The following is a 144,179-nucleotide window of genomic DNA, read 5'->3' as shown; positions in this document are numbered from 1 at the left end:
AGGTGCAAACAAATCCGTCAGCTCCATATATGGGCGCAAAAGGGGGCATGCCCATATATGGGCATATACTGACTCATTTAACAGATGACATAGACTGTTTTCTTGTGTTCTCCCCTAAATGATATGTTTAATAATGATTATATATGTATTTGGTTAAAATGGGTAAGGTTTTAAAAAGGCAAAAGCATGCTCTGTTTTGCACTGGCCTAAAAGTGGGTCCTCTAAAACTGCTTCAACTTCTGAGAATGTGTTTGGTTCATTAGCCACCAGATGGCATACCTTATGTATGTATGTATGTATGTCTGTATGTCTGTATGTATTTAAATGTATGTATGTATGTATGTATGTATGTATGTATGTATGTATGTATGTATGTATGTATGTATGTATGTATGTATGTATGTATGTATGTATGTATGTATGTATTTGGTTAAAATGGGTAAGGTTTTAAAAAAGGCAAAAGCATGCTCTGTTGCACTGGCCTAAAAGTGGGTCCTCTAATGTATGTATGTATGTATGTATGTATGTATGTATGTATGTATGTATGTATGTATGTATGTATGTATGTATGTATGTATGTATGTGTGTGTGTGTGTGTGTGTGTGTGTGTGTGTGTGTGTGTGTGTGTGTGTGTGTGTGTGTGTGTGTGTGTGTGTGTGTGTGTGTGTGTGTGTGTGTGTGTGTGTGTGTGTGTGTGTGTGTATGTATGTATGTATGTATGTATATGTATGAGGACACAACAATGGGTTAAAGTCTCACCTTTATTATTTAAGTTGTAAATCATGTTTGACATGTGTTACCACAGTGCTTCCTGGTGCTAACCAGTGGGGAAGGACCATAGAGTATTAAAAGGATAGAGACTGAACCGGAGCGATAGCGAAAGGTACTAGGCCTGACAGATCTCCAGAAGGGTTACCTTTTATGGCCATATATGGGCATAAAGGGTAAGGTTTCAGCCCAATCCGACTGCCATTGACCTCAGATATTAAACATTGGTGGTTTTGTAATCTCCATATATGCCCATATATCATATTGTAGATCTGTGGTTCTTGACAACTGCCGAATCGGGGTGAAACCTTGCCCAAATATGGAGACGTCAAAGACGCTCCATGCCCTAACATTGTGGAGATCCAGTGTTCTCTCTATGCAGTTCCCACTTGATGCTATATGGGAGTCCTGCCTGCTCCAGACTGTACTTAGTAACTGCTGCCTTGCATAATGTCTTCAGACTAGGACTTAAGTCTAAGATATACAGGTTATAAGGTGTGTATCTGTATCCTCCAAATAGGATGATACGATCTCCCACCATGCAACAGCACATCCCAGACATCCCAGACAGGCCTTCTTCATTCCCCATGGGCTCAACCTTTTTCCAGGATAATGTCTCTGGATTAAATTTCCAAAAATAGTTGAAGCTCGGGTCCGGACGACCATTGTCGCCACCAAATATGTACAGCTCTCCATTGTAAGCAAAGGCTGAATGACCCATCCGTCCTTCTGGATGCTGTGCATCAGATGTTCTCATCCAGTAGTTGGTCTCTGTGTCAAACACGTTGATGTTGTTGTAGTGGCCCTCGTCCGATTGTCCCCCAAATACAAACATCTTTCTCCCTATCATGGTGGCAGAGTGACACGATGAATATGGTGCCGGCGTGCCTCCCGTCTTAATTAAAGCCCAGGCCATTGTGGTGGTGTCCAGCTTGTAGATGTCACTGGACGTGGATCCATCCAGGTCCAGTGGATCCATGTTGCACCCTCCAAAGATATACATGACCTTCCCCAAGACACAGGCTGAGTGGCCGAACCTGGCCTCTGGAACCGTCCCAGAAACACTGGGCTTCGACCACATGTGGGTGTCCACATCAAACGCATAAAGCACGTTGAAGGCTTCACCACCATCATCATCTATCTCACTATTCGCTCCTCCCCAGATGTAGATGATATTTTCTATCAGCACAGCTGTGTGGTTCCAGCGCATGGAGGGAACCTCAAGAGAATGTTCTCCTGTTTGAGTTGTGGGTGACCTCCTCCAGCGCAAAGACACTGTGTTGTAGACATACACATCAATCGGACCCGTGTACGTTTCCATGCCACTGTGCCAGAACCCTCCAAAGGAGTACACCTGGTGCCCTACTGCCACAGCAGCATGGTAGGATCGCCTTGGTCCTCCTTTCTGATGCACTGTCCAGCGCAACATTTTGGAAATGCTGCTTACCAAGAGTTGTCAGTTGAGAGCATAGAGTATATATATAATAGAGACTGAACTGGCGCGAAGCTCCGCCCCCCCAGCTATTCATGTCAGTGGAAGTTGCTCAGTGGCGTTTTGAAGCACCCGGAAGACTGCCGGAAGTCCCTCCCAGGACCTCAACTTTGAGGTCCTGAGTGACGTAGGGCAACCGAGCGCTCAACGTTAAAGCCCAGCTGCACGGGGTTTCCCGGTCATGAATCCACGGGTCCGCCTGTAGTCCCTCCTCCTACCACTAGGACCTAGAGCTTCAACGTTGGAAAGTCTGCCTGCCCCCTTGGTTGAGAGAGTGGTTTCGCTGATGATGTCACACTCTGACATCACTCTGAGGCATCACAGGTGTCACAGGTGACATCACAGGTGACAACGCAAGCTCACAGGGGCCATTAGGACAGTGTCAGTAGCCCATGTGAATCACCTTGTTCTTGTGGTGTGCTTACAACCAAACCGGTTTGTTTTCTTGGGTTTTTATACGTTAAATATTATATTGTTGTATGGAACGGCTGATCTGACCAATTAATATGCCCATATGAGCTTCTCCATATAAGGACATAAAGAGACAAGGACAGACAGATACAGATATCTCCATATATGAGCATAAAAGGGACACAGGCAGACAGATAGCCTACAGCTTCATATTGGAATAAAAGGGATTCAGAGCGACAGATCAGACAGGACAGGACAGACAGGTAGGTATAACAAAAATCACACCTGTGTGAAGTGAGGGGCGCTTTACCACTCACCTGGTCACCGTCTGAGAAAAGGGGGGTGGACATTTCCTGGCAGCTGTGGCATGCATATAGTGGCAGGCACATCTTTATTGCCAAATAAAGTCCCCCGCTTTAGCTTCCGCTCTCAGAATCAATGGGGTCATTGGGGTCAAATAGTGCTGGCATGTCTTTTTGGGGATCTTTGGGGAATTGGCATGTAACATTCACACCCTGTGGGGGGGGGGGGGGGGGGGGGGTGGTCCTGGCAGACTATTATACTCTCCTCCTAACTAGAAATGCACTCTGTCGAGCTGCCAACTTGCACTTTGCACAAAAGTAGGCCATACCTTGTGCGCAAGCAGAGCGCGCCATGAGATGCGTTCATGGTGAACTGCTATTAACCAATGTCTACGGTGGCCCCCTATTGGCCACACATACCCAGTCGATACATACCCCCTATTGACCCTATACCAATTTTTAAACGTATATTAGTTACGTCATCAAGAATAATGGTCCCTCATTGGCCGGCGGAATATATCGACATACATAATCAGCCGATCGCTGTTCTTGGTCCCTGATTGGCCAATGGAATACACCGACATACATACATACCCAGCCGATCGCAGTACTTGCTGGAAGTTTCACTCAATTTATAATTAACGTTCCAATTTTGGAGCTGTGGCTCATGGACTATAAGAACCAAAAATAACTGAACTGGTTCCCATTAGGAACCAACCTGTGGAGAAGGGGTCTCAGTGTTATGCAGTACAGGATTTCCCCCCCATCATTAATAGGCTCAACTTTAATATTAAAAGCCAAGATGTCAGTAGGCTATATCTTTTCCTTGTACTTGTAGACTATACTGCATTACTAGCCTTTATCTGAACCGGCACACGCCACAGGCATTCTATTATATTACCATATATGCATGCACACAACTGTATCTGTTCAAAAATGAATTTCTATTCATTCCTTATTTTTTTGGAACATGTTGCTCTCTCTCTCTCTCTCTCTCTCTCTCTCTCTCTCTCTCTCTTTCATCAGTAGCAGCAGCAGCAGCAGCAGCAGCAGCAGCAGCAGCAGCAGCAGTAGTAGTAGTGTCGTATTGTGACCAGTATGCACACAATACACACACACCACAGGTGAGGTAGGTGTTATTCAATGACAGTGACTGAGTCCTTTAGATTATATTAGAACAGCACTTGGTTAACATGATATCAAGGACTCCCAAATTAATATCTGAAACTAATTTGTGCCTGGGACCCAAGATTTGTGTTGCTAAAATGTTTCAAAAATATTCAAATTTAGATCTTTTGAAAATTCCAGATCTACAAGCTCACAACGTGTTGCAGTGCCAGGTTTTGTGAGTTTGTAGATCTGTTATTTTCAAGTAGCAGATGTATAGGGTTTAAGTGGTGAAAGGAATATTTCTCTTTCAAACATGTTTGGGGTCATTTTAACATCTACTCAGGCTTTTGTGTGCATACCCAGATCATTTATAAGTTGTTGATCTATCATTTAGATTTTTGATGTTCATTTTATCAGACATGCCCGCTTCTTATATAAACCCATTGTAGCCTACCTTCAAACTTCGTTTTAACCATATTAGATTTATGATGACTCATTCTAATCTAATGCATGCAGTGGCCATGTTTTAAACAACCCCCTGAGTTTAATTTAACTGTGAGTGTTCAAATGGAACTTTAGTTTATTTTTTTATTTTGGTCATGAATTTCTTTTAAACAAAACAGTTGTACCTACAGCACAATTTAGTGAAAAAGATTACTATTTGGCCGATGGGCTGAAGCCGAAGCTTATTTTCTGCCCAGCTTATTACCACGGGTCCATTTTGTTCCGTTTTCGTTTGTATACTCTCACAGTAAATTAACATCAATGTCGATTTTTACAACTAGCCACTGACCAGTCAGTGACAGTGAGACAATTAAGTCACAGTGGGACGAAATGTAATGTCCATAAAGATCCACAGGATGTCAGCAAATCCTTATTTTGTCAATGACCAGCGTTATCAGATTCGACTCGATTATTAGATGCACTGTCCATAGTTGACCAGGTGATGGCAGTGTTGGACAATATGTTTACGGTGGATAATATTGGATAATTGTTTTTAAATAATGACAGATGGAAATGTTTACTTTAGTCCAATTGAAAATATTGTACACATATCATGTTAATGCTTGCAAAACAACAAATATGAACTGAAGTGTCAATCTGCTGCATGCCACCAATAATGAGCCACGTTATTGTCTGTGTGTGCGTGTGCGACGTGTGTGTGTGTGTGTGTGTGTGTGTGTGTGTGTGTGTGTGTGTGTGTGTGTGTGTGTGTGTGTGTGTGTGTGTGAGTGCGTGCGTGCGTGCGTGCGTGTGTGTGTGTGTGTGTGTGTGTGTGTGTGCGTGTGTGTGTGTGTGTGTGTGTGTGTGCGTGCGTGCGCGCAGCCAATCTGCTTCTCAGAATCATTCAGAGTCACAGTTTTTACTGCCTTGAATAATTCAGACTGCTTGAATTTAACCTTGTAAAAAATACAATCCGTGTGTGTGTGCATGCCAGGAAAAGAGCTAATGTGTACATGTGGAGAGATGATTAGATTAGCACACCGCTGGCAGGGAGAGCTGCTGATCTGGTAGCGTGTGTGTGTGTGTGTGTGTGTGTGTGTGTGTGTGTGTGTGTGTGTGTGTGCGTGCGTGCGTGCGCGCGCGCACACTTATATAGGCCTACATGTTTTTTTATGTGTAACCTTGGAATTGTAGTGTGTGTGTGTGTGTGTGTGTGTGTGTGTGTGTGTGTGTGTGTGTGTGTGTGTGTGTGTGTGTGTGTGTGTGCGTGTGTGTGTGTGTGTGTGTGTGTGTGTGTGTGTGTGTGTGTGTGCGTGTGTAAGAGAAAGAAGGAGGGTGCCATAGATTGAAAACTGAGTGCAGACGTCAGACATCTATAATCACCACAACGCCCATGCGCGCACGCACGCACGCACGCACGCACGCACGCACGCACGCACGCACGCACACACACACACACACACACACACACACACACACACACACACACACACACACACACACACACACACACACACACACACACACACACACACACACACACACACACACACACACACACACACACACACACACCACATTAAATATTGATGAGCCCTTCAAAATTTGATGGTCCCCCTCGGAGCAGGACATGTCAGCGTCTGAACCCCTCAATCCCTCACAGTCCCTGTGTGTGTGTGTGTGTGTGTGTGTGTGTGTGTGTGTGTGTGTGTGTGTGTGTGTGTGTGTGTGTGTGTGTGTGTGCGTGCGTGCGTGCGTGCGTGCGTGTGTGCGCGCGTGCGTGCGTGTGCGTGAGAGAGAGAGTGCCTACGTGTGCATCTCACCTGAGCAAATGTTAAAATAGAGGTCAGAATTCTATTTTACTGCTACCATTATGTAGCAGATTGTATTAGCAGAATTATTCTACTAGTAGCCTAGTACTCTACTAGAATACTACTAGTCTGAAAGTAATGGGTATTATTGTCGCTCTCTCACAAACCTTGTATCTTTGATCCTTTTCTGTTTTTAATGAATGAATGACCCACTTCCTCAGTGTCACGCACAATTAGCGAAAATAGTTTTTAAAAATATTTGAAAATATAATGACCAGCCAAAAATAGGGAGGCCGGTTTTAAAGTGGTTAAAGTCTGTCTGTGCAGGGGTTTATAAATATTGAATCAAGGAAAGGTATTAACAAGAGCTTGTGACTAAATAATAACTTGATTGAATACATTTTTTAATTTCCTGAAAAGTGCCGGTCTTGGACAGTACAAGGTTTCTACCCAACAGCGAAGACATGCATGTGAGGGAGAGGAGGCCAGGCTATGGAAGAAGACATGACATGTAACCCATGTGAGGAGAGGAGGCCAGGCTATGGAATAAAGAGGTGCGTTGCTATAGGATTTGCTACAGTAGACCTGAAAAATGAGTTCCTGTTGAATACAAACAGCCAGAGTACTGACAGAGTGAGTGACTGACTGACAGTGGTGGAAAAAGTACTACAATTATTTTTACTTATATACTATAATGGTATCAAAGTATAATTAATATTGGCCTCTGAGATGTAGTGGAGTAGAAGTGAAAGTACAGAATCTTTGAAATGCACCTCAAAATTGTACTTAAGTACAGTACGTAATGTACTTAGTTACTTTACAACACTGCTAACTGACTTGAGTTACAGTGGCATCCTGGAAGGATGTTATATCCTACAGTGAGCCTGTGTGTCTACACAGTGAAATCCTCACCGTTAATGTCATTCTGAGAGTGTGCAAATGTAATTCCGAGTCCATTTGGTTACATTTGCACACTCAAGAGTTACAAATGGATAAATTAACATGATCAGTCTGTGTCGAGAGAGAGAGAGAGAGAGAGAGAGAGAGAGAGAGAGAGAGAGAGAGAGAGAGAGAGAGAGAGAGAGAGAGAGAGAGAGAGAGAGAGAGAGAGAGAGAGAGAGAGAGAGAGAGAGAGAGAGAGAGAGAGAGAGAGAGAGAGAGGGGTGGCAGTGGCTCAGGGGTAGAGTGACCGGATGGCAACCGCAAGGTTCCCAGTTCGAACCCGGGCTCCCCCAGAGTTAGTGTTGAAGTGTCCTTGAGCAATACTCTGAACCCCTAATTGCTCCCAATGTGCAGGTTGGTGCCTTGCATGGTTTCCTCCGCCATCAGTGTGTGAATGGGTGTAGGCCTATGCACAATCCCTGTAAAGTGCCTTGGATAAAGGCACGATATAAATGCACAATTTTACCATTTTTATTCAATAACAGAAATCTTCTGTTTATCTGTTTATATTGCTCTTTGCAGTTCAGGTCAATTAGGGCAATTTTTTGGTTACCCTAGGAATGTACAATCCAAATGAACTCTGGTCTGGGTCTGGTGCTTAATGTGGCCAGCCTGTGAAGTCAGTCTTCTATGTATGATATGATGTATGATATGATGATACATAGAAGACTGACATCTCATCAGATCCCCATTGTTTTCCATTCATTTTCCATTTTATGTGAAGAATGTATGTATGCAGTATGCATTGCACAAGGCTGGCCTACTGACCGTGTGTAACTGTGTATACAATGTTAGGGCATTGATCAGTCCAGCGGTTTGCAAGACCAGCTACGCACGCACGCGCACGCACGCACGCACGCGCGCACGCGCACACACACACACACACACACACACACACACACACACACAAACCAACCATTATAGACGGCGGTGTGCGTGCCGTATTCGTGTGGATACAATATAAAATAGTATGTGTGTGAAAGAGGAAGCGAGGTGGATTCAATATATTTTGGAAGGAGTAGAATGTTGATAAAGATAATGAGATGATATGGATGGCGTGTGTATTGTCACGTGGATTTATTATGCCCTTAAAAGGACAGCATAGGCCTGGGCCGTGGCTCAGCAGTCCAGGCACCTTGGCTGGTAATCCAGTCTGGCAGTGTGCCGCGGGTTTGACTCCCGCTCCCGACGGCCTTTGCTGCATGTCACTCCCCCATCTCTCCCAATTTCCTGTCAGCCTACTGTCTGTCCCTCTATAAAAAATATAAAATAAAGGCGGAAGCCGCAAAAAAAACATTAAAAAAAAAAAAAAAGGACAGCATAGAGCGTTGGGGGAATCAGGACAACATGGACATGTTTTATTACAGGCTCTGTGGAGACAGACAGACAGGTATGTGTGAGTAGTGGTTGGTCAGAGGAGAGAATGGTGCAATGCAGAGGGATTCACAACTTGATTGCTTCCAGTTGTGGATCTGGCATACTCTGAATCCTTAGGGAGGATTATAGACAAAGAGGACAAACTACAGAAAACATCTGCAAAAGTGCGTGCGTGCGTGCGTGCGTGCGTGCGTGTGTGTGTGTGTGCGTGCGCGTGCGTGTGCGTGCGAGAGAGAGAGGGGGTCTTCTAAAGGACAGAAGAAAAGGCCTGAGATGGAAAGATGAAAGGGACATAATTATGCGTGAGAGGAAAATTACTGCACTATATGGATGACAGTGGTGAGGTTAAGCTGGGAGGCATGAGAGGCTGTATGGACAGAAACTGAAATAGAAAGACAGAAATGGTGTCTTCACAGGAAAGTAGTAAACAAAACATTAGGAGCAGGAAGGAGAGGGTTAATCAAAAGATGACAAATGGGTTCCCTTGAGCCCTGTCATTATATTTCAGCTGGGCATAATACGGCTGTTTATTCTAACTGACTCTTTGACATAAAAACTCTTGACACAGTGATAAGCAGCGAAATCATTATCAAATTGTCTGTGTCCCTTTTTATTGGTCAGATCGGCATTTCTGGACAACTAGATCTCCTTTTATTCCTATATGGGCATATCGGCCGGATTGACGGTTCTGGACAGCCGCCGATGCCAGCAGTTCTCTCCAGGGAGAAATATTTATTAAATGAAAAAATCACACCTGTGTGAAGTGAGGGGCGCTCTTATCATTATACATCATCATACATCATCTCATGAACAACTGAATTTATGATTCATTAGCCGATTTGCTCGTCTACATAATGACATACATTTTCCCTTCATTGTCAATGGCATTTAATGTTTGTGTTGAAACAAATTGACGTCATATTTGACAGATATATGACCTAATTTCTCCTTTCATTGCCAATGGCAAATATGAGACGTGTGGGGACAAAAGCTGTATGACCCTCAAAAATCTAAACAATATGTTATTTGTGAGGAAAGAAGAGAAGCAAAGGCAAAAGAGCAGCATATAATTTCCAAGGTTTGGAAAATGTCATTATCTGCATCTTATTGTAATTAGTAATCTACTGAGTACCTGATTATTTTCAGTACTTACTCCAGAATCAACAAAATGATCCGTGATGTTACTGAAAGTAACAAGATTAAATGATGTATTATGTTGCTGAATACAATTACATGCAGCAAGTAATAATTTGTCATCTGTAATAACTACAGATTCAAAATCTAGTCGTAATTGACTAGATTTTGAATATAACCTCCCGACCCCTGATCATTTCGGCATACTCTGTCACTCTGTCGGGGGGACGGGGGGGCGGACATGGGCTTCCCATGCATGCTCTGTGCATCTTAGCACTGGAAGGCTCCAACAAGCCCCTGATTGTTGGGGAACATGAGCTGTTTTTGTTGAGGGGCTGACAGGCGCTTGACCTCTGCTGTCTATGTGACATTGGAGAGCGGAAGACCACAGTAAAACCCTAGAACTTAGTGTCAAGTGGATAGTCACTTCCTAGTTCAGCACCCCAAGGGGGCAGACAGACCTTAAAGGGACAGGTGTGGGTAAGTGATCACTGGTACACAGTGGTACAATGGTCAAACCCTTTCCTCTGGAGGTATGATATTGTGTCTTGCGAACCCAAAGCTGACTTGGGTGAGTGGCCTATCTACTGTGTAGGAAGGAATTGGTTTTATATATACAAGTTTTAAGGTCACAAACTGACTAGCTACAAGCAAGGTATGCAGTAATTAATTGGCAGCAATTTCACACCCCATGTCCATGAATGAACTCCCTTTGGGTTTGAGCCTAGAAACCAAATAGCATGCCATTTAGATATTCGATATAGTCCTGTTCTGTGGGGTCAATAGTATAAGCAACTCTCTACTTGGAAACACATGAGAGTTTGGAATACTTTCTTTGAGAGACCCATTCATATACTTGATTATGTTACTTAACATGTCTGTATAAGTATGTGTTGAATTCAATCAATGACTCTCCATCAGTAACATTATCTACTGAGGTGGTGAGGATGGTCTCATGCCAGATATGTCGTTGACAGCTGAAACTCATTGTTCACACCTAAAGCATTCAGCGGTTTTAAACATCAACAGTCCCTTCCATTGTTAGAGTGATACTCATATGGCCACCGAGTCGGAAAGACAGTGAGAGGGAACAATAGAGTGAAAGAAATATCTGCATTCCTTTTCTCCATTCACGCCTCACAGGTTTGAGATCACATGACCAATAAACATGGCCGCCGTGTAGTGACAGCAGTCGCCACGGCGGCTTGGCAAGGCAAACACACTCTCATACAATGTGTTCAACAAAGTGCTGGACAGGCCATTGAACAGGATGGCTGTAATCTCATTACATAACACGAGACTATAGGCAAGCCTAGTTAAGCTGTACCCGGATACATGCCAGTGGAGATGTGTTGGTATATGAAACACTGGAGGGCTTTCCATTTGAAATGATAGATACAGACGTGGCTCTTGGCCAGTGATGGAAGATGTACTCACATGTTTTACTTAAGTAATAACCCTATTGTAGAAATAGTCTTCTGTTACTTACAGACTATTCAAATTTTACTTGAGTAAAAGTACAAAAGTATTGGCATAAAAATATACTTAAAGTACCAAAATTAAAAATATTCATTATGCAGAAGGTCCCATTTCACAATTTTTCATCTGTATAAATGTATAAAAGATCGAGCAACTTCGTGTCCTTTGTTACCTAAAATGTAATCAGAAACTGTTTTTGTTGGACTGTGTGGGAGATTGTTTCCAGACAAGTCGTCATTCTCGCAAGCTTTTTTGAGAGACTATTGTTCTGTGATTGGCTAGTTGTACACCAACTGCGGCTAAACTATATATACCATAACCCGACGATTTGGGCTATTACTGTAGGTCATTGTTCGGCCAACTGGCCAACCAATGCTGTAACTTTATCACACAGTCAGTATATGCATCAATGGCTCACGGTAGGTACATGGGTAGTGAAAAGATGACTCAGTCACTTAAAGTCTATACTTAAAGTCCCTTGAACAGTCTGTTTTATTCACACAATTCACACGCAAGAGGTCTTTGACACACTGACACACTGACTCCGGAATTGGCATCCAATGTTTTTCGACTAACCTGCGTGTATTCTGATGCGTTAAAAAGGATTAATCAATAAAAGATTGCATCACACTCAGTGTGCAAAGACCTTAACTCTGCTTCATAGAATTGTACATCATAAGGCGATTTAAATGAGAGGAGAGGTGGTGGATTGTTAAATTGGGTCTATATGTTCATTGGTCAATATGGCAGTGTAGCAGAAAAACATCTGGTATGGGGAGAGAAAGTGTTTATGAATGAGATAGGGGCTATTATGTCAATTGGAGACTTGTTGATACATTTAGCCTTTGATGGAAAAAGGCCCATGGATTTATATGCTCAGAGCGAGTGTATAATTAGATTGAAAACACACCTGAGGCCTTATGTTTATGTTTAAGCAATGAAGTTAACAGAGCACATCCGAACGATGAAATCCCAGGTGCTGGTTAGAAGAACATAGTCTAATATGGAGAAATAAAGTCTCATATGCATTACAAAATATGTCATTAGATCACTTTTATACTTTTGTGCTGAGCATTTAATTCGTTCGATTGGTACATTGAATGCCTACTGGATCAGGTGATAGATATTTGAAGGTGTGTGTCTGTTCGGTGCTTCAATGCGACAAGCTTACTTATGGCATGGCTCTGCATGAGGCTAGCCATCTTTTATTGATATTTTGCTTTTGGGAGCCCCCCACGGGGTGGATGTAGAGCCTCCATCCTACTCCCCCTGCCCAGCAGGGAGTACACTCCCTGCTGACAGGTGCTGCCCCAGCCTGTAGGGCGACGTGCAGTGACAAATACCACCCTCCCCACACCCGGCTTCCCTCCCCCGAACACGCGTCTGTGGATGCACCCCGGTGGAGAAGAACCCTCCAGCCTTCGCGGTGGTGGGCAGGCACTTTAACACGACTGAGCCACCCCAGTGCCGCAACACTATAGCCTGGCTAATAAGCCAGACCGAATCAGCCGCTGGCAAAAAAAAAATTGCCTGCCGGCGGATTACGGTCTGGAGAGGCTCAATTGTACGCCCATTTCCTACACCAGAGAACTGGTGTGGCCAATCGGGACACGGTATGCAATATGGGCGGGCTTTGGTACAGTGACGTTCAATGCTTGAGACCTTTGACTGACAGTAGCTCTGACCAATTGCGTAAAAGAGAAAATGTTTGAACCCGCCCCCCGGGAAACAAGATCCATACACAGCATCTCCAGACTCAAATACCACACGACAGTGTGATTTGAGTCTGGCTTATTAGCCAGGCTAGCAACACTAGACATCTACGACAGGGTCTGGTTGTCTCTGTGTGTGTCCGGTGCTAATCTCGCAAACCGCTGGACCGATCAGTGCCAAACTTTGCACGCTGCTAGTAGGCCACGTGGCCAGACTGTTGGCTCTCACAATTTTCACTTCCGTGTTTCCTAATCACAGCGGAGAATACGTATGCAGTCGGCTCCAGGCGAGCCTGCTGGCTCGATTGTATTCTAGTGATACGTTCTTGGAATTTGGCTGGAATTTCTCCAGCCAGTCTCTGACGGGATGCGGCTACCCTGGCCCTGGCAAGAAAAGCCCAGAAGTACGACTGGAAAATCCTGCACAAAGCCACAACAACGCCGGCACCACCAGGCAGGCTCAAGTCTCGCCATCCCTACAACAGGACAGCACAAGAGATGCTACAGTCTCGTGGGAGACGGCCGGGCCCTCTCGCATCCAATGATACATCCGGGATCCAGCAGGAGGTGTAGAAGGAGACATGCCACGACATCTATGGACCTCGCTGAAACGTCTGCGCTCTGGCGGATGCTATGAAGAAGTGGGGCCATCAGACATGCGAGTGTGGCGAGCCTGAACAGACTGCCGAGCACATAATCACAGGCTGCCCCCTATACAGCCCACCCTCAGAAGCTGGCCTTTTTGACGTAGGACCGGAGACGAGGGCATGGCTGCATGACACTGAGTTGGCCATCTGATAATATACGAAATAAGAAGAAGAAGAGTGATAAGTAACCTACTGCTACTGGTGATTATCGGCTGATAACATTCAAAGCGGGTACCGTCATACAGTTTGGAGCACGGAAGCTCTAAAAATGATCAAGCGATAAGTGAACTGTAGACCTTCTGTAGACCAGAAGTACTTCCACCGAATAATGTTTTATACTTTTTGAAATATTTAACTTAGATTTCATAGTGGAAGTCAAAGGGGCTGAAACCTACGCCATACTGTAGATGTCATAGACAACTGAAGTTATAGATGGCTGCCTGGTCACATGACGTTTTAGATCCTGTTCGGAGCAATGCTGTCAGTAATGCCCTTCTTCATACTCACAACACGATGTGAGCCTGTAGAAGTGTAGATGTTGTAATGTACAGTAGAGTTTGCAAATCTGCTATTTTCAGTGAGCGACACCATTGTATGATGGAGCATAAATTAAGCATTAGAATATTGCGGAGACGAAGTGTAACTGAATTGCCCTAAAAAGGCATGCACACTCCTATAACCTATAGGCCACCGCTATTGATGTGAAGCTAGGAAGATCAATCAACCAATAAGTGATGATGTTTTGATGGTCTTGAATGCAGTTCTTCCCCTGGGTTTCACGTTTTTCACCTTGAACTTAACTTAAACCATGTGTTATGACTATATCTGGTTACACATGGCCACAACTAAATATTATGCAGTGACTGCTTTGGGACTGTTGGAACTTGGAAGGTAGAAAAACAAAACATCTACACTTCAGAACTTGGTCGCTAGAATAAAAACAATTCTCTACACTTCAGAACCTACTCTCAACACTACATCCAATACGAAACCATTATGAAAGGTCAGAGAGAGTAGGCCTAGACGCTTCTTTGTTTTGTTTTGTTTTTTGTTCTACACTCTCCTTGTGTTCCTGCTACAGTATAACACTGTAAAAGTGAAATACAGTCTACTAATATTGAGTTATTGTTATGTTTGAAATGCAGCCACTGTAATATTGAGTTATTGTTCTGTTTGAAATTCAGACAGGGTAATATTGAGTAACTTCCCACTAGGGGCGCTGTTCAGAGAACTGGGGGGTTGAGGGGCCAGAAAAGGGAAGAGGGTCTGTCTGTTTTGGTCTGTACAAGATTTTATGAGAGAGCCCACTAAAGTGGACTTTAGTTTTGCACTAAAGGAAAACTGAGTGGAACTGAGTTTTTGACACCCATGTCACTTACAACACAAGACTATTCCTCTGGGGATCGGTAAATGTTCATCCCATCTCAGCAAGGAGCTGAATGAGATGCTGAGAATGAGATAATTTCACAAATGGTGAAAAGTGTAAAGCAGGAGAAAGGAGAAAGAGAAGACAAAGAAGGACAGGCGAATATGAGAGTAGAGAAACGAGGTCATTGACAAAGGCAATCTATACCGTGAGACATCGGCTACTACAAACGTTTGTTGAGTCACTGCCTTAGGTATGTGAGACTTAAGAGGCTTATGTATTGCTAAGTAACTAACTAAAACCTCCAAAATGACTTCCTCTGCATACTTGTTGAATTTGAGGATTTAGTTTGTAGTTTGTTTTCAAAACTAGCAGGGATGGAGATTTATATTGATGGAGATCAATACCGGATCAACAGCATTCCAGAAAGCAGACCCTCTAGACCTTATTGAGAACCGTACGACAATAAGTTATATGAAGGTCCTTAGTTGGACTGTTGTGTGGCAAATTTGACACACACCTTTAATACTGACTAACAGAGAGTCCTGTCCCTGTTCTCCCCATAGACATAAAAACGTAGACACCTCATTGGCCACTGGGCCGACGCTGCCCCCATATTATGTAGGGCAGCTTGCCAAAACTCCACAGCGAGAAATATGGCTGAGTTGCATTTAAGTACCTAACCTGAGCCTCAACTTTTTTCTGTTTTATAACCATTTATTTTACTATCCATATAAGGTGTTTTGGTACTGTATGAAAACCCACATTTTTTATTTAACCAAGTATCCTACATTGTATTAATAACCAACACGTGTGAAACTCTATTGAGATACATGGTTCTTCCTCTGTTCCTTTTCTCCTCTGCTTTTTTTCCTCTTCCCCCTATTCTCTCCCGTAATCTAAATCTACTCCTCCCCCATTAACCCCGTATTCTCTACTCTCTTCTTCCCCTCCTTTCCTGTACTCTTTAACTCTTTTCTTCTCCCCTCTCGTCTCCTATCCCTACTCCAGACTATACAGAGTCGGGCTCTCTGCCTAATAATCCATCCATCTCTGGGTTGGAATGGAGGTGTAATGCGTTCCATCTGCTGTTACAGTGCTGGGGCTCCTAAGGCGAGGCAAGCCACTCTGACTTTTCCCTCCCCTCCTCTCTCCCTCCCAAAGAAGAAACCCCGAGTCTGGTTCCACTCAGCCCTGAAATCTAAAAATTCTTCCCCACGCCAGGGCCCCTAGCCTGGGGCAGAGGGACTGGTCAGACAGGCCAACTGTGCGTCCTCCATCTCAGCCCCTTGTGTGTCACAGAAAGAAAGAAAGAAAGAAAGAAAGAAAGAAAGAAAGAAAGAAAGAAAGAAAGAAAGAAAGAAAGAAAGAAAGAAAGAAAGTCCATAATGAAAAGGATTCATATAAATTACATTCAGAGTCCAGTAAAAGTGTGTGTAACCACAGTATATGTAAAATGGACATTTGTGTGTGCATATATGGCTGTGTTAAGTGCATACAACTCTATACTTGTCAGTGATATGGGGGGCTGAAGCTCAGCCAGTCGACTGCAAAATTAAACACCGTGAAATGACACAGATGAGTCATTTCATTTTTAAAACTAGATAAAGTGCCCCTCGGGGCACAGGTCTCCACCAGGGCAGGTCAGGTTGTGCGCCTCCTGGTGGCGCTATAATAGGCCAATGTGAAAAGGGTGCCATTTCTTCTTACGCCTTGGATGGCAATTGGATGATTTGAGGCATTTTGTTCCAAAAATGTGTTTTACACCACCTCCTGGTGGCGCTATAACAGGCCGCAGAGGTTCATCGTTGGCATCCAGGGAGTGTGTGTGTAAAATTTGGCATCGACCGGGTTAACGGTGCCGGAGATTAGCTGGTAACAGATGGACGGACGGGGGGACGCACACACACACACGGACGGAGTGCAAAACATACTCTCACCCCAGGCCTCGGCCTGGTGGAGTCAAAAATGGCTAAAATACTTCACATCAATATAGTGAGTGCGATATGGAACACCCAGTGAGAATGCAGAGACCGCATGTGGCACACAGAGTCTGACTGTGATGATGGTATTTAGAGAAGGACTAATTGCAGAGATGGTAGCTTAAAACTGCAGGGGATTTTGCAATGATGTGTCATCATTGTGGAAGAATGCGCAAGTAGCGTCAGAGGGAACAAATACAAACTGAAACGTGATTACACTTTTGATTTCTCCTAAGATCCAGGGCGCCTCGATCAATATTTGTGAAGGTGGAAAAAGTCTGGCTCCATTGTATTCTGTACCTGTTCACCAATGACATTTTTTCTATCGATTACTCACCCCATGGAGACTGTTGTTTTTTGTTTTTTGTTGCATTCCTAAGCCAATAATTTGATGACCAGCATTGGTTCCCAATGGAGACACAAAGGAGACTCTTTGTTGTGAACTATTGGGTGAACAACTATCCCTTTAAAGCCATTTGTTCGCTAAAGGGCCTAATATACTCAATTGTGTGCAGTGTTGCACAACAATAGCAGATCTACAAGCTGCTTTCTTTGCAGTGCAACACGTTGTGAGCTGTTAGATCTTCTATATTTATGAACTATATCCGGCTTCATTGTTGTTAATTTTGAGAGACATTTGATTGTGTTCACAAATATTGACTAGACTGTCCATAAGAGCACATAAGAGCTGCAAACGTGAATTCAGTTTCAAACAGTTTATCGCTAGTAATATGATCAATATCAGTCCCTTTTTTGTACACTGCTTTACACGTTGGGGATAGATATGTGAAAGGAATGGGTGGAGAGGGAATGTACTATAGGCTATTTATATTGACGGTTGGACTGTATTATATTACACTGTGCTGTAATATAATAAACTAAGTAAGAGATAGGCCTACTCTCTACTCTCTATCTCACAGGTTTCTTTGATCTTTCCTCTACTGAGTGATAACCGACCTGACACCTCATTCTTAACAGTACTTTAAGTATCTCTTCTAGAAAAGATTTGGACATGGATTCCAGAATATACAGTATGTAGGGATTGTATGTATGTGTGAGTGTGTGTTGGCTATAGCTATAGCACATACAGTAGTAACAGTACTGGTCCTCACATGTAATATCTGATCCTGCAAACGTGGATGCTGCTGTGACTGAATTAATTCAAATTATATATAATCCTGAACTATGATGGGGTGGAGGGTTGTTTAAATTGTTCGCTTATGGTTGGCTTATGGGAGCTGCAAATGTGACTTCTGTTATTAACTCTTTATTGCCCCAGGAAGACTAGAGGCTGTCATGTCTCTAATGGGGATCCTTCAATAAACATAAACATAAACATTGCTGTTGTCATTTTCAGGGAAAGGGTGGAAAGTGAATTTGCTTTATAACAAACGCCTCATTCCAACAACACTTGAAGCATCACTTCTATAAAATACTTTTAAATGGATTCAAGGGTGTGTAGGGGGAGTGTACATGCAGTGTGTGTTTGCAATAGTGTATGTTGAGTAACCGTGACGTGTTGTCTGTCTCTTTATCCCTTCTGAACAACCTAGCATTGTAAGATCATTTTTGTTCAGCAGGCTTGATAAATAAAACAGGATCATTTGACCCCCATGTTAAACTTCCTATGACCCTTGGCTTCTGACCCAGGCCGTATTTTGCTGTGTAGTTAACGTTGGTATTAAAACTCAGTGCTCAAGCTAAACCTGTGAGATTCACTAACAACATAACATAACAAAGGCATTTGCAATGTGACATCCATCCACGCACATGCATGTGCTATCTCCTTCAGCATCCTCTCTCTATGCCCTCTTCCCTCCTCCAAGGTTTATCATCGTCCTCCCCTCCCCGTCAACTCTCTTCCTGTCGACCTGTCTTCCTCTTCCTCTATATTTCATCTTGTCCTTTTTACCCCCCTCCTCTCTGCTCGACTCTTTCATATGTTTTTCTATTTCTTTTCTTGTTACTGAACCCCCCCCCCCCCCCCCCCCCAAACACACACACACACATAACAACAATAATGTGGTTCATTATTGGTGCCATATAATATTTGTTGTTTTGCAAACATTACATGCCCAGGTACAGTTATATATCTCGTCTCTTTAATACAAACCCCACGCACGCACGCACGCACGCACGCACGCACGCACGCACGCACGCACGCGGTTATTAAGCACAACACTGTACAAAGCTACAGCCTCAGTCCAGAAATAGCATTGGTTTTGACTGGGAATCGGCTTAGCCTTCAAAGACATTTTTTGATATAGGAAAGGGAGAGAGGGAGAGTAAGGGAAGGGTGTGTGTGTGTGTGTGTGTGTGTGTGTGTGTGTGTGTGTGTGTGTGTGTGTGTGTGTGTGTGTGTGTGTGTGTGTGTTTGAGAGAGAGAGAGAGAGAGAGAGAGAGAGAGACTGACAGACAGACAGAGAGACAGAGATGGGGGTGAACATCAGATCTGGTGGTTATATTCAGCTGTAAAAAAGGGGGGAAACTTCAAAGAAGTGTGTAACCATGGCAACTGCAGGGTTCCTGCTTTCAAGAAAATAATAATAATAAATGTTATAATTATATTCATAAAAATGTTAAGAATGGAATAGTCTAATGGGTGCAGGCTAACCTCAAATATGTTCTCTTTTTCTGTTATTTGTATTCCGTTCCTCTAGTCTACTGGCGTCTTTCCACCAGTATTCGATGAGATTATGTTTTATACTGTGGTGTATATCTGAATATACTGCGGTCTGTGGCTAATTCAAGCCCTTATAATAAGGGGCAATTTTGGGGATTTTTTTCCCCTATCACTTTAGTTTCAGTAAGTTTATCCCTTTTGAATCATATAAGAATACTAAACAAAAACATACTGTAGAGTACTCATCAACTATTTCATAGGTTATGCCTTGTAAACATATAGCTTGTATGCTGTGGCCATTGTACATGTTTTGACTGTGACTGTTCAGTTGTAAATGTGAAATGTCTGAAGACTTGTTTTGTATATTATACTGTTTATAATTTTTTGCGTAAATAGCTGCACTGTTTGTTTGTGTGTTTATATTTTTTTGTATAACTCTGTAGACTTCAAACTCGAGACTTCAAAGACTTGCAGGCCTCGCCGTCAAGTAGTTTGGATAACGAGTTGTCCATGAAAGCCTATCCATAAATTGCAGATTGTGCATTTTCATATAATTCAATAGCTCCTAGAAAAAGCACATAGACCACCCAAAATACATTCATAAGGCTCATCTTCACCCATGCCTATATGATGCACACCCTCTGACTGGTTATTGGCTGTCATTGAACTGGTCCAGCCACCTGTTCCTGAGCAGAGAGAGAACCTGGATAGAAAGGGCAAAGGTCACTGATAGGAATGCAGTAGAGGTCCCAGGGTCACATTGGCCGATGACCGTCAGTCATCAGACATTTGAACAATGTGAAGGTCGTATCCCTTTCTCTCTGTCTCTCAATCTCTCCTTTCATTTCTTGATCTCAATCACCCCCTCCCCTTTCTCCTCACTCCCTCTCCTTCCTCCTTGCCTAACCTCCCTCTCCATATTCTCTAGTAACGATACAGTTATACGAAACCTGTTTACAGTATGTCATGTTTGCCAAGTGAAGACCCTGGGTCTGTCCTGAATTAAGAGCTTGGTTTAGCTTGTCCCAAGAGCATTTCCTGTCAGGAGATGAATGGCTACACTGGGAGTGTGAAGTGGTCTGTGGTTGACAGCACATTTTAAGAAACAGGGAACTGGGAAGTTGTTTATGTCTAAGATTATCTCTGTCGTTTTCCACTTTCAGCAGCATGTAGGCTGCTTGTGATGGCATCCCACAAATACTTTCCCCTCCTTTTTGTTTTTTACATTCTTGCACCTACTATAAGCAAAAGATGCCTGATTGTAAATGACACAAGTTTCTCATCATTGCGTTGTCTCTGCAATTTTCCTTTCGTCCTTTCTTTCTGTTTGATGTTCTGTTTGATGTCTGAATGAAAACAGTGTAGAAAAACAGAATTTTCCTGTCAATGGTGATTTTCCTCAATGTGTAATTCTGATGTCTGGTTGCTCTCATGGGTTCTAGGCCAGACCAGAGCGAAGCATTAGTAGCAGCTGTACCCAGAACATTTCCTGAAGTGGTTTGAGGCTGACCCTGGACCAGCTCTGAGAGGAGATGAGTGAGATAGCTGTGGCGTGGCTGCTCATGCAAGGTATTATCATGTGTGCCTTCTAGCAATCCCGTATATCCAAACTAGTCTCACGTTGCCAGACGATTGGAGGTTTCTATGTACCGATACCGTCTGCTGACATTTAAACACATGACACCCAGCGTCCCTATTCTGAGGTGAACATTCTGAAAAGAATAGTAGATCTACAAGCTCTACTTGTTGAAATGCATCTTGTTGCAAAGTGTTATGAGCTTGTAGCTCGGCGGATTACAGATTTTCAGCAAAGAGAATTGGTGTAGCGGAATGAGTATAGAGCCCTGGGGGATCCCAATCAAAGTATAGTTTAACTGGTCCAAACATTGCAAAACAGTTCTAGATAAACTGATGTAAAAATTGTCCAACAAAGAGGTCCCACCAGCCAATCTATATCCTAAATTAATGCCACTGCTCTGCACATTGTATTTGATTTTCAAATTGTTACATGATGGGATCTCATTTTTTGAGGGGCGCTACAAACATTGCTACAAACATTGAAGACAAAAGTGAGGACAGAAAAGTGAAGACGCAAATTGTGATTGGCGTGATTGGTTGGGAGATGTGCCATAGGTTATGTATTGCATAACGATTGTGCCACGGGGGACACCCGTTGTATATACAGTAAGTGACTAGATGTCAGACATTGCGCAATACGCGAGGTATACAATACTTGGACCCCTTAAAGGGATAGTTCAATACTTGCCATTAATATAGTGGTTGCAACTGTATTAATTGATTGCCCGAGTCCCGTGGTGGGAGTTCTGCTCTGGTTTTGGTGAAATATTAAGTAGTTCCGGTCATTTTGTGGGGAGCACAGGGGGCCACGCATTAAAAGTAAATTAATCGCCTGGGCCATGGCTCAGTGGTCCAGGCACCTTGGCTGGTAATCCAGTCTGGCAGTGTGCCGCGGGTTCGACTCCCGATCCCGACGGCCTTTACTGCATGTCTTCCCCCCATCTCTCTCCCCATTTCCTGCCTGATCCCTCCATAACAAATATAAAATAAAGGCGAAAAAAAAACATTTAAAAGTAAATGAATCCACAAAACTAACGTCATTTGTATTGTTGACCTATTTCTAAAACATTAGTGCAACTTTCGTTCATTTTTGACCCCTCTATCACACAGAACTATGTTTTTTGTGTCCATATCACTAAGCCCAAAAACTAGTTCCATGTGATAGATGGGTCAAAGTTGAACGAAAGTTGCGCTAATATTTTAGAAATAGGTCAACAATATAAATTATGTTAGTTTTGTGGATTAATTTACTTTTACTGCGTGGCCCCAGTGCCCCCCAGAAAATGACCGGAACTACTTAATATTGATCAAAACCAGAGCAGATCCCACCACGGGACTCGGGCAATCAATTAATACAGTTGCAACCACTATATTAATGGCAAGTATTTCATACAGCTTAAGTTAAAAAAATCTGAACTATCCCTTTAAGACAAGTGATAATATATGAGATATGATAAGAGGATTTTCGCTTTTTGACTCAAAGGCGAAAGCTTTCAGGACGAAGGCGGGAATACACCAGGAAGACATATTTGCATATTATAATATATTATTATTATAATTATTTGCATATATATGGCAGAAATGTTAAGATGGAAAAGTGAGGACGCAAATTGTGATTAGCCAGAATGAGATGATGATGATAAGAACGCCCCTCACTTCACACAAGCGTGATTATGACAATTCCCTTTCAGAGGAAAGGTGTAGAGCAGTGGTGGTGTGATAGATCAAGCATGAAGTACACACAATCAAAAGTTAGACACCTTAAACTTAAATTAAAGGACCACTTTTCAACCTATCTTCATATAATTGGTCCTCATTAATAATGTTCAGGGACGTCGCTGACGATTTGGTTGCCATACTCGCATATTATTTGTGCTGCCAAAAAATTAGCATGGTTGCTATGTTCACCCTGTTCACCCGGGTGTGATTTCATTACGTCAGACATGATTTCATTACGTCAGACAGGCTATATAAGACCTTACACCACTCAGTTCACACGGGTGTGATTTTGTATTTTAAATAGATTATAAAATAATAGATTCTAAATAGATTTAGATTTTTATTATTGTGAGAACGATGGCTTCCATTATCGCATTGCAACTTTTCAGGAATAGAAAGCCTGCCTATCATGTCACTGGTGGACGGGTTTCTGAACTGCCCACAGCCCTCCCTTGAGACACAGACCGAGTAGAAAATAAATGGTGGCATTGTATCATGAACATTAGTGAGGACCAATTATATAAAGATAGGTTGGAAAGTACTGAAGTGGTCCTTTAAAGTCCTTGAAGTGCCAGACTTTTCATAGTTTTATAGGACTATAAGAAAGTCAAATGAATCCAGATCATAACACTTTGGAGGGATACAAAGGACAGTTGCCTATGAGAGTGTACTTTTGTACATCTAAGACAGCTGTGGTAGTTTTGTATTACTGCACTTTGGAAGGAGAAGGTGGGCCTGTAAAAAGTCTCAATCTGTCATTATCAATGCCTCTGTGTTTAGTACCAAATAAGGTCATAAGGTGGGAAATAAGAAGGCTGAATTGGCTGCTTTTTACTATATTTACGCAGGATTACAAAATCTAATTTTAACCTTTCTGGTACATATTTGATCTTTTCTGTCTAAACAGCGGGAAATCATGAGGTTTCTCCCCTGTTTAGACAAGTAAGAGGGCAAAAAGATTAGGGATGAAGAGATCAATTCTGTGTCACGAACAGCTCAAAACAGATATTTTGTGCCCGTTTGAATTCAGCCTAGGGTCTCCTGCAACAGTCCCTTCTTGTTTCTTTGTCCAAACAGGTCCAATTTTACAGATACGTGCAAAAAAGATAACTTTTGATAGCTTTTGCAAATCCTCAAGCCTAACGTATATTTCTTCTTGTGTGTAAACTGGTGGAATCTAGCTTCAAATCCAGGTTTGACCTGAGAATGTAGCTTTCTTTGTGGTCCACTTTCCAGAGGGTGCCGAAATTAGAATTAAAGCCCATGGCTATTTACATGACAAACAAATAAAATAGCTCTCTTTAAAGGAAGCTGGGAAAGCCACAGGTTTGTACTTGTGTAAGCAGAGCCTCATTTCAGCGCTCCTCAGATCTCAGTTAATATATTCACAAAGCCTGGATCCTGCACTAATCAGTCTCACTTTCCCAGTTTTTTGCCTTTATCTTCCCTAACCAGGTGGCTTTGTGGAGGCATGGTGTAATTAAAATTATGCAAATGGCCTAATCCTGTAAGACAAATCCTTCTGCCTCTGTTAACGAGGACCCCTCCCCGCTTTCTTGCGTAATGAAGTATTTTCTCCAAATAAACCAGGAGCTCGTTCTCAGAGATATGCCAGTCAGTCAGCCAGTCTGGATTAGTTATTTTAAAGACAGACACAGTGCTTTGACTAAGCTGCCGTCTGAAAGTGATCCAAAAGATCCAAAACTGAGAGAAAACAATAGCTATTAATGATAGTGTGGCAAGCTGGTGCAGTGGTTTTTATTCATAGCAGAGGCCCTAGGCATGACAGCTCAAAAAAGAGTATTTTATTGTGTTTTTCTAAGCCAAGAATGGGAAGAATAAGAGATTGACTGTGAGCTACTGTATTTAATATACCTGTTGTTGTTGTTGTAGATTCTTGAAGTCACAGTTTTCATACTCCACCTGCATTGTTGTTGCTCAGCTGTTCTACTCCCAAGGGAAAGTGAGAAGTCCTGCAGCAGTAGCCGCACTTTTGCCAAATGTTATCATTGTCTGTGTGTAGTTGTGTACGTGTGCATGTGTGCATGTGTGCATGTGCATGCATGTAGAGATTGCGCTGCCTAATTAAGCAACTGTGAGCTGCAGCAATGTGGCTAAGACATAAAACAGACGTTACAAAGAAACCAAGACTAACATGACATCACAGATACTGTATGTATGCTAGGCGTCTCGGGCTTGAGAGCACATTTTTGATGACCCAGCTTGGTCTCGCCTGCATTTTACTCCTGACTTTGTCTCGGACAAGATCGAGGACTCAGGATGTGACTGTTGCTGTTTTCTTTGCATGACAACAGTACAACCAGTGCTACCCATTCAAGTGTCTTGAATCCCTGAAATCTGATATAGGCCTATCTGTTCATTTGTGAATCTAGGATCTGCTTTTATACCATATCAAATCCTAATCCTAACTAATACAGCTGCATCACTGGTGATCCACAACTAAACAAATGATCCAACTAATAAACACCCTTTTCACTGACACTATAGCTCTGATGAGGTCACCTCTGGATTTCCTGTGGCCTGGACACACAGAGGAGAGGAGAGGAGAGATTTTAGTCTCTCAGGCAATGTCATGTTGTACAGCTTAATGTATCTACCACACGCCAGACATGTATACCAACAATATGTCTTCTAAAAAAAAAAAGACCTCCTATCATTTTAAGAATTACTAATGAATGATTAACTACTAATTACAATAATTTCTGGGGGATTTTGAATAGATGAAGTTGAAACCAACAAACTGTCTCCTATAGTGATACAAATCGGTTAATTTGGGGAGGTGCTAATCTATGCGCTGCACACACTGCATCTGACCGCTGTTCAAACATCCTTGTGTTTGGAAGTGTCTAAAAGCATCTCCCAGCCACGAAAACATCTGACAGGGTCTCTTGCCAAGGACACAAACAAACGTCCCATTCATGAGCATATAACGATGGCTTCAGCCAGGAAGCCATTGCTGGCAACCAGCTATTGGCCTGCCATGGCTGTAGGCCTATGTTTGCCTATTTCACCAATCAAACTCACGCTTCACAAATAGAGCGGCTCATTTAAAGTGAATCCAGAAAAGAAAATGAGATCGGCTGAGATGACATAGGCAGCGGATTTGTGGCAGAATAATAATAATAAAAAAGCTCAATAAGACAGTTCACTTATAGGAACTGTATTTGGAAAATGTCTCCCAATATAGTCGTTATATCAGTCTCCTCCGGGCTACATAAAACATCATTTTCGGTGACTTATTGTGGACTGTTTTTCCTTTCATTTGCTGTTGGTAGTCATGGCTGCCAGTTCCCACCTGATGTGTGGGAGTTCTGACTGCTCCTGGACCGTACTGAATAACTGCTAGCTTGCATGTCTTGAGGCTAGGACTTAAATCTAAGACATACAGGTCATCAGGTGTGCTGTCTCGTCCAAAGAAGAAGACACGATCTCCCACCATGCAACAGCACATATTCATCCTATGTGGGTGTTTCCAGTAGTTGGTCTCTGTGTCAAACACTCTGATGGAGTGATGGTATTCAGGTACTAAACCCTCGTGCATCCCCCAAATACAGACATCTTTGTCCCTGTGACAATGTGACCACACTTTGTCACGAAAAGGGACCCGTTTCCAACTGATTTGTGCTGTACATGCTCATCAGGGGTGCACACTTGTTGGGTTGTGTATGGACAAACTTTATTTATTTAAGGAAACCATATACGAATCACAATCATCTCTCTCTCACCGTAGCTCTGAGGTGGAGCCTAAAATAATCAAAATGGGGTTCAGGTCTTAATTTGATTTTGAATATTTTATTTTCCATTTTTCAGATGACTTCTGGTGTCCTTTGTTTTAGCTTTAATAAACTATGCTGAAATCTGCCAACTGCGTGCTTTGCCATCATTAGAATGAGTCGGGTTGTGCTAAGCGGTTGCACACTACCCTCACCCAAGGGGTGACAGTCCCGATGATGGTGGCAGACTTGCCTGATGAAGCAGGTGGTGGAGTTCCTCTGATGTTAATCAATGACCAGACCATTGTGGTGGTGTCCAACTTTACATGTCATTAATGACTTCAGTCTGATATTTTTGAGTCTTGTTCACTCTATTTGTGCAAGGCATGGTCTAATCCAATGCAAAATCCAGATTTGTGTACATTTCACTAAAGTGAGGTTATCCAAAATATATGGTGATATTGATCCCCTGTGTGATAGGTGTCGCTCAGCCCCTGCCATTTATGTAGGCCTACATATGTTTTGGTCATGCCCTTCTTTACGTAGATATTGGACTGAGATCTTTGACACCATCGAGGAGTGTTGGGCTACCGTTTGAACCAACTGTAATGACGGCTATTTTTGGAATTTCTCCCCCAACTATCGCTATTGGAATACAAAGCTCAATGGTGGCCTTTACCACTCTCATAGCTAGGCGTCTAATTTTGATTAAATGTAAGTCCTCTGCTCCCCCATCTTCACTGGATTAGAGATGTACTCCACTTTATTAAATTAGATGTACCTTGAGAGGCTTGGTATCCAAGTTTGAGGACACATCATGGGGTCCCTTCCTAACACTGGTAAATACCTATAGTTCCATGCTGTTCCAGATTGAATGAGTTCAAACCTGAATCTGAGCATGCTAGACGTGATCTCTGACGCAGCTGGGTTGTTAACTTGTTTAGTATATTTATTATGAGGAACTATGTGTAGGTGCACTGCTATGTCCATTATATGTTCTGCTCTGAAGGGTGACCATGCCATGTTGTGTTGTTTTGTTGTCTGTCTTGTTTTTGATTCAGGATATGCTGTCATATCACTTCCCTGCTAGTATAGGACTATACAATTTATTTTTACCAGCAGCTTCGTAGAAGGTGCTGGTTAGTGTTTGCCCTGGAAACTTGCGACACCGCTAGTCGACCGGTAGATGTCTTTCTGCTGAGTGTTGCCAAGTCCGCAAATTTCAAAAGCCCACAAAAACACCTTTCAACACACTACTTAGACGCACTCCAACTCGCTTATAATTCGCGGACCTGGCAACACTGCCTCCCCTCTCCATTGGCGCACGCACGCACGCACGCACGCACGCCTGGAAGCCACCGCCCACTCCACAAAGTGTCATCTCGACTCTCGCCTACTCATGCAGGAGACACAGCAGACGGAGTGGAGGAGGAATTGCCGCATCACGCTTTTGCTTATTCCTTCTAAATCTCTGTATATAAAATATAGCTCACTCAGCGAATCTCTTAGTTACATCAATATTGTTCTTCGACAATAGTTGGTTTGTGCCTAAGTATTACGATTAGACAGTTCGCATTGGCTATTTCGCCTGCCACACACTGTGACGCACCTTCCCAGCCATTAGCCATGATCGCACTGGTTTCAACCAGTCCCAGAGCCAACTAATAGAACAGTTACGACATTGAGGGGGCAAATAACAGCGGAGCGCCGTTAAAACGTGGCAGCAGACTCGCTGATTTAATGGGTAACAGACAGTAACACATTTGAGTCTCAGTGACTGTACTCGTGGACTCCCACTCATACTACCGCGGACGGAGCGATGCGAATCATGCGATATATGATGGTTTGGAGAACCTGAGCGTGTACAAATACAACCAAATGGACCCATAACTCTACAAAATTTTAGACTCTCGTTTTACGAAAGATTGACATGTCAATGTGTTCGGGTGTCAATCAAACCAACTGCGTGAGTGCTGTCAAGTGGAAACCTCATACTCATAGTAGCCAATTTGAATGCAATCTGGTCAAACTGACTGATACTGATAGTCAGATATATTGCTGTCAGGTGAAAACCTTGTATGACCAAAATCATTCCTTTACAAAATATATAATAATCAAAAATACATAAAATAGCCTATCTACAAGCTCACACTGCATCATATCTTCACACGTTGGGAGCTTGTAGATCTGCTATTTTTTTTTTCTGTGGACCACCACCGCCGCAAATATAAAAGCTGCAAGTCATCATTTCTTGTTTTAATACTACCACACTATTTTGCATATGGTGGTCATATGACATTTGTAACATATTATCATCTTCTGGTATGTTCTATATGGGTGTGTCACATTGTATTATGTTACTTATTTCATTGTCTTACTGTATACCCTGAAATCTTGAATAAACGACACTGTGTTGAAGACGTTCACACCAATCTTATGGCCGTTACCGTTTCCACTGATGGAGTAAACCTTTTTGTCCAAATGCAACAGGCGCATGACAGTGGTTCTACATTCAGATGTAGCGTCCAGGAGAATGCTTCTCACACCATAGATCAGGTTGGATGTACCACATCTCGCTCTGTAACAGAATTCCCCTTTTATAGACTGCTAGACGGCATGGCTCTTGGACTTAATGTGGCCATGTGATGTCAGTCATCAATGATGTATCATGAGCCCACATTTGGGCAAGGTTCCAGCTCGATCAGACCCTTTGACATCCATTATAAAATTATATTTATGGCCTGGGTATCACCTCCCCAGGAGGAAGTTGCTAATGTTGCTCTGGAGAGGGAAGTCTGGAGCTCTCTGCTGGAACTGTTGCCCCCACGACCCGACTCAGGATAAGCGGTTGAAGATGGATGGATGGATGCAAGTGATATTTTTGGGTTCAAATAAAATGTTTATTGTAAAAATAAAAATAAATTAAAGCAATAAACTAAATAGTGCTTATTCAGTAATGGGGTCTCTCCGTCTCTCCAGCTCTTAATTAAACGGAAGAAAAATAAATAAATCAGGCAGGTCACATACTGTATTTCATCCAATCAGGAGAGAGAACCCCACAACGATAATTTATGTGTTCCAGTTACAATTTTGTCTGCTCAATTGTTGTTATATCATTCACTGCACCTTTGCATTTTTTTAAATGTTTTTGTTTTAGGTATTTCTTTGGCATGCTGGCAATGTGCACAAGAAGGTTACTGCTGATCGGTCAAGTGGTTTGCTCTAGTCTGGACAGACGTGTACACTGTCTAAAACTGTACGCACAAATCCCAATAGGCCAGTTGGGGACCACCCTGGTCCCCAACTGTCTCAAATCGGCTTCATGGTGGCTTTATGAAACAAGCCAGGGAAATTGTTTTCTTAATTCCAATTTAAAACAAATTCTACCTAACATTGACATTGAACATTTTATATAATACTGACCCTGACACAAACTGTTCTGATTACTATACTGAGAGTGAATTTAAATCCTCTGACGCTGACCATCAAAACATGAATAGTAAATTTTAACAAATATTTTTAACAAATAATCTAAAATAGATATTGATAATATCCCTATATGTATCCCCACACACACACACACACACACACACACACACACACACACACACACACACACACACACACACACACACACACACACACACACACACACACACACACACACACACACACACACACACACACACACACACACACACACTTCCAAAGCAGCTTTGCCTTTGACTAATGCTTATTTACGCCAGTGTACAGGCAAAACGGAAGTGAGTGTATATGGAGGGCGGACATCTGCTTTATTTTCTACTCATTTTCAGAGCTTCCGAAGTACAGATTATTAAGCAGAAGAATTTGAAAATTCTGGGAGTCTGTCTCAAGAGAATAGTGCAAAATCAACTGCATTGTGGTTGTATGCCTCCACCAACCAGTTAGTGTTTACATCTGTGTCTGTGCAGACTCATAGTGTGTAGTGACGACTTTGAAAGAATTCCATGAATGTTAGTCTAATCATCATGGAGTCCGAGTGAACATTTGTGCCAAATGAAATGAAATTAAATTCCATCCAGGCATTCCTGGGACATATTCACCAGAATGGAAAGGATACATGGTCTACTTTATCTCATCACTGGTCACAGTGACTTTTTAAAAAATATATATTTATTTTGGCTTTTTCTTTTTTATCCTGCTATCCTGCTATTTATCCTGATGTAAACAAGTCTTTAATAGTGCTTTTCCTGGTTATATCCTCAGTAGCAGTTTTTGTATTGACCTGTACTTTCGTTTTAACTGTACCCATTCTACATACTGTGAATACAATTTTCAATCAATCAATGAATCAATCAATCAATCAATCTTCAACCGCTTATCCGGAGTCGGATCGTGGAGCGACAGCTCCAGCAGAGAGCTCAAGACTTCCCTCTCCAGAGCAACATTAGTAACTTCATCCTGGGGGACCTCGAGGCGTTCCAATGCCAGTTTGGAGATATAATCCCCCCATCTGGTCCTTGGTCTGCCCGGGGGTCTCAACGAGTACACAGTATGCACTATGCACAGGGGTGAAAGTGGCTTTCATTTCTTACAGGAGCTCCCAGAAATTTTGGGGGTTCAAACCCCACAGTACCCCTGAAATGCATAGAAAACTGCTTTTTTTTGGCACAGCCAATAACATTTGGGGTTCAAAGTAAACCCACAGTACCCCTGAAATGCATAGAAAACTGCTTTTTTTTGGCACAGCCAATAACATTTGGGGTTCAAAGTAAACCCACAGTACCCCTGAAATGCATAGAAAACTGCTTTTTTTTTGCACAGTTATACTGTGCTATAAAATTCCTGATATAATATCAGGAATTTCATAATATTATTATTATTATTATTACCTGTGCTTGATGCTGGTCCTGCTGCCACTTCTGCCTCCTCCCCATCTGTCACTCTCTGTCATGCAACTGTATGGTCTTGGTTGTTTTTCTAACTTTGTCTTTAATGACATTATCTTCTTCAACTCTTTCCTTTCTCTTAAAGAGCTGAGCTAATGTTGGTTGCGTTGCCATTTTGCTTATATATATTTTTAGCGCATTCTTCTGCTGACTTTTTAGTTTACTTCTCAAAACAGTTGCCACCGGCATTTCATTATTAGTTTCCTGTTTTGTTTTTTTTGTTTTTTATGAACCAATCAGAACTAAGTATTGCGTTGTGCCAGTCTTGTCAGCCAACCAAAAACATGGTTTGAACGTTAGTGGATTAGAGAGCCCGCCTTCTATATCCGGTCATTTGCACGTATACCTTAGTCAGACAAACGTCCGTTTCCGTATCCGCTCTATAGCGGATTTCCAACCTGCAAAGTGAACTGGTACTGTCTGCACGGCGCTGCTGCGAGCGAACCGAAGGGAGAAACCAAACTCTTCTCCTCCAGTCCGTGCCGTGCGGTGGTGGATTATTAAAATAACAACGGATCATTACGCTGGCTGACACAAACACACTGTTACAATTCAGAAGCACTTTTTATTAAGAAACCCCGATTCTGACGTTAGTAGATTATGTTTTGATTGTTTTCCTCTTGGACATGCGTTTTGGCAGGTTATTTAATATAGTATTTTGATAGCTCCGGTGCGCTCCGGCCCACTTTCACCCCTGACTATGCAGTATACTTCAAATATCCTTCTTCTAGCATTAATTGACTGTTCTTAATTTATTATTTGTATTCTTATTATTCTTGCAGGCTTGCGAGCCTTAATCATAGTCTCCTATGAATTGCAATTATATATGCATACCCTGTATACTCAACCCCAGTAATCACACATGAGAATGAAACTGTGGCAAAAACAAAACTGGATTTTGTCAGGATTGGAGTCTGACGGCTCCATTGCTGCCGGAGATAGGCAGCCCATGGACATCTTAAGCCCATGTGTGATTTGTATGCTCTGTATGTGAATGTTTTCTTCTTGTAATAACTAAGTGGCGGTGTAGTTTTGATGAGGTGATAGGCCTAGCTACTGCAGAACTTCATCCCCTCATCCTCGACATATTTGAGTGATTATTACACTGAAAGATGAGTAATGTAGATAAGAAAGGCGGGGATATAGACAAGTCTGTGTGACCTTGACTACACCAGCCCAGTGGTTCTCAAACATTGCTGCAGAGTGCAGACCCCCATTTAAAATCTTTTATATCAAGGACCCCATAAGAGAAAATGTGCATTGTTATATTTTTTGAAAATGTATTCTACCCTTTTCACAATGTTTGTAAATGTTTCAAAAATAGATGATTTACAAGCTCACAACACCCTGTTGCACAGCAACATGTTGTGAGCTTGTAGATTTTCTGGAACCCCCTCGAGGACTCATGGGGGTCCTAATAGGACCCTATTTTGAGAACCACTGTACTAGCCTATTGTCTACTGAAATGTCATTATATAATCAAATACAGCAGTGAAATGTTATTTTAAGATTAAAACAAAGCTGTTTGGGATTGTATCTTAATTAACAACCTACTATGTTTTTATTAGATTTTATTTTCGTTTTATTCAACTAATCTTATATTTACAGAAACATTGAAAAGGTGTTGGTGAACATAACATAACCAATAGTTTTGAAGAACATTTTTCTCTTGATAATTTAGCTACCTGTGTCACACACGACACAGGTAGCCAAGCTGGTCTCTAAAAAGTCCTGCTCTGATCCATTTAAATTCCAGACTCCAGGACGTCACGGCTTCCACGCCTCCCACTTTTACCCCCATTGTGATTCTCCGGCTCACACACTTACTAGACTTACCAGGAGTTGGAGCGAGTGATCAAGGACCTACACCGATAAAAGAAACCCTGGCCTATCGGCTTCGTTGTGGATGGATTTGACTTCTTCTAAGGGATTTTTAAAGAATGCAATAATTGTGCCGTTCGAAATCGTGGGAAATTGGTGCGACTGAAGGGCTCAGATTTTGTTGTTAAGTTGAAAGTAGTTTCCCTTGAAGTTTTTCTGCCCCACCATCGTTGCAGAAGAGCGAATTCCCAGTTTACACTATTTAAGCAGCCTGCCCGAGCCATCATGGCGAGGCGGGTAGGGGAGAGAGCCGTGCGTTTAACGCCGAATGCGCGCTCGGTTTTTCGGAATAAGCATTGTCGACTTCATTGGGACTTCGTGGCTTTTCTGTGGAGCTTCGTCGCTGTCTGGATGGTACTGTGTTGTGGATATTGCGGAGCCGAAACGGAGTTTTCGATTCTGGAAGAGGCACAAGTTTTATCCGAGCAAATGAAAAAATTGTCTTCGCAGGAGCTCGGGGTCTTTACTATGCAGGTAAATGAGGATTGAAGTTCCCTTTTCATGGTTGCTTTTTGATTGCTATTGTTTCCTTTACGTGTGTTTGTTGCTATTCGGAGGGAGGACATACATAAGTTTGTTTCTACAATAGTCTAAATTTAGAATCCATAACAACAACAACAACAACCAAATCCCAACACCCTAAACGCCAAAAATCATAATGCTAAACGACAGAATCATAATAAGTTGTCTACACACACTGGAGTGGTCGATTTATTTGCAACTTTAGTAGTAATGTTACACATGTTGCCATCATTGCTGCTACTACAGTGTTGTTGCCTACCTGCCCCAGTGGTACTCTCTGAAGTGTGTGCGTGCGTGTATGCGGATATTGACAATGTTGCAGTCAGTGCTGACTCCTGAGCCACACTGTCCACACAGCAGCACATTGAAGTTGTGAGAAAGCAACACATCTGCCTGCCTGGTGGTCAGTTCAATCAATCAACTTTATTTGTTCAGGGTCCAATAAAAACGGACAACATAAAACACTATACAGAGAAGAAACACCCCTAACCCATAAAACATCAATTTTACAATAAACATTCATACCAGTGCTTCCAAAAAGCAGAGTTGTTAGGACATCAAAGTAGTGGAGCATGGATGTTTCATATGTGTTTTTGAATAACAGGATTTTATTGTTCTAAAAACATATTTTCTTTATATCGCACATGTAGGCCCAATGTAGGTCTCTCTCACTCTCTCTCTCTCTCTCTCTCTCTCTCTCTCTCTCTCTCTCTCTCTCTCTCTCTCTCTCACACACACACACACACACTTGGAGCATAATTAGGCCCATGCAGTCATGGAATCGTCTGTTTGGATGCTCTCTTTTTTCAGTTACTTTCAAACATAATGATAGGCCTACATAATAATATCTATCACTAAATAGTGTCAGCAAATAAAATAAGACAATTTAGACACATTAATAGTGTCTCTTCATTTCTGCCTACATCTTATTGGTCCTGTTGTACACACTTGTGTTTGAAGGTAGACACAGCTGTTGTTTCCTCCAGTTATTTACTAAATTTTTGTGCATTCTAGCATGATTTTAGTTTAATTTTGGATGTGACATAGAAATACTTTTACATTGGAAATACACGCTGGGGTGGTGTTTCTTTCCTAGCAGAGACTCATTCAGCCGCAAGCAAATGGCAGCAGGCACTGTCACTGCAGTGCAGGGTGTAGTGCTGCCTGGTGTGATGGCCATGCTGGGTGGGGGTGGGTGGGTACTTTAGCACTTCAGAGGCCTGGCTGGGCTCAGGGGGCCCAAGCACAGAGGCAAGGCGGCAGGGGGCCTTGGCCCCAAATGGTGTTTCATCTTCTCAGCCGCCACACTGAGCTGCCTTCATCCCAGCTCTGGGAGATGGCTTTGAGGACTGCCTCTGATCCCTGAGATCAGCCTTTTTTCAGTGGCCATCTCTCTCGGAGCTATAATATTCCACTCTTTTGTTTACTTCTCGTGAGTCGTGTCACTCTTTTGTTTACTTCTCGTGAGTCGTGTTGTACAAAACTGTCATTCTTTAATCGAGTGCATATCTTTATAGCTTTTGTTTTGTCATTCTCCCTTTTCACACACACACACACACACACACACACACACACACACACACACACACACACACATCCAATTATTGTCCTCTTTTTGTCTCTCACACTGGACCATAATAGTTACTCTGTCAGTGTTGAAATCCATTTCACATTGCAATCCATGTGAAATAATTAACAGTCCTCTCTCTTTCATGCATTTTTATTTTAAATTGGAGTTTGAGATTCCATTTAGCAACAGGGCTTTTATGACAGATATATATGTATAGTATAATCTATGGGGGATGCGAAAATCCCTGTTGGGTCGATGGTCATGTTGTACAAGCTGTGAAAAATCTGAATTGGCTTCCAAGCTAATTTGAATTTGATTGAAGCAACACCCCTGAGTGAATTTCTCAAACTCATTTCCCACAAACGCATGAGATGTGCATCCAGTTAAAACAGTCGTCATGTGCCCAGGAAAACAGCTTTAGGAATCTATCAGCTCTGCTGGCACCTGCGCTGGCACTCGGATGTGGCCTGACTCTCAATCTGCAGGTGTGTAAACTGAACTGGAGCAGCGGCTCTTGTCTCGTCTCCCTTGCTGTCTCTCTGTATACTGTATAATCTAAAGAGATTATAAACTCTGCGAGTGTACAAAATGTAACCAAATATTCACATAAGGATCCATTTGGTTACAAATTTACGCTCTACTCTCCTTAAGGGTAATTTTGCTCTGAAAGGGTACATAATGTAACCAAATGGGCCCTTACAGGGTATGGTGTACACGACGGTCATTGATTTTCCTAATTTTTTTTTTTATAGTGTTTTTTTTTATCCATGTATAACAATACCATTTTTAAAATGAGAAGTTAATAAATTGTCTTCCATATATATTTTAAGCTTCTTTATATTTACTTTGCTCTAATATATGTAGACCACAAAATCCTGAGTCTTAATTTCACACTGAAAGTACACTCAGAGTTACATTAACACTCAGGATGTTGCTGTGCGATGCATAAAATGACAGTAAGTGCTCATACTGTGTCATTCCTTGGATTCAGAAGTGTCCCTGCCATTTGGGAAGAAATGTAATTTAATTTGCGTTCAATGTGCTAGTGGTCCTACACGACCAGAGTCCTGTCTCAATAGAAGAGCAGAGAGACCACTTGCCATCAACTGCCACAGAGTTGTTATATTGTATTCACGTCGTACTCTGATGTTTCATTCACAAAACAAGTTATGGATTGCAGCTTTAAAAAGCATGCAGCCATTCACCAACCATAACCATTTAGATTTTGCCGTAATTCTAGCACTCTTGACCCCACCCCTCATTCTGTGGTAGATGTGTAATTTGAGGCTAGCTAGCACTGTCACTGTTTCTGAGTCATTGGGTCATATGTCAAACTAGAATCTGTCATTGAGTTACTCAATTTATCTAGGGGTGTGTGGGTGTACATACTTAACCACTTAGCCCCTTTTTATACATGTCATAAGATATGTTTCACGGAAATTGTTGAGTAACTAAATTTCTTTTGGGGGAAATGTAGAATTTTTTTAGAAAAAGTTGTATACATTGTGAAAATCGCCCAAAATAGGGTTAGTTGACTAATGCAGCCTATTTTGCAATTGTATTTTTTTTTCATAAGCTTTCATATTTTTGGAATTATAATATGTACAGCATATCTTTGCTTCTACAGTCACATATAAGATTACCTCCAAAGCGGGTATGCAGCATGATATTAATTATTTAATGATTTCATATTTTATTTGATTAATTCGTTAAACATGGCAGTTCATCAACTAAAAATATAACTTTAGTTGTGGACATCATTAGATGTCCCTGATTTCAAGTAAGAGTCAAAATATATTATATATTTAAATTTCCAGCAGCATGCTTACAGTTGTATGCATTAATCTCACATTATTTACAAAATATAATACTTTATTGTTATTTTGTGTGATATTGTATTATCTGATCATGATATGCAGGTTTCAGAAATTCAGATATTTTTGAGTGTCATTGCATTCACATGTGCTTTTGTGTGTGCGTCGTATCATGGCAATTATTGGCAAATAGCCTTCCATTATGTCAGGTTGTGGATTGACTATGTTGGGTGGTGTGACCACCCAAAACACTGGTCTGTGACACATGCCTTTATTTATTGAGAAAGTTAGAAAAATCGTTTGTGGTACGATAATAGAAAAAATCACACCTGTGTGAAGTGAGCGGTGCAACTACATTTATTGTTATAGTTAATGTATTGTACTGTGCTCTGTACTGTATTGTAGTGTACTGTGCTCTCTACTGTACTATGATTATTTTTGGAAAAAGTCTTAAGTCTTTGAAACTTCCAGAGTCCAGAACCCCATGAATGCTCCCAGGGTGCCGGCGAGCCTCCCCGTGTCCGAAACGGTGAAGAAATGACAGTTACAGCGTGGGTCCCCCGGGTGGTCCCCGGAATGAACGTGCCCAGGGCTCGTAGTGTAGTCTGTGCCACTTTACGCTGCGCTGTACTCTATTGGCCACTTTAGGGTGTGGGGTGTCCGTGCTGGGACACATACATCGTATACATATACATACATACAAACAAAGCTGCGTAATGGAGCGGAGCCACTGCTCAAATACATGAAGACCACTAGACAAATCTAACAAAGTGATCCCTCATCACTTTGTATCCCCAATAATTTTCCCTGAGAGCACCCCCCAGCTGCTGGCTGATTTATTTATGAAGGAAATGTCACTACGTTTATTTTAAGCACCTCAGGACTTCGCTCCATCATATGAAGTGGTTCCTGGAAAGGGAGAGAGAGGAACTGTGTTTTGTTTTGGGGTTGGGCCGTCCAGTATCCAAGGCCCCCTAATTGAATATTGATAGCCGCTTTTCTCTGGGAGGTTGTTACAGGAAAAGAGAAAATTGAGGGTAGCCCTGGCCCCATCATTAGGCTGTGATTTTCTGGGTTGGGTTCAGTCCAAGGGTAACACTCGTTGAGAGGCTATCAGGAAGACCTTTCCACTTGGACTCAACATGTTTTGTTCAACCTGTTCTACATTTCTGTCTGTGTACTTTGCGTGCTTATATTTCCTGTATAATCCTGGCGTCCCTATTTTTGGCCTTTTCATATTCAATAATAGCATATTCACAAATTCATGTTGTACAAGTTACATGTTGTACCTATTCCTCTTTAATTATCTATCCTCTGTCTCCATTTCAGTATTCTGTCTTCATCATATTCTGTTATACTCCATCTACCTCTTTTCTCTCTCTCTGCTTCTTGTACTGCGTTTCTTTTTTTCCTTACCCCTTCTGGAAAATGCAGAGAAGAGGAGGAGGGATTATGGGTATGCAGCAGGACATCAGAATTCCTACTCGGTTCTCTGCAGTGCAGCTTCAAAGCTTCTGTGTCTCTCTGTATTGCTTCCATGTCCCCGCACTCAAACAGCCATGATGAGCTCTGCAGGCCCACTGCTACATGTGAACCTGTCTGTCTGATGTTCTTGGGCTCTTTACTTTTCTGTCTTTGTCTCTCCTTGTCTTGCACAGTGTATTTTGAAGGTTATGACTGACATTTCTTTATACAGGACAGGTATATTGATACATTTTTTTAATCCAATATAACCTTTATTAAGCAGTCTTTTTAATGTAAAAATCCCCTTTGGGCTTTAGGCTGCATGGTCGATTTAAGCATGCATTAATCAGCACAATCTTTGTTAATATCGGAAATCGGTTTTGGCCGATTTTTCCTCTCTCTATGCAACAAGGCATACATTAGGCGTATGTGCTCCTCTCTGCATCTGGTGCTGTTGAATAGGAGTAGTCCACTGATATGATATAAGGGCTTTGCAAACATGAAGCGAGGAACGCAGGCGTAAAAAAAAGCTAAACAGAATCCAGGTCTGGTGAGTCGCAGGCGTGTGCACACGTGCAACAAATTCACGCGACCGTGCTCACGTAAATACGCTTGCGTTGTCGCACCACGACTACTCCGAGCAAAAACGCAGGTCTCTTGTAAATGAACTATAGGCGTGTTTTATCGCTCCCCGTTTGCAAGGCCCTATATACTAACTGGATAGATATATACTATTGGTGCCAGGATGGGGCATTTGTACTTTACAACCTGATGAATTGAAGAGACCAGCTTGATTAGTTTATTTATTTTCATTATTTTGACAGGGAAAAAACCTTTGGGGAACTGTTTTGACATGTTTTATTGTCTCCACCAGGCCGAAGGCATGGGGAGAGAGTATGTTTTGCACTCCGTCCGTGTGTGTGTGTGTGAGACCGTGTGTCCGTCCGTCTGTGTACAGCTAATCTCCGGCACCGTTAACCCGGTCGATGCCAAATTTTGCACATACACCCCCTGGATGCCAACGATGAACCTCTGCCCCAAAATTTCCAGAACGGCCTGTTATAGCGCCACCAGGAGGCCAACTTTTGAAAAACAAATGTACTCCTCCAGATTCTGTCCAAAAATCCCGCAAATCGTTACACACTATATCTATAGTATGGGGTTAGTTGACTAATGCAGCCTATTTTGCAATTGTATTTTTTTTTCATAAGCTTTCATATTTTTGGAATTATAATATGTACAGCATATCTTTGCTTCTACAGTCACATATAAGATTACCTCCAAAGCGGTTATGCAGCATGATATTAATTATTTAATGATTTCATATTTTATTTGATTAATTCGTTAAACATGGCAGTTCATCAACTAAAAATATAACTTTAGTTGTGGACATCATTAGATGTCCCTGATTTCAAGTAAGAGTCAAAATATATTATATATTTAAATTTCCAGCAGCATGCTTACAGTTGTATGCATTAATCTCACATTATTTACAAAATATAATACTTTATTGTTATTTTGTGTGATATTGTATTATCTGATCATGATATGCAGGTTTCAGAAATTCAGATATTTTTGAGTGTCATTGCATTCACATGTGCTTTTGTGTGTGCGTCGTATCATGGCAATTATTGGCAAATAGCCTTCCATTATGTCAGGTTGTGGATTGACTATGTTGGGTGGTGTGACCACCCAAAACACTGGTCTGTGACACATGCCTTTATTTATTGAGAAAGTTAGAAAAATCGTTTGTGGTACGATAATAGAAAAAACTAGAAAAAGTGCCCTTCTGGGCACAGGTCTCCACCAGGAGGATAGGACTGTGTGAGATGTTTGGCAAAATGTTTAGGAGTAATATAAATAAGTAATATGTTTGCCTTTGATGGCAATTGGATGATTTGAGGCATTTTGTTCCAAAAATGTGTTTTGCAAAAATCAACCTGTTGGTGGCGCTATAACAGGCCAATGTGAAAAGGGTGGGATATATTCCTCAGCCTAGTAAGAAAATGTGTGAAAGATTTGACGTAAATTGCATGCTGCGTTCATGATTTGAGGCTTTTGTTCAAAACGGGGCAATCTTGCAAACTGTGAAAGCCAATTATAGCCAATTAGGATGGAATATGAAATATCGGACAGATCCGACTTGAGCACATGACCATAGAGATACTGTGTAACGATTTTTGAGATTTTTGGACAGAATCTGGAGGAGTAATATCCAAACATGTGTTTTACAAAATTCGGCCTCCTGGTGGCGCTATAAAAGGCAGATGTGGAAAATGCAGGTCAAAGGTTTGTCCTTGGCCTCTAGGGAGTGTGCATGCAACGTTTCACGCAGATCGGTGCAGTTTTAGGTAAACAATGTGAAAAGCTGCCTCATGGTGGTGCTATAACAGGCCGTTCTGGAAAATGCGGGGCAGAGGTTCATCGTTGGCATCCAGGGAGTGTGTGTGCAAAGTTTGGCATCGACCGGGTTAACGGTGCCGGAGATTAGCTGGTAACGGACGGACGGAAGGACACACGGACGGACACACACACACTCAAAGGTTGCAGGATTGGCCCGTTTTGAACAAAATCATCATGAACGCAGCATGCCGTTTACGTGAAATATTTTACGGACTTTCCTACTAGGCTGAGGAATATATCCCACCCTTTTCACATTGGCCTGTTATAGCGCCACCAACAGGTGGATTTTTGCAAAACACATTTTTGGAACAAAATGCCTCAAATCATGAACGCAGCGTGCAATTTACGTGAAATCTTTCTTGCACTTTCCTACTAGGCTGAGGAATATAGCCCACCCTTTTCACATTGGCCTGTTATAGCGCCACCAACAGGTGGATTTTTGCAAAACACATTTTTGGAACAAAATGCCTCAAATCATCCAATTGCCATCCAAGGTGTAAGAAGAAATGGCACCCTTTTTTGATCACCAGTACTAATCAGGATCGGCCATGAAAAACCCATATCGGTCGATCCCTACTTTTATCTGCTTGGTGCTACGACGAGTACTTGCAAATATTTTAATTGAATTACCTGGTGTAAATATAATTGAGTTCTATGAAGGAAGTGAATGAATACATTGTCATTGGAGGTGGATTCATAGACCCTACAGTTAGCTAATTATGGCGTTTGTGGTTGTGGTTGCGCTTGAGGTTGTTTTCTTGGTTAATTTTGTACACTCACACTCAAGTTATATTAATACTCAGAATTTGACAGTGTAAGGGTAAATTGTAACTTATTGTGCCGGTATGCAGTCAACATTGAGAAAGCCGGGGACGGCGCCGTCCCATCACTCCCTGTTTGGACTCTCCCATTAACTGTTCTCCAGCTCCTTCATTGCTACTTTGACTGCTGCTGTTATTGTTCTGTTTGAGGCCTGAACCGCCACTGACCCCACCGATCCGAGTTGTGTTCAAGTCCGGGAATGTCCATTGGTTGTGAAAGGTAGTGGGGTGTTCCCTTCAAAGTCAAAGCTCTGCCTCCTCTCTGGAAATCTATGGGATGTTCAGGTTGTCGGAGCCACAGGTGCTTCACATTAAGCCAGTCGTATGTATTTCATCGAAATTGCAGAACTTCACTTCTTTGGTTTAACCATAAATCTTCGTTGTGCCCCTGGAGTTTATGAGCCCTCTGTGGCTGCACTGAAATATCTGTCTCTCTCTGTTCACTTTCCTTTTTAACTGCTGCCTCCAGACGGTTATTGAGGAGATTTCTTTTGACACTGTTGATTTCACATACAACCTGTTGGAGTTACTTTCCCAATTATTTTCTTTCTTTGTTTTTCTTTCTTTGTCCAATTGTTGTTCCACAATTGGACTTCAGCCAAATTGTGGTGTGACAATAATTAAAATGTGTACTGTATGCCAGCCAGTTGCTCCCAAACAACATTATCCTGTGCACTTCCATGCACCCGGGAGGATGACCCCTACTAATTTAGGTGACGGTGGCCTTTTTTTTTACTGCCACTTGAAGGCCAAAGTGTGTCCACTTGCATAAAAACACATTTCAAAATGTAATTGGTGGATTTCCATGAACCTTGAAGAGTGCAGCCATGCTCACTAGAGGATGAACCCAGGTCCCTGACCATGACTGACTGACCCCATATCCTTTACTCTAGTCTAGTGCCACTCTTGGGACCAGATATAATTTTAGCACATAAGCTATCCCTTAACTTAATCTGCAGAATTGAGGATGAACTCTTCTGATGCTGGTGACCCTGTGGCGTTTACCACCATTCTGACAAAATGTATTGTTTGCTTTAATGAGCAGCACGGCATCTAGGGGCTGCTGGCAGGACTTTTTGTCTCTGGGTCTCTCGTTTGTGCAGTGGTTTCCTATGCACCGCTATTTATGCCAGTATAATTTTCATATATGTTTAAATAAACCTTGCTTTTACAGATCCCAGATCTACGGACTGTGTTCTACGGCTATATCACAGCCATAATGCAGTAGAGTAGAGCACGGTGTCACATTTTTCATTAGATGTGGTCCTGCTAGTACGTTTCGGCTCTTCTCCAGCCACTGACCTGCTCAGGCACACCTTGTGTCAGGCTCTGTTGCACCATTATCCCCAGGACTCAAACACAGAAATGGACTACAGCTTCCCAATGCAATACCCTGAATACATTAGGTTCTATTCTAATAGGCATTAATTGATCCTTGCTTCTCAAAGCTCACTAAGCACAAGAAAGAGAGAGAGAGAGTCACATAGTGAATTTTAAAACCTCTCTAAATCATTTCTCATTTTTATAAGATCCCCATTTTTACAGTATAAATGCAGTCCAGTCTGCTCTTGGCTCTGGCTGTACAGTGGTGAGCTATGAGCCCAAAGCTGATGTTCTTCCCGCTCTGAACTCAGCTGTTGTGGTTTTTGTCAGTTGGTATGGTCTACGCCACATCATTTATCTGACTGTCTTTTGATGTTTTTTCCACAATTCCCAGTTAAAAGCTGCCCATTTTTGCTGGGCTTGGGCCTTGACCAAAACATTCATTTCAGCAGTGTTTTTACTGTTTTCTCTTACAACAGCCTCTTTCACTCTCCCTTGCTCTCTCTGTTATTCACCCTGCCTCCCTTCTGTCATCTTGTACGCCCTATTCACACATTGAAATTAACTTGTTTTGTATCCTGATTGCATTAACACCTTGCATTAAAATGCGTCCCCAGTATACAGAAAATGCATCCTCCGAAAAGGTGTCCAATGCCCAGGAAATCATTATTATGCACTTTTACGTATTTGAGGGGGGCTAGCCCCTCCTATGCCCAGCTTTGTGTGTCTGTGGGTATCCCATAGCGATGATTTTATTGGCTGAGCAATGTATTGAGGGTAAAAAGTGAGGACGGCAATTGTGATTGGCCGAATTGACAGAAAAGTGAGGACGCCAATTGTGATTGGCCGGAATGTGATGATGTATTATGATAAGAGTGCCCCTTGAGTGTGATTATCTTTTCAGGGGTGCTAGCCCCTCCTATGTCCAGCTTTGAGGGTGGCTGAATGGCCAGTTTTGAGTGTTTGTGTAAACACGAACATTGCGTGAACACAAACATTGAAGACGAAAGTGAGGGCGCAAATTCTAATTGGCTGGAATGAGATGATGTATGATGATAAGAGGCGCGCCCCTCACTTCACACGGGTGTGATTGTTTTCAAAACGGAGGAGAATCTAGTATGTTCTGGGTGTGTGTAGTCAAGTGTATGCTTAGTGTTTTAGGGATGTGCACACTCACACACTGACATTTAAACAAAGTTTTTTTTGACTACACGCCTAGTTTACAATTAAGGCAACGCTAAGAAAACTGATTATGAGTGTTTGTCATTTTGTGAAGATCCCATGTTATTTTGCTTCTCCATTTCTTGCTTCTCCATTTCATTCATTCTTCAAGTCCTCCCAGTAGCTCAACTTCATCTGAAATGGTCTGCTTATGAAACGGGAGAACAAATTAACGTGCCTTATTTAATAAGCACATGCGTGCAATATAGAGAGAAAAGGACGTGTGTGTGGTGTGTGTGTGTGTGTGAGTGTGTGATTAAACCTGCCAGTTTTACTTACTTAGCTTCTACAGGGTTGACCTGCCAGTGTGGACCAACAGACCCCTAGCCCTCCTTTGGCCTTTAGCAAGACAGCCTTTTCATTCTCCTCAATGGACAAAACTCAAAATGAACTACTTTTGAACGAGAGAAAGGGAAAGGGAGAGCGGTGGGGGATGGGGTAAAGCAAAAGGCTCTTTTGGGAGAGGAGAGCCCCTCACGCCCCCAAACACAATAGACTTTCCACACACACATGCAGACATGCACTCAAACACTCACACAGAGGCTTTGCATTCTTGATTAGGAGAGTTGGACAGCCCGCTGTGGAGTAAAAATTCAGACTGGTTTTCTAGCCTCTCCTCTAGTCCATGTTTATGTGTCTCCCTGAGGCTATGTCTTGCATACATAAACTCTCAGCGAAGCCAAACTTCTCAGTTGTTGAGAGGAGTTATCGCCAGAGTTGTCTGCATTTTCAAGGCATGTTTTCTTTTGCCGCCCCCCGCAGCAGAGTTCTATTTTATTTTATTTGGATAGCTGTGACTCTTTTGTGTGTGTGTGTGTGTGTGTGTGTGTGTGTGTGTGTGTGTGTGTGTGTGTGTGTGTGTGTGTGTGTGTGTGTGTGTGTGTGTGTGTGTGTGTGTGTGTGTGTGTGTGTGTGTGTGTGTGTGTGTGTGTGTGTGTGTGTGTGTGTGTGTGTGTGTGTGTGTGTGTGTGTGTGTGTGTGTGTGTGTGTGTGTGTGTGTTTTTGTGTAAAAGTTTTTACTTAAAATTAATAAATAAAATAGACCCCTACATTTAAATGCGCGCGCGCGCGCGCACACACACACACACACACACACACACACACCACTGTTCCAGCTGCTTGGCTCGAGCTCTGGGACAGTGAGAGATTAAGTGACTCCTCTTCGTTGGACCACACCACCACACACACTGAGGGCATGAGGTCAAGAAGGTCAGTTCAGTTAGTCTAAGTCAAGACTTCTCCTCACGACCATTCATTGTCAGGTGGGGGAAAAAAATCCCCTGGCTTCCAAACTATTATTGTCTCCACCAGGCCAAAGGCATGGGGAGAGAGTATGTTTTGCACTCCATCCGTGTGTGTGTGTGTCTGTCCGTCCGTGTACAGCCAATCTCTGCCATCGTTGGCCCGGCCGATGCCACACTCCCTGGATGCCAACTACTAACCTCTGCCCCAAATTCTTTAGAACGGCCTGTTATAGCACCACCGTGAGGCAGAGTTTTGCTAAACACATTTCATTACATTACTCGTACACTATAATAATAAAATAATAATAATTAATTGCATTTTTATAGCGCTTTTCCAAGTGCTCAAAGCGCTTTACAATGGTTTATTCATTCATACATTGGGAGGTGAAGCGTGAACAGTCGACGCCAGCGTCCTCACTTCCCACATTCACACACCAATTGTGGCAAGCTCACACTTACCAACTCATTGGAGGCAATGTAGGGTTCAGTGTCTTGCCCAAGAACACTTCGACATGTGGACAGGAGGAGCCGGGATTCGAACCACCGACCCATGGATCGTTGGACGACCTGCTCTACCTCCTGAGCCACAGCCGCCCTAAATGAGGCTATCTCTATAGTCATGTGATCAACACAGATCTGTCCCATTTCCCATATGCCATCCCGATTGGTTAAGATTGCCTTCCAAAGCTTGCATGATTGGTCTGTTTGGAACAAAATGGAACAAAATGCCACATCATGAACACGGTGTCCGATTTTCATGAAATTATACACGCACGCCCAGGCGGTGGCTTAACCGTCTGGGCACCCGACTGGTAATCCAGTCGCAGTGTGCCGCGGGTTCGACTCCCGAGCCCGACACGGCCTTTACTGCATGTCTTCCCCCATCTCTCTCCCGTTTCCTGTCAGCCTACTGTCTGTCCCTTTAAAAAAAAACAAATAAAAAACGTAAGCCGCAAAAAAAAATCATAAAAAAAAAAAAGAGGCAGAGGACAAAATGCCACTTAACATTTTTCAAATCAGCCTCACGGTGGTGCTATAACAGGCCAATTCCTGTTTTATCTTTAACTGGTAAGTCTGGTGTGGCATTGTGAAATCCATGATCTCGACCGTGGTTTAAAAATGATAACAACTTTGTGGAAGGAAAAACCTTTGCCCTGCATTTTACAGTGCCACCATGAGGCCGCTTTTTGCAAAACACATTTGTTTATATTACATCACTCAAATCGGTAATACTATCTCTATAGTCATGTGATCAACAAACATCTGTTTTATTTTTCATATTCCATCCTGATTGGCTACGATTGGCATCTAAAGTTTGCACGACTTGCCCGTTTAGAACAAAATGGCTCAAATCATGAACACAGCATGCGGTTTCTGTGAAATTACGCATGCACATTCCCACTACGGCAAGGAAGAAATGCCAAACATTTTTCAAATCAGCCTCATGGTGGCACTATAACAAAAAAAGACGTATATGTTTATATTACTCCTAAACATTTTGTCCAAACATCACAAACACTCCTATCCTCTTGATGTTTAAAAACAAATCAAAATTGAAATGTGAAACAAAAATATATACCAGTAAATTGATGTTATTCAATGTCGTTTTATTCATTCTTTCATTACGAAAGCAAGACCAGTTGAGCATCAAAAAGTCTATTTTGTGGCCCGGACGGTTAGCTCAACGCCCTCAGGCTGCTGAGCCAGCCTGAGGGCGTGTCGTGGGTTCGACTCCCGATCCTGACGGCCTTTGCCGCATGTCTCCCCCCCCCCCCCCCCCCCCATCTCTCTCCCCATTTCCTGGCGCCCTCTACCGACAGTGACGTCAGGACTTCGGTGCTCTATTATCGGCAGAGCTAAGATGGAGGCACTGGATACAGTTTGCTGCCTTTTTATCAAGGTGCAAAGTACAAGTAAAGGGGCAACGTTTCAATGTGGATTACATCTTCGCCAGGTCCTGATTATCTCTACGCCGGCTATTATTATCTACCTCCTGTGCTCTCTCTCTATTCTCTTATGTCTTTTTCTCTCTCCATTCCCATCTTTCTGTTTAATTGCATTGATGATCACTGATTAGTACTTGAAGCGTCAGACCTTTCCTTTTGTCTTCTGGGGGTTTCACCTTCACAGTAAGGATGAGTCAGAAAGTCACCTGGGCTCATGTTTGAACTTTGACACACCCCTCTGTCTCTCCATAGTACAAAGTTGGTCCACAGATGAGAGGACACATATTGTCTGTCTTCTCTTACAGAGAAGCTAAAGTGAAAGGGGGGACCGAAAACTTCGGAGAGACGAAACGCTAGTTTTGTGTCGCACGGTTCCCCTTGTTCGTGCCACTCGATGCGGCGTAGGGCCACGTTGCATCTTTGCATTGACTTTGTATGTAATCACACAGATCGAGGAAATATCTTCGCACCCAGTGTGACTGTGAAGAACACACCTTTAATTGGGATGAAATCTATGGAGACACGACAACATTAACAGAAGCTGCATTCTTACGCACATTGTACACACACACACACACACACACACACACACACACACACACACACACACACACACGTGTGCTCCTCAGCCACACACAGAGCTGCTGCAGCTGTGTTTAGCTATCCGTGTCTCTGAGCTCAGTGCTGTGTGTGCCAAACAACTGGTTCATTTGATCTACACTGACTCGCCAGCAATGGAAGATGAGTTTTCGTAGAGCCAAACAGGCCAATGTTAAACATTACACTGGATATTTCCTCCTGTTGCAATATCCCCATTTTATGAACTCGATAGTCCCAGAGAAGTATTCATCATAGATGAATTGTCTCTGTAAATCCTGTATCCCTGCTCTTGCTAAAGTTCTCTGGAACTTATCAACGCAATAGGGATTTGGAATAATGTTACAACTTGCAACCAGTGAAGTTGATTTTAATTTTTAATGCCAATGGATGGTGAATTGGCAGTACAACCAGTTCATGAGCTTGAAAGTTCAGGGTTAGGGTAATGAAAATATGTGATACAGACATCAATCTATTCCAAATTAGTAGACAAAAAGATTGGAATTGTCCCGTGCACAGCTGTGTAGCTCTGGATTCCAGTTGGCACAGAAAAGACCATATAATAAAGCTGGAGAAATCCAGTGTACTCATGTAGTTGTTTGATTATTTAGCTATTGGCTAAGTTAGGCTACATTGAGATAAAATTTCAGCAGCACATTTTGTAGAGCGAGCCTGAAGAAGCAAGAACTTGCAAAATCTCAAGCTTTTAATTATTATTTTTTTACACCTTGCCTAGTGCAGGGGTTCTTAAAGTGGGTGCTGTGACGCAAGTCCAAGGGTGCCACAGAATACTTTGATAATATTTCAATACCACTTCAGTTTAACCTCTAAGACGGACCACCAAACCAAAAATACAACACAACGTGATGCACTGTGAGCTTGTAGATCTTCTATTTTTGGCGAATGTTCCCCCCCAGAATAGGAATGCTGGGGTCCGTTCATGTGGTTAAATGTCAATGTTATTTTCAATCTGTCGTAATGTAAGTTTTCCTCATGACATACTGTATCTTAGGGGGAAAGATTTACATTAATACCTTAATATGACATACATGTAGGCCTGGGCCATGGCTCAGTGGTCCAGTAATCCAGTCTAGCAGTGTGCCGCGGGTTCGACTCCGGCCTTTACTGCATGTCTTCCCCCCATCTCTCTCCCCATTTCCTGTCAGCCTACTGTCTGTCCCTCCATAAAAATATAAAATAAAGGCGAAAGCCACAAAAAACATTTAAAGACATACATGTAAGCTTCTAGTAATACGTTTTTTTTCAGAGGGCTGACCTGAAACAAACCTTTTGAGAACCACTGGCCTAGAGAGAGGGCAACTTGCGCATGGACAGCATTTGCCAAGAAGTCCAAGTCCATATACGTCATTTATTACTATCCTTTGTGCACTTTCTGAGGCTTTCAGTTTTTCTTTTATCTTTTTGTTTGTTGGAAGCTAGGCTCCATGTTGCCAGGCATGTCATGCCGTGCTTGTGTGTTGATCTGTATGTCTTGTCTTTTCTAGAGAGCCACTCTGGCCAGCCAGCATGGGGTTCTTCTGTTGAAACAAGCACACAACCTCCCTTTTCTGTAGGCCTAAATGTTAAAGAACATATTCTATACTGTCTGACACAGAGTCAATATCCTAAATTATTTAAATAATTGATATGTTTTAGCCTGGATGCTCATCTCATGACAAAGAAGTAACCCTTTTAACACATTTCGAGCCATAATCGTATATTTACGAGTAATAAACCCCTTCACTTTAATGCCACAGTCGTACATTTGTGTTTTAGGGTGTTTTGAGTACAGTACGCCTCTTGTATACAGCGCTCGCCCGCCTCAGCCTCCTGTATACAGCGCTCACCCGCCTCAGCCACCTCCATCTTGGTCCGGATGAAAAAAATAAAAAAGGTTGCATAACGGTCCAACAGATCACGATCATCAGTGCTCCATAGAAGCCCGTAATGGCCGCGATCTTCAGTGCTTATCTTGGAATTGAAGCTCATATGAGGTGATATGAGATGAAGCATGATCTTAGGATATCAATAAAACCTTGCACGTTTCTCCGGTTAGCAGATTAGCGTCTTCCATGCTAGATCGACCCCACTGTTTAGCATCGGCTAATACTTCCGGTTCAACAGCTAATACTGTACAGCTAATACTTCCGGTTCACGGGGTCCTGAATTTGTAGTTTTTCGCAGTTTTCGCGTGGCAAGGGTAAAAGAGGTGCCCAAGAACCGCCTGGCAGGAAATAATAAAGGTAATGCTTTGGTGAAACAGTAAAAACTAGAAAAAGTGCCCCTCGGGGCACAGGTTTCCACCAGGCCAGGTCAGGTTGTGGCCTCCTGGTGGCGCTATAATAGGCCAATGTGAAAAGGGTGCCATTTGTTCTTACACCATTGATGGCAATAGGATGATTTGAGGCATTTTGTTCCAAAAATGTGTTTTGCAAAAATCCACCTGTTGGTGGCCCTATAACAGGCCAATGTGAAAAGGGTGGGATATATTCCTCAGCCTAGTAGGAAAGTCTGTGAAAGATTTCACGTAAATTGCACGCTGCATTCATGATTTGAGGCTTTTTGTTTCAAAAGGGCCAATCCTGCAAACTTTGAAATTGGCCAATTAGGATGGAATATGAAATATCGGATCAAATCCAGACTATAGAGATGGTGTGTAACGATTTGTGGGATTTTTGGACAGAATCTGGAGGAGTAATATCGTTTATCAAAAGTCGTCCTCTTGGTGCCGCTATAACAGGCCGTTCTGGAAATTTTGGGGCAGAGGTTCATCGTTGGCGTGTGTGTGTGTGTGTGTGTGTGTGTGTGTGCAAAATTTGGCATCGACCGGGTTAACAGTGCCGGAGATTAGCTGTTCACACTTCACAGACGGACGGACGGACGGACGGACGGGGACACATCTTTTTCCATATTATAGAATGTTGAACGTTTTCATTTCAACAGATAGTCGTTTTAGAGTCATCAAATGTTTAAATTTGAATGCCAAAGTAGGCTTGCTGTTGTGTGCATTTATTTCAAATGGTCATATCTGCTTCAAATATTGTTCAATTTTGATGAATGATATGTCATATGAAAGATTAAAAAAAAAAAAAAGTGACAAATGACCATAGGCGAGTTGTGGCATTTGAACACTGGAAAATGTCCGTGGAATCAGGTCGGAACATTGTCTGTTGTTGGCCTTTCACACATGTAGCAGGCAACAGGAGAATGTTCCTTCCTTCCACAGAGCAGGAGGGAATCGTTGTCGTATTATAATTATGAATTGCTTGTCGTATTGATGCACCCTTACAAAAAAACAAATGAAACAACTGTACTCTCTTACCATAGGCTAGTTGATGTAGACCACAAGCTTCTACATACTTTTCATCAAAACGAGCCGTCCTCCAAGCTGGAAAAAAAGACATTCTCTATTTACAGACAAGCACACTCCGGTTGTCTACAATTTAAAGAGATCTTTATGTTTTGTTTAGCTTTCCACTTGCCACTGTGAAGCTGCCGCTCCTCTAATTCTTTCCTCCACCGTGGCCTCTGGCTCCCTCACCTGGACGTCCAATCCTCTCTTTCTCATGTCTCGGGCTGCTTCCAGCGCGTTGTCATATATACCCTCGTCCATTCTCCCATCGTATCTTCATTTTCGTGAAGGGCGTTGAAAAGCCCACTCCGTTTTGCTTCAACACCTTTTTGATTTCGGCATATGATTTTCGTTTCATAAGCACTTCCACTGGATAGTCATAGTCGAATGATAGCTTTTTATCCATCCAGTTTAATGTCCGCCTTCCAGGCTTCTCTTATTGGTCTCGGACTGTAGGAAGTTAACTAAGATGGACCTCGGATTGGCTCCTTCTGGGGGCCTCTGTATGGTCGCGCGATGACAGCTCTGTATCTCAAGATCTGTATGTTCAGACAACTTGAGCTGTCTTTCTTCAAAGTGTTGTCTTCAGTTGCACATTCTGCCACATTGAATATACGGATGTTGTTTTTACGTGACTTGGCCTCTAAATCTGTGCATTATTTTCTGTTTGCTCAGAAGCAATAAAATCGCGTCCTTGGCTTCCGCGTTCCATGCCTCTGTTTCTGTTATTCGGTCTTGCGTCTCTCTCACCTCTTTCTGTTGTTATTGTACTTCCTTGTTGATCGCTTCGAGTTTAGTATGTATTTCTTCTTTGAAGTTTGTAAACTCCTGTCGCATGTCTCTTTTAAACCCTTTTTGAAAAATTGTCCGTAATCTCTTTCTTTAGTTCTGTCATTTCTTTGGCAATAAAATCCTTCAACCCCTGGAGTAGGTCTCGGTGTGGCGTGCCCTCACCATGATGCTCTCGGACTTTTCCGACTGCATTTTGTTCTTTGTACTTCTCCCCCTGCTCATATCTCGTTTATCACGTCTTTGAATTTGTTATACTTGTATTATTCGGGGGTTAATCTTATTTACACGGGAGCGGCGATTTATGCTGCCATTTTACTCAGCTGCCTACCGGAAGTCTGCATTTGTGTTTTTATACAACCTTGTGTCCATGTGCAGACAGGTGTGACTGTTCTTAACACTCACTGCACACATGAATATGTGTTTTGTGTTTAATGAGGCCCACATTCAGGATGTGTTGGTTCAGCGCTATAGCAGGAGCCATATGGAGGAGCTGTCATATGTGTCCTCCTGCAAGGTTCAGAATAGAAACGCTGGCTTGCTGTCTCTCTCTCCCCCTCCCCTCCTACGCGCATTCACACCAGCAGATCCTCTCATCATCTGCATGGCAGAAACTTGTGAATGTCCTTGGGGGGCTTTCTCGTTCCTCCCCTCTCTCACTGCCTGCCTCTGTGTCTCGCTCTCTCTTTCCTTCACTTTCTCTATTGAAAGCATCTACACTCCAGCATGTACGCACGCAGGAATGATTGACTCTGGGGAGGGAGGAGGTTTCCGATGCTATACGGCACATTAGAAAATGCCTATCATATTTATTTGGTTGATTTTATTCTGCTTGCTGTATGAGGCTGTGCTTGACACAATTGTGACAAACTGTCATTTGTGTGTGTGTGTGTGTGTGTGTGTGTGTGTGTGTGTGTGTGTGTGTGTGTGTGTGTGTGTGTGTGTGTGTGTGTGTGTGTGTGTGTGTGTGTGTGTGTGTGTGTGTGTGTGTGTGTGTGTGTGTGTGTGTGTGTGTGTGTGTGTGTGTGTGTGTGTGTGTGTGTGTGTGTGTGTGTGTACTCACTGCACACTTGGCATTTGTGTGTATATATGCACATGTGTCTTCATGCTAGAAATGGAAACACTATTTTCATTAACCTCTTAAACCCTATACATTAACCTCTACACTAAATATCCACAGAAAATAAACAATCATTCTGCAACATTTTGAGAGCTTGTAGATCTGCTATTTCTTTCATAATGTGCGCCCTAAAATAGTGGTTTATAAGCTGAAGGGGTCTGCCAAGCCTCAGTCTGGCCACAAGCCATCTCCTATCTGGCACAGCCCTACAGTTCCAATGAGACTGCTGGTCTGTTTCATAAGCCTGTGCTTCTTGTCTCTATTGTATGAGCAGTCCTATCGGAGCCACGCTGTGTTCAGCTGTGTTTAGGCTTGGGGAATTGGTCCCCAGTCCTTTCATCCACACTCCTCTTTGCTGTTGTTTGGGTTTCCAACAAAATAACTAGATGCGAGTTAGTTTGCCGGAACACTGCCTGCACCTTATCTTGACTAGAACCAACCCATTTTGTCTTCTTCATGCTCGGGTGTATGGAAAGCAATCAAATCACATTTATTTGCAGGCTTTTTTTGGGGGTACTACTAGAGGAGAGGACAGCGAAGTGGAGCAGAGGCTGTTTTTCCCCCCAAGATGTGCACATGAGCCGGGGTAGACGAGGGAGGATCGAGACCGGTCCGTCGTCTCGTTCGGTTATTTACAAGCATGTTTACCAAGATTATATTATTTATTTATCCATAAATAGGTTGTGATGAAACTAAATATATAATTATTTCTCCTCTACAGCCGCTATTTTACATTTTAGACTTTAAAATGCGCGCCTGCTCGGACTGCCTATTTTCTGTCTCGTCTCAAGGCCAGTCCAGGCCACTTGACTGACAGGTACCTTGTACACGCCCACTTTCTGAAAAAAAAGCTGCTTCGAAATCATTTTAGCTTGCTTTTCTTTCTAGCTTACTTTGGTCTGAATGCGGCATTAAGCATTACAAATACAAACTGCTCGATCATCAGACTATCTCCTTCCAACCTTTCACATTTTATTTCCCCTTCATCGACTCTCATGGATTTTCTGACTTCTGTACAGAGATGAGGTACTTTCTCTGTACTGTTTTTATTGGTGAGGGGCATGCCTACTTCTACCCATGCTGCCCACTGATAGCACAGAGTAAAAGGAGATTTGTGTTTCTGTGTGGACATGTGTTTTTTATGTGTGTACTTTGGCATTGTGGTTTCCTGCCACAAGTGAGGGTCACAACTCATAAACCTTTTCTGAAACCCTAGTGTGTGTGTGCGCGTGCGTGTGCAGCAGTCACACACCAATGACTGTACGGAACAGACAGACGTCACACAGTTGGAATGGCCGTGAGGTCCACAGAGTGGCATCTCAAAGAAGCACTGGTATTTGAGTGGGGGTGTGTTTTTTTATTTCTATATGCATGCAACTGTCTGACTGTGTATATATTTGTGTATTTCCTTAACTTACCCAGACGTGGGCTGATGTTTTCCTTTCTTACCCACATTCCCCTGTTTCTCTCTCTGGGCAGCACCCTGCAGCCAACACAAATCCTGTGGTCAGTTAATCACTCATGTAATTTAGTTGAATGCCCTGCCAGCAGCACATAGGGATGGTTATTGTGTTGTTGTTTCAGAATGTCTTGCCTTCTTTTTGTCACATTGATTTTTAACCACTTAAACCCTGATGTATGGTACGTTGTGTCCCCCAGGGGTCTATAATAGGCCACCTACTTATTAGTCCCCACAGGAATCCACGGAGAAAATGTCTTGATTCCGCGGAGAACATTCCTAATTCAACGGAGACCATTCCTAATTCAGCGGAGAACATTCCTAATTCAGCGGAGAACAATCCTTGATTCCGCGGCTTAGTTTAATATTCCGCGGACATGAACTTATTTAACCTAAAATGACCAGTTATCAAGCTATTTTTTTAATAAGTCAAATCTTTCATGAAATAATAATAGTTTGTTTAGGTTGTCATTCAAACCCTGCCCACAGTAACTACAGTTTAGACTAGAGGATACTTAATGTGGGTGTAATATTTATTATTTTCTGCTTTAGCATTGTCAATTTGTCATTGTCAGGAGTCAGGACATGGATTCAGTTTCAGTAGGAACCATTTACACAGATTCAGTTTCAGAAGAAACCATTTAGAGGGCGGACTGTCCGCGCCTTATTTATGTCCCCTCAGGACATAAACAAACACACAGTGTTGTCAGACCTCATCATGTACAAATCCTCCATTATAGTACCTAGACTACCTACTTATTACTACCTACTGGTAATAATAAGTAACTTTGTCATGTTATACGGACGCTCCGCGACCCGTTTTTTCCTCCTGGAAAAATGGGGCGTCCGACTAGTCTACGGACATTCTGCTATTCCGTGGATGGTCGAGAATTCCACGGACGGCTTTGAAATCAGCGGTAAATTCCGCGATCGCAGAATCGTGGATTCCTGTGGGGACTAATTTATATTCTACACCAAATCTCTCTGCCAACGTGACAAGTTGTTGTAAGCTTGTCGGCCTATGCTTGTGTGTGTGCCCAATGATTGATGCAGAATAGAAATCCTATGGTATACTGTACATCATTCTCTCACAATGTTGTTGTTCTATTACAAACACTCGTTGGTGGCCCTGGGAGGAAGACAGGCTAGGACAAAGGAGTTAGGCAGTGCTTGATTTATCCAATTACACAAGTATTCTTCTGAGAATGTTAATCACATGCAATGCCGGAAAGAAAGTGTCTGCTGTGTACAACACTATTATGCCTGTATATCTAAGCAGAAAACCACAGAGCTTTACACTGTGACTTTTAGTGAAAATAAATGCTCTGTTAAATGCAGTAGGCTATTAACGATGTGGTCACTTGTCATTTTAGGGATTGCTCAGATTCAAATCTTCACTTCACCCTGAAGTCAAGTGCTGGATAAACTGAGGTTCCTGGAGAGCGTCTCTTTTTTTCCTCTCTCCCTATAGTTTGTTTTCCCTCCCTTGAATACGCTCCAATTAAAGTCAAACAAGGGCGAGGCTAGTCCAGGAGATGCTATATTCTTCATGCTAAGCTTGGAAATGTTCCGCTAAGCTAGGAATTGTTTATGTTAGGCATGGCCAGGAAATGTAATGGTAAGTTAGCATACTCCTCGTAATCATGGGGAAATCGTAGGTGTTTTCATGTTCAGACTTTTTGTTAGCTTTTTATTTTTAACTTTAGAAACAAAGGGTTGTTTATCCAAACAACTTACATAAAATCTGTGTGATTACAACTTCTGAACTTCTATAATTTTGGAGTGTCTGTTATGCCAGTGAGGATTTGGTTAGTTTGCCGACGAAAACTAGTATGATATGGTATGATATGGTAATATCATGGTATTGTAGCGCAGACCGTCGCTATTAATCAGGGAGGGAAACTGGCATAAGAGTACATCAAGTAGAACAAAGCCATGGCTATTGGAGATGCCTTACAACCATGGCCAGACATGAGCTCACATGATTCACAGAAACCTAAGGGTTTCTCTTTGACTAGAGCCTGACCGATTCCAGATTTCTGAGTGTGATGCTGCTCTATATTGTGATAGTAATCATTGTTGGAGTGTTTGCTCACAGGGTTCTTGGTAACCTCACTCCGCCAGATTGTGAGTTCACAAGTTCCCTCCTCCTACCTGCATCTGGTCTCTCTCAAGCAGAAACGATGAACCTGAAGCAGCGGGACAAAAATCTGATATCTCTATAATAATTTGGAGTTATAGTTCTGTTAGGTTGTGTTTACATTTGCGCTGTGTCACAGCTTCAATACGTCACCAGTCTCGCGTTGATCCCGCCTCTAGCGGCTGCATATCGCTTCGATCAGCATGTGAGTACATCGTCTCTGCCCGAGAGAGACCAGATGGGACAGGAGGAGGAACAACATATACATTTTGAAATCGTAATTAATTCGACATAGATGCCACTCAATTGTCTTTTATGGTAAATGTATTTAATTGAATGAACGCATATTACAAAATTGATGTGCAGGTGCTTGTTTCCCGTTTCCTACAAACGGAAAAGGAATAATTTCTGTAGAACCCTCCCCCCGCCCCCCCAACCCTCCCCCCACCCCCCCTTGCTTTCTCTGTCTCTCATTCCAGCCGTCGTCTCTTTGACCCTGTCCTTCTGCCTATCAGCATAGTTCTTCTCTCACACATTCTCTCTCATCCTTCTCACATTCTCTCTGTGTCGAGTGAAAGCATTCAGTATGAGGTTTTGGCTCCAGCGGGTCGTACCACCAGGGTGTGACTTGGACTGTTGGAGCCTGAGGCAGTGGTGGGTTGGCATGGGCCTGGCACCGGGCCCTAAAGTACTGGGGCCCCATCCAGGCAATATGAGACTGTCTGAGACACAGTCGACTGATTTCAAATACAGTCTGCCAAACGATGCTAGTCTGAATTTACCGCCTCCTACCATCCACAATCATCACTTTCATCATTTATGCAGTCTTTTGCATTAGCCAGACATGCAATATACATTAGTTTGCTTGAACATTTGACCCTCAAACTAAAGAGTCAGATTTTTAGCATAGGGGACTTAGGGAGTCAGGGACGTGAATACATTCTGTTTTTGACACAGAATGCGTTAATAGAAGTGCCCAGGTAGCAGGTAGGTATGCGGCTTTGATCTGCCATCGGAACATTTTCACCTCAGGTCTACTTTAACAGCAAGTTGTTATTCCCATAATGCACCAGGAGGCTCACACTACTCTCACTGTTGCTGTCAGATGAAAAGTGTTCAGGAACTTAGAAAATATTTTTCCTCCATTGAAACTCATGCACAATAGTATCATACTTGGACATAACTTACATTGCTGTTTAATTCTGGTTGTGGTGAAAGTGTTATGAGTAGGATGGAGTTCTGGTTGGGGGGGGGGGGGGGGGAATTTAGCATTTCCAATTAGTTCTGCATGATTAGTGCAGGGCTGCTCAGGACTGCAGCTCCATTTAATGACTTAACCACCTTGACATCAAAGAGCCTTGTGTTAAAGCATGCTAACCTAATGACCCACCCTCACTCGCCACCCACCCACCCACCTAAATGCACACATAACTGTAAAAGGGCAGTTTAGAAGAGGTGAGGCCAGGATTATTGCACATGACCTTTGAACTAAGAATGACATGATAACAGTGACATCACTACCTCCCATCCTTGGGACAGACGGTAGGACTGCAGGACCTTCTTACTGGAGCCTGACCGATATATCGGTTTGGCCGATATTATGTGATTTATTTTTATTTTTTGGCAATTCCAACGCTGGTATCTGTATTGGACCCAGGAATCTGGCTTCATGCAGGATCTACTTCTTAAACAACAAAACATGAAACAATCTGGAACTTATTATCTGTTTTATTTTTTTACTTTGTTTAACAAGATTAATTGCTTGGCAATAATAACCAAAATACTGCTTACTACCACAAGTTGTGTTTGTTATTGCTTGGCCACACTAGTTTATGGAACATTCTTTAGGAAACATTAGAATCCTTATTTGTCTTTTTTTATAACTGTCATTGTATATTCTTTCACGATTTTGATTATGGATACATGGATAATGCAAGATAAATGGTTTGAAGGAAGAAGGGAAAAAGGGTTTGTTCAAATATTGGGACATGACTGATTTCAATGGCTCGACTCGGAAGGGCTGAACAATATATTGTTATCATGTTACTTATTATCTAAATATGGACATGCAAAAGGCAGCAATATGGACAATATCAATAAGATGGATATGGATAAGCGAATGCAGGTGACGTGCAACATCTGTCTGTCAATGTCTCGCCATATGATCTTCATGGTGACACTGCATGTGTCCAACACACCTGACACAACATGTGGACATTTCTCAATTCTAAGATGCATCGCATATGTGGATGATTCTGCTCAACTCGGTGACATTACATCGATTATAACAATTCATGTTCAAATTACTTCTGGGAAGAGAGCAGTGTCGCATTGAACTGTGCACAAACATTACTACTTATGCTAGGCTTACGCCGGGGCTCCACCGGACACGTTGCGTCTCCGTCGCGTGCGTCAAAAAACGAACCGGGGCGATTTTAATGCAGTCACGCAACGCAACGCAGGCAGTGGAGCCACCCTTCATTGATTAGAAAGGGAACATTCCCTGACGGTGACGGAGACGCGACGCTGACGCGCCCGGTGGAGCCCCGGTGTTACGTAGCCTTAACATTGATGGTTTGCTCTGTAGTATGTGTGTGATGAGAACAATGATTGAGATTCACTTTATTTTTAGATTTGTTTTCATGACTATTTCATTCACTTGTTAGATCAGAGCTTAAGATTCAAAACGGACTTGAAGTTTCAAAACACTTATTTCAGGCAAGCGGTGTACATTGCTGCTAAAAAAAATAAATTTAATCTTGGATGACTTTGATCTAACCTTTTTATACTTTAGATTTTTAAATGCAGAAAACAGTAATCCTTAACTATAGCATGTTTCTTATTAGAAAAAGTAAGCCAATCTCGTCAGTAAACTGGATTGTGCTGCTCTGCATTCTGTGGTTAACCAGGGCTGTTTTTCTCATTAGTCACTTGACGTCCCTTAATGGCCCTTGTGTCAGAAGTTCAGAACATCTCTGTGACTTAGTGTTTGGATGCATACAGCAATGTCGATGAAGTCGCTGTACGTTTCAATGAAACATAAACCAAAGGGTTTCCTTGATCCAGTGTTCACCCTAGCCCCTGATAGTGTGGGTGGTAGCTGTCACGTTGGACACGTGCCTTTGCCTTTTCTTCTTTTGTGGTTTTTGCCTTTTGTGTGTGTGTGTGTGTGTGTGTGGGGGGGGGGGAGTGAGAGAGAAAACGGTGGGACAGACTAGTGCTCTGGCGACGATCAAGTGTTTGGACAGATATCTCGTGTTATAGCGATCTAAAGATGCGTCCCAACTCCCAACTCAAATGCCCCTTTGCTCGGTCGGGCAACCCGGAAGCAAACTCCACCTGACCGCAAGTTTTATGTACCTGCCACGGTGAGATCGTGGATCTCAGTCCTGCAATAGCACTGCCCCTCCTATCTCTATCTCTATATCTCTCTCTCTCTCTCTCGGGATATGGAGCGTCGGCGTATGGAGCGTCGGCGTATGGAGCGTAACATGGCGCATTAGTTTATAAAGACTATAATGGTCACTCTGAGCTATCTTCCATCGTTAACTAAAGGCAGATTAAGATTAATTCTTTCAAATAGCCTACTTAAAATCAAACTGTGCACCGGTTGGTCATGATTGTGTGGCAGACCGCCACACAATCATGCATATAGGGGAAATACTGTTGATCACACCGTGTATCAAGCAGGTTCTGGATCTGCTAAGTGCCACTTGGCTTCTAAAGTAGCTATTATTGCTGGTCTCTCCCTGTTCCATGCATGCACTCCCTTTCTCTTCCCCCTCACCTCTGCCCCCTCTCCATTCATCCTGTCCTCCCCTCTCCCCTCCCTACCCCTCTCTCTCTCTCTCCTCATTTCTCTCACATGTGGAAAGCATTATATCCTGTCTGGTGGAGAGGGAGAACAAACATCACAGGCTGGAGGCTGAGAGGAGGGGGGGTTTGGGGGTCGTTGAAATGTTAGGATCTACCCAGTAGTGACCATACCAACCCCCCTGCCATCTCCCCCTTTCTCTCTCTCTCTGTGTGTGTGTGTGTGTGTGTGTGTGTGTGTGTGTGTGTGTGTGTGTGTGTGTGTGTGTGTGTGTGTGTGTGTGTGTGTGTGTGTGTGTGTGTGTGTGTGTGTGTGTGTGTGTGTGTGTGTGTGTGTGTGTGTGTGTGTGTGTGGACATTTTGCATGCTGTAAAGCATTTTGGGGTGTGGTAGGGGTTATTAGGGGATGCATGTCTCAGTTTATTATGCTTCACACGTTGTGATCTTGTAGATTTGCTATTTATGGAAATGAATAAAAACATAAAATCGGGCGAGTATGTCATAAATGTCTAATCCCGAGTTCGATTCCCGCTCGGGACGCTGTGGGCGCTGTGGGCGTGTCTTCTCCTCCGCGTCATCGGCGCCCATACCCGAGGCGGGGTTGGCGAAAGGGCCTTTCTGTGTGGAGTTTCCATGTTCTCCCCGTGTCCCCTAGGGTAGGTACCCCCACAAAAAACATGCAGTAATCCTGGTCTCTAAACTGCCTCCCCCTGGCCAGCCGGGGCGCCTGATGGAGGGGAAAGAAACTGGTTGGAATAACGTGTTCCTTCCACGCGCTACGTCCAACCAGGGAAACTCCCCCCTGTCAGGTGTAAAGGAGCCACTTGGACACTCATGCATGAAGGAAGCATGAGTTCAAGTCCGTTGCTCTCCCCAGGTTGGCGGATGGTGTGTAGAGCCCAGGATCACATTAGATAATTGACACAGGTGTGAAAAATGGGTTACAAAATCGTGGGATAAAAATTATTCAATAAATGTGTAATATAGTGGCGCACAGGGAATTATTTTGCCCATGTGGTACCCCTCCTCCCCCAAATAATAAATAAATACTTTAATCTGTTCTAATGTCCGTCCATTTTCAAACGCGTATCCGTAGTCTGGTCGCGGGGGCAACAGCTCCACCAGAGAGCTCCAGACTTCCCTCTCCAGAGCAACATTAGTGACTTCCTCCTGGGGGATCCCGAGATGTTCCAAGGCCAGTGAGTCGATGTAATCCCTCCATCTGCGCCTTGGTCTGCCCCGGGGTCTCCTCCCAGTGGGACGTGCATCGAGGACCTCCCTAGGGAGACGCCCGAGAGGCATCCTAACCAGATGCCCGAACCACCTAAGCGGGCTCCTTTCCAGGCGAAGGAGCAGTGGCTCTACTCCGAGTCTCTCCCGTGTGACTGAACTTCTCACCCGATCTCTAAGGGAGATGCCAGCCACCCGTCTGAGAAAAGTCATTTCGGCCACTTGTATTCGCGACCTTATTCTTTCGGTCATGACCCACACTTCATGACCATAGGTGAGAGTAGGAACGAAGATTGCTTGGTAGACAGAGAGCTTTGCCTTCTGGCTCAACTTTCTTTTCGTCACAACAGTGCAGTACAGCGACAGCAATACCACTCCGATTCTCTGGCTGATCTCGTACTGTAGACTTGTGTTGAACATGGTTTGCACTCCAGCTTTGGGTTTGAAGGAGAAACGTAGGCTCTTGTCCTGTAATCTATCTTCATGGTGAACTCATTGTCCCTGCTGCTGTAATTTTATGGGACGCCTCATCATCAGTGATGGTAGGGGCACAACACAATTCAAGTACACAGTAAAATCCAGTGGGGCTGTGTGCCTGATCTAACTCTGCGAGTGTACACATTTGTACTCTCATTTGTACACTCGCAGAGTTACAAATGGATACATGAACACTGATTTTGCTGTGTAAACTGGGCCTAGTACACAATAGCTCAAAGCATCAGTTTGGGTCACAAGATATTTTGAAAAATGGGGGGCCCCCGAGGGAAGATTTAAAAATCGTTGCTGTCATGTGGATGTTTTTAAGTTGCTCCACATTGAAAAGCCATCATAAATATGATGGTTTTTCCACATAGTATCATGTGGTCAGTGTTAGTAGCCATTGTGTCCCAAAGGGCTCAGAATGGCCTCTTGTTTTATGGGCTTGCCAGTGTTAAGCAAACCCACACACATGGTTACTCTGGTAACAGACTGAAACTACCACTCAAACAGGCATAATTCTGTGGATCTAGCCCTTTATAATTAGCTATACATACTAGTATGCTACTTCCAATTCATGCATTTGTAGACTATTCAAGTATATGGAATTGCTGTGGTTGAAACCATCTGATGGTTGCTTTGGCTTCAGTGTCCTTTTAGAAACCATTTGATGCTGAATAACTTCTTGTGTACCAGCAGTAAGGAGTATTTGTGTTCAGTTAAACTAAGCGACATTGAACTTTGGCAGAGTATTGCATGTTTGTTGTTTACTTTTCAAAAGAAGCATGCAAGATAAATTGCACAGGGAACTGGTTAATGGTAAGATTTCTTCTTATGGAGCAGGAATTACAGGGAGAGAAAACGGTGAAACAAAAACATGGATACTTCACTGCCTCTTTGGACTGGAGTGCCTAAAAAGGTTGAAGCCACTTCAACATTTCATGCAGCGACGAGGATTAGGCGACAGTTTGCATCATGTCGCAATGCTGGCTTCCATTGAAAATTACTTGTAGCCTGTTGCTTTGTCTCCGGTAGTGAGAACACCATTTCACACGCAGATGTTATAGACCATTGTTTCTACTTGGGGGCATATGAAGGGCTGGATGGAATGGCTTTGTGGTTTTGAAAGTAATATAAACTTTAAGATAGTTCATTCAGGACTGTCGGTCAGAATTGACAACTTAAAGGAGAATTCCATACTAAAAGGCTTGCTTACCTTTCTTTGTAGTTGTTACGTCCCCACCAAAGAGGTCCAGGTGTTATTTTGTGCAAAAGCTCCTTATTGGCTATTTCCCCTACCATAAGCCCTAAATGAATTGCATTGAATTGAATGGGAATTGAATGGGGCTATGGGGTGTTGTGCTAATTCGCTTATTTCCATCGCTCAAAATTATTCTTTTTTTGTATATATCCTCTCTTCATAATGTAAATAATATCCCAAGCGGCACACTTTACTACTTATTTCGATGGAAATAAGCGAATTAGCACAACACCCCATAGCCCCATTCAATTCAATGCAATTCATTGAGGGCTTATGGTAGGGGAAATAGCCAATAAGGAGTTTATGCACAAAAAAACACCTGGACCTCTTTGGTGGGGACATAACGACTACAAAGAAAGCCTTCTAGCATGGAATTCTCCTTCAAGGGTCATAGGCCAGTCCACACCAATGCAACTACTTGCAACCATTATCATCAATGTTTAATGGTAGTTGTAAGGAGTTGTATTAAAACTGTTGTTGTTGCAAGGAGTTGCGCCTAGTATAGTTGCAGTGTTGCGATCTGGCCTTTTATATTGAGCAAAATTATATATATTTTTACAATATTTTAGTTTGGCTGCATGAATGCCCAGATACACTTATTACACATGCACAAAAAAGACACACTAACAGACATACACAGAAAACAAAACTGAAGTAGGCTAAAATAGATGTACTCGTGTTGAAAGCCCTTAGACAGGGCCGTTTTGTGTTCTGTGTATGCTAGTACTAGAAACAGACACAAGCACTGGGTGTGTGGGCAGGGTATGTGGAGCCATAGCCTCAGGTTGTATATTGGTTAGAGTCACCAAATTAAATTGACCCTCTGAACCTCCTAAATGCTACAGCAAGCAGTTGGCAGACACAGCCCGCCAGCCATTTAATTAGCCGCCCAGCTCTACGGTTAGGTGGAAATGGAGCCTCACTCAATTAGCTGGGATTTGATTTGTCTGTGTTTGTGCAGTCAGTTTTCAGAGATCTGTGTTTCTGTCATGATCACAACCTTGTTTATTTAGGATGTCTGCCATACCTGCAGTGTATCTGCATGCCCGATTGCGAGCCATGTGGATTATATAAAAAAAAGGCAGCGATGGACATCAAGCTGGTTGACAAGAGGCCAAAGCATGGGTGAATGGTTATGAAATCTAGCGTAGAGTTGTATCTCAATTTGCAGCCTGAAGCCTGATTTATACCTAGTTGCGTGCCCGTGTTTCACATCGAAAATAGCCGATATACAAGTTCATAACGCCGCAGGCCATTTCTTTAATGCTAGATCAGTGTGCAACAAAGTATAAATCATGCATGAGATTTGGGTTAAAAAGTGAAAGCGAAAGCACTTTCCACTATTTGTATCACTACCCAGTCTGTGGTGATATAAGCAAAATAGAAAACCATCTTTACAGAGGTGGGGAAAATAATGAGAATTGAACTAAATGGAAGAGCTATTTGTCTAGTTTATTAGCCAACATTGGTTATATAGTGTACAGCATTTCAGTGACCTAAAGGCACAAGAGATGTATTCTTTTTCTGTTGAACAAAATGGAAACAATCTATTTCTCACCTTCTCTCTCTCTGTCTCTCTGCTTTGTAGCCCTCAGAAAAAATGATATTGGAGAATTGTCAGGTGGAGCGCTGGGGATGGAAATGAATCTGTGGAAAACAAAACACGCACGCACGCACGCACGCACGCACGCACGCACGCACGCAGTCACACACAGTCACACACAGTACAGCTCTTCAGTAGTACAATGAGCAGAGATGTTGGGAGGGAGAAAACAGGGGATGATCTACTGAGAGATGGAGAAATGTGTGCAGCATGGTAGGAAGCGGCAATAGTTGTCCCAGGTGTTTTCAGCATTTAAACTGTTTTTGTTTGTATGGAACCCTAGCCTGGGTTCCAGCCTGATTTGCTGCGTTCCGTGGATCTGAAAATGTCATTTTGCAACTCAGTCTGGACTGTCTCCTAATCTCCAAGGAGGCGGGATATGAAAGGTTGAAATGGAACCGTGGCTTCTGAGTGATTGGTCTGTGGTGCGGGTTGAGGAAAAACACCAGTTTGACATTGTATCAATGTGCACTGTGCAGCTACTGCCTGGCACCCAGGCTAAAGGCAGGGTTGCCTGTCAGCCTATGAACAGCTGCAGGACACAACAAACCTGAGGTTTGCATCTGAAACGTGCACATACGAGTGACACTTAAAATATTGATAGATAAAATCAATTGTTTAGTTAACACAAATCTGCCTGCCTCAAGCATCATGTTCCAAGGGAAGAACAAACCTTACAGTATTTTGGAACGATTCACTTGTGGTTGGTACCATTGCCTTAACGGAAGATCAGTGTTCTGGATCATTTAATTTGGCAACGAGTACGACTGATCGGGTCATTTTGAGTGAAAATCGACCAATTTAAATCGGATTGGAGCATCACTGACACTAATTCATGCTATGCACACCTGTATGCATGATATACACACCTGGTCCCATGTGCACAAATTGCTGACATGATTATACGATTAACAGCTTGCACTTAGAGAGCTAGGTGTCTAGCTCTCTAACTATAAGCTGTTAACTTAACACACACACAACAACATAGAGCTTTGCATCATTTGAGGTGTGACCCACCCAAGTGATGCTCCCATTATGCTGTCCAGTGGGTTCAAAGGTAGTCCCTGGACAACTGATCAACAAGCCCTGAAGACGGGATTAATTGTGTGCGTGCGTGCGTGTGTGCGTGCGTGCATGTGTGTGCGTGCGTGCGTGTGCACTCTCTCCGTTCCAATGTGAAATTGCTATGGCTCACGGCTCTGCCCTGGCCTTTGAAGATGGATGAATTGCTAATAGGTTTAAGCCCCCCCCTCTCATGCTCTGTAACTCCTCTACCTCCCTCTGTCTCACTCCCTTCTTCTCTCTCGCTGGTGCAAGTTTTTCCTCCTTCCTTATCTCTCTTTCTCCCCTCCCTTCTTTCCTGCTGATACATTTTTCCTTTGTATGCTACCATCTTTCACGTCCCATTTCCCACACACACACACACACACACACACACACACACACACACACACACACATGTAATTCATTGAAGCTCATTCTGGGGCAGTTATCATAGGTCATCTTCTTTCACCATCAGGAATTTCTCCTTTTCTTAAGGAGACTTGAGAAGAAAAGAGTAACTTAAAAGGTAAAGTGCCTCTTGCCGTAGTTTACCACATTCCCAATAGGGCCAGACGGAGATCTCCAAGAAAGAGGCACAATTAATTGGCTTTTATGCCCGTTTCTGTGTGAGTGTTCTTGCGATTCGTGGTGTGGGCTCTGCAGAATTCTTGGTTCTTAGTTTAAACACTTTTTATTGCACTACTGCCTTTTTTGTAGCCCTTATACTGTAGGTGGGTTACGCCTGATTTATACTTAGTTTCATGCCGGAGTCACGTGCCTACAATAGCTGCTCTAGAAGCTCATTCAGTACATTGAGAGCTTGTACTGTAGATCGCCTATTTTCAGCGCGCAACTCTGATGCATAACTACATTTAAATAAAGTATTACAGGGGAGAGGGAACGAGATGTCAGGTACTCATAAGAACTATATTGATATGCTTATTTATTAGCTATTATTAATATTATTAATACGTTAATGTCTCCACCAGCCAAAGGCATAGGAAGAGTATGTTTTGCACTCCGTCCGTCCGTCTATGCACACACACTCCCTGCATGCCAACGACGAACCTCTGCCCCAATTCTTCCACAATGGCCTGTAATAGCGCCGCCATGAGGCCGCTTTTCTTTACATTACTCGTACAGATTTTATCCATACATTACGCAAATCGGTATACACTTGACTGACTCTACAGTCATGTGATCAATATGGACCTTTCCGCTTCCCCATATTCCATCCCCATTGACTAAGATTTCCTTCCAAAGTTTGCAGGATTTGTCTATTTCCAACAAAATGCCACAAATCATTAACACGGTGTGCGATTTCCATGAAATTATGCACACACTTTCCCACCAGGCCGAGGAAGAAATGCCACATCTGCCGGTTATAGCGCCACCATGAGGCCAATTTTAGCAAAACACATTTCTGCACATTACTCGTACACATTTGATCCATACATCAAGCAAATCGGTATACACTATCTCCATAGTCATGTGATCAACACTCATCTGTCCGCTTTCCCATATTCCATCACGATTGGCTAAGATTACCTTCCAAAGTTTGCAGGATTGGTCCATTTTGAACAAAATGTCTCAAATCTTGAGCATGTGAGTTCCGTGAAATTATGCACACACATTCCCACTGGTTATTATTATTATTATTAGTCTTAGGTCTGTTCAGGACTTCTTGCGCATTATCTTGAATGAAAGGAGGTGTTGCTCCATATTTGCAGCACAATGGTGGTAAGTCCTTCTCTAGCAGCTCTTTGAAGGATTGGAATTACTTTTCTAAAACATGCTAAAAGCTTCTTGACCCAATATCTCAGCATCTAAAACACAAGTGCTTTATTTGAATGGACTCAGGGTCAGACATGCTTCTTAGAAATCATAGGATGAAGTTGAGCTGGGGTTTAGCCATTCCTGCCAGCCACTCATCTGTGGTTAAGGATTAACCCAGAGAAAGTCAGATTTAATAACTGGCCTAATGGGACCCACCTCAGTGCTCTAAGATCAAGGGACAGGGCCTGGCTAATTACCTTTAAGGTCAATGTTCCAACAAGTTGCCTATTTAGAATACATGGGCCTTATAAGAACATTAGGGTATATAAAGATGCCGAAATGGAGGTTGGAGTGAGGTCTGAATGAAGTAGGCTATTCAGACAAAAACGTTTCCAGAAACAATGTACTCTCAATGTACTCTAAAAATAATTTGGGCTAATGACAATGTTCAAAAGTCTAACCTTAAGGAAAATACAGTGTAGGTACTAGGTAGCCTAAGTGGCCTCTGTTTTGTAGCTGATGGATTACAGTAGTCTGTTACACTGTACTAGACGTCGAGCACTGTGGGTATGGACATGTGGCTCAAAAATCCATGGGGGGTGTGTGTGTGCGCGTGTGTGCATGCACGAGTGTATGACTATGGGTCAGGAGAGGCCACAAGTCCATGGTGGCCCAGGCAGCCTTAGGCCTCTCAGGTTTCAGAGCCAGGCATTCCTCCTCGGCTGCCGTGTAGCTGTGAAAACCACAAGAGCTGTTCCAACAACAAACAGGGAAAAGACAGCTAAGCTACAGCTAATTAGGTGTGGGAGTTTTCAGCTTGTTTTAGTTTACCTTTCTCTTTTTTCCAGGACACAAAATCCCATTCATTTTGCCAATGGAAGTTGTTTTCCTCTCTCTCTCTTTTTCTTGGCTTTCTTTCCCATTATTTTTCTCTCTTCACACATTCCTGATCACATGTTTGCTGTGAAGCAGTTGCCATTCTGTTTGTGTGCTCAGTGCTACATTGTGTTTATTTGAGAACTCCCTTCCACTGAGGTGGGCGCAGAATGGTAAACTGTGCGGCTACATTTGTGTTTTTGTAAATAACTCTGAGGAAGTATTGGGTGGCTATATGTCTATTAGTAGTAACGGTAAAATAATAATAAAATAAACTATAAAGAAATATAAAGTCCTGAATATTAATATGAATAGTGTAATAAAAGTATGATGAATAAAGGGATGTTTGGCCCATTAAGATAATAAACAAAAGATTTTGAATTTCTTAATAAACCAGATCAGTATATTGGCTACAACAGCAGTGAGAACGGCCGCTAAGCGCTAACATGTCATATAATTATCACAGGAAAGGGAATGTCCTCATTCCACTCTAACTTATCTTGAAATATGAATTCAAAGGAGCGCTTCATTGGCTTCCTCGTTGAGTGAATGAAGAATTGAATCTACTAGTCCGTTCTGAATATATGAACACCAAATGATGTACAGTGTGGGACTGTGGGTAATGCAATGTAATACTGATAGGGAGGGAATTGTTAACAGATCTTGGGAAGTTGGGTTGGGTTGGTTGGTACACAAAAGTAGGCTAATGTCATTATGTAAGATGGACGGACGGACGGACGCCTGTATGTATTTTACCATTGTATTTTACCGACGGCACCTTTAGGCTAAAAGTACGTGTGCATCACAGTGATATGAACTATGATATGAACTTTATTTGTATAGCGCTTTTCAAAACATAGTTCCAAAGTGCTGCACAGAGCAAGATCAAGAACAGACAGACTTTCCTAGTATTAATAGATAAATAAATCTCTTCATTCTCTTCTAGATTTTTGTAAGAGTTGTTGGCCATTTGTCTATTACTATATTCCTTCATTGAGGTAACATATCGGTCTGTATATCTCGTTCGCCAACAACTCCTATAATGACACAAACACACATAAAAAACAGCACATCGCGGTCTGAACGAGCCGCGTTTGAACACACACACACACACACACACACACACACACACACCATGAAGCAGTGGAAGAATGCAGAGCAAGAGAAACAGAGAGAGGGGAGATAGAAATACACGGTGACATGCATCTAATCAAATTCTAGTGAAGCAGGGACCCATTTGTAAACTTTTTCAAAATGATGATCGGAACAGAGGATCATACTCACTGCTGTTCAGGGGCAGAGCTGGTTGGAGAGCTGGAAGGGGGTCTGGGTAAGAGTACACAGACTGGTGTTCTGACCTCACCGGGTACTGGTGACTCAGGGGCAGAGCTGGTTTGCGAGCTGGAAGGGGGTCTGATGAGGAGTACATGGAGTACGCCAGCTGATGTCCTGGGCTCACTTGACTCTCACATGTCACAGTTTGAAAGCATGTACAGTCAGTACTACATCGATATTACACAGTTTGATGGTTTGACTATTATCCTTGAAAATGTGGGATTAGTCACAAGAATCAAGATCCTAGGTGGTCTAGAACCTGCATTTGTAATATACCGGCCATTTGGCGGCCATTTGGAAAATGGCCGCCAAATGGCCGTCATTTTACGTCACCACGGGACAAATCTGCGATGGCCCTATAGCCAAAAATGTTACTTATGGCATGCTCTAACTGTGTGCCAAATTTCATTTATCGTAAAGTGCACGATTCCATAAATTCTGCCTGTAGGGCCTCCGCTAATGTGCTGCCCTCACCATGTCTGTCTTTAATTTGTTTAACAACAACAAATACCTTTCAAGAAGGGCTTTGCCTATAACCATGGGCTTTGCTTATGTTTGGGAAGAGCCATCTTGGCGTGACAAGTCAAGTCTCCCCTTGATTATGTTGCATGAGTCACTGCTTTGTTTTATTTTTATACTGTTCCACTGAAGAGGGCGAGGGTTGTGCTATGGCAACAAAATAGAGGTCTAATGCAAGTGAACTTCAGGTTAGCTCGATGCTATGCATTCTGGGCAATTTCAGCCCCTCTGGAATGCTTCTGACAATAGGTGTGGACAAGCAGTGGGAACCGAGTGCAACATGGAACCAAGGAACAGTGGGGAATGTCACGGTGAAACACCTACCTACCTTCTGCCTAAAGCCTGATTTAAATACTAAATCGTACAATTTTGAAAATAGTCAATATATAACCTCTCAATGCAGTGCATGCATGATGTGTTGTGAGCTTGTAGATCTGCTATTTTCAGTGTGTGACATTGTCGTACGACAATAAATACATTTGGCATAACACTGTAAGCAAACATTAGTTTTATGGTGGTTGTACCTGGCACGAAGCACTGCTCCCTATGTTTGGGAAGTAAGGGTGTATGTGTGCGAGTAGTCAATGGCACCCCCGAGACCAGCTGTGTAAAGGTTGTGTGTGTGGGTTGGGGGGTGCGTGCGTGCGTGCGTGCGTGCATACGTGGTTCTGTAAACAAACAGTTAAGGTGTGTGTTGTTGTTGAATGTTGTTGTTTTTCTGGCCTCATGTCACAAATGGTCAATTTCTTACTTAACATATAATGCAAATGAGGGGCATTTAAACATTCTTTCAGGCTAGAAGCCAAATGGCGAAATCTTGAACCAGTCCCAGGAAAATCTATTTCCCCTCTTGTCATGCTATTGGACATGGTCAGCAATCCATTTAGGTTTAGATGTATAGTTCTAGAAACAGTTTTAAGCTGATTTAAATCATCGTGGTTCCACCTTTGCGGTATCAGGTTTTTATTTTGGCACTTGGTTGGCTGATATAAATAGTTTGGTCAATATAACCCAGCTTATTCACAGACCATTGCCATTCAAGGCTGTTTATGCTGTATCTCATCATTGCCCTTCTAATTCTATGAGGTACAAAACAAACTACAAATATATGTATAGAACATTTTTAATTTACAGCTACGCTGTGCTTCTATGTGAAACATGAAAAAAGAAAAACAACATCAAAGTACTCAAACTACGGGAGATCTGATTCTGGTGACACATTTGTTTGATAGTGTTGTTTGGTGTCAATAGTGATTATTCTCGTCGGATGAATAACATATCTGTAATTTATTTAGTAGACATTCTTTGCAAAGGTAACGTGAGAAGGTTCAATTTCACTTTTATCCAAAAATACATGGGCATGTATGCTATGGACAAAATAAAAGGAGGATTCTGTCCGTTCGGAGCTATGCAAATCACACCTGTGACTGTGCCTTAATTCATTTTGACCTTGCAGGCAAGGTTTTACCAACTGAGGCAAAGAGGTTTTTATACAGCAGAGCTACCATTATGTACCGTATGGTGAACGCGTAGCCAAATATACTGTATTCATTTTTAGATATGTATGCGCAAAAACATCAATGTCTTAAATAATACCAATATTCAACTCAGCACAGCTTGCTAACTAAGGAGTGCATTCATTACTCTTGCATGCTATACATGCATTTCTTAGTTCTATAGGAATCTAATATGTTTCTTGACAAAACACCATGTTTGTTTATTCTCTGAGTGATAAATGGGAACAAAATGGCTCGCAAATATGTGCATAATCGCAAAAGAACTGAAGAAATTATATGAACTTACACAGTATCACACAGTATCTGAGCTATGGCTGGGTATTGCTAAAATCTCGCACTTTCGCAGTGTGATACTTATTTCGATAGAGAGTTCACACATATACAATATGTATTCTTTCTAAACATTCTGAATGCACATTCCTGCAGTCCAAAAATTCATGAGTCAGAAATGGAAATGCATTTCCATATATTTGCTATTGCAGGTCCTACAGGTCGAAAGGGGTTCCAGGGTGTCCCCAGCTAAATGATGGATATAGTAAGGAACCAAATGAACCTTTTACGGGTCTGCAACTCTGAGAGTGTGCAAATTCGGTTCCGTTTGCTCACTCTCTGAGATAAAAATCATATCGGATGAGCTTAGTGTACATAATGCTGGGCCTCTTTGAAATGAAATAGGTTGAGAATCACCGGATTAAATTACATCATGATGTTTTAAGTAACCTTGTTCTCTCTCTCACTGTCTTTCCTTTGCTGCTCTCTCTACAGAGGATCTTCAACTCATTTGTATACACTGAGAAGACATCCAATGGAGAGACAGAAGTGCAGCAGGTGAGTCACAAAGTGTGTGTGTGTGTGTGTGTGTGTGTGTGTGTGTGTGTGTGTGTGTGTGTGTGTGTGTGTGTGTGTGTGTGTGTGTGTGTGTGTGTGTGTGTGTGTGTGTGTGTGTGTGTGTGTGTGTGTGTGTGTGTGTGTGTGTGTGTGTGTGTGTGTGTGTGTGTGTGTGTGTGTGTCACACATCTGTCATTTAGTTATAGTGTGCTTCTGTGTCCATGTCTATTCAGCTGCAATTAACACATCTTTTTTACAAGCATGCACGCACACACACACAACCAGCCAATGCAGCCATAAGAGAAATACTGGGTCTATTAAAATTCTATGGCTGCTGTCTCATTGGCTTTGAAGTTCTCTCTGTGTTTTTACTCCTCTCTTGCCTGTTTCACAACATCAGAACTGAGATGTACAGGATGAGGCGGAAAGGAGAGAATGCTAGTCTTAGCAGTGGAAACACTTTTGTGAGATATTGTTGCATCATGTTTCTCCACAAATATTATACACCGATGCCAAATTAAATCCATTGGTTCATTTTAAGATTATTATTTTAGTGACTTAATTGCCACATGGTGAGCATCACCATTAGGTTGTAGGGTACTCCTCTTGCCACAATGTCAGAATAATAAATAAATGCATTTCCACTTCAGACAATGAGCTGCAATCTGATGGGATGATTTATTGTCATCCGCTTGAATTCAGCAGCGAAAGTCTAAATATCCGTTCTGGACCCCAGGCAGGTGTTTGATGAATCCTTAATGTATCTAGTATGTCATCTAGTAGGCACATGTTTGGTTGTCTGTGACTGTGGGCATGAGTTCCTGTGTGTGGGGGATCTTGGAAGAGTGACTGGAACTCCAGACTGGTAAACAGCCACAAGCAAGTACAGACAGGTTGGTGTTTGTTTGTATTTCCTGTGTGTGCGTGTGTGTGCGTGCGTGCGTGCGTGCGCAGACTGCGCACATGTGTGTAAGTACATAGGCACGAGTCGAGTGTGTTGGGTATTTGGCTGGGTGAGAACATTTCTTGCCTTGCAATTCAGTTGGCATAGTGGCAGTGTTTCGTGGATGTTTTTGTTATAGCAGCATAGCCTGTTAACCTAACTTTTTTTTAACCTAAAATAGGGATTTTCATTCAATCCGAAATAAAGCATATGCCTATGCTTTCAGAGATGAAAGCATTATAACAAGTCCATATGGTAATTTGCATTTAATTGAGAGAATGCTGTTTAAAACACTTAGACTGTAGATTGATTCCCACCAGGGTCCTGTTCTTTCCTCCCATTCGAAAAGGAAATGTTTTAATTAGTCTGGGTCTTGCAACCATCCTTGGTCGGTCTATAGAGTTCCCATGTATTCTATTACCCCTGGGCCCTCAGCCCTTTTTTGAGGTGGGTGGCACTTCACAAGTCAGCCCTGGCATACTTGGCATGGCTTTCCTTGGGCATGGGGGCTCTTTGCTTCAGCCAAAGCTAGGCTCAATCCGCGGGGTGTCTACAGAGGAAGTGAGGTTTTAGGAGAGTACTGTGGGGGTGGTTGTGAAGTCCAGAGAACACATAGTAAAATCCTGAGTTTTCATTTAACACAGAGTCTCACAGAGTGAAATGAACTCTCAGGATTTTACAGTGGAGATGGCTTCTCTGCTGTAGTTTCTCCTCTGGAAACTCATTAGTGTGACGGGAGACACAGACATCTGCCTCTCTGTAATGACATGGGGCCTCACTCAGTCTCTGCCGTTGCCTTCATATCTGTTTATGTATGGAAGGGCCAAGGTTCGATTTGTTGGGGGGGAGGAGGTGGAAATCCAGTCCGCTGTTTTTGTTATCCCCTAGTCTGGACATAGCCTTGCGTAGCCTGCCTTCATCTGCCTTTGCAATGCAGAATAAGGCTACCAGGGGTTGTGAGTTGGTGCGGCTGCAAGTGAACACATTGGTCCATGTGGAGTAATTGAACACCATGTCCATGAACTGCAGAGATGATGTTTACACAAACATATTGGGCCGATGTAGAAGCAGCATAAGCATATGTCTGTTGCATTGCATACAGGCAGCGATTGTTGAATGGAGACACGCAGGGGAACAGTGGTTTGTAACTGTGTGTCTGTCCCTCTCTGTTGCGGTAGTCAGTCTCTTACGCTCCCTCTGTCTCGGGTCGCAGATCGGCCACTCGCCAGCATGGCGGTGTTACGGTGAAATTGGTGACCTGCTGAAATATGCCTCTGCGTCACTGTTTTGGTGACGTTGAGTAAGCGGGTTCTAATGGCCAAAAGAGGTGGCTGCAAGCGTGCAAGGTGCCTGAATAAAAGGGTTTTATATTAACTGTACAATATGTGTAATGTGTAGACATTGGGATGGGGATAATAAGCCAAGCGTTCTTATCATCATACATGATCACATTCCGGCCAATCACAATTGGCGTCCAATCCGGCTAATCACTGTGCTGTCCTCAATTTTCTGTCCTCACTTTTTATTATCCTCTATACGTACTTTGCTCAGCCAATCAAATAATCGCTATGGGGTACACACTAACGGACAAAGCTGGGCATAGGATGGCCTGGCATCCTATGCTACATGTGTGTGTGTGTGTGTGTGTGTCATTTAAAAAAAATCACACCCGTGTGAACTGAGTGGTGCAACTCCCCTCTCTCCCCCCCCCCCCCCCCCTCTCTCTCTCATTAGCAGGCAACAGTGCAGCACTATCTCTCTCTCTCTGTTTCTGGCACAACAGCGCCACTTTTTACCCTACTGGTACTCATAGTCACATAGGTTAACACACAGTCACATAGGTTAACACGGACATTGCTGTTCCTTGGAGTGGTTGCACCACTAAAAAAAAAAGACAAAGGAAAAGGCCAATCAGAAGTGATTTTTGAATGTTTTTTTGATGACATTAATTTGTAGCTGTGAAGTAGTAGGAATTATGTTGATTTCAAGTTGCAATTTGTCACATACATTATGAATGCAACAGTGAAGCCAGCTGCAGTCATTGTGGGAATATTGCATTAAACACACAAACAAATGACCTACTCTGTATACATTCAGCTATTCTACTGAGCTGATTGCATGTCAGCCCAAATAGTCTTTTAATTCCACACCACTCAACGCAAACCTTCAGATGATTCATGTTCAGAATCAAGCTCTTCCAAACAGGACTTGGTCTTCTTAACCAAAAGCACTATTACACATGGATGTGGTCTAAGGTTGGCTGACAGGGCTTAAACCTCAATGCACTCCAAACCATCGAGACACAGGGTGCCCGGCCCCGGTCTATGCATTTTGGTTCTGTGGCTGAAACCAACCCTACTGTCCATTACAAGCCATAGCCAAAGGAGTGGGTAGGTTTTGTCAGTGAGAGAGGAGATCCCTGTTTTTGGGAGAGTGTGGCTAATTTGTGGTGAGTAGGTCCGAAGGGATGGCTTTGGCTACAGCATAGCAGGCAGTAACTTAAGCTGTAACTTGCACAGCTAGATGTTAAGTGCTTTTTTCTCTGTTAATGTTCAGGCTTGCTCACACCAGCTTTTATTCTCTTCCCTGTCCCACCCTTTTGACTATGGAAACAGTCCTTGGCTGAACACTGGGTCATTTTTCCTCTTTAATGCAAAGTCCACTGAAGCTAATTGCCGTGTCTGTTACTTGTTTCCTCGTAATGTCCTTGTGTGTGACTGCATTGTGTGTGTGTGTGTGTGTGTGTGTGTGTGCGTGCGTGCGTGTGTGGTTGCATATGCATGTATGCAACTCTTGTGGTGGGTTAGTAGGCCTAGTACGTCTGGGCGTTGCCTCAATCAAACCCCTGTTAAACCCTAATAGAAATAGCGGCTGGCTGATTAGGTGCATGGGCCGTCAGCAGTTCATGGCACATTTCGCTGCTCTTGGTTCACACCATACTTTTGTAGGCACTAGCAATTATGGGAGTTGGACAATGGGGCTCCAGTTTCTGTGGAAACAGTCCTTTATTGTGTAATTAACAAGGCGAAATAGTGTTTGCTAGTTTAATCTGGTTCAACTGAGATACTCTCCATGTAATGGTTTGTCAGCAACTAAATACAGTTTACCCACACACAGATATAGACAGCTACTCCCATAGCCAGGCATACATTCTCAATTAGATGATGCAGTTCTCTAACACCAACATAATGTAATCTACATCTCACTGCACGCAACTAAGAAGAGTGTTGCACTATCAACACTTTTCTTAGTTGCGTGCAGTGAGATTTGTGTTCTTAGCTCTGTCCTTTGTGTCCTTTTTTAGCTTAATGTTTAAAGGGATATTTCGCTTTCAAAACAACTTTTGGTCATTTCATCGTCTACTCAGACTTATGTGAATACCCCAGACAGTTTTTAAGTTGCTTAATTCAGTATTTACCCAGTGTGATCTAGTATGAGAGTGACGACACTCTCATTGTAACAATGGAATGCGGAAGTGCTCATTCTATCTCAATGGGATAGTTCCAATGTTTGGAACTATAGCCCATAGCAGCTCGCTTTGCGGTGAGATCAAAGGCAAAGCGTGTCGCGACTCTCTTCTTCTTCGGCTCTGTGAGGACCTAGTGGACACTTTTTCATGATTGGCTGCCTCTAGCGCCTCTAAACCAATTGGAGATAAAACCCATAGTCTGAACGCTGCAACATGAAGCCGTATCCTTTAAGCCAATGGGAGATAAAATCCATAGTCTCTTTGCTGCACCTGGCAGTTATGACACGAGTCATTCTTGTTTTTTTAATTCCCTTTTTAATTTATTTGTAATAACTTTTTTTATTTGTTTTGTGGGGCCTTATTCTTTTCCTAAATTTTATATATATATATATATATATATATATATATATATATATATATATATATATATATATATATATATGAAAAACACACGAGCACCTCATGTGGGCAGTATCAGTCACCAGAAAAAAGAACCAGTGTTTTCGATGAATCTACAATGGGTTTGTAGGAAGGGGGCGGGGCAGCTAAAATGAATATCAAATATCTAAATACTGAATCGAGCGACTTAAAAACTGTCTGGGGTGTTCACGTAAGCCTTAGTAGATGATGAAATTACCAAAGTTTTTTTTTAAAGTGAAATATCCCTTTAATGGACAATTCATGAATACTTAATTTATACGTGCACATGTGAGTAGGAAGACCTCTTGGGCTTTCTAGCTTCAGAGAGCAGGAACAGGAACCTGTTGTGAAGCCCTGCTGGTGTGCTGGTTATTAATGTCTCCCGAAGGGGGCTGCTGGTACGCTGGTTATTAGTGCCTCCCAAGAGGCTGGAACCCTTTCTGAATGAGGCCTGAGATGTGCGCTCAACCAGATCTCACTCCTTCAGAGAGGAGGTGTAATGTATGCCCGTCCAGGGGCCTGCTGTAAGGGCCCCAGTGAACACTGATTGAATTAGCCCAGCGCCTTTGTTTAGAAAGGCCATTTTCTCCTTCCTGCTCACGGTTTCCACGCTTTTAAAGGAAAAATGCACCCTAGAGTAGTATTCACATGATTTATTATTCATCTTTTTTTTTTAAAGATTTTTCATAATTATTGGAAACTGGAAACCATAAGAATTGTTTCACTTTGGCCAAATTAACTCTCACGTCCCTATTCTGGGACGAACATTCGCCAAAAAGAGCCGATCTGCAAGCTCGGCTATTTGCCATGAAGAAGTGTGGAGTGAAAAAAGCGGGGGCTTAGTATAGACCCTTGACTGACTCCGGTCAATTAATATGAAACTAGCATCACCTCTAACCACTTGATGTTCAACCACCTCTGTGAAATAGACTTTCAAAAGCCGTTCTTAGCTTTGCAGGATTTACAAATTATTGAAATATTCACGGCCACTGCAATACCCTGTGTGAAACCAGTTTTTAGGAAGAGGGATCGTCATCTGTTTTTAAGAAGGGCCGTCCCTTCAAAACTACAAACTAAGCTTCCCTCAAGCCAGTTTCTGTGTTTTCATTTCGTTCGTGGGCCAGAATTTCCCTTTAATTAATTAGTCATGTGCAATGTGGAAGCGGAGAGGTTTACCAGCCACAGACATCCATCATCATGTTCTGCTTTTAACAGTGATGGATTTCACACTTAGGCAGACCTGAGTTCTGGCCATCCTTGATTATTCTTAGCTTCATTTCTGAACATTACACTGTATCTGGTCCTGCGCACGTGGATGTCTATGCTGTGTGTACACTTTAGTTCCACAAATATGCATAAATAACAGTGTGCACACTGTTGAATGCATATGCATGCATGCAAGCAAGCATGTTCACACTATAGCTGTGAGTGAGCATAATCCAGATGCATGAATGTACTTACGTAGATTGTGTATAGCATGTGCGCCATGTGCGGTAGCTCATGTTGTGAGCGCCGTAAAGCCCTCACAATAGTGCCAAATGATGACTGCATCGCCACTTGAGACAAGTGCTTTACTTCAGGGTTAGACATTGCGTTGACCAAATCAATGGAAATATCACCACAAATGTAATAATAATACAACTTTATTTGTAAAGCACCTTTCATGACATGAAATGCAGCTGAAAGTGATTTACAGAGCAATAAAGAAAAACAATAAAAGCAAAAGCATAAAACAACATTAAAATAATAGCATGTAGTCATTAATCGTTTTCTGTTTGTGTCCTGCAGCTTGCCAAGAAGATCCGTGAGAAGTTTAACCGTTACCTGGACGTGGTGAACAGGAACAAGCAGGTTGTGGAGGCCTCATACACCGCCCATCTCACCTCACCACTCACTGCTATACAGGACTGCTGCTCCATACCGGCCTCCATGATGGAGTAAGTTGGCCTTATCTCTCATTTTCTCTTTCTGTTTGTGTCCCAAAACATACTTTAAGTTGGCAACCGCAAATGACAGCATCTGTCTTGTGTACTGCAAATGCACAGACTGCTTGTGCATGTTCGACGTATGTTCATATATCCCTGTGGAGGTAATAAATAAACCCACATTGAGTTATAGTCTGTTAAATTGTTAAAGACAGGGCAGAAGAGAGCACAAATGAAGAAAGATGGCGTCTTCTGTATTAGAAACTGCTGCAGGTCGTGCTTGTGACGTGTTACGAACGCGCCAGGTAACACATTTCTTTTACCCAAAGATGTGTGAAATGTCCACATTGTTCAAGCATGCTTCGTACCTCAGTGTCTTGGGTCTCTGCACTATCCCACTAATAGTGTCACAAATCACAAATTCCAATCTGACGGCTATAATGTATATTATGAACAGAAGACGGAACGTATTTATGTATGTATTTAGGTGTTTTCTCAGGGTATCTAAGACATTTATAGGCCCCAACATAACAAACGATTTCATCAGACGGTGTCAAAGGATGAGACCGTACATATCTCAAATTTGGATCTAGGGCTGGAAGTACCACATGTGGTGGGAGTTTAGAAATTGCCAGCACATGTGTACTTCCAGCCTTCACTCTATCTCCCATTTCAGCAGGCAAGAACACAGTTCAAAGAAGGCCTCGGAGAGATAGAGGGAGAGAGAGAGAGAGGGGGAGAGAGAGAGAGAGAGAGCTGCTTTCAACCCTAATCTCCACAGCAGCAGCTGTCTTCTCTGTCTCTTTCTCACTCTCTCTCTCTCTGTCATTCTCGCCCCTCTGCCCCTTTATCTTCTCTGCCCATGCGGTTTTGATGTTACCTGCTATCTGTCTCTGTGAAGTTCTTACCGCCGAGACCTCATCATGGGCCGCAAGGTCAGCTCTCGTCCCTTGTGTCCTACTGAGAGAGGCTTGCTGGCACAGGGCCACTGGCCACCTGTAACTTACCATGCCTCGGGCATGGAATCATGCATGTAACACATTTTATTTATGGTTGCCATAGTGTGTGTGTGTGTGCACACACACACACACACGCACGCACGCACACACACACACACACACACACACACACACACACACACACACACACACACTTCCAAACATGTGCCCATACACATTAGGCACCGCTAAAGACACATTTAAATAGTCGCCATTCTGGACTGTGATTTATAATTTGCAGGAACAGAGTTGAACCTTCTTAACACCGTATTCCACATCCACGTAATGATAGCAGTTAGGCTGTTGGCTTTTAGGATGATGTTCTTACAACACAGTACAGACGATAAGAAATTGTGTGTGTGTGTGTGTGTGTGTGTGTGTGTGTGTGTGTGTGTGTGTGTGTGTGTGTGTGTGTGTGTGTGTGTGTGTGTGTGTGTGTGTGCGTGCGCGTGCGTGCGTGCGTGCGTGCGTGCGCGCGCGCGCAGCTGAAATAGATGGAGCTTTGAACATCAAAGCTTCATCCTCTGGGGGGAAAAAAGGGCACATAGTGATTTCTATCCTGCTCACCGTGATTTCTTTCTTCCTCCATCACTCCCTCACACCTTTCTCTCTCTCACTCCTTCGGTCTTTTCCTGTGTGTGTGTAATGTGTAGAATATACATTTTGCCCTGTTCCCTTGATTTATTTATTTAGTACAGTATAAAAGTAATAGTCATACTGTTACTAGCCTGAGCTGAAGCATCACAGTAAAAGCTCCTCTTGAAGGGGAATAAAACCCCAGGCTGATTTTGTAGTTGGCCTTCCTGTAAATTTTACAAACTACAGTTCGATATAAAGATGCCAAGCTGATAAATAAATAATTACACTGTGATGTAAGCAACACAACTGCAGCTACTGGAATTTATAATGGCGGGTATTAGATTTAGGTGTGTCAATGCAAGCAATAACAATACTATTGACTACTGTTAATTCTTGCATTTGCCATATCAAAGTGTCGCAACAATCACATGTGTTATTGACATTATTTTGTATTTATTTATTCTTTTTTTTTTCTTTTCTTTTTTGTAAAAGTGCATTATGTACAATAGTTACTATCTCAGTTCAGGGTTAAGGGTCCTCCTGTCCAGGTCGCCATGTCCTTTGCTAGGCTTAGTCATCAGCTGCTCCTGGGGGTCTGAGTCAGGTCAGCCATCAGATGGTTCACACAGTATCCATATCAGCTAGCCGCCACGCTAGAAGGCTATCACTTCGCCAGGAGGCCACTGAGGGCAGTACTCGCGAGTGCGCTGGTATGCTTTAATCACCAGTCAGACTGTACCTGAAAATAGCATGTGTGCGTATGTGTGCGTGTGTGTGATAGTTTGGGTGTTTATGTGTGTGTGTGTGTGTGTGTGTGTAAATGAGTCTACTATGTGTATCCTATCCATGTATTTATAGGCTTTTCTTTTAGGTTAATATTTTTAGGATGACATGATGACATCTTCAGGTTGCTATTTCAGAAGATCAGTTGATATCCAGTTGTAAAAAGAGATAGACATGTACTTGGGAGCTGTCACAGCCCAGCTCCCGGGAGTGGGGGTAGAGATGGCTGCTAGGGTTGAGAGGAAAATATTATATCAGTCCCCAGGCAAGCCAAATAAGCCAGAGTGAACGAACAGCCCAGCCTAGTAAAGTGCGTCCTTTTCAGTGTGCTTGCTCAGGTCTGGAAAGTCTAGAAAAGTATAGAATTATGAATTACTGTTTTTCAGACCTGGAAAAGTATGGACATCATAATGAAAGTCTTTTGACTAGACTTTTGCTCCTAGAAGTACATGCATAAAAAAAGTTTGAAAAAATATAAAAAGTGTGTACACATTCTAGTGTTCGTTGTGAACTGCTGCCTGGGTATCACCTTTCAATCTGAACAATATTTCTAATTCAAGAAAACTGTTGCGCGGTACAATTATACAATTTACAATTTAGGCATTTAGCAGACGCTCTTAATCCAGAGCGACTTACATTAAGCAATAACAAAAGCATGGCATACATCACATATATAAAAAGTAGTTATCATGAATCATGCGTAAACTAAGAACGTAACAGTGGAGTATCTATGTTAACTATACATACTATACTATATAATATATTATACATGTGTACTATAAAGTGCAATTCTAGAGCTGTCTACGTAACAAGCTATAAGTCTGTTTAAAATACTATCTAAGTCTACATAATGTGCTATCTAAGGGGCTAGGCTAGGGCAAGTGCTACGGGCCATGGTGGAGTCTGAAGAGGTGGGTTTTCAGACTACGGCGGAAGATTGGGAGTGAGGCTGCAGTTCTGACTGTGATGGGAAGTGCATTCCATAGTTTTATTGCATAGTTTTATTTCTTGCAGTTTTATTGCATGTACGTGAAGTTTAAATGATTAAATTACCTGTACTAAGGATAACACAGGAGTCTCGAAATAAAGCATGGAAATCTGTTTTTGTTTGTTTCATGCTTATGGCTTGAACACTCCAAAAATTCAACTGGATCTCTAATTATAGAGTAATTATGGAAGTATTATGCAAAATATGCACCAGAGAAATTGACATTACCAGCATGGCAGTGTTGGTCAGGCATCTGAAGGGCAGAAACATGCATGTCTCACTGACAGTGCTTTGAGATCACCGCCGATCAACAAATATATTGCTGTCAAGAGGAAACCACCTAACTCCATTTTAGATTTTTTTTCTTTGCATAAATCAGTGCTATTGAACACCCTTTAGTGAGTTAGGTTGTTTCCTCCCGACAGCCAGAGATATCGTTTTCTTAGAAAACTACAAACTCTCCAGAGAAACCAAAGAAGCCGTATCAAGATATGCAAGAGGAGCGAAACAACACAATCTCTCGTATCACTCCTGAGATGAAATGGGAAAATAATTACTTTTTGGGTTTTGGCACCTTGTAGTAGTAACAAGGTGTGTTTTGGTTTACAACACTTTACATTAATTAAACAAAGTTCCAGTGCCTTTCAGCTGGCCTCAACTTACTTAGTCTTGTGGATGTAGCTGGTTCTCTTGCTTAGTCAGCTAACTAACTAATGATATCCGTGTTTGCCAATGAAAGATGAAAGCGAGAGCGAGGTGAAGAGAAAGCACATATTCTAAAACCTCTGAGTATGTCAAAGTGACCTTAACAGCTGTAAACACTGAGCTGATATCACTCCCTCTTCTTATAATACTGCCCCCCATCTCTCACTTTCTGCCTCTATACCTTTCAGCATTGAGCCTTTCAGCGTACGTACGGCGGTGTCACATCATGCCACAAATAACTGATCTATACGCTGACAACACATCAGATCTGCGACACGTTGTGAGCTTATAGGTTGGCTATTTCTGGTGCATTGATTTGACACCTTCGTACAGTATGAAGGTGGCCAGCAATTGGACATTACTTCTTGTTTTCCATCTTACTCTCTTCCCTCCCCGGCTCCGTTTCTCTTCTGTTCTTATCTTCCTGTCCTCTTGTCTTCCTCCCTACCCTGACAGCCCTAACCAAATCCCCACTGAGCCTCCTGCAGTCTCTCTGGTGGCTAATACTAATGAATGGCAGGGCAGCGTGTGGAGCAGGGGGCGGATGAAAGGAGGGAACAGGCAGCATGGTGGCCAGGAGACATCAGAAAGGAGACACATTGCAGCTAGTTACTGTATGGGGCCATGTTCCCTAGGCAGCGGTTTTGTGACGCTTTGCTTGCAAAAAAACTTGTTGCCAAAAACTTCAGCTTTCGTTTCATTTCACCACCTCCTTTCACCCCCATCTGCAATTTTTCCTTCTCACTGCATTATCATGCTGCTGAGCTTTCCTACCTGCAGAGAGGAAGGCAACTCAATTGAATTGCTGAAATTATATAGCAGGATTACAGGTGCAAAACACCTCGTCTTCAACAAGCTTTTTTTTTAGAAATTGAGCCAAAAATAACCGTTCTCCAAACCAAAACAAATGAGAATTGTATTTGTGCAATGGAACACAAAACTAACGCAAGTATTTTGTGAGGTTACAATGACCTTCGGCTAGTGACTTTGACCACAACATTCTATTCAGTTCATCCCTGAGTCCAAGTGGACATTTAGTGCCAAATGTAATGAAATTCCCTCCGGGTGTTACTGAGATACTGCATGAGAATGGGGTGGACTTGAGATCAGAATCTTTCTTGTCATCTTTATTGTCCCATCACAGGTGTGAAACGGTGGGTGAAATTTGTTTTTGTGCAGGCAACTGCGACCATGACCTTTGACCACCTGAATCTAATCAGCTCCCCTTAGAGTTTTAAGTGGACGTTTGTACGCCTAGGCATTCCTGAGATATTTCGATCACAAGAATGAGATGGACGGACGGACATGCCGTTGGACGGACAACCACAAAAAGCATAATGCCACCGGCCACAGCTGTTGCCGGTGGAGGCATAAATACATAAAACATTCTCATTTTGGACAAAGTTTCTTTCTTTCTTAGCTTTGCAGCTAGTCCGTTTGCTCACTTTGCTGCTATACTACAGTACTCGCTGGGGGATTTATACTACAGTACTCGCTGGGGGATTTAGAAGACTTGAAGGGGTATTACTGTTGACATTATAGTGGAACGCAGCAGCATGCCTCTCCAAGGTAATTGTACTCACAGGGCGTTTTGAATGGCTTAGGATCACTTCCACTGTTGATATTCCAGTCCACTACCATGTAGTGGGACTTAATATAATGGCTTATATAAGCAGAAGTTGGATATCGGGTGTTAAACATGATACTTGCACCCTTATTTAGAGGTGTCTGTCAGTTATTCTGAGAGCTCCATAGTACATACGTGATTGTAGGCTTTTCTTGCATCAAAGTAAAATGGAGACCATTTTACCACCAAAATGAATCATGAAGTCTACCTGGTCCTGGTTATAGATTTACTAACAGACATAACGCAGACAAAACGACAAAATGCTGATTCTATAGGGCACAATGCTGATGTTATCTCCTTTTGAATTGCTTAAAGGATTATCATTCCAATTCATGTAAGGAGAGCTGTACCCAATGGGATATATTGTAATAAATCATGCATACCTAAAGTATGTTACATTATTGATATGCATATTTAATAGCAGCATTATTTAAAGTTTAATGCGGCAGGGGTACAAATTAAGTATATATATTTGCATTTGTTTCATATTCATTACATCTTATGTGTGTGCACACACCGTGCTTGTCTTGAATGTTTTTTTAAACCCTCATTTACATGGGAGATCAGAATCGATACTGAACCCCAACTCTTTCCTCATCATCCTTCTACCTCTCCTCTGTGTGTGTGTGTGTGTGTGTGTGTGTGTGTGTGTGTGTGTGTGTGTCTCTCTCTCTCTCGCTCTCTCTCTCTCTCTCTCTCTCTCTCTCTCTCTCTCTCTCTCTCTCTCTCTCTCTCATTTTGGGCTCTCGTTTTTTGATGTGGAATTCAAAGCGCTTGCAAATGTATTTTTTATCTGGCACACATTTTGCTGAGAGTCCTGTCTGGCTCTGCTATGCAAAGTGGGTTGGTTGAAGGAGAATAGTAATGACTTTGGCCTAATGGGACTCTAAATGTGTGAAGTTCTAAAGGCGCCTGAACATCAGAGTACATGTCAGTCAAACCAGGCCAGTGTTAGCTCTGCAAGGAGGGAGAGAGAGAGAGAGAGAGAGAGAGATGTGATTGAGCACAGCACTGATGTGTTTGTGAGTGATGTATTGGACAGGTGTAGATGCATGTGCGTGCGAGGACAATGTGTGTGCATGCATTTGTGTATGTTTACATACTTGAGCACATTGCTTGTGTATGTATTGAGTGAGTAAGTATATGTGAGTGTGTATGTATGAAGGATTTGTGGATTTGAAGGAAGGGTTGGTGGGAGTGTTGGGGATCAAAGCACCCAGGCTTGGTGCAGTGCGGTGAAGGCTGCTCCCCTCCCTGACAACCCCCTCCCTGTGCCAATTCATTCATTTCACATGCTTTGCTATTAGTATGGGCATGCACATAAGAGGCGTTGTATTAGTATGGGCATGCACATAAGAGGCGTTGCGATAATGACTTTGTCACTCAAAACTCAAGTCATTCAATGTGTTAAATGGCCTATTATATATGGTCTGTTAAAAGCTGCATATGCAAATTGTGACCCAACTGCGTTCACGGGCAACATGCAGCATGTGTTGTTTCAGCACGACTTTAAAGCTTTTTCTTGAGGACATGTTACAAGGAACCGCAAGCTGTGTTGCTACTTACATTACATGTACTGTAAAATGCCGGCAGTAAACCACATTACACTGTGTTGTATATCTACGATGACGGTCGGACGCATTTGGTTTTATCTGTTATGATTAGGCTGCCTCTATCCTATTTTGCACACATCATGCCACACACACAACGCACATCACTTTCCGATGATACACGTGCCGCCAAGCATCAGCGTTTCACTCGTGCAACAGCACCCGGTAATCATAACGTGTGTGTGTGTGTGTGTGTGTGTGTGTGTGTGTGTGTGTGTGTGTGTGTGTGTGTGTGTGTGTGTGTGTGTGTGTGTGTGTGTGTGTGTGTGTGTGTGTGTGTGTGTGTGTGTGTGTGTGTGTGTGTGTGTGTGTGTGTGTGTGTGTGTGTGTGTGTGTGTGTGTGTGTGTGTGTGTGTCACCCACCAGCCGTAAATGCGTGTGCACGCAGGACCTGCACGCACGCACTACACAAGCACATTATTATGTCGCCATTTACTACAGTACGCCGTCGCCTACGTAATTCATTGTTGTAAGGACATCTCCTATAGAGCACGTCGGGAGAGCAGCTCGAGCAGCAGCTCCGACGTGTGCATACTATCTATGGGTCCGTCATGTGCCGTGTCTCACGCTCTTAGTGGCCCCCCACACCAGCGCCAGCAACGTCACACAGTTTGTCTCAACCAAGCCAACACGCCTCTCTTTGTCCACTGTCCACGCTGTTGTCATACAAACAAAAACTCCACATGTCAAAAGGTGTAACATCAGTAACCAGCGCAAGATGAGCCTGCACAAGGTCATACTCAACAGCTGCGAGTGTGAGAGTGTTGCTCTCCCGAAAATTCAACTAACATTAAGGAATTCCAGCTACGCCTAATATTATTCATGCATTTTGATTATAATAGTACAGCACTTTACAGTGCGGTACAGTACGCTACAGCAGGGGGAGGCAACCTTAGAACCTTAGGCATGGGTGCCAACATTGGCACAGGGGAGGGTGATCACTGGCATAAGTGTGAGACAGACACGTTTGATCTTTCACAATTACATATTCCCAAAAAGTTGTCTGTTACATTTACTCCACTCACATCTACAATTACATCCTGAACATAATTGTACATTCATTCAAACTCCTATAAGTGACTGCATGGGGAGGGAGTCTGGGAGATAGATAGGCCTACCTGTATGTGGTTTTAGGTGAGTCCATTAACATTGCATCCTGATGTCCAAAACAATATTTCTAAGGTTATGTGTATGCGCTACAGTACAGTACAGTACAGTACAGTACAGTACAGTACAGTACAGTACAGTACAGTACAGTACAGTACAGTACAGTACAGTACAGTACAGTACAGTACAGCACAGTGTGCTACAGTACAGTATGGCCTGTGGCCGGTCGAGTTCTAGTAATAACTAAGTGAGTAAAGGCAATTAACAGAACATCTAACAGTTGGGTAAGTTTCCTGTAATGCAGTAAAGACAATAATATTGTCTTAAATATTATTTACTAGTCTCATATCAATATCTTCTATACGATATTTTGCACAGCACTAGTGAGGGGATGCACGCAGGAATGTGGAAACAATGGTCGGACATGCAGAATTCTTCCAAGAAAACATAATCCAGATGACAATCTGTCAAAATTAAATAGGCTCAAATCGTCCGATGGTGGACACTGAACAAATCAGTGGTGGACACTGAACTGACACTGAACAGACAGACCCACTAACTGACATAGCCGTCCTTAAAGCTCTGCCACTACCAGGGCTAAAATTGGGTTCCCTTATTCTCGGGCAGTTCAACCAGCTGACACAAAAAAATATAGAAGTGTGCCACAAAAAGGACTTGATATACTGTGTAAACTAAACTGTCACTATGTTGTGTGTCACTTTTCAGTTTCGATGGCAACTTCAACACTAACGTTTCCAAGACCATCTGCTGTGACAGGCTGTCCCCCACGGTCAACAGCCGAGCCTTCAACCCTGGGAGAGACCTCAACTCAGGTGAGAGACACACACACACACACACACACTCACACACGCACATGCACACACACACACACACACACACACACTAACACACACGCTGCACACGCACACACACACACACACACACACACACACACACACACACACGTTCACTCGACATAAGACACATTTCAATGAATTATCTTTTTGATAGCTACTTAAATCCTATACAACAATTTTTTGTGAAAATAGCTGATGTACATACTCACAATGTATGTCTCGTGTTGAGAGCGTTGTGAGCTTGTAGACCAGCTGCTATTTTATTAATTTACATTTGTGGTATTTTTAAAAGCTCAACTGTGATGGCACACTCAGCACTGCTTCCAATTTGAACCATGGAATCCATCTCCATTTTTAAGTTCTTTCTTTTATTCTTTATTTCTTTTTCCTTTTATTTTTCACAGTTGAGTGACTCAGTTAAGAACAATTTCCATGGCAACCGCTTTTTGAAGAAGTCAAGATCTCATGTTGTTAAATCTTTAAAAGGAAAGGGCAATAAAAAACTGCAATGGAAATAATGAGCTGTGGCAGCTCAAGGTGTAAGGAAACGTCTTTGTAGTCAGTCTCTCTCCCCTTCTCGCTTTTCTGTCCTCTGTTGCTCTGCTATTTCTTTTTTTTTTATAAAACATCCTTCATGATGACCTAAGATCAAATAGTACTCTTTGCTTTTGATCTCATCGCCTGCGACTCTCAGTAGACATGTTTTAGTAGTTTCCTCCAGTTAAGCCCTTCTTAACCATCTATCCTGACTTCACCTTGGTCTATACAGTCTCATCCCTTGTCACTCAGTTCAGATGTATGTATGCTGTAGGTGTGCACGTTAACCTCAAGATCCAAAGAACCCGCAAGCCCCGCATCTGAAATCCTGCCAAAACAAATTAGAGGGATATGAACTTTTTGATGTTGGCTCTGTCTGCTGCAATGTATTTGTCAAGGTGTCGGATTGCATAAATACACTGTACAATGTTGCCATGTAAAGACCACATGTGTCTGCACTGCATGTGTATGCCTGCATTTGATTTGGGAGGGAAAATAGTCTTTGACCATAAACCCAGAAAATGCCACCAACCCCCAACCCCACCACAGACCCCCGGTTTCTCAGTTCTCCTGCCATGGCATGGCCTCATTCTGTAATCTTTTATTTTGTACCAGAGAACTCGGTATTTGGTATTAAATGGTCTTACTACATAATATGATCATAACCGTAAACATATGCAAGTACGCACAAACACAGAAATGTATATCCCTCCCTTTGTCTCTTGAGCGCTCACACAGTATGTTCACACATATGAACACTTACAGTACACACATGCACGTATAATCTAGGTCAGGAAATCGCTACCATTACCATTACATTTGTTCTTTCTCCTACCACCCTCGTCTTGTCTACTCACCACCTCCCGCTCCCATGGACATTTACTAAGATGATAGTCAAAAAGCATATTTCAGACCCTAAGCCTGATTTATACTTGGATTGTACCGAAAATAGCATCGCAAATGCAACACTTTGTGTAAGCTTGTACATCACATCATACAGCGAAGCATAAATTAAGCATTTATTGTTGAGAACAATCGCAGTGTTCTGCATTACCACTTATTAGAAACCCGAATCCTCTGCTCGCATGCAATTCCACTGACAAATGCTACTCCTAGAATCAAGATGGTTTGTTCGTCACTACTCATAGTTACAAGCAGTGAAATATAATAAAATGGTCTCAAATGGGTCTATGTAGCCTAATTCAAACTGGGGGTCTTTGAAATTAAACCTCATCCCCTAATATTTATATCTGTACTTGCCCATTTAGATAAATCCCTGTTGTTGATTCACTAGGGTTCATGCCGCTTCCCTCTGATCTTAGACTTTGTATGTCATATGTCACTTTGGGTAAGAGGGTCTGCTAAACGTCTAAATTGTAAACTATGAAAAAAGTAATCTGTCATTCAAACATGTGCACCATGTTTATCCTCGCAAGACAGTAGGTATGGAGAGCTGAAGATCTCTGCATTGCCTCACACTGCGCTCATCCAATCAAGCACACAACTCCTCTCAATGTTACGCCCTTCCCTGGTCATGGAGCCGCCCCAGCATCTCACTCTCCCTCTATGTCTCTCTGTGTCTCTCTATAATTCTCTCTCTAGTCTCTACCTCTTCGTCTCTCTCCGTCTGTCTGTATTCCTTTATCTATCTGTCTCTCCCCCTCCACAACACATTCCAGCCAGTCAGTCTCTCCTGCCACCTTCCGTGATAGCTGCCACCATTCGTATATCACCGCTGGCCGGGGGCTTTGTTTTGGTCGCAGGGAGTTCATGTTACCCCAACACCCTCCCACCCCTACACCCCTCCTCCTTCTACTTCTCCTTCACTCTCAGGCCTCCTTGACCCCTTACACTCCCCACACGCATTCATCCTCTCTCATTTCTCTTGGCCCAGTCTAAACAAAAGTGTGTGTGTGTGTGTGTGTGTGTGTGTGTGTGTGTGTGTGTGTGTGTGTGTGTGTGTGTGTGTGTGTGTGTGTGTGTGTGTGTGTGTGTGTGTGTGTGTGTGTGTGTGTGTGTGTGTGTGTGTGTGTGTGTGTGTGTGTGTGTGTGTGTGTGTGTGTGTGTGTGTGTGTGTGTGTGAGTGATGGAGAGTGATGGAGAGTGATGAATGAAGGAGAGGGTGGGGTTCAGATGGGAACGCCGTTGGTCACATCACATCTGTGTGCATTGAGCGGAGAGTTGTATTCCACCTCCTGTTCTGTCTTTTGCTTTGGTTCTCCATGCAGTAAGGATAGCGAATCTGGGAAGGCAGAGGGAGATATTATGTGGGACGGCAATCGATGATCTATTCTACGACTGGGAAGAGAAAATCTAGACAGACCAGGGTGTCGATTGAAATGCATGTGATTGAAATGCATGTTAATTTTGAGGTTACATTTGTACAATCTCAGAGTTACAAATGGATACATTTGGGGGGGGGGAGGTGGGTTGGGCTCTGGTGTCTTTGTGTGATTAACACAAATGTACACCATTCTCATGCCTCAAATCACTGACACTGCCCTCTCCTGGTTCAAATCATACCTCACTGATGGACATCAATTCATCTCCATTAACAACTGCCAATAATTCACATCTCCTGTCACCTATGGCGCCCCCCAAGGGTCAGTACATGGCCCTCTCCTCTTAATCGTATACATGCTCCCCCTCGGACAATTACTTCGCAGACATGTCCTCCGTTTCCACTGTTGAGGCCTTTTCAGATGGGAAACGACTCACACATCTTCGTAATTCTTTTTCAATGAGAGGCATGCGTTTATTTTGGACGCGTGGAGAAGTTGAGGGGCGATTATGCAAGCGTATTTCCCAGTGCGGTCCCGTGAAATTGTCGCACGTGTGTTCATTCGTTGCAAGCATCTGCGGGCGTTTTGACCTCGATTGTGGTGAACTTTGTGGTCTGAATTAACCGCCTTTATGTTGATAACACACATCTCTACCACCGAAACTCTGCCGCCCGCCTGCTCACCAGAACCCGATCCAGGGACCACATCAGCCCATTCCTTCATGACCATCACTTGCTCCCAATCAAACACAGAATAGATCTCAAGATAATGATCACCACTTACAAGGCCCTCAACAACTCTCCGCTATTTCTGAACTCCAACGACATCCCCCCTCCCGCTCCCTCAGGTCGGGTAATGCCAACCTCCTCGACATCCCCAAGACAATGAAACAAACCTGGGGTGACGGGGACTTCTCAGTGAGTGCCTATGGAACTCACTCCCAGCTCCCATGAAAGATGCCCCCAACCTCACCACACTCAAAACCCAGCTTTTCAGACTTGCATTCTTACCTAATCTATATCCCCTTTAGTTTTGAACCTTTTAACTAGTTTCTGGTTTTAGCTTTTCTGTGTGTGCATGCATGACAAGCGTTTTTAAAAGAAACGAAAACCAAGTAAAACAAACTAAACTAGAAAAAGTGCCCTTCTGGGCACAGGTCTCCACCAGGAGGATAGGACTGTGTGAGATGTTTGGCAAATGTTTAGGAGTAATATAAACATGTTTGTTAGTTTTTTGCAACAATTTTCTGGATGAGCAGGACATGTGCAGCATTTTGTACAAAACGGGACACTCCTGAAAACTTTGGAAGGCAATGTTAGCCAATCAGTGTAGAATCTGAGAAATCCAACAGACTCGTCTTGATCACATGACTACAGAGATCATGTGTACCGATTTGCGTGACATTTGGATGAAATCTGTGCGACTAACATAAGCAATACGTTTTGCAGAGATCGGCCTCATGGTGGCACTATAACCGGCAGATGTGGAGGGATGCAGGGACAATGTTTTTCCATGGCCTCTAGGGAGTGCGCATACATAAGTTGTATACAGATCGATGCAGTTATAGCTAAAAACAGTTATTGTGTGTGTATAATTTCACGGAAATTGCACAGTGTTTGTGATTTGTGGCATTTTGTTCGAAACGGACCAATCATGTGAGCTTTGGAAGCCAATCTTAGCCAATCAGGATGGAAGATGGGAAATGGTGCAGATCCGTGTTGATCACACGACTATGGAGATAGTGTATACCGAATTGTGTGATGTATGGATAAAATGTGTACGAGTAATCTACAGAAATGTGTTTTGCCTAAATCGGCCTCATGGTGGCGCTATAACAGGCCGTTGAGGAATATTTGGGGCAGAGGTTCGTCGTTGGCATCCAGGGAGTGTGTGTGCAAAGTTTGGCATGGATCGGGCCAACGGTGGCGGAGATTAGCTGGTAACAGACGGACGGAAGGAAGGAAGGAAGGAAGGAAGGAAGGACGGACGGACGGACGGACGGACGGACGCACACACATACACGGACTGAGTGCAAAACATACTCTCTCCCCATGCCTTCGGCCTTGTTTGTTTTTCCACCATCATATCTGATGGCGTGCACTTCATCCTACCCTTTTCAGCTTCTGTAAAATATAGCTTTTCTCATAATAGATAGATACAGTACTAAAGCTAAACTGAAATCAAACTAAACTAATGAATAATTAAAAACTGTTATAACGGACACATAATGCATACGTATCCAGGTTTTTTCATTTGAGCCCAGTAGACATGTTGAGCGCTTGGCAGTTGTCCCAAAGGTAAAAAATGTGTCCATTTGTAGAGCTTTCTAAACACTGGAGGCAGATGTATAACATATATGTGTACAGAGCCCTCTTCAGCTGTCAACACTGCTGAGTGGTTCCTGTTTATACCAGTCTCAGAGATGGATGGAGGGACTAGCATGATGTGCTGCGCAGCAGACTAGCAAGCATACTGCAGTGCAATAATAACCCACTGCCCCTCAATTGGGCTTCTTAAATCTATTATATCATCACTGTCCGGCAGAAACCAGCTAACTCCTTTTTTCTTTTCTCCCCCCCAGCCCCCCATAAATCGATGCCATTGAACAGCCTTTACGTTGGTGTGTTGGTTAAAAAAATGTTAACCAATGAAAAGATTTTAAAAGTAAAAAAAAAAAAAAAATCCAACTCCATCTGGCAATATATAAAGTCACAATACCAACTTTGAGATGATAGATGATACATACTGTATGGATCGATCGATCTACAGTGTGTCATCTATCATCCTATCTATCATCTAACTGTGCGTAGTACTTCTTCCTTGGCTTTTTAGTTTTTGCTCGCCTGTCCAAATACATATTTTGCTAATAAGCATGCTGTAAAATTGGGCACAAATGAAATATAATATTTGATGATGTATTTTGAAATACATGAAATCCATTCATGCAATGTACAATGTACAATTATTGTATGCCTATAATTTCTTGAAATATTTAATCCACCCAGGTTGCTGTGTATAGTCTGGCCACTAGAACATCCATGTTGTTTGTTTATAGTGGATGTGCCTCAGTGCCAGTATACAAATGCTCTATAATTTTCAGTGCTGCTCAGTAGACTGGTCTCATATTCAGGATATTAGATGCCAGTGTGGGCCTACATTCCTGTGTTTTATTGGTTTTAACCGTTACATCACCATCTACTGTTATCTTAGACATTCTTCCACTCTCTCTCCTCTCTGTCTCACTCTCGTTCCAATAGTTGTTGGCCTGGTTAAGGAATCCAGCTTCTATTTGTGTCCTTTCCCTCCATCTCTTTATCTTTGAAGTGAAAGGCTGTTTTGTGTTGCATTGAGCAGACAGGAAGCTGCAGTCTTTGTGATTGGATCTCTGTGAAGATACTGTTGACTCTGTGACCCACTAAAATGGTTTGTTGGCTCAGCGTCTTTGGCAGAGGATGCTGTTAAGTTGGCCTGCGTCATTGTAATATATTCATAAATGTCAGTGAAGCACTGATGCATACATTGGCGTTGATTCACAGCCTGTATGGTCAGACTGGCCATACTTGTTTTGTTGAAAGTTGAAAATTGATGTATTTCCTACATAAAATGATAGAGGTGTTAGAGGTGTTAGAGGTGATAGATGTACCGGTAGGTGTCGAAAGCTGTGATTGTCTTTGCCAGGATGCACTTAAACAAATTACAGACAGAGTTTTCACTTCCTATGAAAATAATTAATCATCACCATACTCAAACAGAAGTAGCTGATTGAAATATGATCTTACAGTACCTTCAGGCAAATTGTTGATTTGGTAGAGAGACTGGTGTAAGTTGAAACTCTTAATATATAGTATAAAACACATGTTTCTACGAAGTGGAAGGTAAATATTTCTGTATTGAATTCTTGTAGATAGTTGTGCTGTCAAAATTATTCCCCCACTTATTCTAAGTACCAGAAGTATTTATTTTACAGGGAATGCCAATGGATACTAAAAAATAAAATAAAAGCACCACAGATCTTACATTGTGATACAAAATGTGACTGCAACACATTAAGGCAAATTAATTCCAGCTAAAGAATATGATCTTCATTCAGCATCAAGCATGACATATGCACACATGGAATGCAAGTGCAGTACATGTCATGTGAGTGTCTTTGCTCTCTCATTCTCACGCACACAAAGCCTGTGATTAACCTCTGCTCTGACCAGTGGGATTAACCTGGTTAAATAAAGGTTACCACCGGTACATTTGAAAAGGTGAAACTTGGCATATGTTTCCCAGATTTTCTCATGTATGTCCTCTCTCTCTCTCCCTCGTCTCCTGTCCCTTTCCCTCTTTCACATTTCCTACACCCCTCCTTTCACTCCCTTTCTACACTCCTCTCCTCTATTCCATAACCCCCTTCTCTCTCCCTCTCTCCTATATGTAGTGTTGGCAGACAACCTGAAGTCCAACCCAGGGATAAAGTGGCAGTACTTCAGCTCAGAGGAGGGCATCTTCACGGTTTTCCCTGCCCACAAGTTCCACTGCAAGGGAAGCTATGAGCATCGCAGCAGGTACAGTACCACACGCATTTTCTTTCTATGATTACTTGCTGGTGCCTCCGCCCCCCCAGTACCTTCTTCATATCCAGCTCCCTCCTCCTCTTGTCTCAGCAGTCGTCGTAAGGCATCTCAGAGGGCATGTGGATGGCATGCCACCCCCTCGCCCCCAAATCTGACCACATATGCCCTCGGAAAGGAGTCTTACACCTCTTTTTGTTTTTTTCAGTGTATATGTCTGTCTGTCTCTTAATCTATCCCCCATCTCTCTGTTGTTCATGCACTTGCTCTTGCATTTTTTCCTGGTGTTGTAAGCCAGTCAGCTGGCCTTTAGCTATGAAACAAAATTATGCTGCTGCTGCAAGACTGAGTGTATGTGGCTTAGCGAGTACATCACTCGCCTTTTCTCACCATGTGATGGCTTCTCATTGGACCTCATTCATTAGAAGTGCGTAAGCACAAATCTGTGCTTAACACCCTCCGCGCCATTGCCGACGATTAAAGTCAATTGAAGCCTAATTTTGATAGTGACGCTTATCGCCATTGCCGACGGCCTACGGCAATTGAGCTTTTATAGCGCGTTCGATTGCTCGAGCCAAAATGCTACTCACGTTAGCCGGTTAGCTAGCTGTGTTGTTAGCACAGAACTGGATCGCCCATCTTAGATCGTCGTCGCCATAAGCATCCATTCTATCCATTTCTTTCAATCGCCTGTAACTCCTATTCCTTGTCCCAGATGGCATTTTTGGTCAAAACAGCGTTTCTTTGACGGCACAGAGCTGACAATCTAGAGCTCTCCGGAGCTCCGGCCTGGATTCCCTTTGTAAACAAGGCCCATCCAGCTGTGTGAAAACTCCTAACGTAGGACTACCGGTTGTGGACCGGAAATGGCGGATTTTCAAAATAAGGGATTCATCAATATGTTCTTACTTGAATTTGTTCTCACTCTACAAACACATTTTGAACTGCCTTAGACCACACGTACGCAAAAATCATACAGGTTCTCAAAATTGTTAATTACATTTACTACTATTACATTATTATTAACTTAAAGCTGCACCATGAAACCTTCATGCTCTACCCCCAATTTGACCCCTGGTCTCTGCACAAGTGCTGCCATTTTAACCATTGCCTGCTTGCTCAGGGGAGAAATAGATTATTGACCTCATTTAGTTGTTATGCATTGTCTTATACATTGTTGGGGAAACTGGGAATACGGACTCTGATAGCAGGGGATTTGGAGCAAGAGTTCATTGGTGGTGAGAGCATGTATTGGGGTTAGGGCAGAGATGTGCCTCCACACAGCAACAGCGGAGAGAAGGGGATCTCCTGTGAAAACAGTGTGGCCCACAGCAGACAGAGGTGGAGGCCAGGGTCTGCAACATGGGCCACCTAGGGAGGGGGAGTGGGGGAGAGAGAAATGAAATTTTTTGAATACTAAAAAAAACCTAAAAAACATAAATCTTCTGTTCTGGGGGTCCCTGGAACAAAACCTTTTCAGACGTGGGGGGTCCGTGGCCAAATGCATATCAATTTGGGGGGTCATTCACAAGAAAGAGTATGAGAACCACTGGTGGATAAATGTAGCCGTCTGTGTGTGTTCTTCTTGCAGGCCTGTGTATGTGGCGGCGGTGCGGCCTCAGTCTAAACACATCGTGGTGATGGTGGACCATGGAGCGTCAGTTACTGACACGCAGTTACAGATCGCCAGAGATTCAGCGCTGGTCGTCCTCAATGCTGTGGACGAGCACGACAAGGTGAGCTGTACTGGACAAAGGTTACCTTGAATGCCAAAGGAGCCGCTTGCTTCAACGGCAAAATCCAGAGTGTTGATTTAACATTTGTACACTCCACATTTTACAGTAACTCTTTTGTAGCATCTAAATTGTTCATTGAAACGATACATCAAATAATTGTAACTGTTTTAACCAAATGATTGAAAAAGATTATAGACTTGCTTAACTCCATAGACGTGTTTAACGTGTTATTTAGCGTTCTATTTAATGATAAACATATAACGTTGGCTTACTGCATATCAAAGCTCTCGGACGATCGGCTTTCCCTTTCAGCCTCAATACATTGTAAAACAGAAAGGTGGGGGCTGAGACAGAAAGCGTTTTTTAAGAATCTGCGTCGGGTCTTAATTGGCTTTCTCTGCCTCCTTGCAGATCTCTATTCTGTCGGTAGCGGAGTCTGTTCGCTACTGTTCCCTGGACCTGTGTTACAAGAGCCTGCTGTCTCCAGCCACCAGCGAGACCAAGCGGAAGATGAGCACCTTCATCTCAAACATCAAGGCGTCGGACAGCCCGACGCAGCACGCAGCCGGCTTCCAGAAGGCTTTCCAGCTGCTCCGGAACACCACCAGCCTCAGCAAGCATGGCACCAGTAAGAGCTGTGACTGGGAGAGAACTCATCAATGTTTATTACAGCCATTTACCAACCTGTGGGCCAGGGCCCACTGGTAGGCAGTGGGGGAATGTGCACGTGTGACGTCATACCTGTGCCAGTCGCTTTAAAATGGCGCCCCCCTTAGGTTTAAAATATTAACCATTTTTAAAGTGAAGAAGATATCGTATGTGTTTTACATTTAATTTTTTAGTTATTGAGGGCAAGTATAATGTTTTAAGCCATATGAGTCTTATCACCCAGTGTTCCTTTTAAAAATCTTGAAAATGTAGTTTTCATTGTGATACTGATGAGTAGGAACTGCGTGTATGCTATGTTAGTTCCATTGATACTAGCCAGAACACAATCGATTGATTGATCATTAAATTAAAACATGCTCTGAAAATGCTTGCGCCCACTCATCTGACCGCTGTATGGCTGCCGTGGTAAGTGGTGACATGGGTGGGCCATGAACACTTTGATATTTTCAAAGTGGGCCCTGATCCAGAAAAGGCCACAAACCACTGCTTTATTACAGCAGATTAATTCAGTCTCGCACCAAATGCAACGTTTTCATTTTTAACATGTAATACATTGTCATGGCATTTCCATTTGTGTGTGTGTGTGTCCATTAGCCACAGATATGGTAATCGTCTACCTGTCATCTGGCATCACGTCTCGGGAGTCGTCGGAGCAGGAGAAGAGAGCAACGCTCAGCGTGGTCAGGGAGGAGAACAGACACCTCAACAACTCTGCCATGATCCTCACCTACGCGCTCATGAACGGTACGACTCGCACACAAATACAAACTCGTCACTGAAATACAAAGATTTATTGTTTGGGGGTTTGCCACCATGAGTTAGGAGGAATTAAGTATTGTTTCTCATGCCTGACTTCAGTGGTGTCCTGTGTCAAAAAATAGTTGACAACGCATGGTTAGCTACACCAGGGGTTCTCAACCCGTGGGTCGCGACCCCTCGGGGGGTCGCCAAATTATCTTAGGGGGTCCCCAAATTATTTAAAAAAAAAGAAAAAAAAGATTGTTTTAAAAAAATAATTCAAAAATAGCAGACCTACAAGCTCGTAGCGCGCCACTCGGTGGCGCGCTATGAGCTTGTAGATCTGCTATTTTTCAATAGCTAAATTATAACAATGCTTAAAACACCAAAAGGGGTTCCCGCCCAAAATGGTTTAAGGTTATTGTAGCAGTCAATTTATATTGGGGGTTGGGAGGGGGCGGGGCTGGGTCCCTGAGACGTTGCCAAAGCATTTCCGGGGGTCCCCGGCCAAAAACGTTGAGAACCCCTGAGCTACACAATGCCTTGTGAGCTTGTATAAGAGCTGTTTCTGGCATGCGACATTGTCGTATGATTAAGTTAAGAATCAGGCTTTAGGTGGTTATAACATTTGGCAGCACAATAACATGCAAAGCACTGGATCCTGGCTGACCCAAGATACAGAATAGAAAATCTGACAAAAACAAAACTAAAAACAAGAGTCACTGTCAAAAAATTATGGAGATGAAACGTACCCTAAAACAAGTTCGGTTTGGTGAAGTTGAACCTTGTCATTGGACGTAAACCGCTCAACCACTACATTGTACACAGATACACACAGCAGTTCTCTTTCAATTACAATTTTGACTCTTGGTACAGAGCTACTTTTTTGTTTTGTTGGTTTGTTTTTCCACTGGAAGCTAATTATGCGTGTGCTAGACATGGTTTTCTTTGTCTGTGATGGGATATGCATAGCACACAGAGGACTGAAGGTTAGAGAGGTGCTCTAAAACCTCAAAGGATTTTTGTTCTCACCATGTGTGTTGGTGTGGTGTGTGCACCCTTCCTCCCTCTCTTCATCTCCATCATCCATCCATCTGTCTGCTCCTGCCCCCCCCAACACACACACACACACACACACACTCCCCTCAACTGTAGTGTGTATGTATTCGTTCACCATTAATAAAATAATTCTTTCATTAGGGTATGGAAATGAAAAACATCTGAGAGGGGAAGGGAAACTTCAAAGTGTGTGTGTGTGTGTGTGTGTGTGTGTGTGTGTGTGTGTGTGTGTGTGTGTGTGTGTGTGTGTGTGTGTGTGTGTGTGTGTGTGTGTGTGTGTGTGTGTGTGTGTGTGTGTGTGTGTGTGTGTGTGTGTGTGTGTGTGTGTGTGTGTGTGTGTGTGTGTGTGTCTAAAACACTCCACAATGAAAAGGTTACACACATCTATCAGCCTTTGAGTTTATTAGCATTGCATATCGCGAAAAAACATTTGTTCTGTTGTTACCTAGGCTATTATACACTCGGCTCAAAGCCCCCCCTTGTGTGTGTGCGTCTTAATCCCTGCTTCCACTGGCAGATGTGAACTGTTGTTTGTCAAAGGTGATCAACAATCTGTTGGCCACACTGTATTTATTTGTGTGCATGTGTTCTCACGCGTGTGTGTACACGCACAAAATAAAAAAGATGTTCTGCCAACTCCAGTTTCCCTTTCAGTCTAGTTTCTTGAACTTTCCATTTTGCACTGCCAGAAAGTCATTAAGCACCATGTGATGTTCTTTTGTCTCTTACAGTTTTTGTTCATGGGCCTAGGGCTCTATGCTAGATCCACTGCTTTTTTCACTCACCACAAAATCTCTTTTTGTCAAAATAGACTAACTACAAGCTCTGCTTGTAGATCCTGATATTTTTTCTGAAAGTAATTAATAGGGTTAATTATAGGGCTCAATATTGCATTGTGTTTACTTGTTGAACTGACTGACATAAAAGAGCAGATCCCATGTCTGCCAGAAAAGCTGCCCCTCAATCCTGTCCATTTGACATGGCAACCCCCCACAAAGCCACGTCTTGTCAGTCGCCCAACAATATGGTCACCAGAGATGAGTCTTGGCATTAAAACATGATTCTGCTGTAATCCCAACAGTGATTGGACACTGGCATGGATTCCATGCCATATCCCTCCCAATAAGCTGTGAGACCCAGTGATCCAGGTGACAGCTGCATGGTGATCCAGGCTCATCTAAAGGGCTTGGTAGACTTTGTCGTGCGCAGTGAAAATAGCCGATCTACAAGCTTACAACACGTTGGCTCTGTGGCGTGCAACTAAGTACAAATCTGGCTCAAGTGACCTCAGGACTCGTAAAGTCAAACGTCTGGCCTAGTCCAAAGTCTGGAACGTGCATTTACTGTTGATCCGCCGTGCTGTGGCGCACTGGGTGGGATGTTCTGCACGTGTCGTAAACTTGGGGCTTGAAAGATAAACACAGGGTTTTACAGATGGTTGGTTTTGTATGTATAAAGCTTCAAAGAATAGCGAGGTGGTGATGCAGGATCTCAGGCGTGCATGCATGGAGTAACGCAGGCGTGTTGACTGACGCAGAACAGGTCTTCTTCTGAAGTACGGGCAAGGCTGCACGGTCATGTAGCCTGGACACTGGTCCTGAATCTGTATTGTCTTTTTCTGAACCAAAATAGAGCCTCCTTTTCAAAGATCAAAGAATACAATCACTGTGTTGTGGCACAATTTGCAATCAGATTTCTTTTCCTGTTGTTGCTTTCATTTTTACCATATGTAGAAGGAAAAGATGATAGGAATTTGAGTCATGTGCTCATTACCGAAGAGCTGTTTTCTGTCTCTCTCTCTGTGTCCCCTTTCAAACACTACTTTTGCTTTTAAGCATCGGCTCATCATACTCCACTCAAAAGGCTCCGTTGTGACAGTCATTGTGAACAAGAAGTTTTTCTTAGTGGTCTTGTGTAGTTCAGTCACATTGATCTAAATCAGTGGTTCCCAAACGTTTAGCCTTTGACACAAAAGAGATATTAGATGTTTGCCCTGGACCCAAACTATTATTATCATTATGGAATTTCTTAGATGTTTTTTTTTTTTTTTAATTGTGGGAGTGAAAAATCTTCTGAAATACTTTTTACTTTCACTACAACTTACGTTGTAGGAAAAGAAAAGGGGATTGGGAAGTTGTGACCCATAAAAATTGGTCCGTGACCCACAAGTGGGTCCCGACCCACAAGTGGGTCCCGACCCACTGTTTGGGAAACTGTTGTCTAAATAAATTCCCTCACACTGTGCTGTCTCTATTCCCTCCCTGCACCTCCACCACCCGCCTGTCTTCCTCCTCTCAGAGGGCGTTACGGGTCTGAAGGAGTTGGCCTTCCTGCGGGACCTGGCGGAGCAGAACTCGGTGAAATACGGCGTGGACCGAATGCGCGACCGCGACCGATCCTCCGTGATATCGGCCGGGGCGTCGGGAAGGGAAGCGCTGCCGGTGGTCAAAGGCAGTATGATGGTGTTGAACCAGCTCAGCAACCTGGAGACCACGGTGGGCCGCTTCTACATCAACCTCCCCAACCGCATGATCGACCTGGTCCGCTTCAGCCTGCCCTATTCTGACCCCATGGGAGACGGTAGGTGGACCGCGCCACACCATGCTTCAGTGACTGAAAATAAATGGTTTTGAATTAATATCGAATGAAACACCAGTTAACAAGAAGAAATGGGAATGAATTGATTTTAACTCTTAGAACGAAGGGCTTATTTAACGTGTTTTTAATGATATCCCGGAGTGCCAACGATCGCGATGGATGAGCGACCGTGTTTAGTGGCTCAATAGCAACTCCCGGTGACCGCGGTTCTAAAATATGAATGCTTCTAAAGACTCTTAGGTAGTCAATGGTCCGATCCGCACGAGCACCTCCGCCATTGCTGGGGGAGCCGATCTTCTTCTATGACCAGTTAGTGAACGGTGGCGGGGAACTGAACTATCACTACTGCCCCCTGGCCTGGTTGAGTTAATTAACCACCTGAACCATAGTGTCCCCGTTTCATTTCATCCTAATATCTCGGCTACATTGAAAATGAGGGCCTTCCCCTCAACTGTACTCCAAGCTGAAATAAAGGTTGTGATGATAATAGGCGAGCATTCTGTGAACATAGCAGATCTAGAAGCTATTTTAGAGGACCCTGGTCACTGAATACATGGGGTTTGAGTGGTTAATTTAATTACTTAATCTTTGTTTTTGTATTAAGTTAACGAGCCGATCTAAACTGAATTGGGCTGAACTGGACAGATACACAACTAAACATAAGCAAAGTTTAACTAGCTGCATAAAATCAATAACAAGCAGAGCTGCTGTGTGGAGACTAAATGTACCAAACTGTTCCCCAAGGTTTCATCATGACGGTTAGCCGGCCATGTTACTTTGGTAACCTGCTTCTTGGTGTGGTGGGGGTGGATGTGAACCTGGCCTATATCCTGGAGGATGTCACCTACTACCAGGACTCGCTGGCATCATATACCTTCCTCATAGACAACAAAGGTTAGTCACACACTCCTATCACTTATGTACTGTTGACTGGTGCACACTTTTCCGGTAGATTGCCACGAATTTGTATGAAGCATCCATCATTTAAAAGATTTTAAACACATGCTGCAATGCAGATTCAATACAAATCCATATATTGAAGTGCACAATCAGATGATGTAAGTAGATTTTTGGACATCATTTGTATTAATATCCTCTTTAGAAAATCCTACAAATGACTCCTAGCTGAAAAAGAAAAACCCTGAAAAGAAAACATGATTAAAGATTTGTAAAATGGTCTGTGCCCTCCTCGTGTACATGGAATCACTACTCCCTCGTAGTGTTCACCGTTTATTTAGTCTGTGTCGACTTCCTAAATAATCATTATCCCTTATTACTGTTTATGGACATCTTCCAGCCAGCAGTGGCATTTCTTTGGCGTTTAAATTTCTTCCGAGCCCTGCCCTGTTGCCCTGCCACGGTAGAACTCATGTCCGGACATGGTTTGTCTGTCTTGGACATAGCTTTAGGCTAGTGTTCAGCGCAGCCTGGGAAGGCAGGCCAGAACAACAGAGTCCCCGATGGAAGCTGAGTGGTCCAGTGTTTCCCAAACAATGGGTCGGGACCTATTTTTGGGTTACAGACCCGTAATTTTCTAAAGAATTTCAGAATGTTTCAAAAAAATTAAAGTCTGCGTCCCAGGGAGACATTACATGTATCTTTTTGGTCTTGAGCTGCAAAGTTTGGGAACCCCTGGAAGCGATTTTTTTAAGCCTTTTTCTTTCAAAATGTTTTAAAAATGTGTAGATCTGCTATTTTAGATATTTCTGTGAGTGTAGAATAGGGCTTAAGAGCTAAACCACACTAATTGATTTGGTCAATTATTTATATAATCAATTACATTTTGTTTACGTATATTTATTAATGCATAAAAAATAAAGCAAGTTATCAAAGAAAATGTGCTTTTTGACTATTCATCTACTCGGAAAAAGTCATGGATGGGGTAATTGCTAAGAAAAGAACCCAATAGTTGCAGCCCTAATGGGGTGGGTGGTGGGGGTCTGCGAAGTTTGAAAACAGCGGGGGTAGTAAAGGTGGTGACTGGTGAGGGACACTCAATTACTACTCATCATGTTAAACGTTTGAGACACGCTGACACACATACACACAAATGCACAAGCTGGTTTCCTGACTGCCTGACCACAGACAAGTACTGTCATTCAGCAACATGACATCACTGCAGTTAAGAGGGGCTGGCTGGAAGAAACGTACTTCCAACGCATACTGTAGCTGCTTCCATAGCACTGTTGGCACACACTGTGAGTCATCCGAGCGGAGTCGTGTTTGTGTTTTATGCTACACCATTAAAGGAGACCAGTTATTCCCCCTCTAGATACTGAAAAGGTTTGTTATTGTAATAAATACGCCATCAAATTATAGCTCGTTAACTGTACCGCGCTTATTAATGCCGTTCAATAAACAACCTTGACAAATGACTCCCATTAAAGTCATTAACTGGTATTCAAATTGCCTGCTGCCAATTAGGGGTTTGTGTAAACACAGAGGCTGCCAGAGCCGAGGAAAAAAGATTGCCGCATAAGAATAACATCTTCAATATTTGTAAATGCACAGCGAGATGAGTGGCCATGTTGTGACCTCTTTGTAAGAGTATGATGATGACAGGCTAGATAAACCAAATACATCTTGTATATTTTACATGGGTTTCTATCTTATTCATATTAGCTATTATATGTGTGTGTGTGTGTGTGTGTGTGTGTGTGTGTGTGTGTGTGTGTGTGTGTGTGTGTGTGTGTGTGTGTGTGTGTGTGTGTGTGTGTGTGTGTGTGTGTGTGTGTGTGTGTGTGTGTGTGTGTGTGTGTGTGTGTGTGTGTGTGTGTGTGTGTGTGTGCACTGAAACAAGTGTTGTTTTTTTCTTTCTTTCCTTTAGAGATGCACGCTAGCCGTTAATGTCTAATGGACCTGTGTTATCCCTGTTCACTGTAATCTGTAGTAGTTAATGAGGTCAGAGGTACCTCGTGTAAGAGAGGATGGGGACTCTCTTTCAGGGTGGTGGGGACTGGGAGGACGATACACCTGCTGCTGCCATCTGCTCCTGTACCACTCACACGTGCACACATACAAACCAGGAAATGCCAGATTCATGCTCCACTGTACGATAGTGTTGCGCACTGACAATGGCCTACAGTTGGGTGCCACCGATATTGTCCCTTATTTGACCCATTTAGGCCTGACCTCAAAACTTTTAAAAATCCTTCTAAATCCTGAAAAAATCCTTCTAAATTTTCACGATTTTTCAAAAATAGCAGACCTACAAGCTCGTAGCGCGCCACTCGGTGGCGCGCTATGAGCTTGTAGATCTGCTATTTTTCAATAGCTAAATTATAACATAATGTTTAAAACACCAAAAGGGGTTCCCGCCCAAAATGGGTTAACTGTCCTTTTGCGCAGATCACGCAAACCTCAGCAAAAAGAAAAGGACAATATCGATGGCCTCCAACTGTATATGCAAGCTCACATCACGTCACCAGTTTGGGTTTGGCGCACGACACCATCGTATGACGAAGCTTAAGAGGGCTATGGACTTGATCCAACAGTTTTCTTTTTTGGTTCACTGTCACATGCTCTTCATTTTCCCATCTTTCAGGGGGTCCTTTTCCCTGAAAGTTATTACTGTGGCTATTCCTGTGCCTGTTCCTAGTGACTTAACCACTTGTTCTGGTGGAACATTCACAGAAAATAGCCGATCTATAAGCTCACGATGCGTTGTGGGCTTCTAGATAGACTATTTTCTGCGCAGAGATTAGGTGTAGAGGGGAAAGGATTGCAACTCATATCCAGTTTAGTAAGTATAGAGAGGGTTTAAGTGGTTAAACACACAAATGCCTCTGTGCTCTGTTTGCATCCTGGCCTCATCACACCTTCTACTTGGGTGGAGCTGTTTTACAAGTTTTCTTTTTACGCGCACAAACAATAAAAGAGCTCCTTCTCGAACATCATCAGTAACACAGAATGACAACTGGTTCCAATTTGTTTGTTGATTTATCAATTTTAGGGTTTATTTGAACATAAAAGAAGTGCAACATTGTTCATGACCTCTTTGATGCATGTGCAGTGCAAAAACCTAATCTTCTACCAAAACAAAATTGTGTTGCGGCCGGCCGGGTTGAGTTTAATGATCTCATTGTGTTTTTGGTATTGAACATTGGAACATAATAGTTACATTCATGTACAGTTCTGATTGCATTTTTTGCTTTGTAAACGAAAATTGAACAGGGCATACAGTATATGACAAGTCATTTTAATTGTTAATTGTACAAAGCCTAATGCTGAAATATACAAAGAAAGGACAATGACTGATACCAATGATCAAAATAATTGCGATCAGGCGATTACTTAATGATTGTGACAGGCCTACATATCTCCTAGTCTTGTGTGGTGGTGTGTGTGGAGTGTAACCTCTGTTGGTTGGTCTGTGTGGTGGTGTGTGTGGCGTGTAACCTCTGTTGGTTGGTCTGTGTGGTGGTGTGTGTGGAGTGTAACATCTGTTGTTTGGTCTTTCCAGGTTACACACTGATGCACCCGTCACTGACGCGGCCTTATCTGATGACGGAGCCTCCACTGCACACGGACATCATCCACTATGAGAACATCCCAGGGTTCCCTGTCGTACGACACAACATTCTCAGGTATTGAGGGTTTGAGGGATGAAGGTGTCACGTGTCTCTGTGTGTGTGTCTCTGGATGAAGAGCTACACCTGTCTGCCTTTTAACCCATTAAGACCTGAGACTGATTCACAAAGGCCTTCTAAATAAAATCACACTTAAATAAATAGCAGATCTCCAAATCGCTTATTTTGATCACGCAACAATTATTATTTCTCTGTCGTCCATAATTTCCATAATGTCCAAAATGAGTCCACAGTTTTGTCCCAAATGGGCTTCCGTCTTAAGGCTAGCAAACGTTAGACCCCTCCTCACTGCTCAAACGTGCTAGAGAAGGACTTTTTCAATATTGTTTTGCCTCTACCAGTGGTTAAAGCATACTGTATATGTTATCGTCATTACGGTAAGAAAACGGCTACCCTTAACCGTTAAATAACAGCTCTGTGCATTTTCTTTTGCTCAGTTTCATGATCTTTTTGAAGCCACATTTACCCCGACCCACGACTGCTGCAATGTGTGACCTTTGCAACTCTCCTGTGTGTTTCTGCAGTCTCCCGCTGGGCAGTCAAGTCATCGCAGTGCCAACAAACTCCTCTCTCTCCTGGCACACCAACCGACTCAGAGACCCCAGCAAAGATGCGTACAATGTCAGCTATGCCTGGAAACTGGTACGCAATGATATCGTTTTGACACTTTCTTGTGTTTGATGGTCTAATAATTGATTGAAGTGACAGCAATTAATGTTCTGCTTCTCATGGCGTCTTGGAATATGCACGCCCTGTGTACCAGGAGTCTGGAATGCTAACATGCAATATTGTGCCGTCTTTTCTTTCTGAAAAATTGTGAAGTTAAACTGAGATTTCTTACTTTTACATGTAAAGGCACTCAAAACTTGTGTAGTTGTGTTTAGACGCTAATACTTTTACTTCACTTGTGACAACATTATTACGTTTATACTCGACCCATGGCAGCAAAGCCATCCATTACTTTATCAGCTGACTTTGCTTATCAGCTGCACTCTTAGCCTGATTTATACTTAGTTGCTGGCTGGTGTCTCACTCTGAAAATAGTGTTATTTTTGGGTCTGAGGCAACTATGTGCAACCCACGTATAAATCAGGCTTTATTCTCCGTTTCATCCATTCCATCTCAATTCCCTTTTTTCTTTCTCTCTTGCTCTGTTATATCAAACTACAGCCATGGTCGTACAGTGAGTTGTGCCTCCAGTATTGTTCTGTCCTCCATTCTCCATGCTCCCATTCATTCCATCCCCCCCCAGACCCGGTCACTCCCACCCTTCTCTGTCACCTTAAATCAGTCAGCATAATAGAAACCAAGCGCTCCCCACACCCAAAAAGCTGTCTCTCCTCAGAATCTGTTTTTCCTCCTGAGACCCAGTGTGTCACGTTTTAGGAACAAATGGCAGTGGGACAGCAAAAACATCATGCCGTATTTACACTGTTTGCTTTTTGACATTTTAGTCGTTTTGGCACAAGCAGAAGTATCACTTAATTTCTGGATGCCGTTTTTTGGCCTCTGTTAAAAAAGCTTTTTGACATTTCACTATTTAACAAGGTTGCAAGAGTTCACATGCGTCATATTTGCCTCAATTTTGGCTGCGGCCTCATGTTTTTCAAAATGTCTTGACTCTTTTCCAGAGTCATGGAAGTGACTGATAGTTGAAGTTTACTTAGGGAACTTAAGCGGCAAAGCAGAAAGGAGCGCATTCCCACGCCATCCTGTCTCTCCTCAGGCCAGCTATTAGGCCAGCCAAAGTAAATGGGCAGCAGTCACCTAAAGGCTAGAGAATCACGCTTCTGGCAGGAAGGTTACCGGTTCAGTCCCCCGGACTGGCAAGAAAAATCTGGGTGGGCGAGTGAATAAGTAGCACTTAGTCATGCCTCGAAAGCCCCACTGAAGTGCCCTTGAGCAAGGCACTGAATCCCTCACTTCTATCGTAATGTTTTGGGCTTGTGATAAAAATGGATATGGTATTTGTAAATACAATGTATGAAGACAATTCTTGATATTAAAAACAGGTGTGTGTGTGTGTGTGTGTGTGTGTGTGTGTGTGTGTGTGTGTGTGTGTGTGTGTGTGTGTGTGTGTGTGTGTGTGTGTGTGTGTGTGTGTGTGTGTGTGTGTGTGTGTGTGTGTGTGTGAGATTGGGTAACCATCAAGCCTGATGTGTTTCATTTAGGATCTGTCAGTGAAACGGTCATGGCTCTCAGCACTGGCAGCATTGTTTACTGCCAGCAGAGCAGGGAAAGACCTCTGGGAAACACATTGGCTGTGATGTTTGACAATAAACACTTAGGCGGAAAGGGCAGACAGTAGTGGAGAGTGTGTCACTGCTCTGGGTTCATACATGGTATGCGGCCTTTATTAGATATAAATAAATATCATCCCCAACCATGAATTCTTGTTCTTGGGGATGAACAGCCAATTCGCACTACAGTTAATTCAACTGCTGTTGGCACAGGTGCCATTGAAAACACTGTCCACCCCAGTGAACTATGTCGTTTTCGCACTCTTTTGACATTATTGCAAAGATATTCACAATACCTCATCAGTTTTTATCAACTGTATATATGTAGGAGATATCTTACCAACAAAGGCATAGGGAACACTTGAATACTTGTTATCTCCTATCTTAAATTATACTTGGTTGCATGGTGGTGTCGTGCACGGAAAATAGTAGATCTACAAGCTAACAATGTGTTTCACTGCAACGTGTTGAGCTTGTAGATCTATACTATACTGACTGTTATATCGCTATTTGTGCATAAAAACGATTGTCGATGTGCAACATTAAGAGATTCAGACTTAATGTTTATTTCCGTCATGTTTAGTTGATCCCTTCCCTGTATCCCTCTGTGTCTCCCAGGTGCAGGACACATCGTTCATCCTGTGCATCGTCTATGTGCAGCCAGAGATCCCTGTCAAGCACCTGAAGAACCTCAACACAGCTCCCAGCTCCAAGCTGCTCTACCATCGTTTAGACCTGCTGGGTCAGCCCAGCTCCTGTCTGCACTTCAAACAGCTCGCCACTGTCGGTGAGAACGCCGGACAGCCGCCCTCATGCATGTGTGGCGGGCACACATGTCAAAATTACAGACAATATCCTGTCTAATATATGTATATAATATTGATACTAGGGATGTCCCGATCACGTTGTTTTGCTCCCGATCCAATTCCGATCATTTGAAAATGCCGTGATCGGCTCAGATTTCAGATCACGTGATCGGATCGGGACAACCCTATTGAGAATAGATGGGTGGATTTTCATGAAACTTGTTGGGAGTTATCAGTAAGCAGTGGAAAAGGTAAAAGTTTAAGAATGAATGAAGCTCAAACTTGAGAAGAGATGGGAATGATGCCCTGAAAAGATGATTAACTTTTGGGTCTCAAAACTCAAGGTTGAAGTTACATAATCGGTCATGTCTAAGGAATGGAGAAATGTTCAAATAGACATTGGGTTTGCACACCCAGGTGTGGTTTTTAATTGGCTCATGAGATTATTAATATGCCTCACTGTTTGTTTTTCCTCCAGAGTCTCCCACGGTGATGCTGGCAGCAGGCAGCTTCTCCTCTCCCTACGAGCACCTCAGTCAGCCAGAGACCAAGCGCATGGTGGAGCACTACACCGCCTACCTCAGCGACAATACCAGGCTTATAGCCAACCCTGGCCTCAAGGTATGCACTCGCACACATATACGTGATTGAACACACGTGTACCTCATACCTACTACCTCTGGCTTGAAGGCACGCACACACACACACAAATCATGCGCTGTAGATCAACTTCCTGATTTACAACTCAGTCTCATAGCCAGCCCTGCTGTGTGTGGGCTCAACACACTCACTCACTCACTCACTCACTCACTCACTCACTCACTCACTCACTCACTCACTCACTCACTCACTCACTCACTCACTCACTCACTCACTCACTCAGTCTCTCACTCAGTCTCACACACACACACACACACACACACACACACACACACACACACACACACACACACACACACACACACACACACACACACACACCTATATATCCATACATGTATATTTGTGTGCAACCATGCATACTGTACATACATTAGTCAGCATCCACCTATACACAAACACAAGAATAGTGTTGTCTTCCACAGCTGTTAGTTAAATCAGACCGCCGGTGAAGCACAGTGTTGGATCATTTTTCTTTACTCCAGGCAAGCAAGGTTATTACCACCTCCTGAGACAGCTGGCATTAAGCTAATAGGCTAGATATTTTCCACCTAAATTCACGTTCTGCATCTTTAAGAAGGGGACTAACCCCCATGTGGTTTTGGCAGTCTGTGTGCATTCCTCTCTTTTTCTCTCTCTCTCTCGCTGTCTCGCTCTCTCGCTATCTCTCTCTCTCTCCTCTCTCTTTCTGCTAGTGGAAGCTATAGAGTTTGAACTCTAAGCTGCAGTCCCAGTTCTGCTTCCCAGGCTAGTCTTAAAGGCCCCCTCCGGTGACCTCATCGGCCCTTTGAAACGTCTAAGCTCCCCTGTAAACCCCTATAGGGAGGGATATGATTTTCCCCCTCAAGTTTATTTTTATTTTTTTATTTCCAGTTGTTAGGGCAAACTATTCATTCCTAAATTAAGTATTCTCTTGATCACATGTTTGCAGGTAATCTACGAATCTGTATGAAAATGAATGATAAATGTTTGAGTAACCGTATTATTTGTCTGAACTGACAAACGGGCAAGGCACCGATGCTCACTCTGGTACAGGACTTTTCAAAAGCCTCAGACAAAAAAGAAAACCTTTGTCTGTTTAAATTAATCCCTCTCAATTCCTTCCTCCATCCTTTACTTTCTCCAACTATCTCCTCTGTCCATCTCTGTCTCTCTCTCCAGTCCTCTGTCAGGAATGAGGTTATGGCAACCAGTCACGTCACGGATGAGTGGATGACACTAATGGAAATGAGTAGCCTCAACTGCTACATTGTGCGGCGTTACATAGCAACGCCCAATGGGGTGCTGCGGATTTACCCGGGCTCATTGATGGACAAAGCCTTTGACCCAACCCGCAGACAATGGTGAGGTTTACTTTGGGGGAATGGCGGAGGGCGATGAGAAGTGTGTGTGCACTGCAGAGGGGGAGGAAGAATGTATGGGTAGTGTGTGTATGTGCATGTGTTCTTGTTTGATAAATGGTGTCTACGTAGAAATAATTTCCAGTACCTGAATGGAGGGATATAGTTGAACCAGTCAAGCTGTTTTATCTCTCTGCTTTTGTTGAATTAAAGTTTTCTAAACATTATATCTGTTAATGCCTGCCTCTTTGATAGAATTTTCTCATTTATGTATTCTCAGTTAAAGATGGAGTGCCATGATTTTTGTATTTTTTCCAGTTTTTCATGTGTTTATGACAGTACTTCATTAGACCCCTTGGTGTGGTTATGTGCAATGATGTCTTCCCTTTGTATTTAGGGTTTCTTCCTGGAGGCTGAAACCTTGACAGTCAATCGTGCCAATGAAAAAAACAGTTATATGGTGACATCACAATATCATCCCTTCCCCTAATCCATCCCCCTTTATCATACAACACCAGCTGTGGGTGCGGCTTCAGTTCAGGTGGATCACCACCCATCACCACCCACCAGGCAAACCCGGCATACTTAATGAACTGGTGGGCGTGTCCACATACAGACTACATTTTAACAAATACTGTACACTTTTTTTGAAAACAATTCTCCCTCCTTGTATAATAATAATACCTGATCATGTTTTAGAGTGGAAAAAAATCACGGCACTCTATCTTTAATGATTGATCAAATTTAAAAATGTTGTGTTGTGGTACGTCTGTCGGTTTTCAGCATAATACTAGTCATATGCCCAATATAGCAGATCTCCAAGCTCGCAACGTGTTGTGAGCTTGTAGGTCGGCAGGAGATTTGGTGTCAAAAGTGGTACAGAGCTGGGTCAACACGGGTCAAGTTTACTAACTCGAGACGAGCACATTAATATTATCCTGCTTTTACAGAAAATGGCATTGGAGCCGAATACGTTCTAGAACCCCAGGGAGGGGAATTTACTTTTCCTGCTTCACCCAGCAGATGGTTGCTCGGATGAGTGAACACGTGTTCTGCTGTGTTGTGTAGGTACCAGCATGCAGTGGCTAACCCTGGTCTCATCACCTTCACTGGTCCCTATCTGGATGTTGGAGGGGCTGGTTATGTCGTCACCATCAGTCATACTATCCATGCCTCCAGGTAAGATAACCCAACCCAGATAAACATTTGTGTACAAATGGAACCAAATGGACTGTAGGGTCCATAGAATCAGTATCGTCTTTATTGTCACATGTTAACAAGTAAAAAAGTGGGTGAAATTTGTTTTTGTGCATAGCTCCCATTGTGTTATTTTTTCCAAGAAACAAAGATTGGGAAGAAGAGAGGGGGGGTGGGTGGTTGGAGATCAAGGCAAGAAGGAACATTTTAGAAGCTTGTTCCACACGCAGACAGAACACTTGTATGCTCTTTCTTAACTAATTTACAAATGGCACAGCCGTAGGGACTCGCTTATCCTGTTTCCAGATATTTACAAGCTTGTTTCACAAACGGCACAACCGTAGGGGTCTCTCTTATCTTATGTATAGGCTGTACATCCATACAACCAAGGGGTCTCTTTTCTACGAGAATATAATTACACATAGTACCTGAGATAGTGTGTGTATATGTGTGTATGTATATATATATATATATATATATATACACACACACACATACATATATACACACATACTGTACATACATATTCTTATTGCGGTGTTTGTTTCCGGGGGAGGAAGAGATATGAATGGATTAAAACATGGCCACTGTATCTTAATGTCAATTTCAGTAATCTTAAAATACACCTTGTGGGGATTACCATAGTTTGTTTTACAGCAATAAAAATAAAATCTCAGTTGAACCAGTATCTAGCTTTTATCTATGAACCATGCAACTCACAGCGACGCATACTGTAGAAAGAGTTATTCTGAATGTTTATCAGGGTCTTTGATAAATCAGGATTAGTGTGTTATGTAATGGTTCAGTAAGCGTGTGTGCGCGCGTGCGCAAGGCCCAAGGGATTATTCAGTAGTTTGCTCTACACAACAAACTGGAAAAGACACACTGTGTGTGAGGGTGAGGTGTGTGTTGCATAGGCTACTGCTAAAGGTGAGGTGTGTGTTGCATAGGCTACTGCTAACGTTGAAGCAGTTTGTTTAATACAAAACAGTTTTGCATTTTCACGCATAGATGCATGTGCTCGCACACACAATATTGCAATGTCAAATGGACAGGATTGAAGGGCAGCTTTTCTAGCAGACATGAGATCTGCTCTTTTATGTCAGTTCAACATGTAAACACACTGCAATATTGAGCCCTATAATTAACCCTATTAATGACTTTCAGAATACAAGCAGAGCTTGTAGTTCGGCTATTTTGATAAAAAATAGATTTTGTGGTGAGTGAAAAAAGCAGTGGATCTACCATAGAGCCCTAGGCCCATGAAAAAAAACTGTAAGCAAGAGACAAAAGAACATCACATGGTTCTTAATTACTTTCTGGCAGTGCAAAATGGAAAGTTCAAGAACTAGACTGAAAGGGAAACTGGAGTTGGCAGAACATCTTTTTTTATTTTGTGCGTGTACACATGCGCGTGAGAACACATGCACATACACACAAATAAATACAGTGTGGCCAACAGATTGTTGATCACCTTTGACAAACAGTTCACATCTGCCAGCGGAAGCAGGGATTAAGACGCACACACACAAACATACACGGGGGGGGGGGCTTTGAGCCGAGTGTATAATAGCCTAGGTAACAACGGAACAACTGTTTTTTCAGGATGTGCAATGCTAATAAACTCAAAGTGTGTAATGTGTGTGTAACCTTTTCATCGTGCAGTGTTTTAGACAAGCAGATCCTCTAACAGTCGCACGCACGCACACACGCATGCACACACACACACACACACTAATTATTAACATATCTCCTACTCATCGTGTGTGTGTGTGTGTGTGTGTGTGTGTGTGTGTGTGTATGTCTCTAGCTCTCAGATGGCCTCTGGTTATGCTGTAGCAGTGATGGGTATAGACTTCACTCTGCGCTACTTCTATAAGGTGCTGTTGGACCTGCTGCCTATCTGCAACCAGGACAAGGGCAACAAGATCAGGTAATAATTATATGGAGAGATAGTCCATTCTTTTCCTTTAGACTGTTCTGTTCTAGGCTGTTCTTTTAGGTCTATTCATATTTATTTTATCTTGTTCAAACTGTTCTCCTCTTGGCTGTTCTTGTCGTGGCTTTTCCTGTATCTTGTACTCTAGACTAAACTCATATCATATTTCATGTGTACATAAGCAAGATTTGGTGTAGTGCAAGTGTAGGGCATCTCCCATCTGGACTAAATAATGGATCCCCATGCAGCTGGTGGAGGGGGCAGAACAGAACAAGGGAGTAAAACGAGCATAAAGCAGGAAGAAAGGGAGTGAACTAATGATGAAAGCATTCCACAGGCATCTTGGAGAAGATGTGCTGTTCACTCACTTTCTATTCTGTCCTACCCTCCCTCCCCACGCCCCCTTCTCCTCTGTTCCCTCACTCTCTTCATCTGATATTCTCTCTATTGCTATTTTAAACTACTTAACAAACAGGCATGGTTGGAGCGAGAGAGATGATTTATCAGGATCAGTATTTGGCAGATAGAAGAATATTTGGTATAGGCCTGGCGTAGGCAGAGGGTTTACTGGCCAGTATTTAGTAGAGGCCTGGGAAAGTATGAGCTAGGCATTGAATGTGTTAACTAGTGATATATTGTGCCTGATAAGTCGTTGCCGGGGACGAATGTTCTACAACAAGTCATGATTGTGTGGCAATAGTTCAACGTGTGTGTGTGTGTGCGTGTGTGTGCGCGCGCGTGCGTGCGTGTGCGTGTGTCTGTGTGTGTGTGTGTGTGTGTGTGTGTGTGTATTCTAGGTGCTTTATAATGGAGGACAGGGGATACCTTGTGGCCCATCCTACACTCATTGACCCCAAAGGTCATGCCCCTGCAGAGCAACAGCACATCACACACAAGGTAAAGACACACACGCACGCGCGCGCACATAGAGGTGATCACATACACCCTTATAGAGTAGAGCTTGTTCCATAGGTATGCTGCAGCGTCCCCTTTTGGCTGCATCAGAGGCAACACTTCAACTTAACATTAATAAGAAGAAACTGAAGAGAAACAGGTTTCTTCATTTGTGCTGCATTATGATGCCGTGCTAACACACCAGGAGATTTGATGTTCAGTTAATAGCAGTCAACTTCCTTCTTCCAAGACATTGCGTGCAAATAAACAAAATGAACGTATTGAGTTCATCGGCAACAAGCAAACGGAGACATATGTAAACAGTCTTATTCTAAACAGACGTATTCTGTTTGTCACACATGTGCCTGTGAACAAAGAGGCATGTAAACATGCACAGACACATGCATGGTCATGAACACAAACATCCATACATGAACTGCTTGAACTCCTTCAACTGAGAAACGGTCGCCATCTCAGATTTCAAATGATGTCTGAATCCCTGTCATGACGCATCATTAAGGATGTGGTATTGTAGCCATGGGATTGTTTGGGGGATTGAGGCTAGACGTTTTTCACTTTTATAGAGGATTTCTTTTTTCATAATGCATACTGTTACTGTTGAGCATATTTGAGCGTTTTAGGATTTTCCTACACATTTCTATTCTGTCTGTCTGTGTGTGTGTGTGTGTGTGTGTGTGTGTGTGTGTGTGTGTGTGTGTGTGTGTGTGTGTGTGTGTGTGTGTGTGTGTGTGTGTGTGTGTGTGTGTGTGTGTGTGTGTGTGTGTGTGTGTGTGTGTGTGTGTGTGTGTGTGTGTGTGTGTGTGTGTGTGTGTGTGTGTGTGTGTGTGTGTGTGTGTGTGTGTGTGTGCTGTAGGAGCCTCTGGTGGCCAATGACATCCTGAACCATCCAAACTTTGTCAAGAAGAACCTGTGTAACAGCTTCAGCGACCGCACTGTCCAACGCTTCTATAAGTTCAACACCAGCATATTGGTGAGTGTCCTCTATAGTCTATAACTGCAACACCAGCATATTGGTGAGTGTCCTCTATAGTCTATAACTGCAACACCAGCATATTGGTGAGTGTCCTCTATAGTCTATAACTTCAACACCAGCATATTGGTGAGTGTCCTCTATAGTCTATAACTGCAACACCAGCATATTGGTGAGTGTCCTCTATAGTCTATAACTTCAACACCAGCATATTGGTGAGTGTCCTCTATAGTCTATAACTTCAACACCAGCATATTGGTGAGTGTCCTCTATAGTCTATAACTTCAACACCAGCATATTGGTGAGTGTCCTCTATAGTCTATAACTTCAACACCAGCATATTGATGAGTGTCCTCTATAGTCTATAACTGCAACACCAGCATATTGGTGAGTGTCCTCTATAGTCTATAACTGCAACACCAGCATATTGGTGAGTGTCCTCTATAGTCTATAACTTCAACACCAGCATATTGATGAGTGTCCTCTATAGTCTATAACTGCAACACCAGCATATTGGTGAGTGTCCTCTATAGTCTATAACTTCAACACCAGCATATTGGTGAGTGTCCTCTATAGTCTATAACTTCAACACCAGCATATTGGTGAGTGTCCTCTATAGTCTATAACTTCAACACCAGCATATTGGTGAGTGTCCTCTATAGTCTATAACTTCAACACCAGCATATTGGTGAGTGTCCTCTATAGTCTATAACTTCAACACCAGCATATTGATGAGTGTCCTCTATAGTCTATGGGCCTGTACTCACGAGGACGTCGCGGGCTGTTCCCCGCCTAAGTTTTGTGAACGATATAAAGCTTTACTGCGTCTACATTGCGGTTATGTTAATTATGTACGGGTCTAGACGAGACCGGTAAACTGCTTCGTTTTCAAGATACAGCTGTAGTACATATATTGCCGGCCTGTAGATGGCCACCCAAAAATAAAGAAAAAGCTTATTCTAAGGCAATATGAAAGCATTTTATAAATTATACTATTGGTATTTCACACAGGTTTTGCCAAATAACTAATTATCTCAGATGCGCATATGACATAGGCTATCTAGGTCATATCAATTTAATCAGCAGAGGTTGCAGAGCAGTGATGCTTCTCACTCTGCACACACTGATTTACCAGCTAAAGTTGATGCCTACTTTAAAATCATAATATGACAAACCTTGGATTAATTCTTCTGAAAACGAGCAGCACGCACAAAGTAAGTGATTCACACATTCAGAGAGAGAGAGAGAGAGAGAGAGAGAGCGCGGGTGCGCTCTCTCTCTCTCTCTCTCTCTCTCTCTCTCTCTCTCTCTCTCTCTCTCTCTCTCTCTCTCTCTCTCTCTCTCAGATGATCATACAGCTCACAACGAGGAGCGGCATGGTACATTGTGAATTTATGAGTTTGACTTTGGAGATTGAATATATATTCGCTGGTGCGCAACACCTCTGAATGTCAGATAATTGCTCGTTTATAGATTGATTACACCTGCTGGCAGTGGCAGCACAGCTAATCATTGCACATAGGCTATAGCCTACAAAAGTATAAAAAAAGAGCAATTGGAAACAGTGAAAACAGGCCGTTTATAGAGGAATATGGACAGTAAACAATGTGTTTATCCTACCTGTGGTCTCTCAATGCAAAGCCGTTTTGAAGTTACACAAAGAATGTTTAATTTCCACCCAAGAAGAGAAGCACTTTGATGAGGTCCATGCATGCTTTGCACTGTGCACTGCGCAGTCAGACCTGCCTGAGAGGAACGTGCGGTGGCTGTGCTGCCTATCTTGTATAGCCTATATACTAATCTATTCTACAATACACCATTTAATAGTAACAATAATGTAGAAGATCCGTTTTTTTTCTTGTCTTTCCGGATTGGTAATCACCATAATTTATATCTGTTCTCCAAAAATAGCTCCTCTACAAGCTCGTGCATGCAGGCTGCAGATCGGCTATTTTTGGAGAAGAGATTTATAGACATTATGTGCAAATATAAAATAGCTGTGATACTTATATGTAAGTGGTTATGGTGAAATAAACCATTAACACTAGTTAGTTTGGAGGGGGCGAGGGGACTATGACATCACCGTTTCAGCAAATTAGGCGGCATTCGCTGTACACACGGAGACGTGAAAGTCGCGTCTCCAAACTTTCCCACTCTGGAAGGTAGTTTCAAAATTAGCCGTTAAAGTCCCCCAAAACGCCGTCTCCGTGTGACAAAAAGGGCAGATCGGCTAATTACTTGCCCGAGAAACACCGAAATCGTCCTCGTGAGTACAGGCCCTATAACTGCAACACCAGCATATTGGTGAGTGTGTTTGTGAGACTGTAGAAAACTAATGTTGAATGGAGAGAGAGACACAGTTAGGGAGACCATACCATTTTCTGACAGTGCTATGGCCCCTCCTTTTGGTCATTATCAGAACTGCAGCTATGATCAACCTCCAGTTGAACATGCATTATTTTAATTTTTACCTAACTTCTCACTCACTCACTCACTCACTCACTCTGTCTGTCTCCCTCTCTCCCTCTCTCTCTCTCTCTCTCTCTCTCTCTCTCTCTCTCTCTCTCTCTCTCAGGGTGACCTTACTAACCTGGTCCATGGCAGTCACTGTTCCAAGTACCGGCTGACTCGCATCCCTGGCACTAACGCCTTCGCTGGTATAGTCAACGAGACGTGCGACTCCCTGGCTTTCTGTGCCTGCAGCACTGTGGACAGACTCTGTCTCAACTGCCACAGGTATACCAAGCATGTCTGTCATTTTGCATAATATGTCATGTTTACTTCACGTTCAGAGAATGACATGTATATTTTCTGTTGTGCAGAATGGAGCAGAATGAGTGTGAGTGTCCATGTGAGTGCCCCCTGGAGGTCAATGAGTGTACTGGCAACCTCAGCTACACTGAGAACAGGTCAGTGATTATCATCATGCCTTTAACACTCGCATGACGGCAGTAATACCAACTACCACACAATCACACTTCAGATCAAATGTACTGTTTTGTCCTGCGTTCTCATTGGCCACTCTCTCCCCTAGGCTTCAAACGCCTTCCCGACACCTTCTCTCCCCGCAGCAGGGATACTATTGTCTTTTAAATATCGATTTATATTTAAATCCCACTCAAACCTCACATGTTGGCTATGCTTCCTTTGGTTATATACAATAACTTGAGCTTGAAATGGGCACAGGGGTTTAGGAAATGTGCCGACTGATGAAACGCTGTAACGAGAGCTACGCGGTTCATACACTCATAGGTCAAGTCTGTGACACCACTGCCACAACCTAAAGCCTGATTTAAAAGACACTTCTGCATACGTCACAGACTATTACTTAGAGTCATGAACTATGACACTTTCATACACACGCATGCAGTAAATTCCTCCGAGAGCTTCATGAGCAAAGATAATCAACTTCAAAATATCGGTCAGGAAGACTGCTTCCATTCCTTCCTGTAAGTATTTTAGGGGAATGTAGTAAATTAATTCATTATTAGATGGGTTTAAATTGTGAAAGTTTACAAAACATCCGTTATATGCATCATCTCTGTTCCATTACAATGGAAGGTTCAATGCAATTAATTTCCACTTGGGGATAACTAAAGTTCTCCTGTATTAAATGAGTGTTACTGTTACTATACTACTACTACACTTTATACAGTGTATAGTATACAGTTACACTGTATACCATACAATGGTATTGCTGTCACATGAAAGGCACTGGCACCTTTCCAAGCGATGCGTAGCACTGCCGACCAAGAGTGTCCTTGCATAAAGTCTCACTTTTTTGTGTCCCTTTTCAGTATTTGTCCCTTTTGAAGGGCTTTACTAAAATGGAATCGCTGATGTGGTTATTTGGTTTGGATTGAGTATTAGTCTTTGAAGCTGATTCATGTTTGTTGCCAGGATTTGATGCCATGAGCCTATCTCTTTTTCTCTCAGGAGAAATGACTCTGCAGAAATAGTGATTGCATTGAATAATGTTAAAACTTAAAAGAGAAACAAACAGACAGACAAACAATACGACAATAACAAGAAATGCAATGAATGCCAAGCTTAAAGCAGAAATAGACAATCTTCAAGCTTACAGCATGACACGGTGTGAGGTTGTAGATCGTCTATTTTTGGTGCACGACACTGGTCCACAACTAAGAGCAAATCAGGCATAACCCCAGCCCCTAAACCTAACCTGTAAACTCCCCAAACCTTTGTTTAACCATAAACAATCATTTCTATGTTAAGGAGCTGAAAAAATACAATGTATCATATATTTCTCTAATTCTACCATACTTATGGGGACATATGGCCCTCACAAGTATATTCATGCACACGCACACATTCATGCACATGCACGCACACACGCACGCATTCATGCGCACACACACACACACACACTCTATAAAATGCCAGTTTAACTGTACTGTCTACTTGCCAGCCCATAGAGCCCCATTGTGAACCCGGACATTTTGAGTACCCTAAAGTTTTATGTTATAAATGTTGAGTATGGGTCCCCAGCATCTAGAAACTGCCGGATGCTAACTTGCATATGTTATGTTAACATAATAAGCTGGTGTACCATTAACAACCTATAGGCTACAGTATAAGGCAACATTTCATTATGCTTTAAGTAGCATGTGATGGGTCAAACAGGTTTTTCATGATTCTGAATTGTTGTACAAAGAAGTATAACATAGGGGCTTAAGTATTCAATTTGACTGGTCGATTTAGTAGATTGTAAAAAAAAATCAGATTTTCCTTTGTGTCATTTTGTTAAAATAAACATGCTTTAAGAATAAGCATAATCGCTAAGAAAATGATGGATAGTCGCAGCCCTACTGTGTTGGTTCTTCAATGTCTGTTACATTTTTCTTTGTTGTTGCTGTCGGGTGGAAAGCTTGTGTGTCCAAAACCGTTCCTTTTTCATTATTATTTAAAAAAAAACATTTTAAAATTATGAAAATAGCCGAATTACAAGCTCACAAGCGTGTTGCATCGCCTTGCGTTGCGATCTTGTAGATCATGTATTTTCACTACCTTTGCGTGACATTTGTATGATGAATTAGGGCATTAAGTTTAAATAATTATGGAGATGCAAGGTTTCTCTCCGACGGCAATGATGTGCTGTCACTGTCAAGAGTGTCATGTCCGTTACTCTTATTTAATTGTTGTCTCTCTCCGCGCCTTTTCTTTTCATAGCATCCAGGTCTTTTGTCAACAGCGTGGCAGCCTTGCAAATGCTAATTTCTCTTTTGTCATTCTGATTTGACCATCAAACTCCCCCCGTGGTTTTGTCGAGCAGTTTTGAGTATTCTTCCCCTTTGAGGTGCTTTGTTAAAAATGGTTTTGTCTTTTTTTTGAGTGCATGTTTTAATTGAAGTGTTTTGATTGAAATGCGGTGGCATTCTTTGAAGCCGGTTCAAGGGGTTTGATACCATTACCCATTGTTATATATTGGACTTTAAATGTGTGTGTGTGTGTGTGTGTACACTGTGTATTTATGTGTCTTATAGGAACCCCAGCTGTGAGGTTCATCAGGAGCCACTCAGTCTGAGTATGATTGACCCAGGACTTCAGGACAGCCTGCCTCAGTGCATCAACACCCGCTGTAGTCAAAGATACACCAGCAGGTACAGCGCACGCACGCGCACACACACACACACACACACACACATACGCGCACCCAATTCAAATGAGCTTTATTGGCATGAGAAAACATACATTGCCAAAACAAGTGTCAAAATATAATAAACTGTTAAAAATCGGAAAAGTATATACAGTTGAATGCTGTACCCCAATTTTATGTTTGTTTTATGTGACATTGAATCGTTATATACAGTGCATGTTATATAGCAGGGGTCCTCAATAGGCGGACCGCGGTCCACAACCGGACCACGGACCACCTCTCTGTGGACCCTGGGGGGAAAAAAAACAACTTGACAAAATAAAAGTGTTCTTTGTGCCTCAACACAATACCTCTCATTTGCTGTGAATTTTTGTGAAACATTTTATTTCCATACTCTGCACCCCAGTATTGGTTGGTTGGGAGGGGATCCGATTTGTATAAGCTTGCCTTGGTGTGACTGTACTAAAAAATATAGGGATCGGACCTTAGTCTTTTTCAAAAATGATTAGTGGACCTTCAGCATTTCTAGTTGAGGACCCCTGTTATATAGGGTATAAAGCTTTTTTGAAACAAATAGTAGCAATCTTTTGCAGTCACTCTGGTACAAATGGCAGCATTCGTTCTCGAAACTATTTAAATAGTATAGAAAAAAAGCTTCAGATTTAAAATGTGTTAAAGGTAGCAGCTCTGTTTACATTAGGTCTAGCGGTCTACTACAGATAGTAGTCCTTAGGGTGGTTGTACATTGTACACACACAGAGATAGTAGTCCTTAGGGTGGTTGTACATTGTACACACACAGAGATAGTAGTCCTTAGGGTGGTTGTACATTGTACACACACAGAGATAGTAGTCCTTAGGGTGGTTGTACATTGTACACACACAGAGATAGTAGTCCTTAGGGTGGTTGTACATTGTACACACACAGAGATAGTAGTCCTTAGGGTGGTTGTACATTGTACACACACAGAGATAGTAGTCCATAGGGTGGTTGTACATTGTACACACACAGATAGTAGTCCTTAGGGTGGTTGTACATTGTACACACACACACACACACACACAGATAGTAGTCCTTAGGGTGGTTGTACATTGTACACACACAGATAGTAGTCCTTAGGGTGGTTGTACATTGTACACACACAGAGATAGTAGTCCTTAGGGTGGTTGTACATTGTACACACACAGAGATAGTAGTCCTTAGGGTGGTTGTACATTGTACACACACAGATAGTAGCCCTTAGGGTGGTTGTACATTGTACACACACAGAGATAGTAGTCCTTAGGGTGGTTGTACATTGTACACACACAGATAGTAGTCCTTAGGGTGGTTGTACATTGTACACACACAGATAGTAGTCCTTAGGGTGGTTGTACATTGTATACACACACAGAGATAGTAGTCCTTAGGGTGGTTGTACATTGTACACACACAGAGATAGTAGTCCTTAGGGTGGTTGTACATTGTACACACACAGAGATAGTAGTCCTTAGGGTGGTTGTACATTGTACACACACAGAGACCAAGAACATCAGACTATAAGGTAGCACATAACACGCCCGTACACAACATACATTCATAGACCAACAGGTACGCAAGGGAAACTATGCATTGCATATAATAAAATATTACATATATTAACAAGTACATATAATTCACACTCACTGTAGCCATTAAAGCCTAATTTATGTTCCGTCGCATGCCGGAAATAGCAGACCTACAAGCTCACAGCGCATTGTGAGCTTGTAGGTTGGCTATTTCCTGTTGTGTGAGAAGAACCTCATTTCTATAGTATGTGCTCTTTTACCATTTGCCAAGTGAACATCTTCTTGATCCTTGGTGCATTCGTCACACAGAAACAAACTAACTGGCTATTGGCTTACTCTGGAATCCTGTGTTCTCTTTCAGTGACTGCTTCGGTGTGTTGGACTGTGAGTGGTGCATGGTGGACAGTGATGGCAAGACCCACCTGGACAAGCCCTACTGTGCTCTGCAGAAGGAGTGTTTTGGTGGCATTGTAGGGGCCAAAAGTCCTTATATGGATGGCATGGGACTCGCAGGTGAGTTGGAAATCACCTCAAAATTAGAACTGTTAACCACTGTAAGCCATATTTAATACTTTGTCTTATGATGGTGTTGCACAGCGAAAAATGCTGATCTACAAGCTCATAATCTGTCACATTGCGATAAACTGTGAGCTTGTAGATTGGCTATTTTTGCTATTGTTAATTTTTTCTAAATTGGACTATAAAGAAACGTCCGTAGCCTTAACACTCAGGATTTTGCTGCGTACTGTTAAATTACTTGAATTGTAATGGGGTCTTCTGGGTCAATGGATGCAAATGGATGTTGACCGACTTCTCTTATTTCCTTGATGCTGATGCGTTTTGACGATAGCATGATAGCTGCCAGTGCCAGGTGGCAGGTGGCAGCTATCATGCTATCGTGGCTACGTGCTAGCTGTGTTGTTAGGGAAGCATAAAGAGTGCAGCATAATGTACCGCCAACCTTAGACATATACAGGTAGACGCCTCTTCAACCATAGACATATAAAGGTAGACGCCTCTTCCGGCTCTGGGGTGTCTGTATCTCAATGGAAGGCAACATGGAGGCAAGGGGAGGCGATATTGTCAAGGGGCCAGTGAGGCTATTCAACGTTGAAGGTCTGGGCCCTAGTGGTAGGAGGAGGGACTACAGGCGGACCCGTGGATTCATGACCGGGAAACCCCGTGCAGCTGGGCTTTAACATTGAGCGCTCGGTTGCATACGTCACCCCGGACCTCAAATTTGAGGTCCGGAGGAGGTACTTCCGGCAGTCTTCCGGGTGCTTCAAAACGCCACTGAGCAACTTCATAGAAATGAATAGCTTGGGGGCGGGGCTAGTGCTCCAGTTCGGTCTCTATCCTTTATATACTCTATGGATATTGTCCGCAAGCTTTCCCAAGATTCCTTGCGAAGCATACGGAAGCAAAACGGAAGAACGGAAGGGGGGCGATCGGTAGACCAATCAGAGGCGTGTGCCTTCAAGATTCCGCTTGACTGCCTCCTCCCGTTGGAGACAGGTCGCCAATGAGGCATCTATATTTTTTAATATCTATGCCGTCAACAGGCGCAATTCAAGTTGCAACTTATTGAGCCACCAGAGGGAGCCTCTGTAGCTCTTTTCATAACCTCCAGTAATAAGCTCCAGCTTATCGACAGAAGGTTTCACTTCCTCTGCTTCCTTCTGTCTGTATTTCATCTCTTTCAATTCAATCACTTCAAAGGGGGGGGGGGCTGTATCAGCAAGAGAAAGCATATGTTTACATCGCCCAAAGCAAAAGTGGAACAAAACAATCGATTTCTCTTTCTCTCTCCCAGATGAGGAGGTGGCATCTTTGAACATGATCAAGAGTGCTCCGGTGGGTCCAGTAGCTGGGGGTATTATGGGATGCATCATGGTGCTGGTGCTGGCCGTGTACGCCTACAGACACCAGATCCACAGGCGCTCACACCAGCACATGTCCCCACTGGCTGCACAGGGTAAGACTGAGGAGGGAATACTATACCATACACAGTTACACACTAAGCACCTCATTTATTTGTAAAGCGCTTTTTTGTCCTCTACAATACAAAAAATAAATTAAGGCAGATGGTAAAAATGAATAAAATTAAATAAATAAACTGAGACGAAGGTGAAAAGTGTGCAAGGAAGTAAGAGTAAATAGTGTTACTTGTATACAGTGTTACCTGTATAATTCCATATATACTAGGTAATATACAGTATATAATTATATATTCCATATGCAGCAAGCAGCAGCATTTACTCCTACCTGATTGAATGATCCAGAGAAACAGATTAGAAGAAAAATCCTTTATTCTTAACTTAGTTATGAGTTAAACACTAAGTTAAACCTGTCAGGTTTAACTTGTATTGTAATATTATGTTGTGATGTCACAGTCACTGAGTTTTTTGTAGTCCATTTTTCTAAATATTTTCTTATTTTTCCACTTTGTTTGTCCAGAGATGTCAGTGAGAATGTCCAACCTGGACAACGAGAGGGACGAGAGAGACGAAGACAGCCACGAGGACAGAGGAATTAGTAAGTACATGTATTGTAAGTACATAACATAGTAAGATGTATACTGACTGTCTGTCTTTCTGTAGATATAATCTTTTTTAATTCAAATAAAAACGTTTGTACTTTCACTCAAGTAAATTTGTAATACAGGACTTTTACTTGTAACAGAGTATTTATACATTGTGGTATTGTTAATTTTACTTAAGTAAAAAATGAAAGTATTCTTCCACCACTGTCTAGAACTGGGCACTGTGCAGCCTTTGGACTTTCATAGCGGTAGTAGTAGTTTTGAGTTGACTCGTGTTCTCTCTCCTGTCTTGTGTTCCAGTAAGCAACACACGCTTTATTGCCGCTGTTATTGAGAGACACACCCACAGCCCTGAACGCAGGCGGCGGTACTGGGGACGATCAGGGACAGAGAGTGACCATGGTAAGACGCACACACACACACACACACACACACACACACACACACACACACACACACACACACACACACACGGGCAGATGCAAAGATACAGTCTACCATTCATTTTCAATGATGAGTCAACGACGAGACAAAAATACACCAATTACAGAACGCTAATTATAGGATTCTTTGATAATACCTTTTTTTTAAGAACTGTGTTGTTTTAGCTAACTTTGTAACAACGACTCAAAAAGAGACTAGTGTTCCTGAGTGGGTGGCGGTGAGTTTATAAAATATTCCCTGACTTCAACTAATCCATTCATCAAAGTTGGGAACTTCAAGTGGGGAAGTTGCCCCGCATAGTGCCACCTCTAAAGGTTTACAGCCAAGAACAAGACATAAAGCAAAAAGAGAAAGCACTTCAAAGGATGCGTCATATGTGGAACTCTCCCACTTATGCTCCATTTACAGTGAGGGAATGGATCTGATTTATAATAAGAGCGGAACATAAGAGTGAGATTAAAGCCCGCGGAACGCAGGATGAGTTGAACTAATGGGAAGTGGGGGTGTTTGCACATTGGGGATTCAGTACAAAGTGACTGCTTGAAAGTCACTGCTTCTCTTTGCTCAGTCAAAGGTGTTCTCCTACCACTGAAGGTTCTGATCAAATGCTCACAAAGCATGAGATATAATGTGTGCTTTACATTGTAGTAAGAACACACGCACGCACGCACACACACACACACAGTAGCAGCAGGGGGGATTAGACAACCTGCATGACTTGTGACTTTAATTTGGAGCTTTTCCGTTAGTTTCCCTTCAAGTTTTTCAACTGGAAACACCTCCTTATGGCTTAGCGTGCAAAAGGAAAGTTTTTCACTACATCCTGCGAACATTCTAGCCTTGCTTGTGTGTTCAGGGACTGCACTAGCGACAGCCCACTGATCTGATGTGTGCATGCGCATACACGCATGCACATCTCTCTCTCTCTCATGCACACAGACAGACACACACACACACACACACACACACACACACACACACCATCAGGTTGTTTATGTAGCAGCAGATTAAAGGTTTTATTATTCTGGCCAGGTGTTAAATGTATCGTCCATAATTTAATATGTGCATGTTTAGATGTGCGTATGCACCACCCAAATTACACCAGTGGCTGTGTTGGTTCCTGCGTCTGTCCATAGTTTCATATTGCATTGTTTAAATAGTCGATCATGGGGTGTCGCCGGCGCCGCTTGATAAAAACATATTGCTACAGCATGCATCTTGACCTTGTTCAACTTTGTATGAACGGCTGATTGTGTAATGTTCACCACTTGCCTCGGTTTCCTGTATTCTCCGCTTTTCTACGACAGAAAAACAGGTGAGGACAAAGCCTACGACAGCTCCCGACCTGGTGTGATATTTGGCCGGGCGCACATTCAAGTTCAAGGTCATGCGGGAATAATAAATGCCGAAAATTGCGGTGATTCCGGTGTATGCCCATATTTGGGCGTACGCCGCGTTGATAAATGAGGGCCATTATATCCATGTCGGTTCCAAAGTCAGAGGCTAAGGATTATATATTTCAAGAAGCGGAGATCACAGTATAAATCCTAAGCATTCTTCCTCCATACTGGGAGAAAAACAGTATCTGAAAGTTTGATACGATGCAATTTTACACGTGAGTGCAGTGACCACTTTTCCATTGCATCTTATGAGAGGTGGGGTTCATGTGGTGCCGACCTGAGCGCGCATACTGGTTCTTATCAGTGTGACGTCGTCTGATAAGGGTCTATAAGAGGGGTTCTCAACGTTTTGGGCTTGAGAACCCCTGAAATGCTTTGGCCATGTCTCGCCCTCCCCCTCTTCAGTCTTCAGTTCCAAATTTGCATTTCCACTTTGTTTACAATGTCCGCCATTGTTGATTTTCCAAGCTGTCACGGAATGGAAACAAGGCTGGGTTTATCTAGCATCAGTATTATAATGACTCAAAGATTAAATAAGTTGCATATCAGCGCCCCCACCACATCAGGACATTGTGGTACTGCAGCTAAAACTGCTTCAGAGGCCAGAAAGAAATTACTTGGACTGGTTCCTCTGCCAACCTGGGGGGGCAGCTCCCTTCTATACATGAGGAGTCCTAGCTGCTTCTTTTCACCTGACAGGGGAGAGTTTCCCCGGCCGGACGTAGCGCGTGGAAGGAACACGTTATTCCGACCAGTTCCTTTCTCCTCCATCAGGCGCCCCGGCTGGCCAGGGGGAGGTAGTTTAGAGACCAGGATTACTGGATGTTTTTTGTGAGGGTACCTACCCTAGGGGACACGGCGAGAACATGCAAACTCCACACAGAAAGGCCCTTTCGCCAACCCGCTTCGGGTATGGCCACTGATGACGCGGAAGAGGCGTGGGGTGATGGACTGACTGACGGGAAATGCAAGTTTTCATAGTAAATGCGACATGCGGTCGCAATAAGTGTCAAATAAATTTGTTTTTTTCATTGAACATAATGGTCAGCACCTTTGCGGGTTTACCTTATTGGATTTGTATCTACAAAATGTCAACTATTTAATAGTTGAGAAGAAAGCTGGGTGATTTAGTTTTAATCAACTCCATTGCAGTAAAGGTTATTCTTGGTCTCAACTCCCAAGTTAAATAATATCTTTTAGCAGATTAAGTCACCTGTCACTGTTCCAGAAGGAGGATAACGGCAAAAAGGTTTTTACAGAATATTGATGGTTTGCAAATGCCAGAGGCAGCGCATGTTCAGCCTCCCAGTGATCGGAGGCGTTCCGTACAAAAGGTTATATGTTTCACTGGGAAGTGTTCTGAGAAGGGTGGAAAAAGATGGTGTTGGAAGGGGGAGCAATTGAAACGAGCCAAGGCCATCCCACGCACATCTATGCACTACGCCGTCACATAAAGAAACACGTTTATTAATGCTCATGTCACTGGTTTACAGCCTTGTACCAGGCTTCAATACTGCCGAGCGCGCACGCACACACGTGCACGCGCGCATGCACACAGTCAGTCAGATATTTGTTGCGTCTCTGGAGATTTCATGTTTAATCAACAGTCATGGTAGATATTTTCCATAAATATGATGAAGGAGGTACTCCGGATGGGATGGTTGTATCCTACTGAGTAATAAGATACAGAGATAGATGGATGTTCCTATTCTCCTGGGCACTGATGTCAAGGTGAGAACCTTGTGGTTCCATAAAGAGGCTGCTTCAGGAATAAAGGAAAATGGCATTCATGTTGTTTAGAAATGTTTGTGTGGAAATCCAGTTGGTACACAAGCAACCTTAACAATGTTTAAAGGTCATTCCTCATATCCAGCTCCCTCTGTGTCCTCGAGGCACAAGTACACATAGAGCCTATATATAAATGCAGCCAATCTCAATATGAATATCGATGTCGTGAATTCTCATTCTATTCATTATTATTATTTTTTAAACCTAGAAAAGAAATGCTCAGAACAAAACCACAAAAAAGAGAGAAACTCCCAAAGGGCAAATGTGAGTCAGTCCTCTGCAATGAAACGAATAGTTTGTTATGTTTATTGACAATGTTTACATGTACAGGGAAATGCACATAGTTATACATCACCATCAAAAGGATAAATGCAAGAAAGCCAACGGCTTATTTCCATTGCAGTCCATTAGTTAAAAATGAAACACAACAATGAATGTGTGAGTGTATGAGTGAGCGTGTCCATGTGAGTGTTTTAGGAATGTGTTATTATTATTATTATTATTTTGTGTGTGTGTGTGTGTGTGTGTGTGTGTGTGTGTGTGTGTGTGTGTGTGTGTGTGTGTGTGTGTGTGTGTGTGTGTGTGTGTGTGTGTGTGTGTGTGTGTGTGTGTGTGTGTGTGTGTGTGTGTGTGTGTGTGTGTGTGTGTGTGTGTGTGTGTGTGTGCAAAAGAGATGACCCACATCAGGGGGATATGCAATAGTACAGCATTCAATGTACAATAAATTCAAGTAATAGTAGAGAAAAAAGGTTAGGATGTATCCTGCTTAACCATGCACTGAAGTTTAGCTTAAGTTTAAGTTAGGTCCAGCTTTTAGTCAGCCATATCTTCAGGGAGGACTTAAAAGTGATAATGGAGCTGGTAGTTTTAAGCTTTTTGGGCATCTCATTCCACCTTACAGCTGCCGAGTGTAGAAATGAGTTTTTCCCCATACAGCTGCTGAAGTTTACAGGTATAAGGTCTGTGGTACTACGTCTTGTGAAATGATTGTGAACATTACTAACCTTAGAAAAATAGTTATGAAGGTATGTTGGGGTGTCCTTGCTTTGTATCCTGTGGACCATACATAGTGTTATTAATGATACTCTTTCGTCTACCCTGAGCCAATTGAGGCTATCAAAATGAGTAGGGAGAACATGTGTTCTGGGATGGAGTTAATTAATTTATTTTGTGAGGTTTGGAGTTTATTTTTTAAAGTTGCACATGTACCTGTGTACCATGAAGAACTTGCATAATCAAAATGACATTGGACCAGAGCCCCTGCTAATTGCAGAGCATTACTATTTAAGAATGAGGATGTTCTAGCGAGGAATTTCACTCTTTGGTTAACCTTGTTTATGACCTGTAATGCCATACTCTCTCCGGATAGGTTATTGTCCAATATACATCCAAGGTACTTGATTGCTTCCTTGGCCGAAACTTCAAAGTTACCAGCTACGACCTTGAACCCTGGGGATTTCTTTAGTTTCGCTCTAGACGCAAAGAGAATCGATTCAGTTTTGCCGAGATGTAGAGACAGCCTATTGTCTTGGTGTGAGACAAGAAGAGCAGCATCATCAGCAAAAATATACAGATTGCAGCCACAGGCTGACTGCATGTCATTGATGTATACTAAGAAGAAGAGTGGACCTAGTATGCTCCCCTGGGGGACTCCGCTTGTTAGAGGAAGAGGTGAAGATATTGTGCCATTAACGTCCATCACTTGTTCTCTGCTTCCTAAATAAGAGCGCACCCACTGTAGTGACATATTGTCAAACCCTAGAGCCTTAAGCTTCATTAAAAGAATGTTATAATTTACTGTGTCAAATACCTTTTGGAGGCCCATCATGACCATGCCACAATACTTTCCCCCATCAATTTCTGTCCTGATCTGATCTGTCAAATATACCACAGGTATCGGTGGAGTGGGATTTTCTGAAACCTGATTGAAACTCAAATATTAGGTTCTGAGATGTCAGATAGGAGTTTATTTGATCATGAATGATTCTTTCTATGATCTTCGATATAGAGCTCAATATTGACACTGGTCGGTAGTTCCCAGGATCCAGTTTGCTACCTTTTTTATAGGTTACCCATGCCTGTTTGAAGTCCTGTGGAAAATAACCCTGTTTAATTGACTGGTTTATAATAAAGGTGATGCATGGGGTGATGACTTCAGCTGCGTCCTTTAAGAATTTGGCAGGGATATTGTCCTGTCCCGTGGCTTTAGAGGGGTTTAGGGCCCTGAGGTTTTTCAGAACTGTATCTTGTGTCACTGTTCTGAAAGAGAAAGCCTCGGCCTGAACTCCTTTATTTTTATAGAAGGACTCTACATGACTTGCTCCATATAAACCTGGAGGGCTGGGCAACTTGTTTGTTAATGTTTCCGCTATAGTAGAAAAATAGTGGTTGAGATTGTTAGCTGTGGCTCAGGAGGTAGAGCAGGTTGTCCAATGATCCACGGGTCGGCGGTTCGAATCCCGGCTCCTCCTGTCTACATGTCGAAGTGTCCTTGGGCAAGTCACTGAACCCCAAATTGCTCCCGATGTGCTGGTTGGTACCTTGCATGGCTTCCGCCGCAATCGGTGTATGAATGTGTGTGTGAATGGGTGAATGTAATGCACTGTAATGCACAATCTATGTAAAGCGCCTTGGATAAAGGCGTTATATAAATGCACCATTTACCATTTAGCTACATTAGGACGATCAGTTACAAGTGAGCCTTCTATATTTAGATTAAGGTTTCTTAATTTTGTATTTGGCTTATTTCTATAACCTGTCAGATTCAGGCATTTCCATAGTTTTTGCGGGTTGACATTAAAAAAATCATTATTTTCTTTCTCTATTAAACTCCTAACCTTGTTTCAAAGTTGTTTCCGGACTTAGTGAAAGTGTCATTCCTAGTCTTTATAGCCTTTAAAATTTCAGCATTGATCCATGGGTCTGTTCGTGCTTTTACGCGGACTACTTTAACTGGGGCAATTTTGTCCACCACTGATAGAATACCGTTTTAAAACTGCACCACGCTTCATCTACAGATGTGCATTTAAAGACAGGAGACCAATCAATTTGACCTGACATATTATCGCTATTATAGTTCTTAAGAGATCTGATCTTCACTGTGTTGTGGCAATCAAATACAGATCTCTCAACCTTCCGTGTGCAGAAGATAATTAGGTGATCACTGAGGCCATAGTCGATAACACCACTATTGGATATTTTGTTTTTATCTGATACCACCAAGTCGATTGTGGTTTGGGATGAGGGAGTTATCCGAGTAGGCTCCTTAATTAGTTGATTTAAGTCTAGTTTAATGCAGAAATGTTTAAGTGGTTTAAACATAGCATGATTAGAGTTGGAAACGTCAAGATTGCTTCCCCTGAAATAAATTCTGTGCACTGATCAGGGGGTCTATAACACACTCCCAATACAATTGGCTTCGTTTTAGGGAGTAGAATGTTGACCCATACTGCTTCAATGAGGTCATCATTGAGGTCTGTTCTAAGATTAAAACCTATATCGGATCTAATAAAAATACATACCCCCATATTGGTATGTATTGGCTTTTTAACATTGGCTTTTTAACATTGTGGCATGTGAATATACTGTGTATTTGTTTGTGAGCATTGCATCTTATATGCTGTAAACGGTGCATTTATATAGCACCTTTATCCAAAGCGCTTTACAATTTGCATTAGATTCACAGATTCTCTCTCTCACACACATACACACACACACGCACGCACACACACACACACACACACACACCCCTAAGGTGGAGGAAGCCATGCAAGGCACAAACCTACTCACTGGGAGCAATTTGGGGTTCAGTGTCTTGCTCAAAGACACTTCAACAAGGGGCGGCAGTGGCTCAGGGGTAGAGTGACCACCGGATGGGAACCGCAAGGTTCCCAGTTCAAAACCGGGCTGCCCGAGAGTTAGTGTCGAAGTGTCCTTGCGCAAGAGGCCGAACCCCTAATTGATCCAGATGTGCAGGTTGATGCCTTGCATGGTTTCCTCTGGCATTGGTGTATGAATTGGTGAATGTAATGAACAATCTATACAAGCGCCTGAGCCTTGGATAAAGGCGCTATATAAATGCACCATTACCATTTACTATTTAACACTAACTCTGGGGGAGCCCAGGATCAAACTGGGAACCTTCTGTTTCTCAAGCGCCCACTCTACCTCCTGAGTGTCAAGCAGTTGATTTGCACTTTAAACCCTATATACTTAGTTGACTAGAATCCCCCTGGGGTCTAAACTGACCCTCCTGGATGCTAGGATGGTATGTACTGCATCTTCTGTTTGAATGTCTGAATAGAATGTATAGCTGTATTGCGGTTACACACACGCACATAGGGACGTACTGACCATTGGGAAATCTGGGACAACCCCCTAACGGCCGGTGCAGTCCAGGCCGAACCAGGCCGTCCGTTTTAGAAAAAAAAAAAAACTTTTAGGCCTATGTTATTCGGCCACACGCCTTTTCCAGGCTGAATTAGAGACCAAATCAGTGAAATCGCTGTCACCATTCATTGGTTAGTACACACACACACACACTTTCCCTCTGTATATACTTTGTAGGAATGTTGTTTATAAAGCGACTGTGTACTAAGAAAAGCTCTATATAAGTCAGATTTGTTTTTATTATGTTATTTATTCATTCGGCACCTTGCCGCCACAAGTGCATTTTCAACGGCGAGCACCATTAGTTTGAAAGCCAATTTGGCCGGAAACCGAGAATCGGGAAGTACAAGTCCGCTATGTGACATGTCCCGCGATTGTCATTTAATCCACCCAAAACATACTTTTTGTAAGTGAGATACTATCGTTTAGAGAAATCAGCCACAAATCAAGCTTGTTTTGACCCAAACAGAAGAATCCGAGATATTGGCGTTCAAAAAGCTGCATCCCCATAGACTGCATAAGCCAGCGGATTTTCCATTTCCGTTTATTTATTTATTTATTTCACTGCACCGGAACCGGAGTGTTATGAGCGCATACTGGATGCAGTTGATCACCGTAATCAATTGATATTAAAAAATGCGTGATAAGGCAGGGAGGTACATACGAAAATAGCCGTCAAAAGGCGCAATTGGTGATAAATGAGTTAATGATACCACCTCTTGTGTATCTGCAGGTTACAGCACCATGAGCCCGCAGGAGGACAGCGAGAATCCGCCCGGCAACAACGACCCACTCTCAGCCGGCGTGGACGTGGGTAACCATGACGACGACCTGGACCTGGACACGCCCCCGCAGACGGCAGCGCTGCTCAGTCACAAGTTCCACCCCTACCGCCACACGCACACTCACCACCACCCGCTGCACACACACACACACCACCTACAAGCTGCGGTCACCGTGCACAGCGTGGATGCGGAATGCTGATCCCTGCGCTGGGCCCTTCTCCTCGAGACAGAGCTATTTTTATCTAAAGACTACTTTTTGAAAGACTTTTCTGCTTCAGTGGACAGCAGACACGAACCATGGAAGGATGGAGGGGGCCACGACATGAGATAAGCCCAACTTGAACCCACACTGTCTGGACTTACAAGACTTTAGCCACAGAGCTAAATGGAACTGGAATTCTGGAGCTGGAATGGAACTTAAGGATTAAGTTGCCTGCAGTGTCGATTTTCTGCCAAATCCATAGCTTTTCCAGTAGACCCCATTTTAATTCTGTACAGTTTGGCATTAAATTACTAACCATGGGCTAGTACACATTTCCATGTCACTCTCTTAGAGAGATGAAGGTGGTAACATGTCGGTCTGGAGTTTAATATTTCAAAAGGAAACTCTGCATCCGCTCTCCCAGATGGGCCTACAATCAGTAGGAACAAACATAGGGCTCTTTGAAGGAATTTGTCAGCACTGAGCAAAGTAAGGTCACCACTGGAACTGGCTTACATAAGGAAATAGTCATACTGTACCAGTGCCACACCACCACCCACCTTGGAATACTACATGGGATGGCTCCTCCTTTGCTCCAGTCCTCCATCCCCGCCTCCAAAGGGGTTTCTTCCACTAATCTCGCCTGAAGTGAGGGATAGTTGGCTTGATGGACACACCATTCCATTCTCTATAAACAAGTCACTACAGGAGGCCCCTGTTCCGTTTCGTTTCCCACTTTAGATGCAGCCGGCCTCCTTGGTTCATCAGAAAACATTGAGCTGTTCTGGTATAAAATCCTAATGGTTGCGAGGAGCTGTTGGGTCTATCCCGAAAAAGAGGGGGTTGCTAATAAATATCCCATAAACTTGTTGGCAAACACAAGCTTCTCGATTTCATAAAAAGACACATAAAAAGGATATTAAAAAAAGAAAAGATTATTTTTCTACTATTTATTGAAGAGGTGGATTGTGGGATATATGAACGACCAGCCATGGCTGACCACACTTTGTTACTCTGTTAGCCGAGAAACAGATGCTTGCCCACATGTGCTCTTCCCCTTCTTGTAACCAGCACATCATATCCTGTGACCCCTACTATAAGGGGAAGTGATTGATGATAGCACATTTCTTCTGAATTGTTTCGTCATTATTATTATTTTTCTATCTTAGTTGTGAATCAGGAGGTTTTATGTTCTCTTGTGATGATGGACTTATTTAGACAAAAAAGATTCACATTCTCAAGAACCTTCTACCCTCACTGTCCTTTTAAGCTCTCATGAGATGGTCGAGTCACATTCAGACTCGGAGAGAAAACAAAATACCAGCCCAACATGCTGGTGGTTACTGCTGGGGGGTTAAGGGGTTGGGGACAGTTTAGGACCCTTGTGTGGAGATGAGAGAAGTCTCGCGGAAACCTGAATGTCCATAGGCTACATGTGCCTATCTGGCCAAATACGACAGCAGGACCTATACAGAATGAGTTCCTCTCATCCTATCCCACCACCTGAGGAAAAGGAGATACTGCAACTGTGCTCTTTGTGAAACTAGATCACACAGAGCCATGTACCACTTAAACCCTATATATTTAGTTGACTGGGGTCACCCATGGGTTCAATGCCAGATCCGCTCCTTTTGTCCCTCTACACCAAATCTCAGTAAATGTCGCGTTACAATGCGTTGTAAATTTGTAAATCTTCTATTTTCACAGAATGTCCGCCTCAGAATAGGGTCACTAGGGTTCATGTGGTTAAATCGACAATGATATCCAAACGATAGAGATGCTGCTGTTCACCGTCGTACAGAGGTTACTCTAAACCTGTAGACCACCTCTGTGGTTAACCACTCAAAACACCTTTTCTACACTTTGTGTTATGTTGGATCTGTGTGTGTGTGTGTGTGTGTGTGTGTGTGTGTGTGTGTGTGTGTGTGTGTGTGTGTGTGTGTGTGTGTGTGCGTGTGCGTGTGCGTGTGCGTGTGCGTGTGCGTGTGCGCGTGCACGCGTAGAGAGGATATCTCTTCAAAGCATCACCATTGAATGCATTATGACCTTTATTTTCAAAATGATGTTAGAGAATAGAGATGAAACTATTATGTCTGAGCAATCTTTTTCTGATGAGTCACTTGACCCTGTATGTTCTTAGTAGTTTTAATTGTCCGACTGCACAGATTAAGCAAATATAGTATGCATTTCTTAGTGGGTGCAAAATGGAGATCATTCTCAAAGATTCAGTATGAAGTGTAAATACAAAACCACAAATAGCTATTCATGTGTTCTCACACACTTTTTTTATGTTGGAAATACACGTGTACTTCAAATGATGCTAAGACATTTGGGTTGATATATTGAATAGTCTGTTCATGGTATCTGACTATAATATTTGCGATGCCTTGGATGTTTTTTATTATTATTATTATTCAGTTTTATCTTTCTTTAGGTCCATATTGGATGGAAGTCAGTACTTGCAAAATGAATACACCGTTTTAAGTTCAGGTGTCTTTAAGAGACTCCTCTGTTTATATGTTGTCATGTTCACGGCGGGGGGGAGGGGGGTGGTTCTATCAAACAGATAGCAAATGATGGTACTGTATTTTTTTCACTGAGTGGAGACCAATATAACATGTAGTGGACGTTTAAGGGGGTTACGTCTGATTTATAGTCTCTAGTTACGTCACTAGTTCTCAACATAGGCCATAAGCATTCATTATTGTAGAATAGGACATTGGTCAGTTATACTTAATTTTGGCAGATTTACATTTTTCAATGTGTCCATCCCAGGTTAATTTCTTGAACTTTAAACTATGATTAATTTGTCCAAATCTGCCAATTAAACCAACACAGCCTTCAAGTCCCAATTGCATTGTTGGATTCAGGTGATTACTTAAAGGTTCATGTTTTCAAAATTAGTGAATGAGTGATTTCACGTCATATAATTAACACCTGGCTGTTTTTGAACTCTATACTGGGCATGTTTACGTATAGATATAAAAACCTAGAATGCCTCAGTCATTGGCCGCTGCAGTTCATTGGACCAACCTGTATCGCACAGGAAGGCGGAAGTCAAGCTGAAGTGTGGAAGGCACACTGCGCCACTGCCTCTTAAGAGCTGCGTACGAAAAGACCCGCCCCCACCTGCCTCTGATTGGCCTACTCCGGCAAGCCTTCTGCGTGAGTCACAGAGGCTTGCCTCCCCCTCGAGATACAGACGCCCCAGAGCCGAAAGGAGGTGTCTACCTTTATGTCTATGATGTCTACCACTAACGTGAAAATATTCTACCAAGCAGACATTTTTATTTTAACAATTTCACAGTTCTGGTTCTGTGATCTGACTATTGATAATGGATATATTTCTTTTATTGATATAAGCTCAAATGTTTTCAATTCACATTAGTTTGGTAAGTGAAGTGCCAAGTGTAATCTCCATTAAAGTGACACCACTGATGGTTATCAAAAACATTACAAACAGCAAACCAACCCTCTTTACCACTTCAACAGTGGTAACAAAGCAATCCTGTTGTATTTCCAGTTCATCTTTAAAAAAAGGGAATACCGAATCAATCATAGCAGCAGTCTTGTGAATAAATCCAGAATTTAGTTTTGCTTTTCGTAGTTTTTTTTCTTTCTATACGGAGAGTATTTTAACAGTATTTTGTGTGTGTGTGTGTGTGTGTGTGTGTGTGTGTGTGTGTGTGTGTGTGTGTGTGTGTGTGTGTGTGTGTGTGTGTGTGTGTGTGTGTGTGTGTGTGTGTGTGTGTGTGTGTGTGTGTGTGTGTGTGTGTGTGTGTGTGTGTGTGTGTGTGTGTGTGTGATTAATGTACTGAAGGAACTCTACCCCGCCATCTCATGTATCATGCAAAGTTATCAAATGGAGATTTATTGCAATGTGAATGTGATAAAACAAAATCCACTTTACCTACAATATTGTCTGGGTGGTATTTATTTGTTTGTTAACATGCATTTCATTACATTTTATGTGGTGACTTATAAATCTGTCTTTAATTTACAAAAAACTAAGTTAATTTAGCAAAATAGATTCTCTTCTAACTTCATTAACACGTTTGTTGCTATTGACAGGTATACTTGTACTATAAATTAATTACACAAGGCGCTCATGATAAGTAGGCTCATCTTAAGGCGTTTGATATCGCTGTAAGAAAGCCTCACTGTTTCATTTTTGGAATCTCTCCGGTGCCTACTGTAGATACGGCTGCTAGGGCCCTGCCCGCACTGTTTCTGTTTCTCCATAGCCAACCCATTTAGACCTGATATGAGGACGATTCTACAAATGACTTCTAAATCAAACCAATCATCAAAAAATCTAATGTTTCTATGTCAGTGGTGCTCAACCTTTTTCATGTCAAGGACATGCAGGGCTTGACATTAACATTTTGAGGCACTTGTCCTTTGGACAAGTACATTTCCAAATCACTTGTCCGGAGCACGAGCACACACAAATACATTTTAAATTAACTAACTAAGTTGGTTTCGGTGAATACATGTTTGAATATTAGTTGAATATTCTCAGTTTAAATTAATAGCCCTAGAATGTCTGTGATCTAACATACATTTCATGTATTCCAAATATTTTCATAATTAGCATAATAAGCATTAACAACCTATAGGCTACAGTATAATGCATTATGCTTTAAGTAGCATGTGACGGGTCAAACTAGGGGTTTTTCATGATTCTGAATCCATTGCAAGCATTAGTTGTGCACAAAAAACACTCCTTGGGCTAAATTCGGCCATAGCCACTTGTGGCACATCATTTGTGATGATGGCTATGGCCGTTTTTAGACCAAGGAGTGTTTTTTGAATGATGAACTCCCTAGTTTGACCCATCACATGCTACTTAAAGCATAATTAAAAAAAATTAAACGTTGCCTTATATAGGTTGTTAATGGTACACCAGCTTATTATGCTAATTATAAAAATTGCCCAACATATGCAAGTTAGCATCCGGCAGTTTTATAGATGCTGGGGACCCATACTCAACATTTAGACTTGATGTGCTGGAAGGGCCTAAAAAAAACAAAGGGGCTCATCGAGTGGCCTTCCTAGAAACTACCAATTGAGCTTAGATTGCAGAACTAAGATATGAATAATATTGGTAATAGTGATGATAATTATAACAGTAGGCCTAAAGATAACAAAATAGTTTATCAAACACAGGATAAGATGTAAATTCCTTTGTGCAAGCACATACCTAAGAGTGTCGTCGTGATGAATGGTAGAATGTCTTGGTGTCATCTTGTCGTCTTGGTGATGAGTGGTGGTGAATGGTGGGAGCTGGATACGCATCATCAGTAGTGTATCCTTGGATCGTGGGATGTTTCGGCCTTCACACTATACACCCTCCCCAAGGTGGCCAGCTACAGGCTGATCAGACCTGAGCTTGCGTCAATCCAGACTCGTCACGAGAAAGAGAGCCATGCTTGGCAGACTTCTCGTGGGACTATGCATGGCAGGGGCGTCCTATTCCCTGAGTCAAGCCAATGCTGACCGCATACCTCCTGGCTTGCTACTTCGGTGCCCAGCAGGGGTCTTTCTGGGCACCGAATATGATACTGATTCATAAAAATACTACTAATAATAGTATCAATAATAACATGACTAGGATGCGTCGTCCAAGCTTGTTAAAAGAAATTACAGTAATTGTCTCTTGAAAGAACTGAGGCTCTGAGATGTGACGGTAAGTTGTTCCAAAAGTGTGGTCCTCTGAACTTCATGGAAAATTGGGCAGATGTCCTGAAGAAAGCAGAATGAAGATCAACGGATGCTCTGGTGTAATGATGATGAATTTCGTTATTAAAATGGAATACATTTTGAAAACAGGTTGGGAGTAGTTTGTGAATTGAACATCATAATGAGGCCCTTCAAAGTAGGCCTACATTTGATCTGGGAGTTTGGGACCACTCAATTTTTAGCGCTGCCTAACTGCTCCAATGACCAGCCATGTGTGTCCCTATATGTATGTATGTATGTCTCCGTGCCTGTCTCCGTGCCACAGTCGGGCTCAGGAGCAGTTCGTCCAATGATCCATGGGTCGGCGGTTCGAATCCCGGCTCCTCCTGTCTACATGTCGAAGTGTCCTTGAGCAAGACACTGAACCCCAAATTGCTCCCGATGTGCTGGTTGGTACCTTGCATGGCTTCCGCCGCAATCGGTGTACTGTATGAATGTGTGTGTGAATGGGTGAATGTAATGCACAATCTATGTAAAGCGCCTTGGATAAAGGCGCTATATAAATGCACCATTTACCATTTTACCATTTACCTGTTTGAGTACAGACAGCTGCAACATCGCTGAGTGGCACTGTTGAGCAGTCTACAGGCCCACTCACACTGACAACTATAACAGTACAAGTATAACTACCAATGAAACTACTGTACCAAATGGCCGCTAACTATAGTTTTCTATTGTCATTATACTGTAGGCATTAGACTGCCACTGTAGGAGGTAAGGTGTGTGTGTGTGTGTGTGTGTGTGTGTGTGTGTGTGTGTGTGTGTGTGTGTGTGTGTGTGTGTGTGTGTGTGTGTGTGTGTGTGTGTGTGTGTGTGTGTGTGTGTGTGTGTGTGTGTGTGTGTGTGTGTGTGTGTGTGTGTGTGCGTGCGCGCGCGGCATGTGCATGTGCATGCGCATGCACGCGCGTGCTAGCTCAACGCCTGGCCTTCCATGAACCCTCTCGGTCACACTCAGCTGTGGTAAGTCCTTCAGTCGTGTATGTACCTGTACCGACATTTCTGTTGAAATTCAGAAACTATAACAATGCATATCGCTTTAATGAGGTATTGATCTCAGCTCTCATTCATTCCAAATTGAAATTGCCATAAGAACAGTGTGTGTGGGGATTGGGCCTTCAATGTCTACTACTTTATATTAATCACATTTACAGTATGTGACACATATTTGGTACACTTTGGTTTGAGCAATTGATATTTTCCATGTGTTATTTATTTGAGCATGCTTCAGGTCCCAAAAACTTAAGAGTGTTATCAATCACTAGTTCACTAGAGCAACTGACCCATTTTAGGTCCGAACAATAATAAACATTGCCCTTTCAAATGGTGCTACAGTCCTGATCATCCAGATCAGCATTAGTTGAAATGTGCCAA

The 144,179-nt window shown here is 42.7% G+C and overlaps 1 protein-coding gene across 2 annotated transcripts; it reads left to right on the top strand.

Annotated features, from left to right (window-relative positions):
- The first annotated feature begins 33,354 nt into the window (after positions 1-33,354).
- On the top strand, positions 33,355-139,555 carry cachd1 (cache domain containing 1). Of its 2 annotated transcripts, none has more exons than XM_079504937.1 (27): positions 33,355-33,917; positions 73,445-73,507; positions 80,128-80,276; positions 89,388-89,494; positions 96,764-96,890; positions 98,488-98,632; positions 99,044-99,260; positions 99,896-100,045; positions 103,397-103,678; positions 104,441-104,590; positions 108,159-108,282; positions 108,810-108,927; positions 111,144-111,312; positions 111,810-111,952; positions 113,153-113,334; positions 114,400-114,510; positions 116,339-116,461; positions 117,265-117,364; positions 118,236-118,352; positions 120,928-121,088; positions 121,175-121,261; positions 123,857-123,973; positions 125,878-126,029; positions 127,330-127,491; positions 127,974-128,051; positions 128,359-128,460; positions 136,813-139,555. In XM_079504937.1, the coding sequence occupies exons 1-27, from the start codon at positions 33,669-33,671 to the stop codon at positions 137,061-137,063; spliced, it is 3,936 nt and encodes a 1,311-aa protein (XP_079361063.1). In that variant the 5' UTR covers positions 33,355-33,668; the 3' UTR covers positions 137,064-139,555. The 2 variants fall into 2 exon arrangements, with proteins under 2 accessions (XP_079361063.1, XP_079361062.1); XM_079504936.1 differs by having other exon boundaries at positions 127,974-128,066.
- Positions 139,556-144,179: the final 4,624 nt, after the last annotated feature.

This window comes from Electrona antarctica, assembly GCF_951216825.1.
Source record: "Electrona antarctica genome assembly, chromosome: 7".
In the NCBI taxonomy this organism is placed as follows: Eukaryota; Metazoa; Chordata; class Actinopteri; order Myctophiformes; family Myctophidae; genus Electrona; species Electrona antarctica.
Note: the sequence above shows the minus strand (reverse complement) of the source record. Positions and strands in the feature narration are given on the sequence as shown.

Coding starts and splice junctions, on each gene's coding strand:
- cachd1 (XM_079504936.1), top strand. CDS start 33,669: ATGGCGAGGCGGGTAGGGGAGAGAGCCGTGCGTTTAACGCCGAATGCG. Junction 121,262..123,856: donor CTCAGCTACACTGAGAACAG/GTCAGTGATTAT, acceptor TGTGTCTTATAG/GAACCCCAGCTGTGAGGTTC. Junction 123,974..125,877: donor AGTCAAAGATACACCAGCAG/GTACAGCGCACG, acceptor GTTCTCTTTCAG/TGACTGCTTCGGTGTGTTGG.